Below are 144179 nucleotides of genomic sequence, written 5' to 3'. Positions count from 1 at the left end.
AGCATGTCACGGCTACTGTGGAACTACTATCACCAATATCTTCTTCGTTTTAATTTTTCTTAAGCATGCGGAAGCGTAAGGGACTAAAGGAAATCTTGGGGTACACACGATTTTTTGTAAATAGGGCAACTTCATTTCTTATTTATTTATAAATTATACATTAGACGACAAGTGGGGTGCTATGGGGAAGTACAAAAGATCAATACTAAACTGACTTTACGGGACTCTAGGATAGTCACCCCTCCCACCTAACTGTACAAGTGCCGCCTGACCCTTCAGAGGACAGTGGGAGCGGACCCACCATACGTCTGTTAACGCAAGCATACACCCTGATGAACTCACGGGTAACTTGCCCCATCGGGGGCTCTACATCAACGACCATATTTGACTTGATCCGAATGAAGTAGTATTTGGAAAATTGGGGTCCATGAACCTGTCCTCCTCCCAAGTGAAGTTTACCGGCACCCTGTAGCGAATCATTGGGAAGGCAGGTGGGATCGACATTCTAATGATTTGAAAAGATGAAGTCAACAATCAGTGAGTCACAACCCAGCAAGTATAAGGTCCACCGGTCTATACCACAAAATCGGTCATCGTATGACAAAGAAAGTCTCAATAGAAAGTTTCATAAATCACATACACAACAGCTTACCTGAGACCCTTTTCAGGATACACGGTTGATCAATATAAGTAATAAATTTTCCTAGCAAATGACCAATAGTTTGATTCGAGATTACCAAAGTCACGATCAATACAATTTCATGCTGTCATCATCTTCTAGGGAACCCCGTTACCCCCCGGGCATCTCGCACCCATTTGACATCGCGAGGCATCTGGGGGAACCACATTACACCCCCTAGGCATATCGAGGAACCCGGTTACCCCTCCAGGCATCCCTATTACAACCCGGGGTATTGTCGTCCTAAGGACCGACGGCATTCTTAGTCACACATTCAAACCATGATGCAGCAATTCCATAATTCAATTAAAAGTACGTTAACACCACTATCATTAAGGGATTCAAGCATGCATCTAATAAATCATCAGTCATATCCATTCCTTAGACTAATACAAACTCATCCATATAGATATTAAGTGAACCGAAGGGAAGGTCCCACATTCTAGGCTCAAACTAGCCTTGTAAGGAGTCTCGCACGCCTCTAGAATCGATAGCTATTGTCTAGGTAATCGATCTTAAAAAATTATGAGACTTTAGTATGAGGTGGACAAGACCTAAAGGAACATCTTTTGTGAAGAACTCAAAACCAGTTCAGTTCATACAGTCCTAAATAATTTTTGCAAGCTGGGCTCAAAACAGTCAAAATCTCCAGGACGAAATTGAGTAGAAAAATAAATATTTCACTAACCTATTGACACCGATGAAAATTTATTATGTGATGGCTTGGGATGTGCTCTACAAATTTTGTGAAGAACATATTTTAGAATTCTGGACCGAGAAATCTGTAGAAATTGAAAAACAGAAAGAGGTCGGTCCAGTGACCCAAAAACAGATTTTGAATCCCGAAAATTTTCAAATATATTTTTGTCATATGAAATCTAAAAATTATAAAATTAAAGTATGTCGTAGAACAGTCAACATGGGACAACTCTTGTGAGGAACGCCCCATGAGATTTGCACCACATAAGTTGGTACAAAATCAGCAAAATTCTGGGTTGGGCTAGAACCGAATCTGCCCTCAGCCCAGTCACGACTCTCCTTCAAAATTTCTACCATTCAGGCCCTCGCACATGCCAAATATCAACTATCCATGCCTCTACGACCTAACCACGAGCTCAACTATTTTGAACTTGACAATGTAGCTAAGTAACATAGTCGAAACTTCCGATTAAATGAATAACGTACTCGAAATTTCGATTAAATGAAAATCTTAACAACGTTCTTGGATTTCTACGAAATTATTCTTGTCGCGATAGAATGGAGGATATCCACTTGTCTCGGGTCCTAGTGCGTTGCGGAGATGGCTTCATGGAACGGAGACAAGCTGGTGGCGACGGCGCAAGGGCCGAAAAGAGAGAAAAACCCAACCTTCTTGTGCTAAGGAGAGGTCCCTATGTTGCTGGCTTGTTTACTTTGCTGGCTGAAATGGACGGTGAAGTGAAGGGTAGAAGGTGGGCGTGATGGGGTTCGGTGATCAAGGAAGAGCTTCCCTCTTTCTCTCTCTTATTTATTTCTTTTCTCCACCGCCATACTTGGTCTTCCATTTGGGCAGCACTTGTTGGTATTTTTTTTAAGCTATTTCTTTAAAGGCCAATGCCTTGGAAGTTCTTGGGGTTGGGATGTTTGGATCAACATAGTTTATTGACAACGAGGTAGTGGCGGTGACTCGGTGATGTCGCGATGAGGATGTGAATGGCGTAGTCAGATGGAGAGCTTGCTATTTTGTCTAGCAAAAAAAATTTAAGATGTCATAGCAGATCCACCCATAAAACTAGGAAGCGGGCCAGTACTCATTGGTTCCCATAAATTGGAACCGGGAACTAAACCGGTTTCCTTAAGAGCCATTGGTTCCGGATGGTTCGGGTTGGTCCCGGTTTGTTTGCACACCCCTAACTTTCACTCATCTTGACATAGCCTACATTGTTCACATTGTCAATTAATTCATGACCACACCACGAACCACTCATATTGTTGTTGTTCTTCAAAATCTTCATTATGTCAAGAGCACTATATTTCATATTCTTCACTTTTTTGCTTAATATACCTTGGAGTTAAAGTCTTACTCTAATACTACCTGGGCTGGAGACTCTCTTGATCATCACTCCACTACTGACTATTACTTCTTTCTAGGTAACTCACTTATCTATGGTGTAGCAAGAAATAGACTATTATTGCTCAATCTAATACATAAGCAGAATGTTGTGTTCTTATTGATACGGTGACATAATTATTATAGTTATGATAGTTATTAGTGGACATGGGTGTTTGTCATAATAGTGGAACGGTACTTTATTGTGATAAACGTGCTATCCAAATAGCACATAATGATATTATCCATGAGCGTACCAAATATATTAAAATAGATTGCCATTTTTCATATGCTCTTGCGTGCTTCATGGTGTCATTTGTCTTGTATCCACTTCATTAGTGAATCAAGGCACATCCACTAAGGCATTTTCAAATTTTTTTCTTCCAAAATCCAAATGACTTCTTCTATATCACTTTAAGTTTGAGGGGATATTAAAAAAATTATATTACCTAATTCTATGTATCTTTCATATTATAATCTCGTAATCTTGATTGGTTGTTATTTCTGTTATAAAATTATAATATTATATATAATCACTCTGTAAAATCTATAAATAGCCTTTTAGAAACAGAAATTTCACAACTTTATTTTCCGCTTTATTTTTATTAGAAGGAATCAGAGAGAAAGAGAGGACTTCTCCGTCCCAGTAGCTCAGTTCAACTCGGGGCTAAACCCGACCCGCACACGGAACAGACTACCTACCATCTCTCCCGCTCCACATTCACAGGAAATCATCGCCATCCTCCTTGGAGAGAGAGAGGAGTTGCAATTTCGGATCCAGAATGGTGTTTCGGGTCGGATCGCGATTGGGATGGCGTACGGATTGGAGTTCGACATGGCTGAGAGTCACAATGGTAAATTTCCCCCCTTTTTTCGTTTGGTCAACCATTCCGGAGTTCCGTTTCATGCTTATTCAGTGATTCGCCTTGGAATTTTAGCAAAAAGCGACCCGAATGCGTTTATACGTTTCTCGTTTGGAACCGCCAAGGACAGATTGGCGAAGCTTCTGCCGTCGCGGATTGGCAATGCCATCTTTCTTGTCGAATTTAGGTGGCTTGGCATGTAGCTTGGAGACGTGTCATGAAAATTTGGTCGCTTCATCGGAGCGCATTCGCTTTATGTTTAAAGTGAGAGAGAGCCAACAGTTTTCCGGAAATTCATGTTCTGCCCTGCGAAGATTTTACTGTTTACTGTCCAACTAGGAAGGAAATGAGGCAACTGAAAATTAACTGAAAATTTTGCAAAGACTAGTTTAGAACTCTCTCTCTCTCTCTCTCTCTCTCTCTCTCTCTGCGCCCACCGCAGTGAAATGCACAGCGCCATGGATCTTTGCGTAGATCTCAGACATTCTTTCGTAAGTCTTCACTTCCCAAGGTGAAAATGTATGTTGCTTTGTTTTTCTAAAGACATTCTATAATTTAAGCCAGCATGAGCAAAAGAGTCTTTTTGACAGTCTGTTATGGGGACTATCCCCGAAAACTCCAAAATGGGTTCGTTTAATAAATTATTTGCTAATTTAAAGAAAAAAGAAAGACCGCCCATTTCTTTCGGAGAATGGGAACTTGTGACCTCAGATGTGCATTTGTTTGACTTTTCTAAATTAGATGACAAAAGGAAGGAGCAATGAAGGAGGAAACCGAATTTTTTTTGTGCTTAAGACAAATTGATGCGGCGTCGGGGATTTAGCTCTGAGCCATAGTTAGCTTGTTCATTACAGATGACGACGACGATGGTAGGTGTAGGAATTGGATGGGCCTCAGATTTCATAAGATCCCAACATCACTCGCTTTGCTGACTCCACAACTACAATGCATAGTCGGACAGTGAAGTTGTGATGGGGTGTAGAACTACGTACTGTGTTGCAGGCTTCGTTGGAGTATTTGTTGCGGTGAAGACTGATGGTTTTATTAGTGATGGGCTTATGGCCCGTCCGCCCATGTTGGGCCTAAAAGCCCGGCCCACGAAATTAGGGCCTGTTGATAAGGGAACGTATAAAAGGGATGAGAGAGAGAGAGGACGCACCCTTTGGCCATTTTAACGTACGTTCCTCACTCTCTCTTTCTCTCCAAACGCTTAAGGCGACGCCGTTTCCCTTTCAAGGCAAATTGACATCATCGGATCAGAATTTCTTCCTCGATCTTCGGCATTGGTGTCTAATCTGTGGTTAACAAGGTACGCTCGAATCCGTGGTGTGCTTTACGATCGGTGATACGTGTTTTTCCCGGGCTTCGTCTTCCGCATTGCTTTAGGGTTCGATTTAGTGTCGAATCCGGTTTTCGGGGATCCGTTATTCCCAACATTGGTATCAGAGCCCTAGTTCACGTTTTCCCGACCTGTTTGATGTTTTTTGATTGATTTTTCGCGAAAGTAATTCAGCCATATGGATCGGGCGAGAAATCCCGACACCCGAGCGTTGTTCGCCCAATTTTCTGAGTTTTCGTAAGTCAAAATCAATTTCTGAAGGAACTGGGTGAAAGAGGTCGTCGAGGCGAGTCCGGCGACATGTTGTGCGTCGCCGGGTGACGCCGCACGCGCCCACACGCGCGGCCAGAAGCCGCTGCACGTGGGCGCGACGCGCCTGAAGCGCTGGCATCGGCCAGCGCGTGCGTCCCACGCGCTAGTCGGCGAACCGGCACGTGCGCGACGCAGGCGGTGAACCAGCACACGCCGGTCGGCGGACCGACGCGTGCTGACGTCAGTATGACATCATCCAACGGTCGGTAACCGATGGGATGACGTCATCGCTGACGACGGTTGGCTGGGCGGTCACCGGCCGGCGACCCGGCTGGCGATCCGACGACCCGCGGACGCCTGGCACGCGCGCGGCACGTGCCGGTTGGCGCCGTCGCGTGATGTCGGCCGCACGCGCGCGCGTGCGGTCGGTTTGTCCGACCCGGCCCGATCGTCCGACCGGTCCGTCTGTCCGACCGGTTCGACGACCTGACCGTCGACCCGTCGACCCGTTGACCGACGACCGTTGACCGTTGACCGACGACCGTTGACCGTTGACCGACGACCGTTGACCGTTGACCCGAAAAAAAGAAAAGAAAAAGGATTTGTTTCTTTTTCAAAAATGTCTGTGTGGGTTAGAGGTAATCCATTTATTATTCTGCATTTGTTGCATGAATCATGGAAAATTATGTATTTTCCATTTTGTTTATTGTGGATTATAAGTGATCCATTTATTGGTTCTGCATTTGTTGCAGGAACTATGATGCGTTATGCACGGATACCTGTAATCCCGAGAACGGACGAAGGAAGAGCTAGACTGAAAAGGCTGATGAAAGAGTTAGTTGATTATCGGTGGCATGACGGTGATTTAGTATCACACTTGGTCAGGGTCAATCAGATGATACGGGAAATCATCTGGAATGGTTATCTTATGCCGGATTTTGAGAAGATGCCGGCTTTGATGAACACTCTTCCACCTGAATGGCAAGCTGTGTTAGATCGGCTATGGGAGGTCAACGTGGTCCCGGATTATAGGGGGCTAGTGGAAGCTTTTGTAAGAGAGTACTATAGGATTGAGTTGGCCAAAACTTCAACCCTTAGATTGAGCGCCACATGGCGCGAGTGAATGCGCCTTGGTGGCGACATGAGAGCTCTCCAAAAGTTTTTCCATGGTTGGCAAATGTGCCTTCAGTTTTCTCAGATACTTTGACTGATAGATTAGAAGGGACTTTCCCTATTTATTTCTTAGATTAGTTTGAGATGTTTTTGAGTGTTGAATATCTCTTTCTATGTTGATATTTCTTTTTGGATATATTACTTAGTGTAATGAATTGTTGTATTAGTTGAAAGCATTATTATTTTATGGGATGTCAATTATCTTTGCTTTACATATTGCTGATTGTTGTGGGTAGTTAGTGTGGGTAGTTATAGAAGTTTTTGTAACTTCATAGAATTTATTTTGCATAAGATAATTATATTAATGATAGTTTTAAGTTAGGATTTTTGGAGGATGATTGGAAACATAGTGACATTTTGATTCTGAAACCTTACTTGAAATTATTCATTGATATGATGTGTCTGTGCAAAGTGGATGCATAAATGATAGGCATTAATTATTCGTGCATATATGTCGATGTGTTCGAGATTGATGGTTTCAGCAACTAAGAACGTAATTGCTGAAATGAACGGCAACAATTGTGAAATATTGAAAATGAAGATTCAATATGTGCTGGAAAAGCAAGAAGCACTAGAAGCTCTTGACCATGTTATGGAAGATCTTGAGGATGCTGTGCGCCACCTTGAGCTGGTAGAGGACCGTTTGACGGCATGTGAGCCGAAAATAGATATTTGCAATGCTGGTTCTAGCTCAGAAAGGGCTTTGAGCTCTAAGCGCAAGCATATTGATTCGTTCAATATGTGGGAATGCAAAGGATTAAGTCCTTATTGCAAAAGATCAAGAGTTAACCAACACAAGAGAGGAAAACGTCCTCAAGTGAAGAAAATGTCAAGGGTGAGGTGTTACAATTATGACAAGAAGGGTCACTATGCTCGCAACTGTTGTGAGCCAAAGAAGGTACACACCTCTTGTACATTTGAGAACTTTGCTTATGTGTCAAGTTCTGAATTATTGAATGAATCCAATCCTTTGTGGACTATAGATTCAGGAGCGACAGACCATGTAGCAAATGATAGATGATCCTTTGTGGAATTCTGACGAGTACTAATTGGAACTAAGTGGATCTATGTAGGAAATAACTTCAGAGATGAAGTTAAATGGATTGGCACTTGCCAATTGAACATGCGTGGTGGACGCAACTTGTTCCTACATGATGATCTATATGCTCCGGAGATTCGTCGAAATTTAAGTGTCTGTTTTGGTGTTGGTTAAGCTTGGTTTTGGTATGAACTTTCATAATAAAGGTGTAGATTTGTGTTTAGATACAAACTGCTATGGTTGTGGTCACTTTCTGGATGGTTTTATTGTACCGAATGTTGACTGTGGTGATGTCAATATGTTATTCCCTTTTTTCACGTCTTTTACTTCATGTGATAATGATGTGAATGTGTGGCATGCTAGACTTGGTCATATTGGCCAACAACATATGAATAGACTAGCCAAAGGGGGCTTGTTGGGCAATATTGAAAAGTCGATTTGTCCATATGTAAGCATTGCCTAGAAGGGAAAACGACAAGGAAACCATTTGGAAAAGGTAAAAGAGCTGACGTTCCTCTGCATTTAATCCATTTTGACGTTTGTGGTTCAATGAATGTGAGAGGAAGGCATGAGACTGTTTACTTCATCACTTTTAATAGATGATTATACTCGATTCGGATGTGTCTATTTGATTTCTCATAAATCTGAAGCATAAGTTGTTTCAAAAGGTTTATGAACTTGGAAGAAAATCAATTAGACAAGAAAATAAAAAGTATTGAGATCCGATCGAGGTCGAGAATATTTATCTGATGAGTTCAGAAAATAATGTGATGAAAAGGAATAGAAATACAGTTGTCTATTCCATATACTCCTCAACAAAATGGTGTTGCAGAGAGAAGAAACAGAACCCTACTGGAAATGGTTAGGTCCATGATGGTGCATGTTAACTTACATATCACTTTTTGGAGTGATGCGTTGTTAACTGCTGCCTATATACTTAACCGGGTGCCTTCTAAATAAGTTAGTTCCACTCCATATGAGTTATGGACAGGTAGAAAACCGGACTTAAGTTTACTTAAGCCATGGGGTTATGCTGCCTATACTCATATATCCTCTCACAAGTTTGGGAAATTGAGTCCCAGATAAAAGTAGAGTATTTTAATGAGATACTCCGAACACTCGAAAGGGTATGTGTTCATAGGTGAGCAGGAAAGTGGGAGTATAACTGAATTTGAATCACAGGATGTCACATTCTTAGTGGATGAATTTCCTAAGAAGGGCCAAATAGGGGAAGATTGTTCCCTATTTGAGACCTTGGATCAGGATAATGATGTTAGTGGAGTTCGTCCAAGTGGGAGTAAGAAGTGATGAATTGAATTCAACTCATTCTCAATTGCAACCACATGATGAGACGACATCATCATTACCTAATCCAAGTGGGAGCATGATGGGGAATGATGTGCAAAGTGTACAATCTCCCATACGGCGAACAAGTCGCCAAAGTCTTCCCCGTCGACGTTTTGACATTGAAGGGGAAAACTTTTATGATTGCTCCGCAACATAAGAATGAGCCAAGAAATATTAATGAGGCTCTAAATTGCCCTCGTAAGAGAAAATGGATTCATGCAATGAAAGAGGAAATTGAGTCAATGAAGTCAAACCAAGTTTGGAACTGGTTGATCTTCCAATAGGACGCAAAGCTATTGGGAACAAGTGAGTTCTCAAAATAAAGCGAATGGCTGATGGCTCGATAGAAAGGCATAAGGCTCGCCTTGTGGTGAATGGGTATAATCAACAGGAAGGAATTGATTATGAAGATACGTTTTCTCCTGTAGTGAGATTTACCTCGATTCGCATTATTCTGGCAATAGTGTTTAGTATGGATCTTGAGTTACATCAAATGGATGTAAAGACTGCTCTCTTCAATGAAGAATTAAAGGAAGGAACATATATGGAACAACCTGCTAGTTTCATAGTGAAAGGCCAAGAAGAAAATGTATGTCGACTTTTGAGGTCGATATATGGCCTTAAGCAGTCGTCAAGACAATGGTATATACGATTTCATAATGCCATAATGGCATATGATTTTACAATGATAGATGAGGATCATTGTATATATATCAAAAGGTCCAATGATCAATTTTTGATCATATCATTATATGTTGATGATATACTAATTGCCGAAAGCAATATGGAGCTTGTCAATACTGTCAAAAGTTGGTTGTCTTCCAACTTTGAGATGAATGATATGGGATTGTAAACCCATAGACACTCCTATTGAAAAAGGTGAAGGATTGAGCCATAGACTGTGTCTAAGGACTCCACAAAAGAAGGAACAAACGAAATATGTTCCTTATGCTAGTGCTGTTGGGAGCTTGATGTACGCTATGATGTGTACAAGACTTGACATATGTTATGTAGTTGGAATGGTGAGTAGATACCAATCCAACCCAGGTCAAGCACGTTGGAAAGCCGTTAAGAGAATACTAAGGTATCTAAAGGGAACTGCTGATTATACGCTGAGTTATTAAGGAAATGATCTACAACTCAAAGGCTATTCTGATGCTGATTGGAGAGGAGATTTAGATGAAAGAAAATCTCCCTCTGGGTTTGTTTTCTTACCGAATAATGGCACCATATGTTGGAGCAGTAAGAAACAAAAGTGTATAGCCTTGTCCACGATTGAAACTGAGTACGTGGCATTATCAGCAGCAATAAAAGAAGATGTTTGGCTTAAGAGATTTTTTGGATCATTTAGGTGTTATTAGAAATGCTGCAGATTCATTGTTGGTTAACTGTGATAGCCAAGCAGCAAAAGTGTACACCAAATATCCAAAATATCATGGCAAGACCAAACCTATAGATACCAAGTATAATTTTGTCAAGAATATGATTGCATGAAAAGATGTGAACTTACAGTACATGTTACGGATAGAATGGTAGCAGATCCTATGATAAAGCTAAAACCTAGAGATGTGTTTTGTGGCCATGTAAAATCTCTAGGATTGCGTAGAGTCGATATCTTTGGATTGTAATTTCCCTGAAGTGTTCACATTTGATGAATTTGTGTTTTTCATCATTAATGCCTATGTATCTTTGTTTGATCTTTATGCATCTTAATACTTAGTGTATTATTTTAAGTTGAGAAAGTATGTCGGACATATATAAGATTAGCCCACTCACACGGGTAATCGCCTCTATTTACTTGTGTGATAAATAGAGATGAGACTGTTTTTAAGCTTATTATCTAGGTGATAATCGAAAGCTCAAGCTTAAAATACGTATGTCGCCTTAACTGGGTGTTAAGATGAGGACATAATACTTACTATGTCCGAAAGTAAAATACCCCACATATTTTACTTTATCTGTCTAAGATGCCAGATGTGAGTTCTGATGAATTTTGTGAATGAGTAGATACGTGAACTCAAGTTAGACATTGGGTATGTCTGAACTATCATCTGTACGGTATTGAAAGGTGTAGACATACGCTCCATGGGAAAGGAGTTAATACCGTAATACGTATTTCATACTACGTATGCATGAAACGACCAATAAGAGTGGCAAAAGTTTGATCTCAACTTTTATGTCGTGTGAGACTCTTGAGGAAAAGAGTTCCTCAACCTTTTAGTCCCCTCATGACTCTTACTTGTTCTCAAGATTTCTATTTAGTGTTTGCTATCTTAGGATGTTGCCAATGGTCATGAGTTGATTCGATCTAATGAGGCATTTCTAGAAAAGCAAGCTGAACTGAAATTGAGAGTTTGAAGGGAAAAGGAAGATCGAATTTGGAGAATCACATTGTAGTTTTTGTATTCACCGGTTAACCAATTATGACTGTCTTTGTGATAATCATAATTGTGAATACAATATATATATATATATATATATATATATCATTGTTTAAAAGAGATCAAGAGAAATATAAATGTGATCAATCGATCTAGGGTGCTGCATACTAAATCTACTCGGAGTGTGATGCCCATTATGAGCTGCTATATATTCCTAACAGATGTATGGCAACGAGCTCTCAAAGTATGCTGGTCGCACAGATTATTCACCGATATGAATGTTGAAGAGAGGTAAAGAGAATCCTGTTCAGCCCACCATGTGCGAGTGGGAGATGATGGTTTTATTAGTGATGGGCTTATGGCCTGTCCGCCCATGTTGGGCCTAAAAGCCCGGCCGACGGAATTAGGGCCCGTTGATAAGGGAACGTATAAAAGGGATGAGAGAGAGAGAGAGAGGACGCACCCTTTGGCCATTTTAACGTACGTTCCTCACTCTCTCTTTCCCTCCAAACGCTTAAGGCAACGCCGTTTCCCTTTCAAGGCAAATTGACATCATCGGATCAGAATTTCTTCCTCGATCTTCGGCATTGGTGTCTAATCTGTGGCTAACAAGGTACGCTTGAATCCGTGGTGTGCTTTACGATCGGTGATACGTGTTTTTCCCGGGCTTCGTCTTCCGCATTGCTTTAGGGGTTCGATTTAGTGTTGAATCCGGTTTTCGGGGATCCGTTATTCCCAACAAGACTAATTTTGATTTCGGATGGTTCATAGACTTGGATAGTAAGAAGTTAAGCAATGGTGGTAGTCGACAGCTAGGAGATAATGCAGGGGTCGGGTACCTGTGAAGAGAAAATCTTTGTATCAGTTTGTCTTAGGCCCTTGAATCATAAGGAAATTTCTAGGAATGATGTATCAGATTGAGAATGTATCGATGACAACACCATTATCTACAAAAACAATCTCTTTATTCAGAGCGGTCCATGTACCCAGCTGCCTACACATTTGGTAATCGAATCCCTTTCTTGAAGTTTTTTCCTTTCTTTCCTCTTTGCCTTCGCTTGAGCACATTTTCGTTTTATGTTGGATCTAACACCCTTTTGGTCTTGAGCCTACGTCTTCATATTCCAACAAATGTTTCTAATGATGGACTTGCATTTAAGGAAGCAATCTGTTCAATATCTCTTAGTGTTCTATGTCCTCCATGTTGGCTGATTTGCAGATAGAGTTTTCTGGTGTGATTGCTTCACAAGGCAAGTGTACGAGGAAGGAGCCGAGAAAGTTGCTCTTTCAGTTGTCAGTCGGATAAATGGTAAAATTTAACCTCTTCCCCTCCCTTTTGACATTGTTTTGTTATGTTGATATTTGCCTCATATTGCAACCATCAGATGCTCAATGTTGCAGCAAGTGTTTTTGCATATGGACAGGCGAGTAGTGGAAAAACATACACTATGAGCAGAATTACTGAATACTCTAAAGAAATTTAGGAGAAATTACTCTGAGTTTTATTCTCCAGAGTATATATAATTAGATGAGGCATCTAGCCTTTTTATAGCTTCTGGTTGTAACAAAAAAAAAAAAAAAAGCACCCTAAAAATGTAGGAAACAAATTCCTAAAAGCTAACAAACAAAATTTGGAAAATCTGGAAAATCTGGAAACAAAATAATCACACTTCTACTGCTAACTAGAAAATATGATTCTGATTTTCAACACTCCCTCTCAAGCTGGGTTGTGAATGTCTATCATACCCAGCTTGCACCTTAGAGTCTCGAAACTATTAGTAGGTAAAACCTTAGTTAGTATGTCCGCTACTTGATGATTGGTTGGAACATACGAGAGCTTCAAGATTCCTTCCTTGAATTTTTCTTTGATGAAATGTCGATCGATCGATCTCCACATGTTTTGTTCTATCATGATGAACTGGGTTCTTGGCAATTTCAATAGCAGCTTTGTTGTCACATAATAATGACATAGGATTGGTATCAGTGAATCCTAGTTCATTTAAGATTCTTCTCAACCATATGCCTTCACATATTCCTTGACACATTGCTCTAAACTCCACTTCAGCGCTACTCCTAGCAACAACGGGTTGCTTCTTCCTTCTCCAAGTAATCATGTTGTCCCACACGAAGGTACAATACCCTGTTGTCGACCTTTGGTCCATGAGAGATCCATCCCAATCTGCATTCGTGAATATTTCCACGTTTCTCTCCTTCGTTTTCTTAAAGTAGAGTCCTCTTTTGGGACTTCTCTTCAAGTACCGTAAGATTCGAGAAACTGCCTACATGTGCTTTTCCGTTGGTTGGTTCATGTATCTACTAACCATACTTATTGCGAAACCAATGTCTGGCTGAGTATGCGAGAGATATAGATTAGTTTGCCAACTAATCTTTGGTACCTCCCTTTGTCCGTTAATGGTCATTCTTCTTCCATCTCAGTTTTATCCATGGGTGTGTCAGCTGGTTTGCACCCAAGCATATCAGTTTCCTTCAAAAGATCAAGAGGATATTTGCATTGGGAAATTGTAATTCCTTTTCGTGACTGAGCTACCTCCATACCTAGGAAGTATTTGAGTTGACCTAGGTCTTTAATCTTGAATTCTTCTGCCAAGATATTCTTAAGTTTTCCAATCTCCTCTAGATTGTCACCAGTTAGGATTATATCATCAACGTATACAATTATTATTGCTCTTCTACCTTCAGCTGACTTCTTGACAAACATTGTATGATTTGTTTGACATTGAGTGAAATTCAACTTCTTAACAACCCTTGTTAACCTCTCAAACCAAGCACGAGGTGATTGCTTTAGGCTATATAGGAATTTCTTGAGTTTGCACACCTTATTAAAGCTCTCTTTAGTGTCAATTCCAAGTGGACCTCCGTAAAGACTTTTTCCTCCATTTCCCCATTCAATTAGACATTCTTTATGTCTAATTGATGTAGGGGCCAGTCCAAGTTAGCTGCAAGGGAGAGCAACACTCGAATGGAGTTTAGTTTGGCCACCAGAGTGAAGGTTTTTTTGTAGTCTATACCATATGATTGCATGAATCCCTTAGCAACCAGCCTTGCCTTGAAACGATCAACACTACCATCAGCATTGTGCTTAACTGTAAAGACCCACTTACATCCCACCAATTTCTTCCCAGCTTGCAATTCTGTATATTCCTAAGTATTATTCTTCTCAAGTGCATGAATTTCCTCAGGAACCACTTTTTTCCACTCGGATTGAGCAAGTGCCTCTTGGATATTCTTGGGAATTTGAATGTCGCTCAACATTGAAACAAATGCCTTGTATTTAGGAGACAACTTTTTTTTTTTTGGTAAAGATAGGAGACAACTTTTCATAAGACACAAAATTGTTAATGGGATGTTGAGTGCACCGTCTCTTCCCTTTCCTAAGAGTAATGGGCTGATCAAGATCATCAAGTATAGCAAAATTTTCTGAGCTTATAGGAGTATTACCTTCATCTATTGTGGGTCTTGAAACTCGGGTCTGTCTCTTGAGTCGGCTTTGATGTAGTACAGTCTTCCAACTGCTTTTGAGTTTTCTGCCTAGAGTAGACAATTATCTCTTTATTTTTGTCTGGTGTAGCATTTTGAATGGGTAGACACAGAAGACTTTCGGATGTGACTCTCGGATGTTGGAATGGGTAGACACGGAGGACAAACATAATTGATATTTGTTTGTTGTGACCCGAATGAATGAAAAGTGTCCCAAAAATAATATTTCTCACAACTCTCTCCTTGAATGGTATTTTTGGAGTGAAAAGGCTAGTGCTCAAAGAAGGTAACATCCATGGTATTATAAAAACGCTTTGTTTGTGGGCAATAACGCTTATATTCACTTTGATTTGGATCATATCCTAGAAACACAAATTTGAGGAACTTAGGATCTAGCTTGCTACGATGTTGCTGATTTATATGAACAAATGCTGTGCAACCTAATACTTTGAGGGGGATATGTGAGGCAAAACGAATATATGGGTAGGTACGAAGTAGACTCTGAAATGGTGTTTGGAAATCGAGGACATGGGAAGGCATACGATTGATAAAATATGTGGTTGTCAACACTGCTTCTCCCCAAAAATGTTTAGGAACATGGGTGGCTAACATAAGAGAACAAGCGACTTCCAAAAGATGCCTATTTTTCCTCTCCACTACTCCATTTTGTTGTGGAGTGTCTACACAAGAGCTAATATGTATGATACCATGGCTATTTAGATGTGACACGAGCTGTGAGTGGAAGTATTCTCTCCCATTATCCATTTTGAAAACTTGGATTTTTGTGCTGAATTGGGTTTGGATCATTAGGTTGAAGGTTTGAAAAATTTGGCCAATATTTGATTTTTCTTTCATTAGAAAAAGCCAAGTGAGTCTTGTATGATCATCAATACAAGTAACAAACCGCCTAGAACCAGAGATGTTATTGACATGAGAAGGTCCCCAAATATTGTTATGAATAATGTGAAAAGGATGAGAAGACTTATAAGGTTGCAAAGGGTACGAACTGTGAGTATTTTTGGATAATTGACACACCTCACATTGAAGTTTTCTTGAATTTTTATTAAACAAAGAAGGTAGCAACCTTTTTAAGTACGAGAAATTTGGATGACCTAACCTATAGTGCCACAATCTTATGTCACTCTCTTCTTTAGCACGAAATGCTACACATGATATTTTCTTGTTTTTCCATTCTAAGGCATTAACTCGCAGAAGGTAGAGGCTCGCATCCATCTCAGCATTGCCAATGGTCATCCTCGAGTTCAAAACCTGAAATTCACATGAGTGTGGGAAAAATTTAGTAATGCAGCCTAGATCTTTGGTTAACTTGTTGATGGAGAGACGATTATAGTTGAGTTTGGGAATGAATAATATCGAATTCAGTGTTATATATTTTGAAATAACCACTGATCCAACACTAGCCACCTTTGAGCAAGAACTATCAGCAATTCAAACACTAGTGCCATTTTGACATGGATTGTACTCGTTGAATACTGTGATATCTCTGGTCATGTGGTCGAATGCTCCTAAGTCTACAACCCAATATGTGATTTTCTCTTGTTTAGCATTGAAGGCATTTAGAGAATTACCTTGTTGAGCTATCGTTGCTGTACTAATCCCTTTTGGATGGGTTGCCTTTTGAACTGATTCTTGTAGCGGCTTTTTTAGCATCTCCAACTACTCTTTGTTGAAGGGACTCGAATCTATCGAAGCGATTGTTTCGGTTTGGAGTACGTTGCTTCTGCTCTCTTGATTTTGAGTAGGATGTGAGGCTGATGGCTTCCAATCATCTGGCCAACCATGAATTTTCCAGCATGTGTCTTTTGTGTGACCCATCCATTTGCAATGATCACACCATGGGCGACTACCCCTTCGCTGGTTGTTGTTTGATTGAGTGCCTCGATTGTAGGATGGTTGAGATCCTTGAGCTATTAGAGCAGAATTTGCTGGATTGGTCTGGTTGTTTGAAGAACCAAGCATCACCTTTCGCTAAGTCTCTTCTCTCCTGACCTCAGCAAAAACTTCTCGTACACTAGGTAGGGGCTTTATGCTCAGAATTCGTCTACGTACCTCATCAAGCTCTTGATTCTAGCCTAACAAAAATTTGTAGATGTGTTCTCGATCTTGAATCTGCTTGTACCGCTTGCTATCTTCAAGACAACTCCACATCATATCTTCCAGCATGTCAAGTTGCTGCCAATGACGTATAAGTTGGTTAAAATAATCAGTGACAGAAGATTCCCCTTGCCTTAGGTCATGGAGAATGCCTTTGATCTCGAAGATGGCCAAGGTGTTAATCTTTGTTTGAATAAGTTTCATAAATAGCATCCCAAATCTCCTTTGCTGTCTTGTAGTACATGAAATTCTCCCCTGTTTCATTCATCATTGAATTCAGCAGCCAGCACATCACCATGCTATTTTCCACCTTCCATGCTCGATAATTTGGGCTCGTCTCCTCAGGTTGTACGACAGCTCTAGTTAAGTAATCTTCTTTACCTTTTTCGCAAAAGAAAATCATGACAGAATGGGACCATTGATTGAAGTTGTGACCGATAAGTTTATGACCGGTGATGAGAAGAGTTCCACCTTCGGATACATTGATAGGTTGGGTAATGTGAGAAGAGTTTTGAGCTCTAGGGTCTGAGGTTTCACTTTCAACCTCGCTTGCCATGGTAGCTCTAGGGTATTTTGTCATGATGGAAACACTCAAAAATATGGTAGAAAAGAATGGTCCAGATCAAGCTTTGATACCATGAAGAAATTTATGAGAAATTACTCTGAGTTTTATTCTCCGGAGTATCTATAATTACATGAGGCATCTAGCCTTTTTATAGCTGTTGGTTGTAACAAAAAAAAAAAAAAAAAACAGCACCCTAAAAACGTAGGAAACAAATTTCTAAAAGCTAACAAATAAAATCTGGAAAATCTGGAAAAATCTGGAAAATCTGAAAAATCTGGAAAATCTAGAAACAAAATAACCACATTTCTACTGCTAACTAGAAAATCCGATTATGATTTTCAACATACTCAATGACAGATATATACAACTACATAGAGAAGGTAACAAGTCATATACTACCTAAAGATCTCCTTCATTTTCTCTTCAAACTTCTTCCTCTAAGATTTGCTTGTTAATAAAGACATTTTCTTGTTTCTCAATAGCACAGGAAAGAGAATTTCTGTTGAAGTTTTCTGCGAGGGAGATTTACAACGAGCCTGTGAGAGACCTCTTCAGCACTGATAGTGCTCCACTTAGACTTCTAGATGATCCGAAGGTTAATTTCTTTGTACTATGCTGAGGAACTATGAGCTCATCCAACATCACCATGAGAGCTAGCTCTCTTGATAGAGAGGGACTATAGTTGAGAAACTTACAGAGGAAACACTGAAGGACTGGAGCCACTTTCAAGAACTTCTTTTAGTGTGTGAAGGTAAGGACCAAGGCTATTCTGTCTTGTGTTGGATGAATTGGTTGCATTCTATATCTAGCTTTACAATGAAATGCTTAGGCCGATCATTTGGATTTCACAGCTCAAAGACAGGTTGGAGAGACATGCCTTAACGAAGCTAGCTCAAGATCACATTAGATTCTCAAACTGGTAATGGTGAATTTTATCTGTTTTGTGGTCAGTTCCTATTAAAATGTCAAAGATTGAAAGTTTGGTTCATTGTTTCTGCTGCCAGACAATTGAAAGTTCGGCTTGTGAGTTCTTGGGGAACGACAATTCAAGCACTCTTTCTGCTATTGTGGTAGGAATATTCAGTTCTTAACTTCAACCTATATACAGTTGCCGGGAGAATATAATAGTTTCTTTTGGCTGCAGAACTTTGTGGATCTAGTAGGAAGTGAGCGTGCATCTCAGTCATTATCAGCTGGTGCAAAGTTGAAAGAGTGCTGCCACATAAATCGCAGTTTGCTGACTTTGGGAACAGTTATTCGCAAGTTGAGGTTGGCCTTACAGCTTGTTTTTCAATTGTCTTCATCTTAGAGATCTTATAACTTAGTTGGACCATGCACTAACATGAACATAGAGCACCCCGCAATGGCTTTTCTGTGCCAAAGGTCCTTTTCTTACACAATGCTAGTTTTGGTTTCTCAGGCATAAATTCCGCTGCATAGTTGAAAATTGTTGTCTTGAGGGTAAGGGATTAGTTTTCCGGGCTATTGACTAAGTTTTTAGCCTTCAGCTCCATATAGGTTACCATGCAGATTTTAGCATCAAGAAGATTAATTGTTTCAAAGCAAAAGAAGTCAAAAGACTTAAGAGGCAAAAGAATGCTTCAAGTGCCATAACTTTGCCCAAAGGAACACTTAAGTGCCATAACTTACGAAAGGTACACTTAAGTGCCACATTTTAAGAAAAGTGGGACACTTGAGTGCCATCTCCGGTGAAGCTGGCCGGAAATCATACGTGGCATTAGAATATTAATATCTCTTGCTGATGTGTCTCGCCAGAGAGCTGAGTCAGCTCGAATTAACCCCAAACGATGTCGTTCCGGGTGTTCGCCCAAAATAGACCCCTTAAATCAGCGAAAACGCTGTCGTCTTCCCCATTTGCCCTAAATCTAAAACCCTAAATCGGGCAAAATGCTATTGAAGCGCTGGAGCCCTAATCCTGCACCCTAATTTGATTTGCCCCAAATTCTACCACCGAATATTGAAAATGGAGAGCAAGACTTTCAGCAGCGGCTCAAATTTCTCTTGCCGAAGCGAAGGAGAAGGCGAGCATTTATGTTTCTGTGGGTTACCAAGTCCAAGAAGAACATCGTGGACTCGAACGAATCCCGGGAGAAGATTCTATGGATGTGCCCGATACGAGAAGGCTCGAAGTGCAAATACTTCAAATGGGTCGATACGAAATTCTCTCACCAAGCCACGAGAGGTGATATTGGACCTACTTGATGGATGTCATCAACCTCCATCTACGCTTGTGGACGACTTGGACGATGTTGACTCAATGCAAGCTCAAACTCAAGCATCTTCTGTTAACCATTTGAAGAACGAAGTTTCAAAAATGAAAATTGAACGGAAGTGTTACCAAGCGTTTATTGTGTTGTTGTTTCTTTGTCTATCCTACTTTATGATGAAATGTAAAGGACTGGAAGATGAGAAGAAGTTTCTCCAACCACCATAGTTGTAAATGTGTGGGAAATGTACTTGTTTTGAATGAATGAATGAATGATTTCGACAGTTTTGCTTATTCTCAAATATAAATCAGTGATGATGGAATGTATATTAGGTCGATGTGTTGTGGTGACTATTTTTACTTGAATTGAATGTAAATCAACAACAAATGTGTAAACCGGCAGCTTCTTTGTTTTGCTGCAAACCACCATATACATAGAACAGACACGAGTGATTACTCGAGTACTATAAGTTGTATCTAGTGATCACTTAAGTGCCCGCCGTGATAGACAAAGAGTCATTTAAGTGTCAAGTTATTATTAAAAGGATCACTTAAGTGTCACTTGTTGTTAAAAGTGAACACTTAGGTGCTAGGTTTTTTAGAATGTGATCAGTTAAGTGGCATTTTTTTTGTACACATCGGCTACTACCAGCCACCAACATCGCCCACCACTGGCCACCATCTCCAACCATCATCACCACCAGGCATCCCAAGCATCCATTTGAGCCACCATCAGCCAAAACACTATGCTGGTGGTATGTTGCTGCATAAGTTGCAAGTGTAAGGTGTCTTACACTAGCTTGCACCAACACTACCTGGTGCAAGCTGTGCATATTGCACATACATCTTGCACCAGGTGCAGCAAAAACCTCCAACCCAACCCACCACCACCAGGCTTTTCACTAGCAGCCACCACCAGCCACACAAGCACCCCAGTCACCACCACATATCCACCACCATAAGTAGCAATAAGTAAAAGAAAAAACGAAATCAAAAAAGAAAAAGAAAAAGGCATGCCAAAAATGATAAGCAACAACGGTTGTTCCATTGATTTTGAACATCTGTCTCACAAACTCAATGACAAATGAAGTCTCACAAACTCAAATAACTCAATGACAAACTATTATAAAAAAAAAAAAACATCCATATATGTTCACAACTGACTCCTCAGCCCCACAAACCATATCACATCCCATTTCATCAATCAATATGCACAATGCCTCCTGTTCGTGATCGTTTTAATGGACTTCGCACTTGATTCATAATCCTTACACTTTTTCTAACTGGACGTGAGACTTCTTCTTCAGCTGTCTTGGGATGCATTGAGTCTGATGGAGCTGCAATTGTCCTAGGCTGAACTGATTCAGAAGGAGCTGCAACTATTGTAGGCTGAACTGATTCGGATGGACCTGCAACTGGGTTCTTCTTACTATTCTTTCTTGTTGGCGCAGGCAATGTCTTCTTCTTTGTTGGCACATCCGTTGATTCTTGAGTTTGGCCTTGAGAGATAAGAACCTTTGAACTTCTCCCAGGCTTCAAAAAGAAAACTCAATTATCAACAAAAGTTTGCACTATAAATTAAATTAAATGCAGCCTATAAAACTTACATTAAGAATAACTGTTCCAGAACGGTCATCTATATAGAGGCCATAACCATATTGTGTTAGCCTCTTCCCAAGAGCCCCTCTTGTTCGAAGGGGAGCGTCACTTTTCAAGTACTTGTGATTGGTTGCCTTTTCTTCTCACATGTGATTTCTTCGGCTCTTGTGGCTGTTCAGCTACAGAAGGGGCTTTTTTAGCCAATTCTTCAGCTAGGCGTCTTGTAGATGGCCTTCTTATAGGTGGCTCTTGATTTGGCTTTGGCTTTCTTCTCTCGGTTGTTTTTCTAGTTACGCCTTCAGCTTCAAAGTGACACCTTCGGTAGGCTTTGGTGGTGGCCCTTGTGATGACCCTTCTAGTGGCCTTTGTGATGACCTTGGTGATGGATCTTGTGGTGGCCCTTTAGTTGGGCCCTCTATTAGCAGTTGAGCTCTAGCTTTGTCTTCTTCGAACTCCGAGAAAAAGGCAAAGGACATCATAAATATAACATCATGCCATATTAGAACGTAAATGAAAAGTAAACTCAAATCATTTAACGACCGGTATTTTTTCTCTGTTGCTTTGCTGAAGAACAAGCGACTTAATCGGCCCTCCGGTTGTTTTAGCCAATCCTGCAGTTGGTTGTCTTCCACCTTTGGTTCTTTGAACAGGCCCTTCATTTTCAGGTATAGCAGGGGCTTCGCCCAATTCTTCACGTGTCACCGTGACCTGACAAAGACAAAAACATTACATACATGTCACTTATATCTATGTACATATTCATAACAAACCATAAAGCAACATAAACACAATTGTCATGACTTATTGGGTTTATTGTCGTCGACTGAAGAACGGTCGACTCACTTCGCCTTTATGTTTCTCCTTTTCCAACTGTCCCTTCACTAGGCCCTTCGGCTGGCCTCAATTGTTCTGCTGCTTCTTTAATTGACAACCCTTAATATTGTGCCTGCTATGTGGCAAAAAGAGCACTTTATCGGTACACCCATCCTATTCATCCTACGGTGACATGAGTCCTCTCCCTCCGTCATTTTTCTTTTTTTCTTTGGTCTTCCCATTCTCTTCTTTAGTGGCAAAGGTTGAGGTGCTTCGCGATCTGTTGGCTCCCAGAACCTTGCTACTTCTAATTGGCTGCAACATGAATTGATACGAAGCAAGATATTTCAATTTCTTGTACCAATCATCAAGGTAGTCTTCTGTGTTGTGGCCCTTCAATTGAATTGCACATATGGCATGTGCACAAGGAATTCCGCTAAGTTGCCATGCTCTACATGAACACTTCATCGTACCTAAATGGACAACATACTTATCGGAACCCTCCATTATCTCATATCCTTCATCCCCATTCCAAATGGGATGACAATACCTACTTGCAGCCAAGTTGTCATCCAATTTCTTAGCAATCCTAGGACCATATTGCTTAGCCCACTTTGCAGTGTCATCTCTTTGTCCGTGCAGCCGAGTCATGACCAAAACCCGTATGTCTTCAAGCATCGAGATAATTGGTTTACATCTAGCATCTATTATCCTCCCATTGAATGCTTCGCAGATGTTGTTATCAATGTTATCGCACTTGAATTCCTCGCTGAAGAACGCCCTACACCAATGCTTCGGGTCTGTTTGGAACAGTGCATCATAACCATCCTTTGTCAATTGAAGCATCTTTTCTTTGGCCATCCTAAAGTTAGCCATATTCGTGCTCTTTGCTAGCTACCAAAATTGCGACTGCAACTTGTCCCCTTTATAGGTCTTTGCCAAATTTGCGTATATGTGTCGCGCACACATTCGATGTTTAGCATAAGGCAACAGCTCAGCTATTGCTGGAACAAGTCCCTGCAATAATTGAAAATATAAAAAAATGTAAGCAAATGACATGTTGATATCAAAAAGCAAACAAGTATATTAATATTTTAAAAAGCAAACATTACCTTTTGTTGGTCGCTCATGAATGCCCACCCTGCCCCATTTGTTATCTCCAAATCAGTCATCAAATTTTTTAGGAACCAGGACTAATTGTCCTTGTTCTCTACCTTCACAATAGCCCAAGCTAGGGGAAACATTTGGTTGTTTGCATCTCTTCCAACTGCGGCCAGCAATTCTCCCTTGCACAAGCCCTTCAAAAAACACCCGTCCAATCCTATAATCCGTCTACAACTAGATAAAAAACCTCGTTTGCATGCATCGAAACAAACATAGAATTTATCGAACTTCGTTCCAATATCAGGAAGTGGTCTCTCCACGACCTCGAGATACACTCTACTTCCAGGATTTTGCAACCTACACTCCCAAGCATAGTCCCACAACTGTCCATATTCACCCCTGTACTGACCAATGAGTATCTTCATCACCTTTTGCTTCGATCTTTTACATTGATTCCTAGATATATTGATGCCTACTTGCTCCTTCACCAGCATCCTGAACTGAGTAGTATTCATCTGAGGCATCAGCTTAATCAATTCAAAGAATTGCTTCGATAACCATGCACTTGTTACCCTTTTATTCTCAAAATTAATGAAATAAGTATATTCCTCTTGGTAGGCTCTAATATGGAAAGATCTAGTTTTCCTAACAAATGCGCCATAGATCTTCCATGGACAATTTTGCTGCGAACACCTAGCTCTTACAAAGGTCTTAGTGTTTCTAATGAAGTCAATGTTCCTTTGTACAACAATGGAGATCTTCGATAGCTTCCCTAAATTGTTTAGCATCATGAAATTTCATGCCTACCGACAAAGTGGGAGAGGCAACGGATGGATCATAAGAAGGAAACTTACTTTTCCTTTTCCTTCTATGCACAGTCCTTCATCTTCTTCAAGCTCATCCTGGAAGTAGCATTCTCGACGCTTTCTTCATAGTCGGTCTCCTCGTCGCGCCAGCACCAGCATCCGTAGGGCCTTCGGGTCTGTTTGGAACTTCCTTGGCTACTTGCAAAGCTGCAAACTTAGCTGTTAAAAAATCCCTTCGCTGTATTCTTGATTGTACAAGCTCCTCGTCGTTGTCATCACTTATAAAATTTTCAGCAGGCAACCCTCCATCATCATCATCAGTTGATTCAGCTACTTCCCAATCTAATCCAGAGATTGTGACATCACCTATGTCATCATCACTTTGGTGAACTGCATCTGCGCTTCTCTCATGTCCATCATATCTATCCTGCCCTCCTTCGACCCTAACGTCAGTACTACCTTGAATACCATCTCCTTCTTGTCTTACTCCGGCGCTCTCTCCATCATCATCTTCATCCTCACTTTCACTATTGTACTCAACAAATATTTTTACCTCTTCACCATGAAGATAATGGTATAGAACATCCCTAAGACCATTATCATCTTCTAAGCATCTCAAACCCTCTCTTAAGTCTTTCCCAGGAATACAATACAACAGCTTCTAAACTTTACAAGGCAAATAAGTATTTATATCCCTAAGAAATCTTGTATAAGATGCCTTCTTTATATCCACAAAGATGGTGCCTTCATTTCCACCCTCATACTCCCACTCATCCTCCCCAATCACAAATTCCCCATTGTAGCAAACTATAACATCGACATAATCCTTGTCATGCGCCATTACTGCACCAAGAACAAGAAAAATAATCATTAGTTTTTGGGACCACTAGACAATTGCACATGGGAGTCCCCCCACTCTCATGGACTTTAGTAAATAGAGGTCCCCACACTGACAATATGCCCCTACATGACAGCCAAAAAAGAGGTCGGCACTTTAATTATTTGCCTTCCATTCCCTTAAAATATTAACCAAAAACAGAGGTCCCCACATAGCAATCACAGCCCAAGCATGTCTACTGCACTAAACGTGCGATGTGAGAGAATGTACATTAACTTAAGCAAATCAAAGCATAGCATACTCTGACATCAACTTAATCAAATCACAGCAGGATTATGTTCTTATTCAGGATTTTGGATTGATAAACATACCCTATACAGCAATCACAACAGGGTTTTGGATTGATAAACATACCCTATACAACAATCACAGCAAGGTGGTTCAAGGACATACCCTATACAGCCTCACAAACAGGGTGGTTCAAGGACATACCCTATATACTCTCACAAGTAGGGTGGTTCAAGAACTTAGTTTTTTTCTCAGAATGGCATTAGTCACCTGCTTTACTAGGATGCTCTTAAGGAGATGCATAGACAGTGATCTAACAATCACATACTTTGACATTGGCTTGAAAGACAAATTCACCAAAATAATGAGAAATTTGGTCTCTTTGTGTAATGTCAGCAAGTTTCAGTTGAAGTATATCAACACAAATTTCATCGGAGTTGTAATAAAATAATTGAGCCATAATTAAATAATCGAGCCCTAATTTCATCACAGCGGAGGGGGAGAAGGGGCCAAACCTGGATGACCGACAATTGTGAGCGGTGACGACGACCAAGGATGGTGAACGGTGAGCGGCGACGGCGACCAACAATGGCGACTGACGACGGCGACCGATGACCAGCTCTAGGCATGAATGGTGACGGAGAGAAGGGCCTGTGATCTACTGTGAATGCGGACGGCGAGGAATGGCATTTAGGTCAGCCAACCCTAATTAAATAATCGAGCGAGCTCTAATTAAATAATCGAGCCCTAATTTCATCACAGGGGAGGGGGAGAAGGGGTCGAACCTGGACGAGCGACGATGGTGAGCAGTGACGATGACCAACGATGCTGAGCAGTGAGCGGCAACGTCGACCAACAGTGGCGACTGGCGACGGCGACTGGCGACGGCGACCGATGACCAGCTCTGGGCGTGAACGGCGACAGAGAGAAGGGCCTGAGATTGACTGTCAACGCGGATGGGGGAGGAACGGCGTTTAGGTCATCGCACAATGTGGATGGACGACGTCATTTTTGTCGTCCACGTCAGCTTTTTTTTTTTATAAAAAAAAACATTTGCCACATCAGTAAAAGAAGTCGCCGAAAATCGCCGAAAAATGCCACATATGCAATTTGGCTGGATTTTGGTCGGATTGGCACTCAAGTGATTCCTTTTACTCCGATTTTGGCACTTAAGTGTACCTTTCGTAAGTTATGGCACTTAAGTGTCCCTTTGGACAAAGTTAAGGCACTTGAGGGGTCCGCATGTCGACTTAAGAATAGTTGTTTAGGTTTGTTTGGAACAAGTTTGACTTTTTGCATTTTCCTTTTCTTGTAGTGTTTGAAATTTGACTTTTTTTTTTTTTTTTTTTTTGGTCAAGGTAAGTATGATATAGATTTTACCAAACGAATATACAAAGAGAGGAAGCCCGGCACCAACAAAACAGACACTCAAAAAACAAAGGAGTCAAGAGAGTGTAGGGGTGTCGTGGTACCACAATAAAAAGAGGCAAACAGCCACTAGGAGGCAAAACAACAACAAGAAGGGGAAGAACACAATCAATCAAAGATTGATGACGGCAATTCCCAACTTTTTTGCAGTCTTCTATTCCGGGGAATGTCGGGGACATGATTGAAAGACAAGGCTTTATCCTTAATCGCCTTATGAAGATGCATCTTCAATGCTGGCAGGAAAAGGGGGCTGTTGCGAAAGATAATCTCATTTCGTTCCTTCCAAATAAGATAGCATAAAGCTCCAAAAGCAAAGCGAGCCAAGGATTGGTAGAAACTATTATCAGCAAGATGATTGGTAACCCAAGCAATATTATCAACCCAGCATTTGTTTTGCCAAGCTAAATTACACTTAGCCGCCTAATAACGCACAAGAGTACCAGTAATTTGGCATCCAAAAAACAAATGATCAGTCGAGTCAGGCCTGCAAGAGCAGAAGGTGCACATCACAGAAGAGATATGGCCATAAGAGAGAAGTGCTACCTAAGTAGGTAGCTGGTTGCTTGTGATCAGCCATAGGAGAGTCTGATAACGAGAAAGCAAAGTGGGATTCCAAACAAAGGAAGACCAGGACACAATAGGCCCTCTGGGGCGGATTAGATTCGCAGAAGAAATTTGACTTTTATTGCACATTGAACATCTTAAAATTTTAAAATATATGAATATTACATGTGTGGTTATATAGACTCTTTTTGATATATTTTTTTAAAACTTAAAGTGTCTTTTATTTTCTTTATCAATGTTTTAGAGGAAAAGTATTAAAAAAAAACTTATAGAAATTCAAAGCAAACGATCCGTGATGATGTTTTACCATTTTTTCATCTTTGATTGCATGAATAGAACAGTTATTAATATTATGATCCTATAAGAAATTGGGGGTTGGTGGAAGTGTGACAGTCTTACGCTCTCTTTTCTTTCAATTTATGGTTGATTTATTTTTAAACTTTTGATTATTAGTCAAAAATTATTTGAATGGCTCTAGCAAGGGAAGAAATGGACATATTCCTTTCCGAGATTCCAAACTGACTCGTATTCTGCAATCCTCACTGGGAGGAAATGCTCGAACTTCCATCATCTGTACAATAAGTCCTGCCCGAAGTCATGTTGAACAGTCACGAAATACACTATTGTTCGCAAGTTGTGCTAAAGAGGTCGCCACAAATGCACAGGTCAATGTTGTTATGTCTGATAAAGCTTTGGAAAGCATTTACAGAGAGAATTGGCTAGATTGGAGAGCGAGCTGAGAAATACAGGACTAGCATCTGTTTCATCTGATACTGCTGTGCTGCTTTGAGAAAAGGATCTCCAAATTGAGAAGGTGATGATTCCGCCTTAAGGCTTTTAATATTGTAATTCAATGTTTCTTATATTTTTTTAGGCTTTTCTCTCTATCTATGGAAAAAGGAGGTAGTTGTGTGTAATTATCGTGCATAAACTAGGTGTGTCTTTCAACTTCTTAGTACGGCTGCTGTGTCAGAAAGTCTATTATTTCTTTTGTACTGATGGTGAATTCCACCAGTTCCATTAGGTTGGATAACTTTCAGTGCACAATACATACAATTTCCATCTCGATTGACATCTCTTGACCAAGCTCATCCACTTGAAAGTTCGTGTAAAAGTTGGTAAGTTAACTTGGGAACCTAAGACTTAACAGAGGATTTTAAGGGCAATATCTTCGCCTGGGCTTTTTTGACCTTCCCCTGCAGAATGCATATTTTCCACAATTGCCAATTTTCTTGATCTCTCGCACCTTAGCATGTCCCTTTGGACCATTTGCTAACATTCTGTTCCTTTGGGCAATAACCCACAGCTTCACCATTATGCTGTTAGCATTTATAGCTGTGACTTTCTGATCAGCTTTTCTTTTATGTTATTTATTTATTTTTTGGCGAAAAAGATAAGTAGAGCTTATTTGAGCGAACCTTCTGATTTACTTGGATGTCCAACTGATGTTTTCTGCAATCTTTCTTCTCCTCAAAATTTGTGAGATTTGTCCTATTAAATTACTTTGTTCCTTTTTTCATATTCATTCCGTTCAAGTTTTGCCATGATGCTGTCAACAGGCATCTACTTCAGAGCTAAAAGCATACAAACCTTCACTATTTGTTGTAATTTGGCATAGAAAATTGGATGGCCAGTAGGTTTATGTGCATTTTCCTGTGCTCGCATGAGTAATAACTTCAGCTGGTACCAAAATCAGTTCTAATTTGTGAAGAGCTAACTATGCAGCTTATTAACCGGCCTTCATAATAGTTTTTTGCTGTGGCACTTTTAAGATTATGTTTGTAAAATTTCCATGTTGTCACTCCCGTTAAAGTTCAATGAACAGTGAAGAATTTTTTGTCCATTTATAAATCAGGAAACCACTTAATTATTTAACACCTTATTTCTGTGGTTGTATCCTCTTACAGCTCAAGAAAGAGATTGCAGAATTGTCTCTACAGTGAGACCTTGCTCAGTCTGAGGTTCAGATTTGCACCAATTGGTTGTGGATCACAAACCTTCGACTGCAAAGGTAATTCTACTTTGTTAGATTCCTTGATGGATTTGCTGTCCTCAACTTATAACACCAATTATTCCTCAATGAATTGTCTGTTGATTTAATACTTCAGGTGGATGCATGCGGTGATTACCCTAAACTTTGAGTGCGAGGTTCATGGGAACTCAAGAGCCCAATTTTAGATACTCAACCGAGCAGATAATGAGTATGTGGATGTTGCTATCATAACATTTGATTCATGTCAATTTTCAGATCAACACAGTAGGAGTGATTCAGATGGGCATATGATCCACATTCCCAACTTCGAAGAGAACTCTTTACCCTCAGACCCCCCTTCCCAGGTCTCAATTTGGATATCTCACTCCAGGTGAAATAGCATATGTCCAGAGGACATTGGAGATTACACCGATGAAAATTCCGAGGATTTTTGCAGAGAAGTATGCTGCAGTGAGATGGAAAAGCCAAATTTGAACTGCCATGGCAATGGTGGTATGTCATCATTGGAGGAGAAGGAAGGCATCTCAGAGTATATTGTGGTTGAGGAAGGTGATGAGGAAAAAGAGAAATTGGGATCACCAACTTTGGAGGAAGCTAGACAGTTAGACAGCGTCCCTCAAGATCATGTAGAACCTTCTCTTGAAAAAGTATATTCAATGATGCAGGAGAAAGAGTTACCTACATCCAGAAGTTTCAAGCTAGTTGGGAGTAAAAGTTGTGAGTCAGGCCTCACAAATATTTCATTTTCAATTGAGGAGATGGAGATAAACCATAGCACACCTCCCCTTCGATACAAAAACGAATGTCCTCGAAGACCTGAGGGATGTCAGAGAGAGTTTCCTTCATTGAAGTGTGTGTCCAAAGAAAATGTTTCTGGTAGTGGTTCTCATGATTCACTGGAGGATTCTTTGGATTATGAGCTTCAAGCAGAGATAAGTCGGACAGTTGAGAAATGTGACAGCAGCATGGATTCTGCTTCCGAATTAGAGGAGTCCATTGCTCAGCAGGAGGATCAACCCGGTCAGCATGGGGTGAGCTTTGTTCCCTGCCTTTTCTTTGTTCCTTTTATCACAGAGATATTGAGCTACATAATGAACGATGGATTAATTATTTTGGAGGACATTACAAATTTTTATTTTCTTTATTGGAATTTAAATATAACACAGGAGTTATTATGCTTTTTTAATATCAAAGAATGTTATATCTCTGCTATCTGATTTAAATATTTGTCGTGACACCCCATGACTCAAGTGGATGGGAATTATTAGGGGTTGGCCCGTGTGGTTCAGACTGGGCTTCTTTTACATTGTTTTGAAAACTTACGACGGACAGGGTACAGAAGCCATGGCTTTCAGGTGTTTAAAGTTTGTTATATATTATGATGTAGAAAATTTGGATTTATCTAAAGATTGTTTTTCTGTGTACAAATATATGATGAAGGATGTAGTGACATTGCCCAGCTATGGTTTCAGCTATAAGAGTCGTCATACTTAAATGTGGAGATGCAAGCAAGTTTGGATTACCACTCAATAAAGTGCTTTGAAATTTGGAGAACGAACTTAGTGTTTGGTTACTACCATCAGATATGGATGTTTTGTCAACATACGCGCATTTTTCTCAGTGGGGACTCTTTTGATTGACAGGTACATGATATAAAACCAAATGTGATTGCACCTACTAAACATGTTAAGGATGTTGGCTTGGATCCAATTGAAGATGATACAGAAGGTTCTTTGGAATGGCTTTTGCACTTCAAAAACTTGCGGAAGAAGATCACCAAATTGTGGAAGGAATGCAATGTCTCATTAGTTCTCAGGAGCTATTTTTGCCTACTGTTTGAAGGTGATCTGACGGATTCTATCTACATGGAGGTAGAGCTCAGGGGGTTGTCATTTCTTAGGGATAAATCTGCCTGTTGTAATCGAGCTCTGGAAGATGGTCAGACCTTGACTGCTGCTTCGAGGTACTGAATTCAAATTATATGAAACACTCGCTGGTTTTGTTAAATTCACAGTAAGGGCATTTTAAGTCTGGGATTTTATCGTGCTGAACAGCATACAAGATCTTTGTTGTGAGAGGCAGATGCTTACCAAGCAGTTGCATAAGAAACTCACCAGGAAAGATAGAGAGATGCTCTTCCAAACTTAGGGGATTGGTTTGAATACAAAGCATAGAAGCTTGCAGTTAGTCCACCGCTTGTGGTCCGACACAGAAGATATAGACCATGTGACCGAGAGTGCCAAAATTGTTGCAAAGCTTGTTGGTTTTGTTCAGCCAGAGGAAGCTTCCAAGGAGATGTTTGGCCTCAGCTTTACTCCTTGGCGATAAAGCACAAACTTCGTAAGTGGAAAAGCACTATGATGTCTCTCTTGTGAAGCTTTGTTTTGGATGCTACTACTTTTGCGGAATGGTGACAAAATCATCCCTCCAACTATCTGAGGTGGTATGAATTCCTTTTAACTGGTAATATATATGTAATTTAGATGCAGGTCATTGTACAAAAGCTTTGTGATAAACTCATGAACAAATGAGGGCTTGCAGGTCCTCTCACCGGTCCTGGCTCTTTAACATATGTATTGGCGTATGATTGATGTTACTAATATAATAATGTTTCTATTTCTTCCATCCTCTTACATGTTTTTTATTTATTTAAAAGCCTGTTGCTGATTAAATTAGTAATTTAACTAACGACTCGTGGCATGCGCTCATTGATTGCGACTTCTCAACTGCATTAAAGCCAATTTTTTTGCTCTCGTGGTTTTCCTGACCTCATTGGATTGAGTATCTGCAGACTTAGATGCCTAAGACTAAAGAAAGAGTATCTTGTAATGGTTGAATGGCATCATCTCAGTAATCACACAAGATAGTAGTTACATATACATATGTTCGACTCGAAATATCATTGTAGTGGTTTACATTGAAGGAAGGGAGCATCTTCGTCATCGTCAGGGACTGTAGGAAACAATAAACCACCAAGTAAGTAGGCTTCACACACGAACCCAAACACACGCACACACGCGCGCGCGCACACACACACACACAGCTTTCCTAATAGGACTCCTACCAATGAAAAGGAAAGCAACTTTGTAAATTTTTCCTTATATGCTTCTTTCTTAAAATATTACACACACACAGCTTTCCTAATAGTACTCCTACCAATGAAAAAGAAAGCAACTTTGTAGATTTTTCCTTATATGCTTCTTTCTTAAAATATTAATGGTATGTAAATGATAGGCCTTAACTGGTATCTATTCTTCAATGGAAAAATTACCAAAATAGTCCCAAATTTATTGTAATTTCTTCAATTCAATCATAAAGCATTTTTTTTTTGCCAATTCAGTTATAAATCTTTTGTAATTATGTCAATTTAGTCCATCTAGTCAAATTTGACTAGTCAATTGTGGCTATCGAAGCGATCTTTGACGTGACAATTTTTTAAATAATATTATATATATTTTTCAAATTTATAATTAATTTTTACTTTTGTTTATTTTTTTCTTTCTTATTCTTCTCCTGGCTAGTTCACTGACTTACCGGAAGAAGAAGAAATGAAAAAATATATATAAGTAAAAAATTTGAAAGAAATGTTATTAAAAAAGTTACCACGTTAGCGTTAGTTAGCATTCACGTCAGCACCGACTATGGACTGAATTAACATAATTGTAAAAGGTTTATGATTGAATTGGCAAAAAAAAAAAAAAACTATTTAGAATTAAATTGAAAAAATTGCGATGAGTTTAGAACTATTTTGGTAATTTTTCCACTCTTCAGTGATTTGTATGTGAGCTATGTGAAAGGCTTACTAGACATACATCGGCTATGAGCAGTAAGGTTGGTTCCAAAGGTTACTTTTGGATTCAACATTGGGTTATACAAAAATCAAATGATGTTGCCCACATGAGTAGGTAATGTGATAGTGATAGGAAAAAGTATAAATGTAGACTAGTTTTAAAAAAGGTTACGTGACTAATTCCGATGTGAAGACTGTATGAAAATTTGCTTTCTTCTAGAGAACTTCCTGTGGACTTACACAAAGGCTTAATATGCATTGACTTGATATGGTGGAATGAGTTAATGAAATACTTACTTGATAAGGATCCCAATTGTTCGTTTTAACCACTAGTAAATAATTATCGAAGTTATGAATTCTATAAAAAAAAAAAAATCCATCATCAGGCATATAAATCACGTTTGAGATTTGATATTATTATCCCATACCTCTTGTCATCGTCTGTAAGTTCATTCGTCTCGGTCTCTTCTATCATGCATAGATTCTGCGTCTTTTTCTTTTGCTTGTCGAGGCAGTCAACAAAATTTCGAGCACCCTTTTTGAATACGACACATATATTCTCTAGTTCCTTGCACTCCTTGATCCCTCTAACTTTTGTGTTCGCATCGAGGTGCCTAAACTCGAGTTCTTTGAGATGGAGCATTGCTCCTCGTTCTATAATCACCTTCTTAAGCCGAGGCAGCTTCCAAATCTTCAAGATCATGAGGCTCGGAAACCCATCTTTGGCGAACCTCAGGCTAGTGCCTAGGAAGGAATTGGCCAAGAGCCTGAAGGTCCTCAGTTGTTTCAGGAGACCACCCAATTGGGGCATCATGTCGATTTCCACCTTCGAACCCGACAGAGTCAATACCTGAGCGAGATCGGCAAGAGCTGTGTCCAGATGGGTTTGTGGAGTTGGCCCAGCAAGTAGAGCTCCAACAGTTCGTGATGTTTTTCAGCCAACGACAGCTCCGGTATCGTGCCTATCTGCGATGTCACGGGCTTGGCTTCTTTCTTGCCTTCTTTCTTGTCTTCTTTCTCAGGCTCGGATACTTTTGTGGCTTCTTTTGTGGGCTCGACTTCTTCTTTCGCGGGCTCGACTACTTCTGGCACGGGTTCTGCTTCTTTCTCAGGCTCGGATACTTTTGTGGCTTCTTTCGCGGGCTCGGCTTCTTCTGCGACTTCTTCCGTGGGTTCCGCTTCTTCTGCGGGCTCGGCTTCTTGTGCGGGCTGGTCTACTTTCATGGCTACTTCCACGGGCTTGGCTTCTTGGATCACCCCAAAGGTCAAGGACTGAAGATTGGTGAGCCTGAAGCTAATCCAATGCGCTATTGTTTTCCCGGCAGCGCCTGAGGTGTCGTTATCTGAGTGTTGCAAGAAAAGCTTGAGTGTGGTGAGCGTTGTCAAGCTGTTCTCGAGGCCCGAGGTCTCCTTAACTTCGCCAATAACCAGCCCGCTTAAGGTTTGGAGTTGAGTTAAGGCATTGACATTGTTGCTACAAGCCTTGAGGATGTTCTTCAAGTCGATGTAGAACCAGTTAAGATGCAGGTGCCTCAAGTTCCTCGCCTTCCAAAAGGAACTTGGCAGCGAAGTGATGTTGGTGTGCTTTATGTCAAGAGTCTCGAGATAGTGCAGATCAGAAATGGTGCTCGGGAGCGAATCCAACACCGTGGATCGCAATCCTAGGTACCTTAGGAGCACCAGCTTGTGGAGCACACCTTGCAAGGATGGCTTATACACGCCCTCCAAATCGAGCACTCTTAGCAAGCTATAGTTATTCTCGGACGTCATCTTCCTAAGTAATGTGCTGATGTCTTTGGTGAGCACGCCTCTCCTCAGGTTGAACGACAGAAACGAGCGGACATGGCCGAGGTTCAAATCAGAGTAGCTGCTGCCACGATCGTCTGTGGCCACGTTCGTGTGCTCCGCAAGCCACCGAATCTGGGTTCTTTTTTTGTTGGAAATTGGTGATCCATTTTCTAGAATTTCCTAGAGTTGTTAAACTTCTAGAATTCTCTAGAATTCCCTAGATGAATTTTCTAGAAGAAAGAAGAAAACATTTTCTAGAAGAAAGAAGAAAAGTCAAGCATGTAAGAGAAGGCCTAGAGAAGTCTGGCATTCAAGAGAAGACTAGAATCTTCTAAGGGGGTGACTCACACCTATAAATAGGCATGTAAGTTTATCATTTGAGGGGAGTGAGAGGTAAACCCTCCACCTTGTGTGTGAGGTGAACCCTCCACCATGAGAGGTCAAGATCTCTATTGTACCTCCATCAAACTATTTTGTTCAACTAATGAAACTATTTTCCCCATGTTCTTTGTCCTTCAATTATCATATCTCATCCCTTGTCCATCCTCTACAAAATATACCATACACTTGCACACATCACTAATCAAAAACTATCATTCATAACTAAAACCATGCTTCCGCGCACATTCAAAACACTAACATTTTTGCAGTTGGGCCAGCGGCTGTTGTTGCTGGCTGGTTGGATCACGGTCGTTCCTATCTTTCAACTTGCTAGTCTCATGTATGTGGAAAAACCCCATCCTCATTGCGATGGGGCGGATTTGGGGGATCCATTTGGCAAGATTTGGGGGATCCATCCGCCCTCCAGCTCACTACATCGATCACGTTCCTATCTGCAAGCTCCAGAATGAACGTCTCTCCCACATCCTCAGGCTGCCTTATCCTTTCCCTTTCTCTGCCGTAACAACACGAATCCAGTAAGCCCTTGGCCAACCACAGCCTCACTAGCCTTCTTGTCGGAATAAGGAATTCAACGGGGAACAAAGCCATGCAGATGAAGCACGGTTTTAGATGGACCGGCAATCTATGGCAACTCAGTTGTAGTATATCAAACTTGAAACCCTGTTCCGCCAACGCTGTGCGTTCACGCTCTCCAGCATTTGACAGAAACCCGCCAAGTAAGGATATGTGAAGCGGCAAGCCACGAAACTTGTCTAGGATATCCTTCTCCTCCTTTGAGAGTCTATGAGCTTCGGGTACTCCATGCAGCTTCCAAGCGAGCATCTTCCGGCTTTCTTCATTGCTCAAGTTTTTTAGACTGATCGGATTTGCCTTGGGTGTATCCGTCCACCTGGCTATCTTGCCGTCCTGAGTTGTTGTAATTATGTGGCCATCTGAGAAAAGCGGGATGCTAATCGCTAACACTTGCAGGAGTTGCTTGTCGGATGGCCGCACATCATCCAGCACTATGAGGAATTTCTTCTTCTCAGTCAATTCCTGGCGCAGCATGATCATTATCTCCTTGATCTCCATGTCTTTCATGCCCCTCGCTACCTTCCCGGCTTGCTTCAGTATATTAAACAGGAACTCCCGCTCGTCCAAGCAGCCCGAGACGTGGACCCAATTGCGCCACTCATAGCCCATGTACTTCACTTGGCTGTAGACCCATCTCGCCAGGAACGTCTTGCCGGTGCCTTGCTCGCCCCAAATCGAAGTCCATGCAGTCCAACCCGATTTGATTTTGATCCGACTCATTATTTCATTTTTCTCATCCTGGCGACATAAGAAGTTAGTTGGCACTTGCCCATCCCAGAAACTAGTCAGCCTCGCCAGTTTTTTGCCTTGCCATGGAACACTAGCAGAGGAGGAAATAGCAGGTTCCTTTATCCTCTTGCCCTCAGCCTCCTCCTTCAAGAACTTTTCATCACACAACTCGTCCATCTTTTTTACAAGAATGGACAAGTCCCTCCATAGCTTGCACTTGGAGACGAGCGCGGCCAACGGCCTTGCTGCCATGCGCAGGGCCTCGTGCCTCTCCCGGGCCTCTCTGAGGTGGAATTTGTCGATGAATTCCTCAGCGTAGTACAGGGCTTGGAGGAGCCGCCCCAACCACTCCGTGGTTTTGGACGGCCCGTATTGAGTGGAGATGAAGTCTTGGATCGTGGCCAGCTTCGCCTTGGCGTCCTCCGCGCTGGCTTGCATCCGGAAGCACTCAACGCACACCGGGTCAGGAAGCAACATATCTAGTTTCTGCCACACGATCCAGGCGGTGGCTCCGGCGACCATCATGCAGCTTGTCATGTCGGAAGCAGCCATGGCTAATCAATATGTTTCTTTCGAGCAAGGTCGTCTGGGTGCGTGTGTATGTTGGCTTGTTTGCTTGGATTGAATTAATTTGTGGGGACATATTATTCTTTCTCTACAGATATTCTTCATTTTTCTACGCTTTTCTTGGGGTGGCCTATCATGTCTGCAACAAGCTCTGTTTAATTCTTTGCTTGTGCAGTTTTTGACTGGAAGATGGGAGAGAGAGTATCTCCCAGAATGAGGTAAAGTTGTGTGCTTTCATCAAACAATCTTACATATCCACGTCAATATTCCTTACTTTGTCGAACTAGGAGTTGCAGAGACAAGTAAAAATGAATTTAATTTTTTGTGATGAAATTCCATCCAGCTGAAGAGTTTAACACTTTATCAGCACCTCTGATCTGAGATCAAATGAGAACATTCGTTGGCTTATCTGTTTTAATATAGAATAATAAAACCAATTCAAAGAAAGTCATTACTTTTCTTCTAGATTTCGACAATTAAGGAGTTGGCTTTCAAATTGCCTGAGATATTAGATGTTTATGAATTTTAGAATTCAATTACAATTACAATTAGGATTTAATTGCATCTCAAATATCAATTATATCTTCAATGCACTTGATAAAAAGAAGTGAAGCCCATGCTTATACACACATTATCAACTTGTCAGACAAGAACACTTGCTCAATGAGAATGTAGCTTGTAATATAAATATCCACATCACATATGGTGCTCATATAAAATACGTGAATATCATGTTATTATCACATATTAGATATTAATATGGTAGGAATGTCGCCATGTTAATATGTGCAAACTAATTATTAGACGAAAACTATCAATAGGTTTCACAATCATACAATCATTGGATTGTATCTCGCATTCTGAAACCTATCAATACATGAAATGAGAGAACCAAACTTCCATTTACTGTATTCCCTTTAGAAACTTTTCCCTTGCTTTTCCTTATCAATTCGCAAGCACAAAAGGATCGGTCCGTTCTCTTACTTGTGCACAACATATTGCACTCTCCAGAATTTACCCAGAACGTAAGAATATAAATATTCAGGCTTCAAATCATCTGACGTTCATTCGAACTTGAACAACTATTTCTTTTCTGGTATGGCTTCTTTTGTCTACAAGAAGCTTTGTAAATTCTTCGCTTGTGCGATTCTTGAACAAGAGACGGGAGAAGGTATCTGTGAGAATAATTATGATAAAAGTTAAAATTAGTCGAGCAAAGTTCTTTGCTTGCGAAATCTACCGAATCCCTTAGTATAACAACTTTACACATCCATCTTAGTGCTTTTTCTTTGCTCTCAAGTGTGCAAATAATTAATTCGACCGGTTGGATTAGGGTTGTAGGGGAAAATACTTAAAACAATCCTAAACCTATTACATTTTTTCCAATTCAGTCTCAAGTCTTTTTTTTTTTGTTAAGTTAGTCCTAAACTTTTTGCAATTGTGACAATTTAATCTATCTAACCAAATTTGGCTAGTTGACACTGACGTGAGCGTCTCAAGTCTTTTTTTTTTTGGCTAAGTTAGTCCTAAACTTTTTGCAATTGTGACAATTTAATCTATATGACCAAATTTGGCTAGTTGACGCTGACGTGGGCACCTCTCTCTCTCTCTCTCTCTCTCTCTGTGGTCGTAAAATTCTAAACGTAAGTGAACATGTCGAACAAGTAATATAATGATAAGAAAGAGTATCAACCAAATTAATTCTAAAATTTATCTAACAGATCAAAATATAATTGAGAATAAATTAGAAATAAAATTTAGAGACTAAATGCAGTAAATCAATCAGATAAATATGTTAGAGCATCCGATTTCACCATAACCACTAGATATGAATTTCGGATTGTTGTGGGTACAAGAACGATATCAAACATGTGATAACAGAATTTCCTAATCTATTTACTGTCCTATCTCTAGGTATAACAAACCTACTCAGCTTATTAATCCATTATATCTCTATGTGAATTAAAATAAACATGAGTGCATAAAAAAATATGAATATTCCCGGCTTACAATGAATATTTTGGATCACTTTATCACCGAAAACTACACAAATAATGCGGTATATCTCTATTCACGTTTAATTCATGGTTTATATATTATAATGAACAATTGCATATTATCACTTCTCAATCTCAAACATGCACATCAGATCATTCAAGTGGTGGCCAGTCATTCAAAAGCATTAAACACAATAATATATAACTCATATAAATGAAATCAATTGTAAAACATAAAAATCATGAAATTCACATCATCATGGTTAGGCTACATCGTAGCCCTAACAAAAGAAAATTAGAACATAGTAGAAAAATAAATAAAAATATATATCAAACCTAGCATCTTGAATCAAAGAACAAGAATTCTATCACCACTTTGGTATTCTCTTCAAAATACTTGAAAAATTCTCAAAAGAATGAAAAACGATTTAACAAAAACCTAACTGCTCTCTCTGGCTCTCAATGTTCGCCCATTTAGAGGATATTATCAAGCTCCAGGCAATTGTGCATAAAATCAAGGAGTAAATCAGATGCTTCTAATTTGATATCTATCTTCCACTTTGCTTCTTGATTTGAATTCCTGATTTTTTTGCCATTATTTTCCTTATATTCTCTATATCTCATTATTGTGCATAAATAAGGAAAATTCAAATAATCAGAAGGAAATCCAAATATTTTCTCATAGATATTGCATTGATTGTTACCTAAAATAGGTAAAATAACTCTATTTTTATAGAGTTATCAAACCCCAAAACTTAACATTTTGTTAGTTCTCAAGCAAAATCAAGACATAACACATATTGAAGCTAACAACCTCCTCCATGACATCTTTCCATAATTGCTCAAATTCACAATTCAAAGAAAAACACAAATTTCATCCAAACATTGAAATTGATTTATATATTAAACCCAATTCTAACTATGTGATCCAAGTGTGTGTGTGTGAGTCCATATCTTTTTCGAATTATATGCAATCCAAATAAATTCACATTGACATGTAACCTCCCAAAAATTCTCAATAATTATGACCAAATCTCATAGGTTTGAATTTCATTCATTTTCCACTAATGTAAGCTAATTATCCAACCAAAAATCAATAGGACTTTTCTCAGTTTGTAATGTAAGGCTGGGGTAAAGGTAAGATAACGGTAATTTTAAGCTCAAATCACCTATTAACACGTTGATTTCTAGGATCTAATTAGAGCCAATGTCACTCCTTCAAGATAATTTTTCTGCCACCATATATTATTATTATTTTTTCTTTTTCCTTTTTTTTATAATTTTTTTTGAATTACTTTATGGTGGAGTTTCTCCCAAAGTCCCTCCTAATATAACATAAAAATTTCCAATTCATTGAGTATCCAAAATGCTCACTCAATTGAAAGTTGGATAGGGAACTATAAAAGTAAATTTTTTTTGGACAATACACCCCAAACAACCATTGCAATCACTTTTTTTCTTCTTTTTACTCCATTTTTCCCAAATTTCTATCAAGCTCAAATAATTTTTTATCCCAAGAAAAATCAACGTTTTCATAAGGCATGAGACAATGATATAATTTGATAATAGCTAGGCTAAATATATATAGGTGCCAATGAAAAATTGGGTAATAATTAAGGCTCAACGGGGTAACTAGGGATAAATAAATATGATTAGCTTGAAAGGCTCAATCGATCCAAAAATTGCCTAAATCATTTTCTTAGTTAGATTTAGCTTAGGATTTTGCCTCGAGAGAAAATCAAATAAATTCTAAGATTTGGGTGAAATTTAAGAAAATCATATACTTCATATGAATGTTCTCTAAATTTAGACACAATTCAAAAATTAAGGACTTTTAGTGCTCAGTAAGTGGATCAACATAATTAGAATTAAGATTAACTCACACATCAATTGCAAGTTTAGATAAAATATAAATTTTCCTAAGAATCGTAAAAATTCAGAACCAGGAATATAATCATGATAAAAAAATAAATTTAGCCAAAAATTTTGTCTCCCCCCTCAAGCTTGAATGAAGCAGTGTTCTCAATGCAAAATAGAAATAGGAAGAAGAAAACTCCCATTGTTGTAGGATAAGTTCATAGATGACCTTGATGATTAAACTCTTGAAAGGTGATCCCTAAAAACTAACCTGGATAAAACAGAGAAAATTTATCTTTTTATTTTATTTTGCAAAACACAAACTAAAATAAATGAAAAAAAAACATGATTAAAATGCTTGGGTTGCCTCTCAAGAAGCGCTTGCTTCATAGTTTTTAGCCAAACTATCTCAAATGTTGCTATTTCGAAGGATGAAGTTTAATGGTGGTCTTCTGCTTGTTGTAATCACCTTCAAAGTAGGGCTTCAAACGTTAACCGTTCACTTTGAATGTGCCCTTAGTGTCATGCGCAACTTCAACTGTACCTTATGAGAATACCTGTGTAACTGTAAAAGGACTAGACCATCAAGACTGCAACTTTCCTGGAAAAAGTTTAAGACGAGAGTTATAAAGTAGGACTTTTTGATCAATTTTGAACTCTCTTTTGAATATGTGCTTGTCATGCCATCTTTTTGTATGCTCCTTGTACAACTTAGAATTTTCATAGGCTTCATTGCGAAATTCTTCCAATTCATTCAGTTGCAATAATTTTTCTTTACCTACTGTCGCATGTCAAAATTAAGAAATTTCAATGCTCAATATGCTTTATGCTCTAATTCTATTGGTAAGTAACAAGCCTTCCCAAACACTAGGCTAAAAGGAGACATCCAATTGGAGTTTTGAACGCTGTCCTATAGGACCAAAGTGCATTATCAAGTTTTATTGACCAATTTTTCCTAGAGGCATTCACTGTTATTTCTAAAATTCTCTTGATTTCCCTATTTGAAACCTTTACTTGACCACTAATCTGAGGATGATAAGGGGTTGCGACCTTATGCATGACTCCATATTTACTCAAAAGTGCTTCAAATTATTTGTTATAAAAATGTGTCCCCCTATCACTTATGATTGCTTTAGGAGTGCCAAATCAAGTAAAAATATTTTTCTTCAAAAATTTGAACATAACCATAGCATTATTTGTTAGCAATGTTGCAGCTTCTACCCACTTAGACACATACTCCACAGCCACTAAAATATATAAATTTCCATAAGTAGGTGTGAAATGTCCTTTGAAATAAATACCCAAAACATCAAATAATTCACACACAATAATGTTGTTTAAAGGCATCTCATTTTTCTTGAAATATTTCCAACTGTTTTACACCTATCACATGAAGCTACATAGGAGTATGCATCTTTAAAAAGTGTAGGCCAATAAAATCTAGATTGTAAAATCTTAGTTGCTGTTTTGGTGGCACCAAAATGGCCACCTGTCTCTCTATCATGACAATGATGTAGAATGTTTGCATTTTCTTCGTCTGAAACACATCTCCTTATGACCTGGTCTGCACATACTTTAAACAAGAAAGGTTCTTCCCAAAAATAATTTTCAACATCAGAAAAGAATTTTTTCTTCTGTTGATATGATAATTCAGGAAGAAGAACATTACTTACTAAATAATTTACAAAGTCAGCACACCAAGGAATTTTTGTGGACTTGATGGAAATTTTTTTCTCATCGGGGAACTCTTCCAAAATTGGTCTTACATCTTCCTTTGAATTTGAAATTCTTGATAAGTGGTTTGCAATTAGATTTTTAGTTCCCTTCTTATCTTTGATTTCCAAATCAAATTCTTGCAACAATAGAATCTACCTGATCAACTTGGATTTTGATTCTTTCTTTTCAAGCATATACTTAAGAGCAGAGTAGTCAGAATAAACTATAACTTTTGATCCAAGTAAATAAGAACGGAATTTATCAAAAGCAAAAACTACCGCCAAAAGTTCATTTTCTGTTGTTGAATAATTCAATTGTGCACTTGATAAGGTTCGACTGGTATACTATATGGTTCGAAAAACTTTATTCTTCTTTTGTCCAAGAACAGCTCCTATTGCAGAATCGCTAGCATCACACATCAGTTCAAAAGGAAAATCCTAATTTGGTGCTGTTATAATTGATGCTGATATTAACTTCTCCTTTAAAGTGTTAAAAGCCTCCACTTTGACTCAATCAACTTCTATTCCATTTTGAGAAATTTTATGCCTGAGCACTATTTCTTCCTGCATCATAAAGTGACACTTCTCCCAATTCAAAACAAGGTTAGTCTCCCCACATCTTTGTAAGACCAAAGCTAAATTATTCAAACAAGAATCAAATGATAAGCCAAAAACAGAAAAATTATCCATGAAAATCTCAATATATTTTTCAACCATATTAGAAAAAATAGCCATCATACATCTCTGAAAAGTAATTGGTGCTTTACAAAGACCAAAGGGCATTCTTCTAAAAGCAAAAGTACCATAGGGACAAGTGAAAATACTTTTCTCTTGATCTTTTGGTGCAATAGGAATCTGATTATACCTTGAATATCCGTCAAGAAAGCAATAAAACTCATGCCCATCAAGTCTTTCTAACATCTGATTAATAAATGGTAAATGAAAGTGATCTTTTCTAGTGGCATTATTCAATTTTCTGTAATACATACACACACGCCACCCAGTAATTGTTCTAGTTGGAATCAATTCATTGTTGTCGTTTTTCTGAACAGTCATACCACATTTCTTTGGCACAACTTGTATAGGACTTACCTAGGAACTATCAGAGATAGGATAGATGATACCTGTATCAAGTAGCTTAATTACCTTAGCTTTCACTACTTCTTGCATCTTCGGGTTCAAACGCCTCTGAGGTTGGATAGTGGGTTTATATTGTTCTTCCATCAAAATTTTGTGCATGCAAATTGAAGGACTAATTCCTTTGATATTAGCTATTTTCCATCCAATTGCACCTTTATGCTCTCTTAATACTCCGAGTAATTTCTCCTCCATCAAATCTGTCAAAGAAGAAGATATAATTACCGGTAAAGAAGAAACTCCATCTAAATAAACATATTTCAAATGAGAAGGTAATGGTTTGAGTTCAAGAATTGGAGGCTCTTCAATTAATGGTTTAGGCTTTATTATGTGTTGCCCCAACTTCTCAAATTTAGTTGCATTTTGCCTTGAATGTGGTGCAATTGCCTCCATGAAATTTGCGTACTCCTTTATCTTCTCATTATGAATATCTTTATCCCTTGGATGAATCAGACATGCTTCAAGTGGATCTTTAAAAATATTTTCTTGAAAAACTTTATTCACCAATTTGTCAACCGTTTCAACTCTAAAACAATAATTATCATCAGATGGATATTTCATTGCTTCAAAAACATTAAATGAAACAAGATCATCTTGAACTCTAAGAATCAACTTCCCTTGTTGTACATCAATAAGAGCTCTTCCTATTGCTAGAAAAATGTTAACCTAAGGTAAGTGGTACCTCAAAATCTTCTTCCATGTCAAGAACTATGAAATCTGCAGGAAAGATAAATTTGTCAACTTTTACCAAAACATCTTCCACAATACCTCTCGAATATTTAATTGATCGACTAGCCAGTTGAAGTGACATTATGGTTGCTTTTACCTCGCCCAATCTTAATTTCTTGAAAACTGAATAAGGCATTAGATTAATACTTGCGCCTAAATCACATAATACTTTTTCAAAGTAAGAATCCCCAATAGTGCAAGGAATAGTAAAACTCCTTGGATCTTATAATTTCGGAGGCAATTTGTTTTGTAGGATGGCTGAATACTCCTCGTTTAACTTCACAGTTTCATAATCCTCCAGTTTCCTTTTGTTTGCCAAAATCTCCTTCAAAATGTTTGCATAACTAGACATTTGTGCTAGGGCATCTGCAAAAAGAATGTTAATGTGCATTTTTTTTAAATACATTAAGAAATTTAGAAAATTGTTTATCTATTTTGTGCTGCTGGAGTCGTTGAGGGAATGAAATTGGCGGCATATATGGCTTGGGATTATCTGGAAAAAGTTTACTCTTGCTTGTCTCCTTTGATTGTTTATTGATCACCTCTTCCTTGTCTCTGATAATCTCTTCTTCTCCTACTTGTTTACCACTTCTTAGAGTTAAAGCCTTTATGTTTTCAATTGGATTTTTCTCTGTGTTGCTCGGCAAAGAACCTTGTTGTCTCCCTGATATTATGCTTGCTAACTGACCCACTTGCATCTCCAGATTTCTAATTGACGTCTCTTGGTTTTGAAATCTCACATCCGTGCTTTTGATGAAGTCATGAGTCATGTTAGCAAGTTTGATGACTATAACTTCCAAATTGGACTTTGTCTCTTCTGATTGTTTAAATCCTGGTGGTCTCGTTACATTTTGATTATTCAATGAAAAATTTGGATGATTGCGCCATCTCGGATTGTATGTGTTGGAGTATAGATTATTCTGTGACTTGTTAAAATTCCCAACAAAATTAGAATTTTCACTAGATTGTTTAAAAGTATTACCTACCTAACACTCTATGTTAACATGTCATCCACCACAAAAATCACATGTTAAATTCTGAATTTTCATAGCTGAAATACTCATATTATCTAGCTTTTTGTTGAGTGCTTTAAATTGTGTAGCAATTGCAGCAAAAGCATCCACTTCGTGAACTCTGCTAGCTTTTCGCATTGGTAGTCTCTCAGTAGGCCATTGATAACTATTGGATGCCATCTCCTCTAATAGATTGTAGGCTTCTTCTGGTGTTTTATTATTTAGAGTTCCTCCTACAATTGCATCAATCATAAAATGAAGATTTGTATTGGAGCTGTTATAAAAAGTTTGTACCTGCATCCATACATGTAGTTTGTGATGTGGGCATCTTCTAAGAAATTTTTTGAATCTTTCCCATGCTTTATTTAACGATTCATTATCTATCTGCATAAAATTAGTACTATCATTACGCATCTTCGTAGACTTTGTAGGTTGAAAGAACTTACTAAGAAATTTCTTAGCTATATCATTCCATGTAGTGATTGATCCTGTAGGAAGAGAAGAAAGCCAACTCTTAGCTTTGTCTCTAAGAAAGAATGGAAATAATCTCAATTTAATAGCATCATCTGTAACTCCATTATATTTAATGGTGTCACAAATTTCAAGAAAAACATCGATGTGAGCGTTTGGATCATTGCTTGGTAGCCCACTGAATTGCACTCATTGTTGAAGCATTTGAATGAGTGATGGCTTGATCTCAAAGTTGTTTGCTTGAATTGCAAGTCTTGATACTTGATGTGGTGCCTTGAACTGTTGGCGTAGCATAATCTCTTAAGAGTCTACGTGGATTTTCATTATCATTGTCTACCATCTTGTTAGCGTGATTTCTCTCACCTAGCAATGGGACCTTGCCGTTGATTTGGTGAAACTTGTCCTCACTAGTGGCTAGCGAGGGTGAGCCTTGCCCTTAGTCGACGAGGTCGAGCCACATGGGCCAACACCTCTAGCCTGTCACCGAGGTTCGGTGACCGGCTAGGGGAAGAAGGAAGGTGATGTGGACATCGAGCCATATCGAGGAGGAGGTGCTAGAGACCCATTGTCTATTCCTACTGGTTCGATTACTCGAGCGCGGGCCAAGCAATTCAAGCAAGCTGTTGGCGTCATGGTTCGTGATCTTTGGCGTGGAGATAACCTTGGATCAAATCTTGAAAATCTTGGCGCAATTTGATTATCTGGTCATCAAATATTTGACCAAGTCAAAATATTATATATATATATATATATATATATATATATATATATCTCTCTCTCTCTCTCTCTCTTTCTTGTTTAGGTATATTCTAGAATATGACGCATTAGATTCTTAGGGTTGGCTTTAGCACCTCCTCCTCGATATGGCTCGATGTCCACATCAGTGATGGACCCATGTTTGTCCGAGCTAGGGACCCCGTAGTATTTAGTTGAAGACTCGACTAATTAGGGGATCTGTAGCCCTCTACCCCTCCCCTCTTTTTATAGACCTTGTACATAGTCGGCTATTATTGTATGTGACCTTGTATGTTATGTATAAAGGTGTGGTTTGGTTTGTCTAAAAATTGTGACCCTACTTTTCTATCCCATCTTGTTGTTTGGGGATTTAATTATTTGCTTCCACATGCACATTAAAATGAATGGGTCAACGACGTGTCCTGGGATGTCGCTATTAGATCGACCACAAAAGGATAGGCACGTGCTCAGAGGATCGGGGCGTGACATTGATAGGCACACGCTCAGAGGATCGGGTTGGGGCATGACATCGAGAACATACAGAGATGTAGCATCGGAATTTAATCGACAACGTGACACCCATGATAGAAATGCATGGCAGAATTTAATTGACAACGAAGTTCAAGATAAAAATATGCGTCGGAATTTAATTGATGACACAAATTGGAAAGCTATAACTAAGGAAGAATAAAGTGCAGGAAAGTAAAGATAATAAAATATTACGTTTTGATTGTCGAGGGTCCCCTTTGAAATGATGAAAACTTCATATTTATATATCTTCTACCATAACTGTCTAGGGGCAGTTTCTTCGTGTCTGTAACCATGCTTCCACATCTCTGAAAATTCAGTCCCATATTCCGATATTGGTGAGTCTTTTCTTCAAAGCAGTTGTTAATCTCTCCACGTTGGTAAATAATTATCCATGATCTCCCTTACTGGGTCTTCAGTGCATGAGCCTTGGTGCAATTCTTTGAATGGATCATCTTGCTCCTCATTTAAGATGCTCATTGACACTCTTCAGTTAAGATGCTCATTGACAACTTGGGCAAAATAATACACAATCATTTGCCACTTGTCGATATGTGCCAACATTTATACCCAAGTCATCAAACATCATGTAATATTGACCAATCTTCCATATGTGACATCCTCGTTCCGACCTGATTTTTCATAATGGAACTTACTCGACAAGCAATCATCAGAGGAGATTGTCGTAAGGATTGATAGGCCATGAAGACATTAGAAAAAACCATTTAGGAGCGAAAAATCGGTTTTTCATCAGCAAAGACATATGAGTGCAGAAAAGTGGGAACGGGCCATGGATAGGGACCCATTAGGTCCGAGCCTAAGTGGGCGGCCCAAGGCCCACACGCCCAAGGGGTGGGCAGCCAAGGTAGGCCCATGGGCCCCTCAAAGCCCATCAAGCCCCTTTGACACAATTTTGGCATTAAATGCATGAAAAAACGTGAATAATGCTTGAATAGTGTGAGATCTTGGTGAAAGGATCGAAGTGCCCTTCCATTGGACTAAAGATGAAAAGGGCAAGATAGGAAATTGGCTAGGGAAGGGGCTGCCATGCATAGAGTGGGCAGCAAAAGAGGAATTTGAAAACCTATGTAACCTAGTCTAGTCTAATCAAGCCACTTGAGTGTAATCCACCTCCATTTGTGACGTCCTTGTTGCGTCACATACTAAGCGCAAGCGGAAATTACATGGATTATCATCTTACAAGACTTATTAATCTCAAATGTCGGACTACATCGTCCACCTTTAAAGGTTAGCATGTATAACATGAATATTTTGAGATCTAAACTTTATATAGCAAGGTTATCCTGCAATAGTCCTCTCAACTAACATTAGACAATTCAACCAAGATCATATATAAAGATCATGAGAAGTTTCATTACTTTCCTATTAACAACATTCGGACTTACAAAAATAAACCTGGATTACTTACAAGTTTTTCCACCTATGTACAACATACTTACAAGTTCAAAAACAAAGGTGTAAGTAAACATCCAGGGAAAAGGGTGGGGGGTTTCTAACTCCACTATCCCACACAAGCCCACATCCATCAAAAAATAAAAGACGTTTCGTCCAGCTTCTACACAATCTGGGCGCCTAAGCACCATCCGTCCCAGCTCCAAGCTCTCCAGCACCAAAATGAAGGGGGCCAAACAACTCTCATTCGTGGTTTATGAACCACGCTATAAACCTCATCAGAATCATATCTACTTTATCGTCATCCATCCACATCGCAACCTTGTACTTCGTATAGGTCAACTCGATATCAGGATCGTACACATCATGGAAAGAAACATTGATACATGCAATCACCTCGTAACGAGCTATCGGCGGTACGTCCATACTAACGATCTAAAAAAAATAAGGAATGAGCAATGCCCATTAAAGAAATGATAAAACTCTAATCTAGACAATCAACAGCGGCCAAGAAGACAAGAGAAGCATAACCAAATAACTTAAGATACTAAGACAGGATTGTCACAGGTATGGTTAATTGAATACTGGGAACTAAAATGTCAAATGCATATGTATACCTCATGCTCTAAATCTGTGCCAAGATGTAATGCAATAACAACGGATGAACTCACATGCCAAGTGGAATTTATATTATAGTGTGAATATCAAGTCCACCCTCGATCAATTTACCCACCGAAACGCTGCCGGCCTGATCGAGTCACTTCCAAAATCCCACATCCGGACTTCCACAATATTTCTATCATGGGCATCTCACTCCGAGATATCTCAGTATCACACAACTGAGGCATCCCAAGAATACACAGCATGGGGCATCTCACTCTAAGGCATCCCGGCATCTCACTCAATCGAGGCATCCAAGAACACACAGCATGGGCATCCCACTCCCCGAGGCATCACCAGCATCTCAGTATCGATGAAAATCTCTTACTCATTTCAAGCACACATTCCACACATCACACCTTTGATTAATGTCAACACAGCACGCACAAGACCTCAAGAGCACACAATTCACTCAAGCATAATCAATAATTAGAATACAATCACTCTCGTGTGCCAAACATCCACATAGGTCCTGATTATAAGGTAAAACCATTTTGGCATGTCCCATTCCATGCCTAACAGTTTTGCCCCATAATCAAGCGTAACGCATCATATTCATTGCATGCACATGTCACTCTTGGTAATTATACAATGACTTCACTTCAGATGATGGAAGAGGCATGCTCATGTTTGAACTAACCATTATCACAAGATCATCATACTCCATATATGTCATGAAAGTCAAGTACAAAAGACACAACAACTAATGCACATTCTCGGATCAAGGCAATATATGAGCTAATATGGGCAGTTTCAAACATAGACACAAAAAGTACGTCTAATCTTATTAAAATAATATGAAATTTTAGTATGTTATAGAAGAGACATAGATTAACATTTTCCATGAAGAAACCTGAGTCTATATCTCAATGTATTAAGAGAAGTAATTTGCTATCTCCTTTCTTAAAATTCTGTAGCAACTTTTAGATTTAGTACCTACAGAAGAAATATTATTTTACTACTCGAACCTTGTTCATTTGTTCTCAGATTTTGATACGTTATTCCTAAAGATGTGTACTACAACTTCCATGAGGGGTTTAAGGTCCTATTCTTTCTAGAAAATTACAGAAAATTCGTATAATTACCTAAGGTTTTGCTGTCTTCTATAGAACAGCTTACTGTTTCAAAGAGAAATGCTCATGCCAATACATTTTCGCATGAATCTCACTATAACTAGAGGTAGAAATCTAAATTAGTTAGTATACTCTTAAGGAACTTGTTCTTTTCTTTAACTACATCATTAGAATTCAAGGCAACGCATAACAAAGGATTTTTCCATCTCCGTTTCTCCAGAATAGAATGCTCTGCACCATTTTATTCATCTTTAGCTAAGCTAAACTGTTTAATTCCTCCACAAAGCCCTCTTTTAGTATTCCAACACTTCTCCAACAGCATCTAAGAGTAACCACAGTAGGTCTCCACTTACCTACAACCATCCACAACTCGATTCAAGACAAATACTCGCACCTTGACTCATCTACAGCAACATGCAGCACCTTTCCTCACTTGATAGTCACCTCTCCATCTTACTCGACCAACTCAGATTACTTACACTCAATTTTTGAAACATGCAAGGCTCTAACATGACATGCAAGGACTCACAGCTTCAATCTAGAGTTCATCTGCCTCATTTCAACACAAAACAGAACCATCACACCTAATCCTACACCATTCGGCTAGTTTCGCGAGTTCCCTTGACAAAACAGCGAATAACTTCTAGTTTAGAGACTTATCTTTTCTTACCGTTGCTTAGCTTCGTTGGTGACTCAAAGTTCTTCAAATATCTGCTCCTAACTCACATAAGAAGAAGCAAAGTTGCCAGAGGTACTGCTGTTTTGCTTCTATTCGAACTGAGAGAGAGAGAGAGAGGGAAAGAAGAAGAGAGGTTTCGGTTTGTCTTGGAGAGAGAGAGGAGGAAATGACGTGAGTTATGAGGGAAATAAGCTATAGGTCTAATCCCTAGAGTAGCTTAATCATTAACGAACTTAATGATTATGTTCCCTCACACCTTCGGTTCAGAGGGGAAGAAGAAAAACCGAGGGCAGGAAGAGAGAGAGAAGAGAGAAGAGAGGGGGGTCGTGGCCTTCATGCACGATCCATTCTTGACGTCTGGCATTCGATAATGATTAACCTCTAATTCGTGTCGTTAGTTGGTTTATTAGTTTCTAATACCTTTCACTTAATTTCATTCCAAATTCAATAAATTTCGATTCCCTCATGACTATACCAATGAAATAGTGCGTTAACATCTCAGCACTAATCTACAAAGAATTTATCGCAAGAAATACTAAAGTTAGTAGTTGACATTAGCATTACAATCACTTATAAGTCTTTAATAAAATTTCTAATTAAATCCTCATAATGGTAATCTATAAACTTAATTGAAAATGAAAACACTCGGGCCTAAATTCGGTCTACGGCCCACCGGGCTTATCCTACGTCAATCACGGCCCACTAAACTTAATTTACTATTCTAATGAACCTGACTCTTGGCTCTCTCTAAGTCAAGCCAAGTCCATAACCAATCCTTCGGCTGATCAAGCCCACCTTGAGAACTCGTGTGGCCCACTAACTTCTTAAGCCCACACAATCCTCACGGCCCATCGGGCTTGCTTTCTGGCCCGATTTATAATAATATAAGCCCTTAACAATCCGATTACACTAATAGGGTTGGTGATTTTTTTATTTTTTTGGATGTCACACCATTAATGCTAGATCTTGCTTCTATTTTGGGCAAGCTTGATTGACAAGAGCCAAGGGAATTGATGGGCATTAAATAGAGACAAGACTTTTCTCTCTCTTCCCTTTTCCCCTAAGGCCACCAACCACCTCTCCTATTTCCCTCACTCTCACTTTTTCCCTTTTCAAAGTGTCACATCCTCATCCAATGGAAACCTAGGTTTGAGAGATTTTGAAGATTTTGAGGGCAAGGAATTAATGAGGACAAGACCTCTCTTCTCTCTTATTTCTCTCCCCCTTACAGCTAGTTCCCCCTCCCCACTTTCTCACTTTCACTTTCCTTTTTGCTCACTTGAACTCTCAAACTCACTTTCTCTCTCACTTAGAGTAACCGAACCCCCACACCTCCATTTCTCTCATTGCAAGCATGTTCCTCACTCGTTTCACTTGTTTTCCTCACCAACAATTGTTTGTTGAACCCCCGAAGCCAGATTGCTCTCTTGCTCCACCGAACCATTGTCCAAACCGACCAATTAGCCTTGTCAAGGGCTATTCGGTGCTTTGCAACCCTCACCGAAGCTCCCTCTCACTTATTTCTTCTCTTATCTAGTCCCTTGCAAAGCCCAGAGGCTGTGCTGATGCCAAACTACTGTCGCCGAGCCACCATCGGAGCCATGACTTGCTACCGTTCAGCTCCTCATGTGTGGTGGACAAGCGACCAACAGCCTCGGCGGCTAATCGGGTCTTGTTGTCCTCTCCCCCGACGTGTTTTGAAGCTTGATTTGTCTATGAGTGGCTTTCTAGCCTTTGATTAGGGCTTTCGTTGCATTTAGGGAGTAGTTTAGGATGTATGAGTGGTTATATGATGATTTGTTGACATGATTAGCTATTGTTGAACCTAGGTAGGTTATTAAGTGTCAACAATATGTTATCTAATTTAGAGTGATACGTTAACAGGTTACTATGAGTAAAGTTGATATATGATTCCATTATGCCGTGATAAGATGCTATGTGGATGATGTGCCATGTGGATAAGTGGTTAAATATGATGTTTGAGTTATGTACCATGTGGATTAGTGGTAACATGTGATATTTGGATGATGTGCCATGTGGTTTAGTGGTTAAATATAACATTTGGGTTATGTGCTATGTAGATCAATGGTTTAAAATGATAGGTGGGTAATGTGCAATGTGAATTAGTGGTTAAATATGATGTTTGAATTATGTGCCATGTGGATTAGTGGTAACACGTGATATTTGGGTTATGTGCCACGTAGATAAGTGGTTAAATATGATGTTTGAGTTATATGCCATGTGGATTAGTGGTAACCTGTGATATTTGGATGATGTGCCATATGATTTAGTGGTCAAATATAACATTTGGGTTATGTGCCATGTGGATCAATGGTTAAAAATGATATGTGGGTTATGTGCCATGTAAATTAATGGTTAAATATGATAGTTAGGTTATGTGTCATGTGGATAAGTGGTTAAATATGATATTTGGATGATGTGCCATGCGGATAAGTGGTTAAATATAATGTTTGAGTTATATGCCATGCGGATTAATGGTAACATGTGATATTTGGATGATGTGCCATGTGAATTAGTGGTAACATGTGATATTTGGGTTATGTGCCATGTAGATTAGTGGTTAAACATGATAGTTGGGTTATGTGCCTTGACGATTAGTGATTAAAGGCGATAATCGGATTATGTGCCATGAACATTAGTAGTTGGATGTGACCTTCGGGTCATGTTTTATATGATATGATCACATATAGTAATTGAAGTTGCATATCGCATGTAACATCCTCGAATTCCAAGCCATGAGAATAAGGTATGATGGTCGATCATGGACATAAACCTTGGATAAACCAAGGCATGGCATGTTTGGCCATGGACCTGGTCCACTTGATTAAGACTTGCTTAGGGAAAATAACCAAGACCAACCACGAAGTTATTTTAAGGCATCCAATGGACTAATTCTAATTGGAAATTGTCATGGACAAGTTTAAGAAGGCTACCAACTTAGTCGCCCTCATTTGGTTAAAGTTTAATAAATTTTGGCATGAACCTCAGTTCTCATAGAACCGTCGATCGTGTACAAATATGAATGACTTCTCCAATTAGGCGACACCTTATGTTAGTCTTATGAATGCCTTGAATGAATTTTTGGACACAAATTAATTAATGTGGGGACAAGTCGCTAGACAAATGTCAAGATTTGATTGGAGTTCTAGAATCTTCCATAGCTTTTTGACTTAGTCCATCCTTATACATTTAATTGCCACATGGTCACATCAAGAGAGAAGGCTTGGCAAAAATATCTAGGCCTCATTTAAAGATTTTGGACATTAGTTCATTAATGACTATGATGAATCATCAACCTAGGTGCCCTCTAGAATCTTAGGTAAATCTTAGGGTATGATGGCCCTAAATTATAGCCTTGGTAAACAAGTCAAGAACTAGCCAATTAGAAGAGGACATGATGCATCAAAAGGCTTATGTGTCTCCTTAGGCACTATAGGTAATAACGAACCTAAAATGAGCCTTGGAGAACAAGTTAACATGTGAACCAATCACAAGTGAACACCAAGGGACTTAGGCGCCAACTCAAGAGGATAGCTAGGCCAACTTGCCTCTTAGGTGTAATCATTAGCTTGTAATAAAAATCTAAGAGGAGGCCTATAAATTGTGACATCCTAGATTTTCAGTCCTATTTTCTATTGAATAAATCGGGCATTTCATTAACGCGCCTATAGGGCTATTCTTGGAGCTGATTACTCTTGAGATAACTAGATTATCTGGGGAAACCATTAAGGAATTATAATGCAATTGACTAGAGAATTCGACCTGGAATTAACTTCTCGACTATGCTCATCTTTAGAGACCATTATGGCACAGTTAAAAAGTAAATTGAGATCAGAGATAGGTTGGTTTGATAGAGATGTGTGGTTAATCGTGGGTGACACCACTAAATTAGAAAATTCTTGTCGGTTGGCACTAGACTGATTTTTCTATCGTTTTGGTACCATGTGTCCGTATTTGAATCATTGAGATTTTTATGACAACCAAGGGCACATTTGTTTATCTTTCTGTTCAAAAATTATTCCGGGGAACAGAAGTAGAAAAACTTATTTCTGTTCCGGGGAACAATTTTTGACTAGAAATGCGCGTTTGGTAAACTTGTTCTGGGAATACAAAATAAATAGAAACACGTTTGGTAAATTTGTATTCTTTTTTTTTTTTATTTCTTTTAATTTTTTAATATTTTTATTTTATTTTTCCTTTTTTTCTTTTTTTTTCTTCTTTTGGCCGGTCGCTGGTCTCGGCCATGGCCGGCAATCGGTCGATGAGGGACGGCAGCCTCGCTAGATCTAGGGGAGCCCGAGCTCGCCCGGCCACTGCGAGGCTCGCCGGCCCCTAGCGAGGCCGAGCTCGCCCGGCCACCAGCGAGGCTTGGCCTCGCCAAATCTGGGTGAGCAGCCTTGGCTAGGCGAGATCGGGCTCGCCCGGATCCGGCGGGATTGGGCTCGCCGGTGGCCGGGTGAGCTCGGCCTTGTCGGGGGCCGACGACCCTCCGACGAGGTCGCCGGCCCTCGATGGCCGGTGGTCGGTCATGGCCGAGGCCGGCAACCGGTTAAAGAAAAAAAAAGAAGAATAGAAGAGAAGAAAAGAGATGAGAGAGAAAATTTATTCTTCAAAAGTGTTTCGGAAGAAAAAAATAACTTTTTTTGTTTCTTATTTCTGTTCTAATTTTGTTCTCGGAACAAAAAAAGGTTTTGAACAAAAATGCAAACAAATGCGTTTCTGTTCTTTTTTTGTTCTCGGGAACAAAAAAGGAAAATCTGTTCATGAACAAAAAAAAAGAAATACAAACATGCACGCCCTAAGAGTCGCCATTGAGTCAAGTGGATTCATTGTGGCTCGAAGAAAATTGACCACGGATCATTTGCACTAAAAATTTCTGAAAGTTACTAGGTAGCCTAGGTCACGCTAAAAACACACCAAATGAAAATTAACCGCGAATTCAAGTCCGATTTCAAAAATTGAAGATTTTGTCACGTCACAATAAATTCTAGGAATGTCGACTTTGTCTCAGAAGATTTTTCTGAAACCCATGACTTTTTGGGAAAAAGTCGTCCCAGGGCTGTTTTTATTTAGAAAAAAGCCAGGGATCATTTCGATTGCAAATTTGGGAAGCATGATGGATATATAGGTGAGGAAAAATATCAATGAGAGCATTGAGGTGCAAATTAAATTTATTAAGGCCATATGAGATTGAATTGAAGAGGAAATCAAGTTCAACTGAAGCCATCCTCTTCCAAATTTGTATGCCCCATCTTCCTATGGTCTTTGGACCATTTCAAGGTTGTAAAGTGAAGGTCTTGGTGGCTCATTGGGCTAAGGAAGTATACTTGGCTAGGAATGGTCAAGGGAGACAATGGTGTGGAAAAATTGGCTATGGTTGAGCCCTTGCCTCTCTTATCTCTTCCCTCTCTCTCTTCCTTGGCCGGCCATCCCCTATATCTCTCCATTCAACCATTTCTGAAGCCCAAGTAGACCAGAGAAGCCACCGAAGACCAACCAAGCAGCCTTGCCGTCACGCCGGAGCCAAGACTGCCTCATGTGCGTGCCGTCGTCACCCTCTGCCTCCATCGTGCAGCCCCGATGTCCAGCTACCCTCACGCCATCTAGCTTGCTGTCCAGCAGCCGTGAGTGGCTGTGGAAGGCTGCCATAGCTCCCTCCGCCGCCAGTTTTCCCCGGTTTGAACCCGAGACCACCCCCGCTATCTTTCCCGAGCTTTGCAGCCACTAACCAACCCGTTTCCTATGTGTTTTACAGGAAGAAAAGATGAGAAGTTTGTGGGTTTTTCAGCGAGCCTCAGGCCCGTTTTGAAGTGGTTTTAAACCTCGAAACCTAGGCCCGCTTTGGAGAAAAGTGACCCCTGTCGCGTTCCCGATGTTTCGATCTGAACAGATTGTTAAACGGGTGAGTTTAACTCACTATTTCCCACTTAGTTTGCTAATGATACTTAGGGGGTTGATTAGATTTAATTAAGTGCAATTAGGTGGATAGATTAGATTATAATAATTAATTAGAGATTTTTTTGGTGACCCGAAAACCCCGAAAGTCGGCAGCCGGCGGGAAGAACCTGGGGGCAACATGGGGAAACCACCACCCCATGCCACCGGGTAAGGCGCCAAATGCGGCGCTCGGGAATCGAACCCCTTCCCCTTGTGGTTAGGGGGAGTGCGCCCACCAACGACGCCACCCCGATGGGTGGTTAAATTAGAGATTTACCTATGCATGTTAGAAGAATAATTAGTGTAATTAGCAAGTAGACATGTCTTATTATTTATTGAACGATACTTGAAATTTTTTCGGATTCGTTTCAGCTTAAAATTAGGCATTACGGGCCTAAATTGGATTTATTGCTATTTAATAATTAAATTTTGAAATTAATTAATTAATTAATTAATTTCCGGAAATTCAACGGGATGGCCGGTGACCGGTATTTTATGCTGATTATTGTGGTATTGTCACTACTATGATGGGCGAAGAGAGGGTCCCATACCTAAGGGTGATGTACCTTTGTACGTACTGGAGGAAGCGTTCGGTGAAAGGATGGTAGACCCTAAGGATGGATTGTTAGTGGATGCCAAGGATCCTGAGGTAGAGGATGATGCTTGTACCCTCGTGTACTCAATTGAAGGCGACAATTGGAACGAAGAAGAATGGGAGATTGTTGAGCAAGAGAAGGGACAGGAGGATGAGATATGGAAGAGGAGCTTGAGGACGAGCCTGATGAGGAGCCCGAAGAAGAAGAAGAAGAAGAAGAAGAAGAAGAAGAAGAAGAAGAAGAAGAAGATGAGGAAGAGGAGGATGACTTCAAGGAGATCCTGAGTACGACCCGGATGAGGACTGAGATCCCATCCTGTTTTGCAAACTCTAAGTTTTGATCGGATGTATAGTAGATTAAACTTGTGAATAATATTGTATTATATACTATATGGTTTGCTTTGTATAAAAGTGTGGTTGTGGTTTTTCAGTTGTGAAAAATATGGCCTTACTTTTCTATCCCATTGTTTTATTGTCTGTGGATTTTATTATATGCTTCCGCATGCATATTAAAAAGGGAGGGTTCCTCAATGCGTCATGGGACGTTGCTATTAATTGACCGGGTAAGGCATGGGCGCGCGTTCGATGATCGAGGCAGGACATAAATAGGATGAGCCATTCTCACATTTTAAGGCTTGGCATTTCTCTCATTTCCTCTCCCTTCCTCTCCTCTCTTTCACGCCCTTCTCCTTTAAGCCACCGTAGACGCCGATGAATCACCAAAGAAGCATCTTGGAGCTAGGTCCAAAAAGCAGTAAGTAGATTTTTCTAACTCTTTGATAGGGCGATGTGCTATTCTTATTGATTTTAGGATCAATTCATCATTTGCTTGTGTTGGCTTTGTATTTTTATGCTTGTTATGTTTCTATTACTTGTTGTTGCATTAAGTTCACAATCCCACATGAGTGTCGAGCACACTTGGATGTCGAGGAGAGGTCTCGGTGACTATGGACAATGCTAAAGCCTGAGTGAATGGTTCCAAATCAAAATCACGAGCCCGAATCGCATCTGGCATGAGTTTCATTCAATACAACACAAGAGTCATTCATTAGTTCACCTTGCATGGCACGCCTTTGGGCCACTCATTCGGTTAAAAGTTTAAACATAAAATGAACTAGTTGATGCTTGAAACACATGAACACACGATGGACTTATATGCCAACGCTAGAGGATGCCGAGTCGTTGCTTGGGTTAAAGCCCCGGATGCTGTCTCGATATTGAGATCGTGGATGATGTTGGCCCGAGTGAGGTGATGCCTGGGGGTCACCCTGGATGCCATCCTGATAATAAGATCATGACAATGCCCAGTTGTTACTAGAAGAGTCGATTAATTTCGACTAATATGATACTAAAAAAGAAAAATGAAAGTTCCATGTGTGATGCTTGCAAAAGCTGGGCTTGTTTTGATATATATTGTTAACTCCTTGCATCAATTTGAGCATATGTTTGAATTGGGTCACTTAGTACTTGAACGAGTTTCATGAGGTGCACGCATCCCTTTTTGTGACCGAAATGATCATAAGCCATGGATCTATGGAAAGCTTGTTCATATGCACTAACTCCTTGTCTTTAATTCTTGAAATTACATAGACGATTGAGAACCTTTCATATGCATAAGCAAGGCAAGGCACGAACCTTGCTATTGATTTGCAATCAACAAGTGGGTGGTGATCTTATATCCAACAATTGACGGCGAGACATCCTCCTATAGGAAAATCATGGATTTCTACTTATTGAGTTATCGACTCACTTTTGTTGTTCTCAAAATTTCAGGTGCGTGATGGGTGAACCAATCCCACTGCCCGTCCCTCCCGACCTCCCTATTGATATGACTACATCGTGATGGACATAGTAGACTTAGAAGGGGACATCACTTATCAAAAGAAAACTACTACCTTTTGGGTCCAAGAAGGGAATGAACCTAGCATGGAGGCTACTTTTGGGAGTAGCTTGGTAGAGGAGCTAGGCTACTCCAGCCTTTTGATTGACTATGGGCCCGTTTGGTTCAGCTTTGGGGAAATACCCTTGGGAGAACGCAAATACCTTTGAGGTAAAGGGGTTTTCTGAAATGCTAGATTGTTTGGTAAACTATAACTGAAAAGTGCTTTAGGAAAATGCAAGACTGTTTGGTAAACATATATTTGAAAAACCCTTTAGTGTAGTAACCAAATTAAGTTTTTTAGTTTTAGTATTTTTAAAATTGCAAAAAGAAACAATGACTATATAACCTTTTATATTTTCATGTTGAGAGTAATGTAAAAGATGTATATTAGTAAATTTATGTAAAAATTATATTAAAAGAATTTGATTATAGATTAGATGCAAAGCTAACTTTTGGCCTGGGGTTCTTTTAGGTTTGTTTTCAACTTTGAATATTTTTTTAAAATTATTATAGTATTAATCATCTTCGTTAATTTATGATCATTCTAGTGTATTAATAAAAATTTGGGCTATTGATTGTCAAAAGATAAAAATGACAAAAGAAAAAGGTGAACCCAACATTTGCAAATAGTTTTTATTATTTTTTTAAAATATAAAAATAAAATCCAATGAAACTCCGTCATTGATCAACGGCGGTTGGGGGTGTGGGAAGATGATTGGTTTAAAAAAAAAGAAAAAGAAATCAACGGATGAATATTAGAGGTGGACTTGCATTTTCGAAATACTGAAAGCCCAAAGCAAGTCCCCACCTACTTTGGGCTTTCAGCATTTCAAAGGCCAGCATTTGGCCAAAGATACCTCCAAATGCTGAACCAAACACCTAATTTTTTTTTCCAATGGGCTTTCGAGGCTGAAAGCCTCTTGGGAATGCTGAACCAAACATGGCCTATATATGGAAACGAAAATAAGTAGCCCGGAACTAGGATGGGCATGTAATCAAAATAGCTTTTGATATGTGAATATGTATATGAATATATGTTGCTTTTAATTGCTTGGGTTGCATATGTCTTACTTGGCTTCCACGCTTGTTTGTATGGGGATTGTTTATGATCGCTTCTACATGTGCTTAACTAAAGATAAAATATTTTCGAGACATTTAATGTTGCCTAGGGCATCAATGCTAACCTGCCGGGTCATGCTCTCATACTAAGGATGGAATGGGGGTGTGAGTATCACATGGGTTAAATGAGAAAGATAAGAAATGGATTGTGTGATGGTATGCCAGTGTGTTCACCGAAGATCCTGATGCATTTTACGCAGGGTGTGAACCCGTCCTGAGGCGTTTTACATGGGACAATGCCCGATTAAGTTAAGATGCCCTCAAGTCAACAGGATGTTGTTCACGGATAGATTTCGAAATGAAGATCCTCACTGTAATACCCCTAAGTCAACGGGATGTCGTGCTCAATGGGGTAGCATGATACCCGGTTACGTTGAATGATTGCGAACCTTCGGGTTGGCCTTGGGTCCTAAGTGGCCGTAATAATCTGGACAAATATATATATGGAAAGTGCATGAGATCCATATGTGTTTAGGTTTGGATTATTGCTTGGCACGAGTGCATGACTAAGATCATAATGCATATTCATATGTTTGGCTCAAGAACATGAAGTTTATGTTATGAAATTGTCTATGCATCTATATTGATGGCCTTGAATAGTAGATTTGTAGTTATGAGATTGATGAGAGTAAAGCGAGAAATGTGTTGCCATGTATTGCATGTTTAGAGCGCTTCTAAGGTGAACGACTTCCTTAAGTGAGGTTTAGGAAGTTCGCTCTTTGAGTTTATCTCGTATTTATTTGTTGAAATGTTTTTAGGCCTTAAAAATGGCTAAATCATTCCAATAGATTCATTGTGGCCTCCCCGTTGAGCATAGTTAGGAGGTGACAAAGTACCTAGTAGTGGGAGTGGCCGATGCACACTATATACGATATGTCAAGACCATTTGGGTCAATGAGGGTATATCTAACCTTGTGCCACACTGATTCGTGGCTTGGTACTTTTGGGTGGCGGCGAGAGCCATGGTCCTATCCGCGGCTTCGACGGTCCACCGAGTGTCAAAGTCTCTGGGGACAGCATCAGCTGGGATGCCAAGGATGGGGACGTTCTCAATGGGGAGGTGTCTAACCTCGAGATCGACCTCGTGTTGATTGCCGAGTCAGAGGTCTAGATCTCGGAGGCCATTGAGGCTTAAGTAGTAATTGGGGTTGTTAACACTTTTTAGACCACCCTTGTAATATTAGAGGCGTAGGCCCTTTTATAGGAGATCGAATGTGATGAAGCTGGTTGTTAACCTTGAACTTGTGGTGTTTAACTCGTGACACTTATATATATATGATTAAGTTTTTAACTATTCTTTTTGATTGATGGTTGGAGATTTGTTTACATTTCTACCTGTGCATTTTAAATATTATCACGAATTGGGTCGACGACGCCTCATGGGATGTCACAATCAAATGACCAAAAGATAAGTAAAGGTTCGATGGGGGCTAGTTGTTGTGTAGCCATAGAGGTTTGCGGTGTGACACTATCAAATTGGCTTCCTTCATGGATGATCAAATATGCCAAATAGGGGAGAAGTACACTATCAGTGTCATAAGTTGTGTACGGTGCTCACTTTGATACCAAAAGTTTATGTCGGATCATTTAAGTGCCAAATCGGAGGAAAAACGATCACTTTGGTGTCACCTGTGAGAAATTCTGACCAAAATGATTATGTGGCTTTTATATTTAAAAAAATTGATAAACCTTTTAAACGACGTCGTTTTCCGTCCTACTTAAGAAAAAGAAGTTGTTTTGCAATCCTATGTGGATGGCTTAGGAAAAATGACATCGCATAGCTTATTTGGGATTGAAATTAGGTTTTTTTTTTGTTCATCATCGCTGACCTAGCTTGTTCGGCCACCGTCGCTTGGCCATCATGCTTCGGCCACCGTCGCTCGGCCACTATTGCTCGGCCACCATCGCTTGGCCAAGAAGTGATGGGAAAATAGGAGGCGAGGGCGGAGGAGGAGGAGGAAGAAGGGGGGTTGAAGGTGCAAAGAGAGAGAGAAGACGAGGAGTACGAGGGAAACAAGGAGGGCACGGATGGAGATGGTGGATTGGGCTCGCTCGGAGAGAGTGGTTGGTGTTGGTGTTGTTCTTCAGGGAAGAAGACGACGCCGCCTTGGCTTCTCTCTCTCTCTGCTGGTGTTGTTCTTTGGGGAAGAAGACGACGCCGCCATGGCTTCTCTCTCTCTCTGCTGGTGTTGTTCTTCGGGGAAGAAGACTACGCCGCCATGGCTTCTCTCTCTCTCTCTTTGCTGGTGTTTTTCTTCTTGGAAGAAGACGACGCTGCCATGGCTTCTCTCTCTCTCTCTCGTGCTGGTGTTGTTCTTCGGGGAAGAAGACAATGCCGCCATGGCTTCTCTCTCTCTCTTTTTCTCTCTCTCTCGATTTGGGGATTTAGGGTTTCGACTTGGGGTTTAAGACACCAAACGAAGTTGTTTGGTGGTTTACACACTGATTGTACTCTTCGACGAGCCACATCAGCGTAAAAAATTAATAAAAAACTACCACGTCGGATTTCCGGCCAATCGGATCAGCATTGGCACTGAAATGATTGTTTTTCAAAATTTTTGGCACTTAAGTGATCTAACGAAAAATTTTGGCACCAAAGTGAGCGCTATACACAACTTGTGACATTGATAGTGTATTTCTCCCGCCCAAATAGTATATTCTCCACTCTTTTTCCTTTTTCTTCATTAATTTTAAAGGTTGCATATAAGGTTGTCGAGTCAACTTTCGTTGTTTCCGAATGATCATCGCATATCGATAATAACTAAATATCGAACACTTTTGGGTGTCAACACATTGGTACCAATTTAGTCCTAAACCTTTCAATTGAACCACTTTAGTCTTAAATCTATTCGCATTGGTACTAATTTAGTCCATTCAACCTATTTAAACCAGAGATTGCTAACGTAGATGCCAACGATCCTACATGATATAATCGACGTTAAAGTGAACAAATTTATAATTTTAAAATATTTTTCAGAATTTTTTTTATTATTTATTCTCTTTTTTTTTTCTTCACCCTTTGGTTGGCAAGGTTGTTGGCCGACCATTGCCAGCAACAAGCTAGTCTAGGCGAGGGCCTTTGCACCTTCGCCATCCTTGGGCAAGGGCTGCCGAGAGAAATCCAAGTGAGGGCCAAAACCCTCGCCTATTGGCCGACCAGGGCCTTTGTGCACTCGTTGGCCACGAGCAAGGGCATTGCGCCTTTGCCCGCCACAAGTGAGGGCATCGGGCCCTCAACCGGATCCATGCAAGGGCTATGATGCCCTAGCATAAGGTGTTACAGTCCTCGTCGATGGCTGACGAGGGTCGTGACGCCCTTGCCTGGTCTTGCCTGGTCTAGGAAAGGACATCACGACCCTTACTGATCAACAGGTGAAGGTTTTGGCCCTCACCTAGATTTAGGTGTGGGCTCGACGTCCTCACTAGTGGTTGATGAGGGCGCAATGGTCCTCACCAGTGGTCGGCATTGGCAAAGTGCTGACCTCATTGGCCAAAGAAAAAAGAAAGAAAATAAAATAGAAAAAAAAGAAAATATTAAAAATTTATAAAATTTGTCCACATCAGCATCTATTATGTCATGTAGGACCATCAAAGTCCATGTCAACAATTTTCAGCTCCAATTAGCCGGATGGACTGAATTAGTATCAATGCGAAAAGTTTAAGACTAAATTGGTTTAATTAAAAAGTTTAGAACTGAATTGATACCGATACAATAGGTTTAGAACTTTTTGGTTACTTTTCTCATCTTTCTTATGCCCAACATGTTGCAGTCTCTAGAACTCAACTAGATCTAAAGAAAGTAAACATAAAGGCTTCAAATCATCTGAAACTCATCCAAACTTGAACAAGAAGGTAGCAACTTCAAATGAGGCAAACAAAGGAAAATGAAAGCATCTAAATGTACTAATTGAAAACGAATGAATATGGTAAGTTACAACAAATCGAACAGACATTTGAACTCATTGGTTACCCAACAATATAGACAATTAAGTGGTGAAGAACCTATATCCATCCCTAGAGCATCTCAAACCCTTTAAACCTTGAAAATAGAAAACTTCACTTGCTTCGAGCTGATCTTCGAATAAATAACCAAAACAAAGCCCAGAAAAAAGGATTTAAGAAAAACGGAGCAAAATGAGATAAGAAGCATCAAATTATGAGGGCTATTGTTGACAATCCATGTTCTCGACATTAACAAGAACCTTCTCTCTCTTAGCCAATCCATCGTCTGCGTTGACCATCATCTTTACCAACTTCTCAAACCCAACCTTGGGAAGCTAGCACCTTCTTGGCCTTAGTTGCATCTCCCTCCAAGTTGTCGACCTCTGCTGCCTTGAGCTACCTCTTATCCATCACCACATGGTCCTGTAAGCCGTCGAAACAGCTTCCCAAGATCGACATAGCTAGAAATTCGAACGTCTTAAAGGAGAAAATGAAGATTTGCATACCTGATTTAGAATCCATGGTTCTTGGAGTAGAACGGCAGTAATCCAAGCCTTTGACGTTGAAGATCTTCTCTTCTATGACCCTCGATACCTTGACTCAATGAGACCACCCCTCACTAGTGTTTCTTATGTGAGATAGTGGGTGTGTGCATTTAGAATCACAAAAAAGTGCAGGCTAGAGGAGGGACCTTAGCCTATTTATAGAGTTTTGGACAAGCTCTCTCATCACGAGCCGAGCCCAACTCGGCCCACACAAGCCAAATCCATATTCGATTGTTAAATAAATTTATATCATACATTATTTGTTGCACCCCCCGAACGGCCCCCGATCCGTCAGGGTCGCCACAGTTCGATTTCCTTTCAGTTGTCCTGATAATATGTCACTCTGATACCATAAAATTATAGTGGGTCCATAAGTCCTGGGGGTTTATATCACTCAATCGGTCCCTGTGCAGTTTATATAGCGGAAGCACATCCATCAACTCCCCTTTCACAAATTAAAGCGATACACACCAACTAAACACATTTATAGGTAATAAGCCAAACACTTTTATTCACATAAAACTAGATGGACATCTTTAGTCGGTACACCAAAATGCCGTAGTCTTCTATACTTGGCTATACTTCAAAAGATGACCGACATCTTTTCCAACAGTCGTATACTTAAAGTCCATCGATCAATGTTGGCGTCCAAAAGTTCCTTCCTCTACTGTCCTCCTCCTCGTGGTCATATTCAATCACTCGGTCCATCTACTGGTGGCGGTGGTAGCAGAGGTATCTTGACTTAGTCTGAAATGTTAGTCACCAAATGGGGTGAGTACAACCACTCAGCAGTAAAAGATTCATCAAGCTATATCAAACATTACTATTAATATCCAGATTCAAGTATAGTAGACAAGACAAGAAATAGAGGATAGGTATGCACCAAAATCATAAAATCCTTCCATGTGATGATAACATATCCAAGATAGACAAATTTCAATCATAAGGTCAGACTGAAATATCATGTTTCGTTCCATGCCATACACTTAGTCTTATATCCAGACCCCACACATTTATAGTAGAATAATTCATTTTGTCATTCAAAATGGTTTTATCCCCGGAGGACCAGTGTTTGCATCCCTCCGGCATTCGTATCCCTCCAGGCATCGCGAAAGCCTCTGGCATTCAGCCATTTAAGGCCACTAGGCATCTGGAGTGAATCACGCCTCCAAGCATCTCGTACCCCACCTGGCATCACGAGGAACCTCGAGGGCCTCCCATGAAAATGGTTACCCTGGCCATCCGTAATTACATACCGACTAGCATAGCACCGGGCATTCTGAAACTCCCGAGGAAAAACCTCCAGCATTCAGCCATTTAAGGCCACCGGGCATCCACAAGGCATCGACTCACTCGATCCTTTGGGCATCCCAACTCCCAGGGTATTGTTGACCCGAGGGTTTAATGGTAACAACTTAGCATTTTATTTCACAAAACATTTTCAAATGCTAAAGCAGATGTCTCATGGACCCTCTATCACATCTCAATATTGCACAAATATCCACAGTCAATACCATCACATCACATAGCCATTCGAAACACCTTCACCTTTGGACACTTTGTGAAAAATTCGAGAACAGAATAGTCCGATTTTACAATGAACAGTCATGGTAGAAATTTTGAAATAAATACTAAATGGACTCAGAAAATTATAAAATTTTGACACGATATCAATGAGATCTAAAGAAACAAATTTCATGAAAAACACCAAGTCAAATTCCATACATATCTAGAGTAAAAACTTCGGTATTTCTTGCTACAGTTTCTGTAAAATTTCCAGATTTAGCATTTCCGTATGAAAATCATTTCATCAATTAAATCTCGTCCATTTACCCTAAATTTTTTATATGTTGTACCTACAGATGTAATCTCCAACTTTAATTAAGAAATCGAAGTCAAATTGTGGCTGGAAAATTACAGAAAATGTTCTCCACAAAACAGTCCCATTAACCTAATGAGAGTTTCTCCTACTCCTTAAATTTCGACCTACAACATCCACAATCAAATAGATACAAGTGTATTACACTGCAACACAGCCTTATCACTTCCAAAAATCCTCCATAGTCAGATTTTTAAATTCTTGTTCCATCTCAAATTCGAAATCCTCAATGCATGCCCTGTTTTTCCTAGTTTTCTTGATCTGGCTTCATCTTACATGTCCAAAATCCAACATGCAGCTAAAAAATTTCACCTTTCTCACATCCACCAACTCTTAGCTAGATAAAACAGCAAGCAAAACATAGATTGAAGAACTTCTACTTGCCTTTAAACCTCTGTACTCAATTGCTGGCCAAAAACAGGGGCTCGTGGGTCTCGGGCTCGGCTCAATGGCGGCGGAGACTAGCGGCATCGATGGCGGCAGCTTGAGCACGGCAGAAGGCGGTCCCTACTTCCTCTTCGCCGTTCACCCGCTTGCTGCTCACTCACGAATTCTCTTGCTCAACCTCTCTCTCTCTCAAGTTTTTCTTGGTGTCTCACTCTCTCACTTGCTGGTTTCGGTTCATTCTCTCTCCTGCTCACATGTCCGAGAGTTTTGTTCCTTCATTTGTTGACTAATTAGTCAACTGCATGTAAGTCCTTCGGTGGCAACAAGAACCGAAAACAGCTGGGGTGTACGTGTCTTCAGCTCGGTTTCTCCTCCATGCGCTGGCCACCGATCGGTAAGTTCACGTGGCTGTTTCTGGGCTTCCTTCGGTCAACAATCTTCAAGATTATTGACTCCATTAGTCGACAATTAAGGGGGTTTCTTGGGTCATTTGGGCCAGCGAATCCGTGGTTGTATGGCCCTAATATTTGGCCCACTTTCTTCAGAAAATTAATCCTTAAACTTATATACATGCGTAAGCATCAATTTGATTACTTGCATGGAGAGAGAGAACTCGACAATGCTGCATAATGATCGGTGGGGAAGATGTGAATACAAAGTCAAATTTCCCTCCTTCGGCCCACAAACAATCAGTGCATTAAAGTCCAAATCCCTTTCTTATTTCATGTATACTTTGGCTGCATTGTTGTGTCGTGTCATCGGAACAAATGTACATGGGTCGGCAAGGTACATATAGGATTGGTCTCACTTGAACTTATGCAAATTTTCCGGCAAGACTATAATCTACTCGACGATCGAACCATTACATTACCTAGCACATTGGTAAAGATGAAAATAAAAAGAAATGGTGACCGTTGTATATCTAAGGGTCATCACAAAATTTTTAGATGCCACATTATTAGATCAATTCTGTAAAAATGGTAAATTGCAATCTCAATTAATGTAGCCCACATCAAGAAAATTCTCACATTTTCTCACTTGGGCTATATTAATCTAGAGATAATTCTCAATAGTTAATCCGATCCCAAAAGTCTGAAACACCGATAATATCTTAAGTATCACAGAAAACCGGATGTGGCACTAGAAAATATCTTTATGTTTCTAATGAACCCATATATGTCTTATCTTTATGGTTAACATTTTTTTATGTGCAATTGAGACATGTGTACATGGCTAACAACTAGATACCCCTAGCCTTTACTCAAGATTTGCACAATACCTTGAGATTTTCCTTAGATATATATACACAACTCAATAACAATTTATACAGTTGACATATATCAAAATGTTACAAAAAGTAACAAAATACGTATGTAAACTTTATTATAACAAATCTGAAATAGTTCCCATTAAACGACAGTATCCAACAATTCTCCCAAGCCAATGTTCATGACATGTTGCTTAAATACACAAAGGCGTAAGCCTTTAGTCAGTGGATTTGCCAACATATCATCTGTGGGAATATGTTCTACTATAATGTCACAATTCTATACCATTTCATTTATGGTCAAAAACTTGACATCCATATGCTTAGACCAATTGAAACTTCGGTTGTTATTGATAAATAACACAGCAGAATTATTATCACAATATAATTGTATGGGTCTATCCATAAACAAAGAAGAGAAAAAAGAAAAAATGAGTTGGCTCGATTCCGAAATTGTTCCCAGAAACAAAGAATCAATTTTTTTTACTTCTCGACTTTGTTCTAAATCTATTTTCGAGAACAAAAATATAGAAATTTATTCCCGGGCATAAAATTTTTATCAAATGAATTTTTATTGTATCCCGGGAATAAAAGAACGGAAATTATTACTATTTCGCAAGTTGTCAAACGCGCCCTAAGTATTCGCACTTCAGCCGAATATTATAGTAAAAGTACTTAGTAAAGAATATAGTCTTTTGTTTGATATTTTCCAGACAATCCACCTAGATGTAGGACTATAGAAATCAAATGGCTATCCAATTATCAAAACATGATTAAATCAATTAACATTGATTATAGTACGTAACTTAAGCAGTCAAATGGGTAGGTTAGATCAAGTCAAAAATATTTCGACCTAAACTGACCAATTTAACCAGTTTTGACTTATTTACATACAATAAAAGTTCAGTGACCATATATGATGCAACCTGCACTCAATTCATACCTGACCCGACTCATTTATAAAAATACTTCCTAATTAATCCAGCTTATGAAAATTCATATCCACCTAGTTAGTTCACTTTAAGCTCTTCATGTGTGCTTTTTTGACTATAAGATGCTGAAGAATTGGCTTTCGATATTTTATAGAATTTTTAATTTTTATGTTGATTTACAATAAAGAATAAGAGAGAGTTACTACTCAATAGTGAATTTATAAAATTTCGACGACAAATAACGTGAAACAATCAAAATTTTAATTAAATGAAATATAAGATATTGAATAAGATGATTTATGCTTACCATAGATTGCAATGACTAGAACTAATATTACAATATTATATAACAATAACAATGCGAAATGCAACCATAAAAGATATACTCTAATAACTAACAAACGATACTTACAATATTATTAAAAATAAAAATAATGGGAAAAAATAGAAGTTGTCTTGATTTTTTTAGTAAGGATGAAGTTAAGCCCACCAAAACTTCTTTGAACTTAGAACAGTATGAGAAGTTCGTTATTTTCTCCGAGAGGCTGAAGAGGGAGTTAAAAGGTCAGATGGATTTAGGTAAATTGTAAACCTATTTAATTTTCATATTTTTTGGATTTTATCATTTTAAACTTATTTATAATCTATTATTGAACAAAGCTACCTATATAATAATTCGGCTCATCAAATATGAATTGAAAAATAGGACTATACCTATTATGATAGGCCTAACGTAGCTTATATAAAACTAGACAACAAAGAGCAAGTCAATGCCCTAATATCATTTTATCAACCTGTTAATCTTCGAGGGACTTTCTCATCATCTCAGGTAAATGGCTAAAACCCCAAGTCAGCATACAATGCCACACAAGACAGCAAGCCCTATTGGAATATGGAATTTGCAGATCTATAGAAAATCCATCATATCATTGTGTTAATTTTTACTCTTTCATGATAAAATCCTTTTACGAACGTGTGGCTTCAATAGGAGAATATTAAAGGTTCGTCAGTTAGTTTTGCAAGAGTCCCCATAAGTTCCTAATGAAGCATTGACCAATACAAGTTCTTTTGGACCTTATAATAGATGGAAATCCTCTTCGGCCTTCAACTTTGTGAAGAAGACATGCTTGCACCGACACAAACGCAGTTCTTTGATGAAAAGGACAATCATCCAAGTTTGAAAGCCCACACACGGACCACAAAAATACCAGATCGAGATCTCATTGGATTGCATCTCGCATTGTGAAACCTATCAATGGATGAAATGAAAGGACCAAACGTCCAGTTACTGCCTTTCCATCAGAAAATTTTCCCTTGCTTTCCTATCAGTTTGCAGACAGGAAAGGGTTGGTCCATTCTCTTTCTCGTGCACAACATGCTGCAATCTCCAGAAATTAACCAGATCTAAAGAGAGTAAACACACAGGCCTCAACCCATCTGAAGCTCATCCAAACTTGGACAAGTAGGTAGCAACTTCAAGTGACGCAAACCAAGGAAAATGAACAAATCTAAATGTACTAATTGAAAGCGAATGAATAGGGTAAGTTACAACAAATCCAAGAGGCATTTGAGCTCATTGTTCTACCCAACAAGATAGACAATTAACTGGTAAAGAACCTATAGCCATCCCAAGAACATTTCAAACCCTTTAAACCTTAAAAAATAAAAACTTTACTTGCTTCGAGCTGATCTTTAAATAAATAACCAAAAAAGAGCACAGAAAAATGATAAGAAAAACAGAGCAACCAGAGATAAGAAGTACCAAATTCTCAAGGCTGTTGCTGAGCATCCATGTACACAGCATCAACAAGAATCTTCTCTCTCTTGGCCATTTCAATGTCCTCATCGACCATCATCTTCACCAACTTCTCAAACCCAACCTTGGGCTTCCAACCCAGCACCTTCTTGGCCTTACTCGCATCTCCCTTCAAGTTGTCGACCGCCGCCGGTCTGAGTACCTCTTATCGATCACCACATGGTCCCTCCAATTCAGTCCAACATACCCAAACGCTACTTCCAAGAACTCCTCCACCGTGTGTGACTCCTCCGTCGCCACCACGTAGTCATCCGGCTTTTCTTGCTGCAACATCATCCACATAGCCTCCGCGTAGTCCCCGGCGAACCCCCAGTCCCGGGAGGCGTGCAGATTTCCCAGGAACAGCTTGCTCTGCAGCCCGATCCTGATCCGCCCCAGGGCCCAAGTGATCTTCCAGTTCTCGCCCCGCCACGGGGACTCGTGGTTGGACAGGATCCTGTTGCATGCGAACAGCCCGTAGGCCTTGCGGTGGTTCACGGTGTACCAGTGTGCGGCGCACTTGGACGCGGCGTAGGGGGACCGCGGGTGTGGTCTCCAACTACGGCGGTGGGGTCGATCCGAACATCTCCGAGGACCCGGCCTGGTAGTAACGGATTTGGCTGCGGCCGGTGGCAGAGACCTGAGAGCGCACGGCCTCGAGGAGGCGGAGGGCGCCGGTGGCCACGAAGTCGGCGGTGTAATCACGGATCTCAAAAACCGCTACGTGGAACTGGGCGGCGAGAATGTAGACCTAGTCGGGGGAGATCGTGTCAATCCAGTGGCGGAGAGAGGAGGGTCGGTGAGATCGGCGAGTGGAGCTTCATCCGGGCCTTGTGGTCCTGTGGGCGCTGTGGGGGTCGATGTAGATGAGATCGACCTTGATTCCCACACCCAATGCCGTTGACCGAAGTTGACGCCGAAGGGGCACTTCCTCGAAGCCAAAAAGGAAGAACCGCGGCCGTTTTCCCGAACCCGAGCCTAGCTCCGCACCTGAGCTCTCACGTGGGATTGGCGGTGTGGCATTAAAGGAGAAGTGGACAACCCTTTGTTTTTCGAATATTTTTTATTTAGGGATTATGAGAGAAGTAGAATCCAAATACGTCCTTAAATTGTTCTATCTAGGTCTTTGTCCAGACTTCAGGATCACCTAGTGTTTTACCATTGCGTTCTCCTCTTGTCGCAGAAGCTAATGATACAATAGGAATCAGGAGTTATAAGGCGTGTGAGTATCAACACATTAAAACAATGAATGTAACTTAATTTACCGCTCCATTTGAAGAAAAGTGAAGAATGAACATTTATAGATGATGAGAAAACATGTACACGCACATGCGTATGCAAGAAAATTAATATTTAAAATTAAGCAAAAATATTTATTATCTACTATTTAATTATTAAATAAGAAATAAAATTATTGATAAGAAATACATATACAAAATAGGACATGCTTATTAGTACGTGAAAAGATATAGTTATTTTGGGATCTTTTGAATTATTTTAGAAAGAAACTAGCGTGGGATGGAAACGGTCCGAATTTTCAATATTACAACGTGTGAGAGATTATGTGAAATTACTATTTTGCACATCTTCTCATAAATTCAATATTTGTAAAATAAGCAATTAAGGTTATCTTAGAAGGGCAGAAAGAGAGACTAAATCCCCTAAAAATAGGAGCTTTTTATTTTTATATAACAGTAAAGACAATAAGACATAAGTTATCATTGCTAAGTATCATTGTCGCGATTGAGCCACGTGATTAAGAATAATAATTATAGCGTGGGTTCTTCATGAACTTTTTTTGTTAATTATAATTAGTAAAACAAACAAAGAATTGCCAATCACGAGAAAATATCAACACCAAGGTTTTACAACCTCCCGTTCCAGCGGGGCACTGAAGTTTCAAAGCTTTATAGTGGGGCCCACAACCTGCGGATTTATACTCCAACCTAGGGGTGAGCAGCGGTCTAAGGTCAATCTTGGACGACCCCTGACCGCCCAATCCTGCCGGTCCTAGTCCGGTTCCCAAGGAGACGGGTTGGTCCTTGGTCCTGAAATTTCAGGACCAACACTGTGCAGATTGGTTCTCGGTCCTAAGAGTTTTGAATCGTTCCAACCCTGGATTAACCCTGTATATTATATTATATTATATTATATATAATTTTTTTATATATTCAAACCTAAGTAAAATGTCTGTTATATTATATTATATTGAGATATTCTATCAATAGCAATAATAGTAATTTCAATTTAAAACTTTTGTTGAGTATTAATTATGTGTCGTTTGTTTTGTTTTCAAGTGTTTAGAAATTCAAGTGAATTAACAAGATGTGAAGTTATATATTCATGGTTTATATTAAGTATTTTAAACTTTTTATGGTTTAATTGTATTTTACTAATGAATTTTAGTTGCACTTTGCTATTCAATTTGTGTCAAATGGTAGAAGTTTTTGAAGAGTAGAGTAGTACTGCAGTTGCTATGGTGATTTGCTAGTTAAGTGGTGTGAAAGCTCATTTTTTGGTTGAGTGGACTCTACATGATCAAATGCAGGAAAACGCTTTTGTATATGGTGTTATGAATATTAAAGATAGATGATTACAAGAACTTTCCATCTTGTCCCATATCTCGATGAGCGGTTAGCAGGTACGAAATTTCTATTATTGTGTCATGTTAAATTTGCTAAATATGTATTAGTATTTATAGTTTAGTTGCACAATGCCGCATTGTCAATGGATGCGTAATTTGAATTTGTAGGTTTGCTTTTTTAGGGAGTATAAAAAATAAAACAAAAAAAATTATTGATCGATCCTGAGTTGACCCTAGAACCAAATCGAACCCATTGGGTCGGTCTAGTCCTTGGTCCAATGCTCAATAAGGTCGGTCCTCGGTCCTAAAAATTGAGGACCGACACTGTACGGGTTGGTCCTAGGGTTAGGGGGTGGCCCGGACCAACCCGGACCATACTCACCCCTACTCCAACCCACCTTCACGTGACTCGGCACCTAACCTAAGGCTCGGTCTACGTCTAGTCAAGGCTCCGCATAAATGAAAAAAGAAAATATCTTCTACATGCCACCACAGGGAATTTTAAATAGCACATAATGATATTTTTCATGAATGTGCCAAGCATGTTGAAAAAGACTGCCATTTCATGCTGTCTCAACTGCGTCGTGGCATTATTCGTCTCGTCTCCACTTCATCAATTGATTAAATTATTGATGTGTAAATTAAGGCATATCTACACAGAACCTATTTCTTGTATAATTCATCAATGGAAACAAAGATTCCATAATTTTATTTTCCTTTTATTCTTATCGTGGCATGAGAGTCATTATATATGACTTCCCGAATTTCCAATTAACCATATTAGTAAGCCATGTAGGATTTTTTTTTTTTTGACAATCAACTTTAGCGAGCAAAATTAGGGACGAAGGCATTTAACCTATGCCTTAAACGGTTTTTATGTGTGCCTAGGGTTGTACTTAGAACACAATTAGACTTCTAATGTGCATTTATATATATGGCTGGCCACCCATCTTTGAATTTTGCTTGAAATTAAATTGTATTATAGCCCTAATTATGGCTTGCCACGTCTATTAGCCAATGGAAATGCATGCAAACTGAATTGAAATTACAAAATAGGCTAAATTAGCCTAATGATGAGATTGCCACCCCTTGACCCAATTGCATTTCCTTGCAAGAAGAGTGAAGGAGAAGGCAGATTGCTCTTCCTCCCCCTTCTTCGGTCGACCCTTCTCTCTCTCCCTCTTTCATTTCACTCACTCTCTCTCTCTCTGTCTCCTCTTTTCCTCTCTCATGCGCGAGCTCTCTCACTCTCCCTCACCACCTAAACCGAACACCTCTCTCGTGTGGTTCAAGTTTTGCAATTATTCTATAACTTTAGCTTGGATTTCTAGAATTAGAATTGTTGGACCTTCTCCGTTTATTAAATTTGTGGAACTTGTCATGGTTCGAATTTGATGAGACATTCTTCATGAAACTAGTGCAAAACATCTTTATTTACAACATATTTTATTTTCAGATTTTTTTATGTGAAATGGTTGGTACGAAAGTCTTGTTACTACCCTTTTGTCTTCTTGAATTTTTATAGAATTTTTATAGAATTTTCCTCTTTGATTTTGGACATGTTTCCTTCACAAAATTATAAAGAACATCTTGTTTATAACAATCCAAATTTAAAATAAAAAATAAAAAATTGGGACGTTTTGGATTGCAAGATGAGTATTTTTTGAAGATTAGTTGTTCTATTCCAGTGAACCAAATTTTTATTTCTTTTGTGTGAATTACTGCTCTTTATACAAAATGTTTTGGACTGAGTACCCCTCATGAAAATTTTTATTTAAGGTATTTTCTACAACATGATAAATTTTTATAATTTTTGCAAGTTCATTTGTTATAGTAATGGCTTCAATTTCGAAAATTGCTCAAAATTGTTTTGTTTTGTCCATTTTTTGGGAATTCACGAATTTCTACTCAAAGATGATTGAATCTTGGCTTGTGGTCTACTGGAGATAGCAATTACACTCAATAGGCTATCTCACGGTGTATGTTTGGCTTTAATTTTATTGCCATTTGTTTGTGAAATTGAGCTGACTGCATGAACGTCTATTCTGGAATTTTGAATGTACATGGCTCGGGTGAACTAATGCGGCATCAAATTGTTTGCGATGGCATAGCATATTTCCTAGTAAAAGGTGTGCTAAATGGGATGCAATTTACAACATGTCATTTTCGTGTCATTGCATATGTGTGATATGCCTGAGGCGCTTGAGAAAGTTTGTTACTCCATGATGTCCAAGGCCTATAAACCTTGGATATGTGATCCCCCAGGGCCAGTAAACCTTGGATGCCTGATGATGTCGGGATTGGATGTCGAAGGAGAATGCATTGGCCAGTAAGCCAAGATGCCTCGATTGTTAGTAGGGATGCCCAAGGCCAATAAACATTGGAAATCTTGGCTAGTAAACAAAGAGCTCGACGAAATTAGGTTGGATGTTGTTGGAGGAGAATGTCTTGACTAACAAACCAAGATACCCTGGAATAGGGATGTCTATGGCTAGTAAACTGCAGAAGTCCGACAAGTAAACCAGAAGTGACCTGCATGGGCCGGCTAGCAAACCAGTTGAATTGTGAGATGGGGTGGACCCAAATAATGTGATGTGATTAAGAATGTAAACGCGTGATGCATTAATTGTATACAGGCATTGTGCACATGACTAGAGATATTATATTCAATGTGTGACATGTGCTCATTCTTGTGTGCTAGTTGTTATGATGCTAAAGGTGTCATTGTAAGAATTATTGTGGCCCACATGATATGATTTATTATATGGTTTAATAATTATTGAAATGCTATAAAATAAATAAATATTAGTTATGAGAAGTTGTGACTAATAAAACGAAATGGTATATCGCTTTGATGGGAGGCACCTATCGAAAGAATGTATAAATAGAGTCCGGTCCTCTCTCCACCCATATGAACAACAATAACTAAAAATAATTTGGTATTCTCTCCTCCATTGATAGAATACATTAAATAATAGTGGGATAAGGGAGAGAGATCGGATTTCTTCATTTGGTTCGAATTCTTCGGTAATCCACAACCTTTATCATCAAGGGTAACGCTATGGATAAAGGTACGTCTTCATCTATTTGTGAAAATCATGAAGATCAACGATAACTGTTTTTCTTTTGAATTTCCGCATTAAGAATTATATGTATAATCTAACAATTGGTATCAAAACAATGGTTTATGATCTCATGATTTTTCCATTTATAGAAATATTATGATTTATGTATGATGATTCGTTGAACAATCCTGTTCGTACTATTTGTTGTTGTTGAAATGTTTTTGGAGGGTTCTGTCGAAGAAAATCCAAACGATGGAACGTTTTCATGGAGAAAACAACGGGAAATGACGAAGAAAATGCCTTTATTGCGCGGGGAAGAAGGTGCGTGGGTCCATGGGCACGCCAAACCATTGGCGCGTGGGGCCAACGGGGGCAGAACTGCCTGCGATAGTTGCTAGGTGTGTGCAATGTGCACGCGCCTGACGTCCCCATGTGGCCTTTTACGCTTTTGCCCTCCTCTTGATGGTTATTTACAGTTCTGCCCCTTGCCCCTTCAAAAATTACAGTTTTTCACTGTGCTATTTACTATTCTGCCCTTGTTTATTTATAATTACAATTCTACCCTGATGATTATTTACATTTTTGTCCTTATGTGCAATTTGGTAAATATTTGTATTTTACAATATTAAAAATTCATATTATGAATGGTTTGTTAGTCACCAAAGTGGCCAAACCTTGAAATTTTTTGAATTTTTAATATTGTAAATTGTTTTATTCAAATACCCATGATTAATTGATGCTATATATGAAATTGATATTTTTCATATCATTATTGATGTTATGGGTATATTGAATTTCATTTATTATAAGAACGAGGGATTAACCCAAAGGTTAATTATTTTCTTATAATTCATGAACATTATAGTTGATATTTAATATGACTTGTTAAATTTATTTGTATATCCAAAGATAGCAAATAAATTTTAATAAGAGATATTTACAATTATCAAATAAAAGTTATTAGCATCATTATTGTGGCACCCCTCGACGGCCCCTAATCTGTTAGGGTCACCACATTGTTTCCTCTACCTGGATATCCCTTTTTTTTTTTAATGGACTTCCGAGAAGTCATATGGGGGTTCTTTCATATACTTGATTGGTCCTTACGCAAAAGTATGGCGAAAGCGTATCCAACAACTCCCTTCCCTATATTAAAAAAAAAAATGCATACCAACTAAGCATTTTTATAGGTAAAAGCCGAATATTTTTATTTACTTAAACCAGATGGACATCATTCGTCGGTACACCAAAATGCTGTAGTCTTCTATACTTGGCTATATTTCAAAAGATGACTGACATCTTTTCCAACAATCGTATACTTAAAGTCCATCGATCAGTGTCGGCGTCCAAAAGTTCCTTCCTCTGCTGTCCTCCTCCTCGTGGTCATATTCAATCACTTGGTCCATCTGCTGGTGGCGGTGGCAGCAGAGGTATCTTGTCTAGTCTGAAATGTTAGTCTCCAAACGGAGTGAGTACAACCACTCAGCAGCAAAAGATCCGTTAAACTATACTATGCAAGCCATCACGATCTACTTTTATGCAACATAGACAAGACAGTTCATCAAGGAATGAGTATGCATTGGAACCATAAAATTTTTAGTGCAATAACCAGTGCAGTTCCAACAAACAAGATGCATCATGTTCAGTCACACAGGTCCAGATCGTAGGGCCAAACTGTTATGACACGTCCCATTCCATGCCATACAATTTAGTCCCATAACCAGACCACACGCACTCTTAGTAGAACCATCATTTTTAACATTCAAAAGGTTTTATCCCCCCAGGGGACCATGTTTGCGTCCTTCTGGGATTTCGCACCCAACCTGGTGTCACGAAAGCCTCCGAGCATGTATTCCAAATACAACCGGGCATTCAGAGCGTTGCGTCACATCTCCAAGCATCTCGCACCCCACCTGGTGTCATGAGGAATCACTGGGGGCCATAGACATGGTTACCCCTACCCTCCGAATTTACGTACCGACAAGCATACAACTGGGCATCCCGAAGCTCCTGGGGAAAACCTTTGGGCATGTATTCATAATACAACCAAGCATTCGAAGGGCATTGACTTATTCGAACCTCTAGGCATCCCAACTCTTGGGGCATCGTTGACCCGAGGGTCCAACGGTAACAATTAACATCTTAATTTCCAAAAACACTTTTCAATGCAATGACAAGATGTCCCATGAGTCTTCATCAAATCTCAATATTTTATGATATGCTGAATGTCAATATCATCATGTCAAATAACAACTCAAGATGCATTCACCTTTGGGACAAATTGAGTAAATTCGGAATAAAACAGCTCAAACATCACAATACACATTTTTAGTAACAATTTCGGAATAACCCCTAAATGAACCGAGAAAATTCTGAAATTTTTATATGTTATAAATAAGACCTAAAGGAAAAAGTTTCCTGAAGAACACTAAGTCAGATTCATTTGATATCAAGAGCATTAGTTGCTATATTCTTTACTAACATTCTGTAATAGCTTCCAGATTTAACATTTACAAGGAAAATCGTTTTACTGACCAGACCTTTGTCCATTTATTCCCAAATTTTGATATGTTATTTCTAAGGATGTGTCCTACAACTTTCATAGAGGGTTCAAAGTCCAATTCTGACTAGATAATTACAAAAAATTCACGGAATCATCGAAGGTCATGCTGTTTTCTACGAAACAGTTTACTAATTCTAAGAGAACTACTTCTACTCATTCAAAATCCAGCATCCAACATCCACAACCCAAACATCTCCAAGTCTATCGCACTCCACTAGACAACAACAGCACAACATGATATAGGTTAATGGACTTTCACTTGCCTCAAGTCCTATGATGTTAATGGCGAGGGGTTCGGTGCGGTGGTGCGGCAGCTGCGACTTGAGTGGGACGGTGGCTACGGCACGACGGGGATAGCGGTGGCGTCCAAGCACACGGTGGAGGGGCGGTCCTTTCCCTCGCTGCTCACTCTCTCGCACTCACCGTTCGCTGCTCTCTGCCCCTTTCTCTCGCTCACCCGCTCGTTCTCTCTCGATTTCTCTCTCTCTCAATTTGCTTGACCGCTTGCTTCTCTGGTCACTGGTTTTGTTGAAAACCAGTCAACAAAAAGGGGGGTTTTCGGTGGCTAATTGGATGAGTGGCAGCTGGATTATACGTGTCCACCAATTGAATTTTTCTTCTTAGCTGCACGACACCTTGCTTCTCCATCCAAGGAACGTGTCCACCATTTGCTTCCCCTCGGTCAACACCCTCCAAGAGCTGTTGACCCCATTATGTCGGTGATTAGGAGAAAGCTTGGGGTTACTTGGGCCGAGATAACCCCTCGCATGTACGTCCCCATGCAAGTCAATATTTCCTCCTTATTTGACTGACTTAAAAAAGAAACGTGACTACGATTAGTGTCCAAAGTCTTCTCTTGTTGTATGGTTGGTCGGTCCAAGAAATAAAAGAGAACGTGGCCGTTGGTGGGATTGTTCGCATGGCCATTCAAGGAGAATTTCTTTTTCTCCGAAAGTTAATGTTTTGGGATGTCGAGTGACAATGAAAATGTTTCGGGATGTCGAGTGACGATGAACTAGGTCGAATGTGGTGCCGACGATGCAAGTGAAGAAACATGCATGGTCCTTACGCACGGTTCAATTCTTCCAAGATTTGACTCTTAATTTCAGCATGTGCAAGTGCTGAAAAATAATTACTAACGTGGCTGCACGGGGTCGCAACAATGTGCATGGGAGGTTCGGTTTGTAGGGTACACAATTGGACGGCCAAAATCAATACAAAAGATATCTACACCTTATGGCACAAACCTCGTTCTTACTAGAGATGGTACACGGAACAAGGCTATAACTCATTTGACGGTCGAACCATTTCTAAATGTGACCCCTATGTCCAATGGTGATAACAAAACAATGTCTGTTGTGGTGTCGATAACACTGTCCGACGATACTTTCGTCACTTAGTCACGGACCGTTGTATATTCGAGGGTCATCAAAATTTCCGAATGCCACAATTCTCCCCTCCTTAGAGAATTTCGTCATCGAAATTGGACGTTACTTACGTCTCATTAAACAAATGAGGGTACCTTTGCGTTATTTCTCTTTCACTTTCACATGTGGCCTCTTCCATATTGTGATGTTGCCACAATACCTTAACTAGAGGAATTTTCTTTGTCGGAAGGACTTGTTCCTATTGATCAAATACCCGGATCGGTTCTTCTAGGTACCTCACTTTCTCATCCACTTTGATGGCTTCATGATTGAGTATGTGACCGGGGTCTAGCTGATACTTCCTCAGCCATGCCTATACTTTTATGAAAACTATGGTTATAAGCCAATGCCACCAATTTTAACTTTTCATCCCAACTTCCTTTAAAATCAACGACACAAACTCTCAACATGTCTTCTAGTGTCTAGATTACTCTCTCCGTTTTCCATCCATCTGTGAATGAAAAGCGGTACTAAACTAGAGCTTTAGTCCCTAAGGCGGTTTGAAGACTTCGCCAAAGGTTTTGAAGTAAATCTTGAATCTCGATCAGACGTGATAGTTACAGGAACACCATGTAAGCGTACCACTTGGCTTACACATATCTTAGCATATTTATATATTGGATAGTCTACGCGGACTGCTAGGAAATGGGTAGACTTAGTCAAGCGATTTACTACCACCCAGAGAAAATCATGACCACTTGATGTCTTTGGTAACTCTTGCACAAAATTCATCGTCACATGATCCCATTTCCACTGTGGTATATCCAACGGTCTCAATCGGACACACCATTTAGCCGAATTATTCCTATACCTTTGTCACCACCAATTCAAGCCTAGAACCATCAAAATCGACACCACCAATAACTCATCTGGTATAGTCCAACGGAGACATTCACTAAGCCTTCACTGCAACATGAATTCAAGCCTAAATTATAGCACCATTCATTTGGTTCAAATATCGATAGTCCACCAAGACTTATTCAATTCAAAGATCGACAATCCACCAAGATAAGAACTTGTCTAGTTTCCATCGAGTATATCTCATGTCTCACCCTAAAGGATCATCACTTGGATTAATCACTCATCAAATTCACAACTTGAACTTTCACCATTTCACCTTGAAAAGACCATAACCACAATTGATCATATCCACTAATTCCACATAACCTTTTCAAACTGAGATCATCACCAAAAATTTAGAAATTGACCTCCATCAATTAAACCTATTATTCCGACATATAAACCACAAATAATTTCATGTCTCATATGACCACTCAAATTCACGACTCCCAAGATCAATCTATACATACTAAATGCCTCCATGTAATGCATCAAGACTTCCAATGAGATCCTCTAATAGGAAGTCACTACTCAGCTCAAATGATCACAACTTAATCCTCATATTCATAACTCGTTCTCCATAATTCACTGACCTCAAGTCAATTTTAGAAAAGACCGAACTTCCTTGCAGTTGGTCGAATAGGTAGTCAATTCTAGGTAATGGGTACTTATTCTTAACAGTCACATGATTCAATTGCCTATAATTAATGCACAAACACATCAACTTGTCCTTCTTTTTCACAAACAAGAGTTCAATGAGCTTAACCATGCTTCCGCTGTGTCACTCTAATAAAATTATCCCAAAAACTCTGCCTTCCCAGTTCAATTCATAGTTCAATTCATTCCTGCACCCTTTTGCCATCCTAGAAGCCTGCCAAGAGCCGCTCTTTGTTCAGGCGTTCTAGCCTCAGCGTCCACTCCTTGCCCTCATTGGATTGGGTTGTTACAGGTACACTAGCTTTCGATTGGTTCGAACCCAAACTACACATTTGCTGGAGGGTCTCATTTCGATGGGAACTAATTTATAGAGATATTATCCACTTGGTTTATCCCATACTAAGCCTCACGGTTTTATTCTTGGCGCATGGGTAGTCACTATCTCAGGAGATCATCCATCCTAGTCCATTGCTTATGGAGCTAGTCCATTCCTATGATGAGGTCAAAGTTATACATAACTATCACTACCAAGTCCATTTCCAGATCTTGTTCCCCTAGGGTTATCTCACGTTTCTTACATACTAACATGGACAACACCATATTCTTCAGTGGTGTGAAAATATGAAGAGGCATATCTAAAGATTTGGTTCCTACTTCTCACAATCATCTATATTTCTTAGACACAAATGAATGCTTGTCACTCATGTCAAATAACGCATATACCTTCTTATCATCTATAGAAATTGTACCTAAGATAACATTTTCAAAAGCTTCCGCTTCCTCTTGGGTGACCGTGTACACCCGTCCTTGTGCTGGTGGCCTTCATGGATTCCTTCGTGGGGGTGGTCTAGCTGCACATTGAGATAGCTAGTATAAGCACCTAGAGGGGGTGAATAGGTGCACAAACAAATTCTCGAGATACGGAAGCGATTCTAGGCAAACGATAGAAAGGAAAATACGATCAAAGTAAAGTAAAGGTTAGGGAAGAGAAAATTGAACACAAGATTTATAGTGGTTCGGCTTATTCCAAGCCTACGTCCACTCTTCCGCACTGATAGCCCACCGGTTGGATTTCACTATGAACAAAAGAGAAGTTACAGCACAGCTTTTCCTTGATTCCATAGTGTAGATGTTCTACCACACTTCCTCAAGGTTTCTCACGAACATAGACTCTCTTTTGTTTACAAGATTTTGCTCAACAAATGAATTGACTAAGAACAAGGAGCTTAAGACTTTGGAATTCTTCTATCGTGCACCTTCTCGAACAACTGGAACGTCTTCCTTATATACTCCTTCATGCCATCATACCCGTTGGCACTTACCAAAGGAATTCCTCCAATCTACCCGTTGGACGGAATCAATTAGGAAGATCATTCGAGCTATTAAAGAAACATGTCGATAGCCCATCAATCCCGTTCGACCATACAATTAGGATCTCGGTTTCCATAAGTAGAACCTTCCAAGTATACTTTGCCAAACATCGGATCCTTAATCTTCGAATCAATTATGATCAAATAAAGGATTCCGTTATGTCATATCCAGCCAAGAGATCTTCTCCGCCGATAAGGCCACATCCTTAATGAAACATCCACTTCGGATAGCCTTTCTTCAACGAATTAGAAACTCTGTCAATGAGGATAGACTTTGAGTCTTGAGTCTCGGCTGTCCGGAGGTCTTCGGACTTTAAATATCGTAGTCCGCAAACCTTCGGACTAAACGATGGAAACGTTTTGTCAACTTCAAAACACTTCAAGAGGATTTCTCCAACAATCTCCCCTTTTTGATGGTGACAAAACTTTCCTGCAGATTTGGAAAACTTTGACCTGCAAAACATTTCTCAAACACATATGCAAATCTTATAGAGATAAATGGCTAAATGAATAGCACTAGAATCTGCAACCATAGAAAATAGGTTAGTCCAGTATGCAATAAAGCCATCCATAAGATATCAATAGTAGTTAATAATAAGCAGTCAAATCCAAATCCCAAATTTAGTCCACATCCAGACACACAACCAAACAAGCCAAAAGTTCGACAAATTTAAGTTCAAAGTTTTTCAAGTCTCGCAACTCTCCCCCTTTTTGTCAGCATAAAAAAGATTGAGATGAAAATGGAGTGGAGTCAAGAATGCTTGGGAACACGAACAAGCTGGAAATCTCCCATCGACTGAACGATGCCTTCCAGCCTTTTCAAGTCTTCCTTCAGTTGTGCAACATCCTCACCCTTAGCATTAGCCTGAATCTGAAGAGAAAGGGCTTGGATTTGATCATTCAATGAACCCGAAGAAGCTTGTCCCGCATTCCCGCAAGTTCCGAACTTCGCATCCCAATGCATATATCGACCTTGCATCTCCAAGAGAATATCCATAACTCGCGAAAGTCTGCTGAATTGTCATGTCGCGTCTTGGTGTCGGCACGATCGATGGAGTAAATGCGGACGATGGTAGATCAGCATAATCACGCAGATTTGACGAAGAAACATCATGACCTTCCTCAGGAAACTGAGAGGCATAAATATCCTCTGGATCTACTGGGGATCGACTGACTCCCTCACTGGTTGCAGGATTTGAAGACATTCCTCTTTTCTCTTGGTCTCCCCCTGTGTTCATGCCTTCAGATGGAGAGTGCTCCTCATGTTCTCATTCTTCTTGATCTCTTTTCTCTTCTTCTTCTTTTTCAACTCTCTCTTTCTCAGCATCTCTTTCTTCTTCTTCTTCTCTTTCCTCTGCTTCTTTCTCTGCTCTTTCTTCTCGTTCTGTTTTTTGAGTCTTTCTGGAACGGATCGACTTAGATTCTTCAAAGCCATTGCAGAAATGGTGATGTTATCCTCATCATCTTCATCCTCAACGATGAGAGCTCTTCTTCTCTTGGATGGAGCATCCATGGGCTCCTTCCCTTTTCTTTTTCCTGCAGAAGAGAATTGATAGATTTGACTGGAGTCTTCTCCTTAAATTTCTCCAATGCCTTGCTTAGTTCCTTTAGACGCATATTGGTCACCATTTTCAGTCCTACCACCATATGATCGCATGATCGAGCACAAAGAATTTGTGGAGGCTGAATGTTCAGATGTCTGAATAACTTCGTCACAAGACCTGGATAAGGAAGTTGACCTCTGTCCTTCATCACAGCTCTATACATGTGGAACATAACAGTGTGAGGAAGTGAAAACATTTTCCCAGTGATGATGGCATACATTAGCTTTGCCTCTGAACTTGAAACATTAGTCTTGGAAGTTGATTTCGGTTTGAGGCAATTGATTACAATCTTGTGCAGCAAGATGTTGAATGCACTCATCCTTGAGTAGGAAATCTTTTCCTCTGTTCTCCTGTCCTTAACAAGTTCCAGTGTAGTACGAGCAATAGAAACTTTGATCTGTTGATATCTTCCTCTCTCAACTTCTAACACATCTGCTAGCATATCCATATTCACTACAAAGTCTTGATCTTTGACACTGAAAGAGAATCTATCTGCATCCAAGAAACTAAGATTTGAATAGAAATATGCAGTTAGTTGAGGATAGGCCTCTGTGGTGTCAGAGCAGAAATTTTCAAGTTGAAGATGACCGAACTTTTCCCTCAAGTTCACATTTATAGCATCCAGAAAGTCAAAATCCACACTCCTAGGGTTTATCACCCCACGCTTAAGCAATTTTGAGTATATATCCTTATGTTCCTTTGATCTAAACAACTCTCCCCCTTTTCCTCGATTTTCCGCCGCAACTCCCATTCTTGGTTGAAATTGGCTGTATAATTTGTCATCATCATTTCCATCTACCGGGTTAAATCCCCAATCACGAGGATCACTTGGGATATTTGCAAGGGTTTCTTCTGCGACCCCTTTACGAGCAATTCCCAAACTTTCCATTTTTCGCAAAAAGATATATTCATTTCCATATCCTTTGTCCTTAAGAAAATCATCGACATAGTTCAATGGAGTACCAGTCCCTTTTAAAGTACGATACAGCTTATAAATAAAAGAGGGCATTTGAACTCTTACAAGATCTGCATCTTCAATGATTTCTTCATTTTGTTGATGATCAACATCTTGAGGACTAGATGGAGGAGAATGACGCTTTCCGAGAATGTTGTGGGCTCTGCTGCTGCTGATTTGGAGACACTTCTTCTTCAGTGAGATCAAAGTGCGTAGGTCCCTCACTCATTCGCCGTGGTCCCCTGCTTGCGATCCTCGAAGAATTTCTTGAAGACGACATCTTTCTTAGTCTTTGAAAGATTCCTTGCTTGACTTTCTCAAGAAAGATGACAACTTTTTCGAAGATTAAACAAGAGAAGAAAACAGGAATGGAAGATTGGTGCTTTTTAGGGTTTTGGAGTTAATCGAAGAGAAACCGACTGTATATAGGACAGTCGAAAGGAGGGGATACCAATCGTCGTAATGGAAAGTGAAAAGATGCCTTTAAAAAAAATAACTACCTTTTTCGAAAAATGGTCATTTCAAAATAACTCATTTTTCTAAAGGAAACGTTGCAATAATCTCGTTAATTAAGGATAGCGGTTGAGATAACAATAATCAAACATGGTTGATGAACGTACCTTTTCAAGATGAGATTAGAGAGAGAATAACTTATAGTCAAAGTCTTGCAGTCAAAGTCTTATTTGTCTGAGTCTGAGAGTCTCTAGACTTTAACTTCTTCAAACCTCAAAATGTTGAGTCTGGAACGGATAATTTCAAATTGATTTTTCTCCAAAGGCTTTGTAAATATATCCGCCAATTGGTTCTTTGAGTCAACAAAATGAATCGTAATTTCTCCATTTTGAACATGATCTCTAATGAAGTGATGTCAAATCTCTATATGCTTTGCTCTTGCGTGAAGAATTGGATTTTTGGTGAGATTGATTGCGCTGGTGTTGTCACATTTAATCTCCGTGCATGAATCTTTAATTCCAAAGTCTCTTAGCTGTTGTTTTATCCATTGTGAGCAACAACTTCCAAGAGCTACATATTCTGTTTCTGGCAGAGAGAGCTACCGTACTTTGCTTCCTTGAAAACCAAGACACCGTCCCCCTCCAAGTAGTTGACAGTGCACGAGGTGCTCTTTCTATCAACTCTGCATCCGGCTAAGTCTACGTCGGAGTACCCAAGAAGAGTAAAGTCTCACCTTTTAGGATACCAGAGACCAAAGCTTGAAGTTGATGCAATATATTTGATAATTCGCTTTGCAGCATTTAAATGTGATTCTTTAGGGTCTGCTTGAAATCTGGCACAAATGCAAACACTAAACAAAATGTCAGGTCTAGAAGCAGTAAGACAAAGAAGTGAACCGATGATACTCCTGTATAACTTTTGGTCGACTTTCTTTCCTCCTTCATCTTTATCTATCTTCAAGGAACTTGACATTGGTATATCAGCCTTTTTGCAATTGTCCAAATCAAACTTCTTCACAATATCATTAGTATATTTTTCTTGATGAATAAAAGTTCATTCCTTCAGTTGTTTCACTTGAAGTCCAAGAAAGAAGGTTAATTCACCCATCATGCTCATTTCAAATTCATCCTGCATAGTCTTAGATAATTTTTTGCACAGACTTTCATTAGAGGATCCAAAAATAATATCATCGACATATATTTGAACAAGTAGAAAACTCTTGCTTTCTCTTTTAATGAAAAGAGTAGTGTCTACTTTACCTTTAACAAATCCATTTTCAATTAAAAACTTACTCGATCTGTCGTACCAAGCTCGAGGTGCTTGTTTTAAGCCATATAAAGCCTTTTTGAGTCTCGAATACCGAGTCCGGTTTCCTTGGGTCTTCAAACCCGGTGGTGTTCCACATAGACTTCCTCATGGATGAATCCATTTAGGAAGGCACTTTTGACATCCATTTGGAATAACCTGAAATTCTTATAACAAGCAAAAGCAAGTAATAATCGAATTGCTTCTAACCTTGCTACCGGTGCGTAAGTCTCGTCATAGTCTATCCCTTCTTCTTGTGTGTATCCCTTGGCCATGAGTCTTGCCTTGTTTCTTATGACTTTTCCTTTCTCGTTCATCTTGTTCCTGAAAACCCATTTAGCTCTAATAATAGACTTACCTTTCGGTTTAGGAGTCAATTCCCGTACATCATTAATACCGAATTGCCGAGCTCTTCTTGCATAGCTTCAATCCATCTTTCATCGATAAAGCTTCTTCTATGCTTTTGGGTTCTATTTCAGAAATAAGAGCCATAGCACTAGACTCTTCGCGCCTTTTAGATCTTGTGCGAATTCCTTCATTGATGTCGCCAATAATAAGATCTTTGGGATGACCGGACTTATGTTTCCGATTCTTTGGTTAATTTGTCGATTGATGGTCACTTCCTTCACTTGAATCTTCAACAGTCACTTGTTGCTGGTCCTTCAAAGTCTCGAGCTATTTTAGACTTTGTAGAGTTTGGAGCAGTTCGGATTCTTCAAGATGAGTCTGAATGGATTCATTTTGCATAGAATCTTGGAATTTAACATTCATTGATTCTTCCACTTTTTTGAGTCTTCTTGTTGTAGACTCTGTACGCTTTGCTTGTGGTTGAATATCCAAGGAAGATGCCTTCATCGACTTTTCTTCAAACTTACCAACTCGATCATTTGCATTTTTAGTATAAAACATTTGCATCCAAATACATGAAAATATGAAACAATAGGCTTCTTTTCTTTGAATAGTTCATAGGGGTTTTTCCGCAGGCCTTAGAAAAACTCTATTTATAATGTAACATCTTTGTAGAAACTGCTTCAGCCCAAAAACGTGAAGAGATATTACTTTTAATTAAAAGAGTTCTAGTCATTTCTTGAAGTGATCTATTCTTTCTTTCCACAACTCCATTTTGCTCTGGAGTATATGGAGAGGAGAATACATGCTGAAAACCAAATTCATCACAGAATTTTGTAAAATCATGATTTTCAAATTCACCTCCATGATTTGTTCTTATACTCGAGATAACATACCATTTTTCATTTTGAACCTTTTTAGCAAAATTTTCAAAGTAAGAGAAAGTTTCAGACTTACTTGTCAAGAAATATACCCAAGTAAATCGTGAGTAATCATCCACAATTACTAGGCAGTATTTCTTACCTCCAATGCTTTGTGTTCTAGTTGGTCCAAAAAGATCCATATGCAGAAGCTGCAGTACACGGTTAGTGGAAACTTGATTTATTGGTTTAAAGGAATTTCTTACCTGTTTTCCCAATATACATGGTGTACATAGATCGGACTTTTGGTATGATAAATTGGGTAGACCACGAACAAGCTTCTTTGCTGAGATTTTGGCTATTTGCTTCATATTGACGTGCCCAAGCTTTACGTGCCATAAGTTTGCTTCGTCTTGGATTGAGATTAGACATTGTGATTCATCTGGTTTCACATCCAAGAGGTAGATATTTCCATGTCTTCGACCCATGAATGACCGAGTAGAATCTTTACTAATTCCTGAACATATTCCCTCTTGAAAGTTGATTTTGAAACCAGTATCACATAGTTGGCTAATACTAAGCAAATTGTAATTAAGTCCTTTCACTAAGGAAACATTGCTGATTGTGAGATTTCCAATCTTAACAGTTCCAAATCCCACATTTTTTCCTTTGTTGTTTCCTCCAAAAGAGACTTTTCCACCATTTACTCAAACAAGCTTTATGAAGTAATTTGAGTCTCTTGTCATGTGTCTTGAGCATCCACTATCTAGATACCATTTTACCTTTTTCTTGATAGTGACCTGCATTTAAAAAGAAACTCAAAGCTTCTTTGGTACCCATATTTTCTTGGGTCCATTGGTGTTAGTATGATATGCGGTTTTTGCCCATACCTTTTTAACAGGTTTCCAAATCATAGGACATTCTTTTTCAAAATGATCTGCACTATTACACTTTGAGCATCTGAGAGCATTGTGACCTACTAGTTTTACAAAGATCCTTTTAAAATGATTTTTGTAAGCTTCTCTTGTGGGTCTTTGTTTGATTCTTTCCTTCACTTTAGAAAAATCAATTAAAGGAATGGTTTCAGCAGTCATTCCCAAACCAGATTTGTTGAAATAAGGTCTTTGAACAGAGAGAATTTTTTTTCAGTTTCTCAGATCTTATAGAAAATCTTTTGGAAATATTTGAGATATTACTTTTCAAGAATGCATTTTCTTTTAAAAGATTAACTTCACTTTCTTTAAGAGAAGAAACATTCTTGTCTAAACATTTCACTTTTTCTTTCAAAATATTTTCCTGTTGTTTTAGAGCAGAATTTTCCTTCTTGAGTTCGGAAATTCTTTTGAGAGAAGTCTTAAGACTAAAACACAATTCATCAATGTATTTTGAAACTTTAATAAGGATTTTAAAGTTACTTACCTCAAATTCACTTTCTGAATCTGAATCTGTCTCGGAATTTGAATCAAATCCGATTGTGCCATCGGACATATATTGGCATAATCATCATCACTTTCTTCACACTCCGTATCAATCCAGGTTTCAGCTTTAAGAGCTTTTCGGTACTTTTCAGTTTTTCATTTCTTCTTCCTCGAAGAGGACAGGTTGGTCTCGATGTGTCCATTTTCTTACATTCAAAGCAGACTACATCTTTGTTTGATTCATCATCCTCAACGACTTAGTCTTTGCTTTTGAAAACTTTGTTTCTTTGGATTGAATCTTCTTCCTTTTATGTTCAGCTTTCTGAATCTTCTTATCATGAGAGCAAGTTCCTCATCATCCATATCGTCTTCAGAATCTGTAACATCATAATCATCATTAGATTTTAATGCAATGGATTTCTTACCTTTAGGGTCTTCATCTTCATTGATTCATTCCACTTCATAAGACTGAAGAGTCCCAACCAACTCATCAACAGATAGTGGCATGATTCTTTGGGTCTCTCGATTGAGGTCTTTATGTGATTCCAATCCTTAGAGAGTCCACGTAGTAGCTTGTTTACTTTCATGAGATCAGAAATTGGTTGACCTTGATTTTCAAGACCATTCACAATTTATGTAAAACCACTAAACATATCAGTTATAGATTCTCCTGGTTTCATTTTGAAGGCTTCATATTGGCCGAGAAGAATGTTGATTCTAGTCTCTTTCACTCGATCGGTTCCTTCATAGGTAATATGTAATCTATCCCAGACTTCTTTAGTTGTACCACAAGAAGATATTATGTTATATTCAGTAGGGGATAAAGCACAATATAAGGAATAAATTGCTTTTGCATCAAGAGCTTGTCTTTTAATTATCTCTTCCTGAGTCATTTCGCTAGACTCAACAGCATCTTTTCCTCTTTTTGAGACAGATGCAGCTTTAGGAATGATTCCTTTTTCTACAACATCCCATTCAAGAGGATCCTTTGATCTTAGGAACGCTTTCATCTTGTTTTTCCATATGTTGTAATCCTTTCCATCAAAGTAAGGTGGTCTGGTATTGCTTTACCCTTCTACCAGCCCTGGAGCCAACATACTAGCCATGGATCTTTAACTCTCAAGTAAAACACTTCAAACAAAGTGAGTACACAAGCTCTGATACCAATTGAGATAGCTAGTATAAGCACCTAGAGGGGGGGTGAATAGGTGCATAAACAAATTCTCGAGATACGGAAGCGATTCTAGGCAAACGATAGAGAGGAAACCACGATCAAAGTAAAGTAAAGGTTAGGGAAGAGAAAATTGAACACAAGATTTATAGTGGTTTGGTTTATTCCAAGCCTACGTCCACTCTTCCGCACTGACAGCCCACCGGCTGGATTTCACTATGAACAAAAGAGAAGTTACAGCACAACTTTTCCTTGATTCCACAGTGTAGATGTTCTACCACACTTCCTCAAGGTTTCTCACGAATATAGACTCTCTTTTGTTTACAAGATTTTGCTCAACAAATGAATTGACTAAGAACAATGAGCTTCAGACTTTGGAATTCTTCTATCATGCACCTTCTCGAACAACTGGAACGTCTTCCTTATATACTCCTTCATGCCATCATACCCGTTGGCACTTACCAAAGGAATTCCTCCAATCTACCCGTTGGACGGAATCAATTAGAAAGATCATTCGAGCTATTAAAGGAACATGTCGATAGCCCATCAATCCTGTTCGCCCATACAATTAGGATCTCGGTTTCCATAAGTAGAACCTTCCAAGTATACTTTGTCAAACATCGGATCTTTAATCTTCGAATCAATTATGATCAAATAAAGGATTATGTTATGTCATATCTAGCCAAGAGATCTTCTCCAGTCGATAAGGCCATATCCTTAATGAAACATCCAGTTCTGGATAGCCTTTCTTCAACGGATTAGAAACTGTCAATGAGGATAGACTTTGAGTCTTGAGTCTGGTTGTTCGGAGGTCTTCAGACTTTAAATAGCAGAGTTTGCAAACCTTCAGACTAGACTGATGGAAACATTTTGTCAACTTCAAAACACTTCAAGAGGATTTCTCCAACACACATTGCTGCACTTGTCGCACCGAGCTAACATTTGGCTGCGACCCATCTTGTGGACAATATCTCTTAAAGTGACCTCTCTACCAACAACCAAAACAATTTAGTCGATCATTACAGGGTCTTGGTCCATGTTGTCCACCACATCTCTGACAAATGTCACCCTGGTAGGGTACTCTCCCAAAAGTTGGGCCACTCTCGACTTTTCCAAAATTCCCAAAGTTACTCTTTTTCTTAGATTCCCAGGGCTAACCTTGATCAGGATAAGGTCTCTTGCCTTGTCGGACATCACTAAAGGTCGATTGCTTCCTCGACTCTAATTGCTCTCTCATTAATTCCTGCTCCACCAACTGTGCCCTTTCATAAATCTCATTATAATCCCTTATATTTAGGGGCACTAGTTGTTTCATGATATCAGTCTTTAGTCCTATCAGGAATCCTTTAGCCTTTTCCTTCTCGATGCTCAATCAACCTGTAAGCATATCTAGACAATTCAGAAAATTTTGCTTCATACTGGTCTACTGTTAGCTCCCTCTGTTCTAACTGAACAAACTCTGTGATATTCCTATCCTTGGCACAGTTAGAGAAATGCTTCCTATTGAAAGCTCTAATGAACTCATCCCAATTTATATCAGTACCGGGTGGAAAGATCGTGTCTCTTGAAACTCTCCACCAAAACTTAGCATTGCATTCCAATTGGTACTATGCCAGAGTTATCTTTTCAGCATCACTACAGTTCAACAACCGGAAAATCTGTTCTATTCCATCAATCTAATGTTCCACCTCCTCAGGACTTCCCATTCCACTAAACTTAGGTGGTTTCAACTTCAAGAATTGTTCCACCAGTCCTTGAGTATGGCGTTTTGCTCCAGGTTGTTGCTATGCTTGCCTTTCCATCAAATTTCCTATATTGGTCAATGCTTGCAAGATATCTTCCATTCGGGGTTCAGCCCTTGAAGCAGAGGCTTCAGCCCTCGATGGATGAGAACTCCTAGTTCATACCATATCTTCCTGCAGTTTACCAAGCATTTGCCTCAAGAATAATTTGTGGCTTAATGTCATTGGTCAGATAACATAATAAGGTTATTGCTAAAGTCACATAAGTAACATAGAATGTTACTGGCACACAAAGGTAACTCACAATAACTACCAGAGATTTACGAGTGAACTCACTCACCCGTTATTAAAAGTTAGTCAACTACCCTTGGTTAGTGTCCTATAGTGTGCATTATTCTATCCTCTTTTCCATTTGAGGCACCTTATCACTCCAAATAGACCATTGCTTTGATACCACTTGCTGTGGCACCCCTCGACGGCCCCCAATCCGTTAGGGTCACCACATTGTTTCCTCTACCTGGATATCCCTTTTTTTTTTTTTTATGGACTTCCGAGAAGTCATACGGGGGCTCTTTCAAATACTTGATTGGTCCTTGCGCAAAAGTATGGCGAAAGTGTATCCAATAACTCCCTTCCCTATATTTAGAAAAAAAAATGCACACCAACTAAGCATTTTTATAGGTAAAAGCCGAACACTTTTATTTACTTAAACCAAATGGACATCATTCGTCGGTATACCAAAATGCCGTAGTTTTCTATACTTGGCTATATTTCAAAAGATGACTGACATCTTTTCCAACAGTCGTATACTTAAAGTCCATCGATCCGTGTTGGCGTCCAAAAGTTCCTTTCTCTGTTGTCCTCCTCCTCGTGGTCATATTCAATCACCGGTCCATCTACTGGTGGTGGTGGCAGCAGAGGTGTCTTGTCTAGTCTGAAATGTTAGTCCCCAAACGAGGTGAGTATAACCACTCAACAGCAAAAGATCCGTTAAACTATACTATGCAAGCCATCACGATCTACTTTTATGCAAGATAGACAAGACAATTCATCAAGGAATGAGTATGCATCGGAACCATAAAACATTTAGTGAATGATCTGTGCAATTCCAACAAACAAGATGCATCATGTCCAGTCACACAGGTCTCGATCATAGGGTTAAACTGTTATGACACGTCCCATTCCATGCCATACAATTTAGTCCCATAACCAGACCACACGCACTCTTAGTAGAACCATCATTTTTAACATTCAAAAGGTTTTATCCCCCCAGAAGACCAATGTTTGCGTCCTTCTAGGATTTTGCACCCAACCTAGAGTCACGAAAGCCTCCGGGCATCCGGAGCATTGCGTCACATCTTCGGGCATCTCCCACCCGACCTAGCGCCACGAGGAATCACTGGGGGCCATAGAAATGGTTACACCTACCCTCCGGATTTACGTACCGAAAAGCATACAACCGGGCATCCCAAAGCTCCTGGGGGAAACCACTGGGCATGTATTCATAATACAACCAGGCATTCAAAGGGCATCGACTCATTCGAACCTTTGGGCATCTCGACTCCCGGGGCATCGTTGACCCGAGGGTCTAACGGTAACAATTAACATCTTAATTTCCAAAAACACTTTTCAATGCAATGACAAGAAGTCCCATGAGTCTTCATCAAATCTCAATATTTCATGATATGCTGAATGTCAATATCATCATGTCAAATAACAACTCAAGATGCATTCACCTTTGGGACAAATTGAGCAAATTCGGAATAAAACAGCTGAAACATCACAATGCACAATTTTAGTAACAATTTCGGAATAACCCCTAAATGAACCCAGAAAATTCTGAAATTTTGATATGTTATAAATAATACCTAACGAAAAAAGTTTAATGAAGAACACTAAGTCATATTCATTGTATATCAAGAGAATTAATTGCTATATTCTTTACTAACATTCTGCAATAGCTTCCAGATTTAACATTTACAAGGAAAATCGTTTTACTGACCAGACCTTGTCCATTTATTCCCAAATTTTGATATGTTATTTATAAGGATGTGTCCTACAACTTTCATAAAGGGTTCGAAGTCCAATTCTGACTAGATAATTACAGAAAATTCACGGAATCATCGAAGGTCATGCTGTTTTCTACGAAACAGTTTACTAATTCTAAGAGAACTACTTCTACTCATTCAAAATCCAGCATCCAACATCCACAACCCAAACATATCCAAGTCTATCGCACTCCACTAGACAACAACAACACAACATGATATAGTTTAATGGACTTTCACTTGCCTCAAGTCCTATGATGTTAACGGCGAGGGGTTCGGTGTGGTGATGTGGCAGCTGCGACTCGAGTGGGACGGCGGCTACGGCGCGATGGGGACAGCTGTGGCGACCAAGCACACGGCGGAGGGGCGGTCCTTTCCCTCGCTGCTCACTCTCTCGCTATCGCTGTTTGCTGCTCTCTCCCCCTTTCGCTCGCTCACCTGCTCGTTCTCTCTCAGTTTCTCTCTCTCTCAATTTGCTCGACCGCTTGCTTCTCTGGTCACTAGTTTTGTTGAAAGCCAGTCAACAAAAAGGGAGGTTTTCGGTGGCTAATTGGGTGAGTGGCAGCTGGATTATACGTGTCCAGTAATTGAATTTTTCTTCTTGGCTGCACGACACCTTGCTTCTCCATGCAAGGAACGTGTCCACCATTTGCTTCCCCTCGGTCAACAATCTCCAAGAGTTGTTGACCCCATTATGTCGGTGATTAGGAGAAAGCTTGGGGTTACTTAGGCCGAGATAACCCCACGCATGTACGTCCCCATGCAAATCAATATTTCCTCCTTATTTGACTGACTTCAAAAAGAAACGTGACTACGATTAGTGTCCAAAGTCTTCTCTTGTTGTATGGTTGGTCGGTCCAAGAAATAAAAGAGAATGTGGCCGTTGGTGGGATTGTTCGCATGGCCATTCAAGGAGAATTTCTTTTTCTCCGAAAGTTAATGTTTCAGGATGTCAAGTGACGATGAAACTAGGTCGAATGTGGTGCCGATGATGACGAATGTCGCGCAAGTGAAGAAACATGCATGGTCCTTACGCACGGTTCAATTCTTCCAAGATTCGACTCTTAATTTCAGCATGTGCAAGTGCTGAAAAATAATTACTAACGTGGCTGCACGGGGTCGCAACAATGTGCATGGGAGGTTCGGTTTGTAGGGTACACAATTGGACGGCTAAAATCAATACAAAAGAGATGATACAAACCTCGTTCTTACGAGTGATGATACATGGGAACAAGGCTATAACTCATTTGATGGTCGAACCATTTCTAAATGTGACCCCTCGGTCCAATGGTGATAACAAAACAATGTCCATTGTGGTGTCAATAACATCGTTCGATGATACTTCCGTCACTTAGTCACAGACCGTCGTATATTCGAGGGTCATCAAAATTTCCGGATGCCACAATTATGGTTCATATATATTTGTATATCATAGGATTGCCCAAAGGAGAACTATGATGTACATGTATAGTTTAGTTTGAATTTGATTAGGTGATATTCGCAAGGCATTAATGTACGAGTATTTTCTTGCATATTTGCAGTATCTATACCTGTTTCACTCCATTCGCATGCTTCATCTGTTCCCTTATTCAATGAGATGATTTTTTCTAATTGGAGTGAACAAGTCCAGTTTCACTTAGGTGTCTTGGATCTTGATTTAGCGCTTCAAGCTGAGAAACCAGCTGCTATTACTGATGAAAGTAGCGATGATGAAAAGTCTTTCTATAAAGCTTGGGAAAGATCGAACAAACTAAGCTTAATGTTCATGCGAATGATAGTTGCAACAACTTAAAAACTTCTCTTCCCAAGATTGACAATGCTAAGGAATTTATGAAATTCGTGGAAGAGCGTTCTCAAACTGCTGATAAGTCACTTGCTGGTACATTGATGAGCACAATGACCACCATGAAATATGATGGTTCACGTACCATGCATGACAATATACTTGAGATGATGAATTTAGCAGCAAAGTTAAGGACTTTAGAAATAAACGTGGATGAGTACTTTTTAGTACAATTTATACTTAATTCATTGCCTCATGAGTAATAGGGGCCATTTCAAATGAATTACAACACTATAAAGGATAAGTGGAATGTGAATGAATTGGCCAGTATGCTAGTTCAAGAGGAAAGAAGGATAAAGAATCAAAATGCTCATTATGTTCATCTCTCAAGTCATCAAGAAGTTTAAAGGAATTTCAAAATGAAAGGTGGAAAGATCAAGAATCCCGAATGACTTTTCAAAGGCTTCTTAAATTCACAAAAAGGAACACAATCTTATTAAGTGTCATTTTTGCAACAAAATTGGACACTTGAAGAAAGATTGTTTGACACATAAGGCTTGGTTCGAAAAGAAAGGTAAGCCTTGCGCTTTAGTATGTTTTGAATCAAACTTTACTGAAATTCCTCAAATACTTGGTGGATTGATTCTAGTGCCACTGCTCATATGTCAAATACGATGCAGGGATTTCTTACGATCCAAACTATAAAACCAAATGAAAGTTATGTGATTACAAGGAACATAAACAAAGCTCTAGTTGAAGGCATTGACACTTATCATTTGATCTTAGATACTGGGTATTATTTGGATTTGTTTCGAACTCTTTATGTACCTACATTTTATGGCAATTTAGTTTCTTTGCCAAGACTTGATGTAGCGAGATTTTATTGTAAGTTTGGTTATGAATATTTCAGTTTATTTAAGAGTGATACTCTTATTGGAACTAGAACTTTATGTGATGATCTCTACAAATTTAGACTTGATAATACTTTTGTTGAGACATTAATGACCTTGCATCATAATGTTGGCACTAAACGAAGTTTGGTAAATTCTGCTTACTTGTGGTATAAACATTTGTGTCATATATCCAAGGAAACAATGTAAAGATTAGTAAATAATGAAATTTTTTCAAATTTGGATTTTACTGACCTTGGAGTGTGTATTGATTATATTAAAGGTAAACAAACAAATCATACTAAGAAATGTGCCACAAGAAGCACAGAGCTTCTTAAAATTATACATATTGACATATATGGTCCATTCGATGTTCCATCTTTTGGTAAGGAAAGTTATTTCATCACCTTTATTGATGATTTTTCACGTTATGGTTATATTTATCTATTGCATGATAAGTCTCAATCAGTGAATGCACTTGAAGTGTATATTAAAGAGGTTGAGAGGTAATAGATAGAAAGGTGAAAATAGTAAGATCGGATAGAGGCGGTGAATATTATGGAATGTATGATTAATCAAGACAATGTCGAGGTTCATTTGCTAAATTTATTGAAAGATATGACATTTATGCTTAATACACAATGTCAGGTACACCATAACAAAATGGTGTAGCAAAAAGGCGTAATCGTACTTTAATGGAAATGGTTAGGAGTATGATAACTCATTCATTTTTACCCTTGTTTTTGTGAATGTATGCTCTATGTATTTATTAAATAGGGTTTCTAGTAAAACAGTTCCAATGATTCCCTTTGAATTGTGGATGGGAAGGAAACCTAATTTACGACACCTACATGTTTGGGGTTGTCCAACAAAAGTAAGAATTTACAATCCACATGAAAGGAAATTGGACTCAAGAACAACCAGTAATTATTTCATTGGTTATGCAGAGAAATCAAAGGGTATAAATTTTATTGTGCTAATCATAGTACAAGTATTGTTGAATCTGGAAATGCTAGGTTCATTGAGAATGGTGACATCAGTGGGAGTGAAAGAGTGCGTGATGCTTGCATTTAAGAAGTAAGGGTAGAAATTCCTATACCCAAAGCTTCTAAAGTTGTTGTTCCTGATATTAAAGTACAATCTAACAATAATCGATGATAACAATTTTTTTTTTTTTTGTAAAGATAATCGAGAATAACAAATTAATGAACAAACACTCCATAATAGAGATGTCAATATTAAACCTCCAATAGCTAAGTCACAAGAAATAGCATTAAGAAGATCTCAAAGAGAAAGGAGGTTGGCTATTCCTGATGACTATATGATATATCTACAATAGTTAGAAATTGACTTAGGAATTGGAAATGATCCAGGTTCATTTTCCTAAGCCATGAAATGTGAAAATTCTAATGAATGGTTTAATGCCATGGAAGAAGAGTTAAAATCCATGCACCAAAATCAAGTTTGGGATATTGTTGAATTCCCTAAAGGATGTAAAAATGTCGGATGTAAATGGGTCTTTAAGACCAAGCGCGACTCAAAAGGCAATATTGAACGACATAAAGCCAAACTTGTTGCAAAGGGTTTTACGCAAAAAGAAGGCATTGGCTATAAAGAGATATTTTCACTAGTCTCTAAGAATGACTCACTTAGGGTGCGAATGGTAACGTTTCTGTTCTTTTTTTGTTCCAGGGAACAGAAACAAAAAAAAGTGTTTCTGTTCCGGGGAACAATTTTTGAACAAAAGAACGCGTTTGGTAACGTTTGTTCCGGGAATAAAAAATGAATAGAAACACGTTTGGTAAATTTTATTCTTTTTTTATTTCTTTTAATTTTTTAAACATTTTTATTTTATTTTTCATTTTTTTCTTTTCTTTTTTATTTTTTCTTTTTTTCGGCCGGTCACCGGCCTCCGGCTCCCGCCGATGGGGCCCGGCAGCCTCGCCCAGCCACGGCGAGGCTCGCCGGGCCTCGCTGGATCTGGGCGAGGCCGAGCTCGCCCAGCCAAGGCAAGGCTCGGCCTCACCGAGGGCTGGCGACGCTCCGGCGAGGTCGCCGACCCTCGACGGCGTCGCCGGCCCTCGGCGGCCGATCGCCCGCCATGGCCGAGGCCGGCGACCGGCCAAAGAAAAAAGAAGAAAAAAAGAAGAAGAAAAGAAGAAGAAAAGAGAAGAGAGAGAAGAAATTTTTGTTCTTTTTTGGCTTCGAAGAAGTGTTTCTTTTCTCCAGAAACAACTTTTTTGTGTTTCTTTTTTTTGCTCCAATTTTGTTCCGGGAACAAAAAAACAAAAAGAACAGAACGCAACCAAACACGTTTCTGTTCTTTTTTGTTCCCGGAACAAAATCCGTACAAGTGTTCCGAAACGTTTCTTTGGAGCGTTTCCATGCACGCCCTTAGAATCATTATGACTTGGAGTTACACCAAATGGATGGAAAAACTGCATTTCTTAATAGGAATTTAGAAGAAGAGGTTTATATGGACCAACTCGAAGGCTTTTCAGTTAAAGGAAGTGAACACATGGTATGTAAATTAAAGAAGTCAATATATAGACTTAAACAAGCTTCCCGACAATGGTATCTTAAGTTTAACGATACCATAACTTCATTTAAATTCAAGGAAAATACCGTTGATTGGTGTATATTTATGAAGATTAGTGGGAGCAAGTTTATTTTTCTAGTTCTGTATGTTGATGATATTTTGCTTGCTGCTAATGATCTTGGTTTGTTACATGAAACCTATAAATTTCTCTTTAAGAATTTTGAAATGAAGGATATGGGAGAGGCAATGTATGTGATAGTAATACAAATATTCCATGATAGATCACAAGGATTGTTAGGATTGTTTCAGAAAGTCTACATTGAGAAAATTTTAGAGAGATTTAATATTGGTAAATGTTCGGCAGGAATAGTTTCAATTCAGAAATGTGACAAATTTAGCCTTATTCAATGTCTGAAAAGTGAATTGGAACAAGAACAAATGAAAAATATTTCTTATGCATCTGTTGTGGGGAGCTTAATGTATGCACAAACTTGCATCAGACCAGACATTAGTTTTGCTGTCGGAATGCTAGGTAGGTATCAAAGTAATCCTGAAATGGATCATTGGAAAGTTGCAAAGAAAGTTCTTAGATACTTGCAAGAAACGAAGAATCATATGCTCACTTATAAAAGATCCGATCATCTCGAGGTGATTGGATATTCAGATTTAGACTTAGCCGGATGTGCCGATACAAGAAAATCAACTTTTGGTTACTTGTTTCTTCTAATTGGAGGGGCAATTTCATGGAATAGTGCGAAGCAGTCAGTTATTGCTGCATCCACTATGGAAGCTGAATTTGTGGCATGCTTTGATGCCACTATTCATGGATTATGGCTGTGGAATTTTATTTCAGGGCATGTGATTGTCAACAGTATTGCCAAGCCGCTGAAAATTTATTGTGATAACTCTGTAGCAGTTTTCTTCTTTAAAAACGACAAGTATTCTAAGGGTGCTAAGCATATAGAGATCAAATACTTGTCTGTTAAAAAAGAAGTTTAGAAACGAAAAGTGTCAATTAAACACATTAGCATCAATCTTATGATAGCAGATCTCTTAACAAAAGGACTGCCACCCAAAACATTTAATGAGCATGTTGAAAAGATGGGCATTAATGGACGTCATTAATGTTTATATTATGATTGTATTAAGTTTATGTATTTGACACTTTGAGCTCATTTACGTGTTTATGATATTTCATGTTTTCTATTTAGTATACATTATGGAAATAGATGAATGTTAAACAGGATAGTTTCTATAAAAACATTATAGTTGGACTATTACTGTACTAATCATTTATGAATCATGTTAAGTAAAGTGCTATAGTTGTAGTGCATAGAAGGGACTATGTCGATTAATGACATACAACCATTATGACTCTCATTAGTTTTCTTTACTTAATTGTGATTATTAGGTGATTGCCAATTTAATGAAATTTTATAGCATAATGTTATTGTGCACATTACAGTCTTTATTAAACCATGAAAGGAAAATCATATGGGCCAAGTAGGAGAATGTAAGAATTATTGTGGCCCACATGATATGATTTATTATATAGTTTAATAATTATTGAAATGCTATAAAATAAATAAATTTTGGTTATGAGAAGTTGCGACTCTAATAAAATGAAATGGTATATCGCTTTGATGGAAGGCACCTATTGAAAGAACATATAAATAGAGTCCGGTCCTCTCTCCACCCATATGAACAACAATAACTGAAAAGAATTTGGTATTCTCTCCTCCATCGATAAAATACATTAAAGAATAGTGGGTTAAGGGAGAGAAATCGGATTTCTTCATTTGGTTCGAGTTCTTTGGTAATCCACAACCTTTATCATCAAGGGTAACGCTATGGATAAATGTACGTCTTCATCTATTTGTGAAAATCATGAAGATCAAAGATCATTGTTTTTCTTTTGAATTTCTGGATTAAGAATTATATGTATAATCTAACAGTCCTAGGAATCGAGTGTTGATTGATCAATTGGTTTATGAGATAACTATTTCTCTTGTTGAGCAATATCTCACTTTTGTTGTTTTTACAGATCTTTAGCCATGTTTGACTCCTACATCTTCCACCTTTTGCTATGGTAGACCTGTAGATTTTATGGATGATTTGTATGATTTCACGGACCCGACTTTTCCATCAATGGTGTTTGTGAGATATACTGCCACACTTTTTTATGGATATAAAATCTTCAAAGGGTCTTGTTATGTGTCGCTTTGTAGCGCTTTGCGTGCTGGTGGGCAGGAGACTGGTAGGACCAATCCCATTTCCAATTGATGGCAGTGGTAGCAAGGGAGGCAACAACGGAAGTAGTAGCTGGAGATGGCCTACTTATTTGGGGGGAAACCAATTTTGGGGTAACGCAATCGTAACTTTTTGGCTTGGAATGTGATTAGAAGTGGCGAAGGATGATGGTAGCTGTGGGACATTCACGTGGTGGTGGATAGGGAGTGGAGTACTCTTTTGATTCTCCTAGAGTAGCTCTTTGCTTGGTTGTACATAGAGCTATTAAACAGATGGGTCGGGTCAGGTTTGGGTTGGGTCATTAGTAGTCCGACCCAAATTGATTCATTAACTCATTTATGACCCATTTATGCCTAATGTAAATTTTCTGACTTATACTTGACCCGACCCATATTAATAAAATATTTTCATATTTAACCAAATTTAGGAAAATTATTCTTATGTTTTTTTTTTTAAATATTATATTACTAAAATATTTCCAAGCAAAACAAATCTAATCAATAATTTTTTTTTTTATAATTTTTCAAAAAATATTATTTTTTATTTTTATTTTTCTTTCTTTTCCTTTTTTTTTCTTCTACATCCAGAGAGGTTCGCTGGCCAACCTATTTAAAACCCATTAAATCGCTAAGCATCCACCGACCGAAAAATAAATAAAATGCTAAGCAACCCATTTATGACCCATTTAAACTTGTTTTTAAAATGGATTTGACAAAATGTGTGTGGAGTCCATATTTGATGATACACAAATGCTAAGATCAAGGAATGGCGACAAAGCACATGGGGGCGATTGGTCGAGGGCCTCTTAGATCCATAGATCCGCTCAATCAAAGCGCAATCGTTTTTGCGAGTGAATTCGATTGCCCCCGCTTTCTGGAAAATTCTCTCTCTTTCTACCCCACCACTCCCTCTACTTTCCAGGGACAGCGAAGGCGGTGGCGACAGCGGCGACGGCGACTGATGGCAGAAGGAGGAGGAGGAGAAGATGAGGTTAAGCGAGAAAATGAAGAGAAACCGAGAGGGGTCTCTCAATCAGTGCGATGGAACCAGCTGATGAAGCTCTCTCTCTCTCTCTCTCTCTCTCTCTCTCTCTCTCTCTCTCTCTCTCTTGTTTCTCTCTCTAGAGGTCGAAGGTATGGAAACGAAGAGGGAGATTGGGAGAGTAATCGTAGCGTCCATCCTTGGCTTTTTTAATGTGTTGATAAATGGATCTTAGATGAGTTTAGATTAAACTCATTTAAGACCCATATACTTCAGTCTCTTTATTTTTAGAACCCATTATGGGTGCTTTGGGAAATAAGGCTTGACCCATTAACCACCCATTTAAACACATATGGGTTCATAAATGGGTTGTGTACCCATTTTGACACCTCTAGTTGTACAAGAAGCATGCCCGAGGGGGCTACTATGCTCATTGCGCACTTGCATCACCACCTGAATCTTTCCCTTACTTTCGATTAGTAATTGTGAGTACTCATTTATGCATAATTCATGTTATAAATGCTTACGATTAGTAATTGTGAGTACTCATTTATGCATAATTCATGTTATAAATGCTTAAAATAATTAATGTCTTTCGCTTGCATGATAATACGAAAGAGACTAAGATAACTTGAATAGAGAGTGGCGTACTGGGCGACACATTATAGATTGAGGAAGCGCCTCATTGAATATTAAAAGGTGGTGGTTGCGGCAAAATTATGTTAGCTGCGCTGGTATTAATATTTGGTCAAACTCGCTACCATTGAGGGCTTTTATGCCACTTTCTTTTGTTTCTTTTGCAATATTGACACCACTATCATACTCATCGCCCTCAAAAGAGCCCGACCCAGAAATTTCATTGCCATTTGCCGCAACATGCTCCACCATTTGCCACCATGTCTCAAATTCACCGCCCCAACAACTTTCGGTGCTATTCTGACACTTCGGTATCCTACTTCGGCAAATCAACACCACTATCCACTTCTCCACCCACTGGCAATTTAGGATCTAGGAAGATTATTGTGATCCAATGCCACATGCACCATTGGCCATCTTTGCGAGTCAACTTCATGCGCCATGTGCCTCTCGTGTGATCCACGGAGCTTGTTGACCAATCGACGTCAGTCGCCATGTTAGCACCACATTTCAGCCACGTCGTTGACACGTGATTGCCACATCTACCTCTGATCGTGACTATTGACTGCGCTGACCAACTGTTGATTGGCGTTGACCATACGTTGACCAGTATTAACCAGACTGGTTTGCATATCTTTCCAACCGGTACTTGTTTTAGACCAATTCCTAGTGTTTTTCATTAGGTTTGACTTCCTAAATCTATTTTTGGCCTGATTTTATCCATAATAGCTCTACAAGTACCGGTTTTCTTCAAACTCATTGTAGAATACTACTATATTGCATATTAAGGGCTCAAGAAATATCCACCATTTTTACATCATTGGTGGTACTCATGCACCTACTTAGAGTACTTGTGAAACTAAGGAGAAATTTAATGAACATTTGGATGCCTGGAATAGCAAGAATCAACAAATCCTTACGTGGTTCAAAACACTTTGATTCCTTCAATCAAACTTGGAAACATAGGATCTTTTTGCTAGTTGATATTCCACTTCACATATTGCCCATAAGAAGCAATCATCAGGGAATCTGCATCACATGCATTGGGAGACAGGTCAATCTAATGATTTTTGATCCTCCATGCATGCTATCTAGGATCAAGTAGCATTTTCTAAACTACAATGGGATGCAGATTCTGATGCTCGCAAGTTTGCTGAATATAGTGATCGCATGGGTGTTATGTAATTTTTTACGGTGCTTAATGATGGATTTGAACATATGAGAGCTTCACTTCTACATCAAGATCCGTTGCCTCATCTTGAGGCAGTTGTCTCCAAGTTGTAGGCTAAGAAGATTCAACTTGCCATAAAGGTGCGATGCCATTTGTCCTCACCTAAAGACATGGTGCTTGCCACTCTTGGTTCTTTCTCCTCATGCAAATAGTATTGTACAAATTGTCATCGATCTAGTCATCTTGCATCCAATTATTATCGACAACAACCTAAGCAACCTATAGAGACAAAAAATCAATCCTAGTATAAAGGTCCACCTCAACTTGGATGTCAATCCACTACTACTATTGTTGAGGGTTCTACCAAAGACTCATCCGTGACTCTATCATTAGAAGATCTTCATTCAATTCTTTGAGAATCTGGTACTTCTCACTCAACAGTCCCTAGCACTTCTACTTTGTCAGTAATTTTAAGTACTCCTGATTCACGATTTTTTGATTTTGCTTGTTGTAATCACATGACTTCCAACTCCAACTTATTTAAGTCAAAATCATTCACTTGACAAGTACCTATTATTCATACAATCGATAACTCACATATGATAGTTAGTCATATAGGTAACATTTCAACATCCAAATTGTCCTTACCTAACACCTTCAGATGAATTCGAGATAAGCATGATGGGTGAGTTAACTTTCTTTCTAGGATTGCAAGTGAGACAATCGAAGAAAGGTATATTCATTCACCAAGAAAAAATATGCCAAAAATCTCATTAAGAAATTTGGGTTAGAGAATTGCAAGAAAACAAAGACTCCAATGTCAAGTTCTTCGAAACTGGACAAGGATGAAGATGAGAAGAAAGTAGATTAGAAGCTATACAGAAGCATGATCGGTTCACTTCTCTACCTTACTGCTTCTAGACCTAATATTTTATTCAGTGTATGCATGTGTGCGAGATTTCAGTTTGACCCTAGGGAATCTCATCTAAGTGCTGTAAAACGCATTATTAAATATGTTGCGACCTATCCAAAGCTGGGTTTGTGGTATCCAAAAGAATGAGATTTCACTCTTATTGGATATTCAAATGTTGATTTAGCAGGTTGTAAAGTCGATAGGAAAAGCACATCTGGCACTTGTCAACTGCTGGGAAATATGTTGGTATCTTAGTTCTCAAGGAAGCAAAGTACTGTGGCACTTTCAACTGCAGAAGCAGATGTTGACACCTAAATTTTGGCTACCTGTTTAGTCATTTATTGTATTAAAAATTAGGGATTAATTTTAACCCCTACAAAAAATTAATTAATTAATTGCATAGCATATAATTTGCATTTACATTGGACTAGTGGCAGATGGGTTTGATTTGATAGTTCAAAACTTGAATTTGATGAGTTAGGCTAAGCCCATGAAGAGAGCAAATTAGCCCAAGCCCGTTGTTCTCTAATGACCAATAATTGACTTATTTGATATTTCTAGAAAAGATTCGTAATATTCTTCCAATATTTGGTAAACATTTCATATATTTATGCAATATATACATTGAGTGATATATTTCGCAGTAGATTGGAAGATTTCAGAGGAAATATCAAAATAATCAAATAGGAATATTGCATTCGGAGGATATATTGAACGATATATTTTTTGCCTTAAAATGAGAGAGATTGCATGGTCAGTAGAGATTTCGTGCGGAAATTTTCTTTCCCTAATGAGATCATACTATAAAATGCCGCTTGGACAAGGAAAGAATGGAGGGCCACACAATAGAAATACACGGCCACATAATGGGGGGGTTTTTTTTTATTGGATAATGTCGAAGGAGGGTTCTTCTCTTGTTTTTTTTAGGTCAAAAATTTAAACATAAGAAGGGATGAAACTTTTTCCTTTTGCTGGGTTCCTTCGTCGAGGGTCTCGAAGGAGCAACAAAGAAAAGTCAAAAGAAAGCAAACAAAAGGAAAATGAAAAGGAAAAGGTAGAGGGGAAAGGGTCGAAGTCAGCAGGATTTCTGCTGGGGAGAGGACAGCAGCAGGGGGAAAATAGCAGAGTGAGGGAGACGTGTGACCGGAGAGAGAGAAAAACCAAGGAAAAAAAGGAAAATAAACAAAAGCAAAAGAAAAGGGGCGTCGTCTTCCTCCCTTGCACCCGCCACTTGCACCGGCTTTCGCAACTCACAGAGCCCCTCGCTGCGCCATCGCACCGCTCCGTCGCTTCCGCCCGTTGTTGCCGGCGCACTAGCAACTTGCTGCACCGCTACATGTCTTCCCCGCCGAGCCTACGCCCGAAGTTGCTGACCCCCGCTGCGCTCGCACCCAAGCACCGACATCGCTTCCGTTCAATGTCGCCGTGCCATCGAGACTTTGGTAGCCCGAAGCTCCGCCGTTTGCCCCCGTTGCAATGTTGTTGCAGCTTCTACTTGTTAGAGAAAACTCATTTATTGTTTGGAAGTTGACAAAACCTTTCCAAAGTCTATATCGGAAGATCTCAAGACTTTTTCGTCAAAGTCTGAAGACCGACATGCCACCAAATTTTAATCTCAAAGTCTATCCTCACTGACAGTTCCAAACTGAAGTATGAAGACTTATCCAAATGAAGGATTATTATCCAGATGCAAGATTATCCTCGAAGTTTGGTTTCGTGTGATTATTGGAAGATCTTATAGCTGGATTTTGCATATACTTGATTGATTATTCTTATTGGAAACTACTATGATATGAAGATCTTTGAAAGGCGAGCTAAACTTGGAGTGTTCTACTTATGGAAACTCAAGATCTTGATTTGTATGGGCGATCAAGATTGACGAGCTTTCAACACAAATTATCTAACGACTCGAGATCACCTTAATCGATTATGTCCAATGAGTAGATTGGAAGAATTCCTTTGAAAAGTGCCAACGGTCGAGAAGGCATGAAGGAGTATTTAAGGATTAACTTTTTGGTTGTTTGATATGGTGCTTGAGAGAGAATTCCAAAGTCCGAAGCTTTCTAGTTACTTGCTTTTTCATTCATTGAGCTAAACATTGTACACAAAAGAGAGAGACTCTTAGTGAGATTGTGTGAGAGTTTGATAGACTCATCACCGTGAAAGTTGAGATCACAAGCTATAACATCTCTTTTGATTCTTAGTGGAATCCAGCCAATAGGCTGTCAGCGAGGAGAGTGGACGTAGGCTTGGTCTAAACCGAACCACTATAAACTTTGTGTTCATATTCTCTTTTCCCTAAACTTTGTACTTTTATATACTGATTGTTTATTTGCTTAAAGTCGAAATACGCTTTATGTCTAACATCTTCTAAAAGCAAATTACTTTCATTAAGTCCTGCGAAAATCTTTATTTACACATATTCACCCCCTTCTAGGTGTATTCATTAGCCCTTTCAATTGGTATCAGAGCTTGTGTGCTTATTCTGTTGAAGTGTTTTTACTTCTTATGCTAAAGATCTATGGTTAGTATTTTGGCTCCAAGACTGATTGAAGGTCAAAGTAACACTAGACCTCCTTGCTTTGATGGAAAGGAATACAACATATGGAAGAGCAAGATGAAAACATTCCTAAGATCGAAAGATCCTCTGGAATGGGATGTGGAGAAAAAGGAATTGTTCCTAAAGTCACATCAACTTTAAAAAGAGGAAAAGAGACTGAGGATGTTGGCGAAATGACACAAGCTGAAATAACCAAGAGACAAGCTTTTGATGCTAAAGCCATTTATTCCTTATATTGTGCTTTATTTCCTACTGAATATAATAGAATTTCATCTTGTGAAACAACAAAAGAAGTTTGGGATAGGTTGCATGTTACCTATGAAGGAACTGATCGAGTTAAAGAAACAAATATCAATATTCTACTCGGACAGTATAAAGCCTTCAAGATGAAGCCAGGAGAATCCATTATTGACATGTTTAGTCGTTTCACAGAAATTGTGAATGGTCTAACATATCATGTACAACCAATTTCAGGGTAGATGAAAGTCAACAAGTTACTGCGAGGACTCTCCAAAGACTGGAATCACATAAAGACTTCAATAAGAGAAACCCAAAGGATCATGCCTCTCTTAGTAGATAAACTAGTGGGCATACTTCAATCCTATGAAGTGGAACAAATCAATGAGGAAGAAGATCCTAAAGGTAAGAAGTCAATTGCTTTAAAGTCTAATGATGATGATGATACATATTTAGAAGATGACATGGACGATGAAAAACTAGCACTCATGATTAGAAAGTTCAGAAAGTTAAACAGAAAAGGAAGAAAGTACAATTGGAGGAAGTAGAGTACTCAAAGATTTCAGAATAAATCAATTGAAGACAATGAGACCAACAAAGATGTGATTTGCTTTGAATGCAAGAAAAAATGATACATCAAACATAACTGTCCTTTATTGAAGAAAAAGAAGGGAAATACAGAGTAATTCAAAAAGGCTCTCAAAGCAGAGACATGGAGCGACACTGAATGTGAAGAGAGTGATGAAGAATATGCCAACATTTGTTTAATGGCAAATTCAGAATCAGACTCAAATTCTGAAACAGATTCATACTTAGATTCAGAAAAGGAAATCAAGGTTAGTAATTTTAAAATTCCTGCTAAAGTTTCAAAGTATATTGATGAACTTTGTCTTAGTCTCAAGGTATCTCTTAAAAGAATTTCCGAACTAAAGAAGGAAAATTCCATACTGAAGCAATAGGAAATTTCTTGGAAAGAAAAATTTGAAAATCTCAACAAAAAATTTGTTATTTTGAAAGAAAATGTAGATTCTCCTTCGAAGAAAAACAACTTTTTGAAAGAAGATATTTCAAATATTTCAAAGAAGTTTTCAAAAGGAACTGAAAAACTAGATAAAAAATTTTCAATGCAAAGACCTTATTTCAACAAATCGGGTTTAGGAATGACACCGAAACTATTAATTTAATTGATTTTCCAAAAGTAAAAGAGAGAATCAAATAAAGACCTACAAAAACCTTTTACAAAAATCATTTTCAAAAAGTTTTTGTAAAACTTGTTGGCTGAAGTGCTCTCAAATATTCAAAGTGTAACAGCTCAGAACATTTCGAGAAGGATTGTCCTAAAGTTTGGAGACCTATTAAGAGAGATTGGGCAAAGACTGTTTTTGGAACTAACTCCCCTGGACCCAAGAAAATATGGGTATCAAAGAAAACTTGAAATCTTCTTATAACTGCAAGTCACTATCAAGAAAAAGATCAAATGATATTTGGATAGTGGCTTTTCGAGACATATGACAGGAAATTCAAACTGCTTTATAAAGCTTACTCAAATAAATGGTGGAAAAGTCTCTTTTGGTGGAAACAGCAAAGGAAAAATCGTTGGATATGGAACTGTGAAGATAGGAAGTCTCACAATCAACAACGTTTCTTTGGTGGAAGGCTTGAACTATAATCTGCTCAGCATAAGTCAACTACGCGACACTGGATTCAAGATCAACTTCCAAGAAGGCATTTGCTCAGAAACTAGTAAAGATTATCTCAATCCTGAAGACATGGAAACATCTATCTACTAGATATAAAACCAGAAAGCTCTCAATGTCTAATTTCTATTCAAGATGAAGAAAATCTTTGGCATTGAAAGCTTGGTCATGTCAATATGAAGCAGATTGCCAAGATTTCCTCTAAGAAGCTCGTTTGTGGATTACCCAATTTGGCTTATCAAAAATATGAATTATGCACACCTTGCATTTTGGGTAAACGGGTTAGAAGTTCTTTTAAACCTATAAATCAAGTGTCTACTAATCGAGTTTTGCAGTTTCAGCATATGGATCTTTTTGGACCAATCGGAACTCAAAGTATTGGTGGAAAGAAATACTATTTAGTAATCGTGGATGATTACTCTCGCTTTACATGGGTATTCTTCTTGGCAAGTAAATTTGAAACATTTTCTCATTTTTCAAAGTTTGCTAAGAAAATTCAGAATGAGAAAGGATACGCTATTACAAGCATACGAACAGACTATGTAGGTGAGTTTGAAAATCAAGATTTTGCAAATTTTTTTGATGAGTTTGGTTTACAACATGTTTTCTCATGGCCATATACTTAAGAGCAAAATGGGGTTGTGAAAATAAAGAATAGATCATTACAGGAAATGGCTAGAACTATTTTAATTGAAAGTAATATTTCTTCTCGTTTTTAGGCTGAAGCAGTTTCTACAGCTTGTTATATTATTAACAGTATTTTTAGGCGTATTCTAGAGAAAACTCCTTATGAAGTGTTTAAAGGAAAGAAGCCAAATGTTTCTTATTTTCATGTGTTTGGTTGTAAGTGCTTTATTTTGAAAAATGCAAATGATCGAACTGGTAAGTTTGAAGAAAAGTCAAATGAGGGAATTTTCCTCGGCTACTCAACATGAAGCAAAGCCTACGGAGTATTCAACAAAAAGACTTAGTCTGTTGAAGAGTCTATGAATATCAAGTTTCAAGACTCTACACGAATCAAGTGATAGAGACTTAACTTGAAGAGACTGAACCTGCTCGAGACGTTACAAAGTCTACTTCCCCTACAAAAGTTCAGACTCCTGAAATTCAACAACAAGAAGAACCAAAAGATTCAACTGAAGCAGAGGATGAACATACTCACAAATCTACCAGCAATTGGAAGTATAAGTCTAGTCATCCCAATAAACTCATCACGGCAACATTGATGAAGGAATTCATATCAGATCCAAAAGGCGAGAAGAGTCTAGTGCTTTAGCACTTATTTCTAAAATTGAACCCAAAAGTATAGAAGAAGCCTTGGCTGTTGAAAGCTGGATTGAAGCTATGCAAGAAGAACTTAGACAATTCAGCATCAATGATGTTTGGGAGTTAATTCCTAAACCAAAAGGTAAATCTATTATTTGAGCTAAATGGGTTTTCAGAAACAAAGTAGACGAGAAAGGAAAAGTGATCAGGAACAAAGTAAGACTCATGGCCAAAGGATATACACAAGAAGAAGGGATAGACTATGACGAGACCTATGCACCAGTAGCAAGGTTAGAAGCAATAAGATTACTTCTTGCTTTTGCTTGCTATAAAAGTTTCAGGTTATTCCAAATGGATGTAAAGAGCACATTCCTAAATGGATTTATCCAAGAAGAAGTCTATGTGGAACAACCACCTAGCTTTGAAGATCCAAGAAAGCCAAACTCACTCTACAAACTAAAAAAGGCTTTGTATGATCTGAAGCAAGCACCTCGAGCCTGGTATAAAAGGTTAAGTAATTTCTTAAATCAAAATGGATTTGTTAAAGGAAAAGTAGATACTACCTTGTTCATTAAAAAGGAAGGTAAATATTTTCTACCTGTTCAAATTTATGTTGATGACATTATTTTTGGATCACCTAATGAAAGTCTATGCAAGAAATTTTCTAGATGCATGCAAGATGAATTTGAAATGGTATGATGGGTGAGCTAAATTTCTTTTTGGGATTACAAGTAAAACAGTCAAATGAAGGAATTTTTATTCACCAAGAGAAGTATGCGAAAGATCTCATCAAGAAGTTTGGATTGGAAAATTGCAAAAAGGCAAAGACACTTATGTCAAGTTCTTCAAAGCTAAATAAATATGAAGAAGGAAAGACTGTGGATCAAAAGCTGTACATGAGCATTATTGGATCACTTATTTACCTTAGTGCATCTAGACCTGACATTTTGTTTAGTGTTTGTATTTGTACTAGATTTCAATCAAATCCCAAAGAATCTCATCTCAGTGCAGCAAAGTGGATCATCAAATACGTTGCAACTACTCCAAAGCTAGGTTTATGGTATCTTAAAGAATGAGACTTTACTCTCCTTGGATATTTAGATGCAGATCTTGCAGGATATAAAATGGATAGAAAAAACACTTCCAGTACATGCCAACTACTCGGCAACAACATGGTTTTCAAGAAAACAGAGTACCATAGCCCTTTCAATAGCTGAAGCGGAATATGTGGCACTTGGAAGTTGCTATTCGCAAATCTTATGGATGAGGCAATAGCTAATAGACTTTGGAATTGAAGAATCATGTACTGAAATCAAATGCGACAACACAAGTGCCATCAATCTCACAAAGAATCTAATTCTTCATTCAAGAGCAAAACATATAGAAATATGTCATCATTCTATTAGAGATCATGTTCAGAATGGAGAGGTTTTGATTCAATTCATTGACTCAAAGAATCAACTGGCAGACATATTTACAAAGCCACTGGATAAAAGCTTATTTGAATCTATTCGTGCAAGACTGAACATTCTATCTCTTGCTGAGTAAAGTCTGAAGGTGTTTAGACTCAAAATTTCCAGTTGTTACGACTGTAAGTAAATTTCTTCTAATTCAATGTGAAGTTATTTTTGAACAATTTTTTTGAAAATGTATGTTATCCTTTAATTGCTTTTTGCCTAGTTTGTTTTTAGAAACTATCTTATTGACGATTGTTCATTTTCAAAAGGCAGTTATTATTTTTCAAAAAGGTAGTTTATCATATTTTTCAAAAAGGCAGTTTTTACTTTTTCATTACGATGCTTCGCATACCTGCTATATATACTGTTGAAACTCTTCTTCTCCATCTACGCGTTCTTTTGAAACCCTAGAATACTGTGATCTTACTCTTTCTCATCTTTACTTGAGTTTCATCCAAAAAGTTTTAACCTTTTCGAAAGAGCGAGTTCGAGAAATTCTCTTAGACCTTGACAATGTCTTACCGAAGAAAGTCTTCGAGAATCGCAAGTCGGGGACCACGGCATATGTGTGAGGGACCTATGCATTTTGATTTGATCGAGGAAGAAGATTATCCTCAACAATAACAGCAACAACCACGACAACATTCTCAACTGCGTCAACAAGCATCACGAGATCCTCCTCCACAGCAAGAACATGAAGAGGTTATTGAAGATGTTGAACCTATAAGGACTCAAAAACCCATATTTATCTATAAATTGTACTCCAACTTGAAGAGGGGTGGTTCTGCTATGAACTTGATCGATGAGTTCTTAAAAGCACATGGTTACAGAAATGAGACCTTTTTCTTAAACACTATGGAAAGATTAAGAGTTGTGCCTCAGGGTTTGGCACAATGGACGTTTGAAAATTTTCCTAGTGATTCGAGATTCGGTGAGCTAAAGGAGAAGGATGACAATGAAAAGATGTTTATTAAATTTCAGCCCAGGATGGGTGTTACAACGAAGGTTCATGGTGAAGGGACGAACTTATTTCGTTCCAAGGACCACAAAAAGTGTTACTTGAGTTTGCTGAAAAGAGGGGTTATGCACCCTAGGAGTGTGGATTTCGATTTTCTTGACTCCTTGAAGGTTAATTTGAGGGAGAAGTTTGGTTTGCTTCAACTTGAACGTTTTTGCACTGAAACGACCGTTGCATATCCCGAACTTACTGCCTATTTTTATTCAAATCTATCATTTATTGATGCAAATAAATTTAGATTTATTGTGAGGGATAAAGAGTTCATAGTTGATGTAGATATTTTGGCTGACTTAATTGGTGTGGAAAGAGGACGATTCCAACCGATTGGTGTGTTTCATGCCCATGCTACCTTGTCCATTATTAATGACAGAATGGTCGAAGGCAAGATTTCTTATTCAAGAATGAATGCCTATAATATTCTTCTTCACAAGGTGGTGATTAATTGCATCAGGCCAAAGTCTACCTCAAAGACAGACATTTCTCGTTCCAAAGCGAAGCCTATGTACACAATCATCTTCGGTCGTAAGTTTTCTCTGCCTCACACAATTCTTATGTACATGTATAGAACTGTGATGAAAGACAAGGGATAACTTCCCTACTCGGCGCTTATCTCACAACTCTTCAAGCATTTCAAGATCAAACTCCCTACTCCTCTTTGTGCTAGAACCATTGCTCCAATGGTTATTGGTCTCAAAATGGTTTCTAAGATGAGGCTGAAGGAACTGAGCAAGGAGTTGGAGCGCTTTAAGGAAAATCCCCTGTGAAGGTGAAGCAAGACTCTGCTGCAAAGAAAAGAAAAGGCGAGGAGCCCATGACAAAACCAGTGAAGAAAAGGAGAACTCTCATCTTGGAAAATGAAGAAGAAGATGATGATGATCTCACTATCTCAGCTCTTGCCTTGCGGAATCTATAGAGTTATGTGAGCCATACAGAGAACATAGATCGAGAAGGAACAAAAAGAAGAGAAGAAGAAAGAGAAGAAAGAAGAAAAGAAGAAGGAGGAGGAGAAAGAGAAGAACAAGAAGGAAGAAGAAGCGAAGAAGAAAAGAGTCGCAATGACTCTTTTGAACCAACATTGGCTACATCATTGTCCAATGATTCGGAGAAAACAAGGAGTGGAAAAACTAGAGGAGAACATCACTATAGTACTAAAGAAGAGCATGAAGAAGAACATATCTCTCCACTTGAAGGCATGAAGACAGGGGGAGATGCTGAAAAACGAGGTACTTCTTCACCCATCTTTGCTAGTGATGTTAGCAGATCCCCACCAGACCCAGAAGAGGTCTATGCCTCTTAATTCCCTGAAGCAGATTTTGAGGCATACACTCCTAGTCATGGTGATAGAACAACTAATGTTCCCCCTCATTTTCAAACTCTCGCAACTGATTCGGCTGGTCCCAGCACTACTATAGATCACTCAGCAGATTTTCGAAGAGTGATGGAGCTTCTTTTGGAATTAAAGGGACATCAATATGCTTTTGAGTTTGAAATGAAGCGCATGATGATTGTCTTCAAGGCATCTATAGACTCTCTTCAAGAACAGATTCAAGCCCTAAAGCTTCAACTGCAAGAATAGGCAAAGGGTGCGGATATTCAACAACTTAAGAAGTCTTTGCAGAAGCTTGAAGATACTGTCAAGTCCATGGGGGATTTCCAGCTCGTTCGTATCCCCAAGCAACCTTGATTTTACCCAACTCTTTTCAATCATTTTAGTCTCCACTTTTTGCTAATGAAAAAAAGTGGGAGAGTTTGCGTGCAGATTTGACTATGGTTTTATTTTGGCTTTATTGACTTTGAAACTTTATTTTTTGTGGACTTTTTAATTATAGTTTGATTTGACATTTGACTTTGGATATTGTTAATCCGTTGATATTTGCAGTGCAGTGATTAAGCTTGTGATATTACTAACTGGTTTGGACTAACATGTGTTTCGTGGTTGCAGAGTTAAGGTTTTCAAAGTCCTAATCAAATTTATAAGATATTATATATTGCATAAGTATTCTCCTGTAGGTTAAATGTTTTCCAAATCTGTAGAAAAGTTTTGTCACCATCAAAAAGGGGAAGATTGTTAGAGAAAACTCATTTATTGTTTTGAAGTTGACAAAACCTTTCCAAAGTCTATATCGGAAGATCTCAAGGCTTTATTATCAAAGTCTAAAGACCGACAGACCACTGGATTTTAATCTTAAAGTCTATCCTCACTGATAGTTCCAAACTGAAGTATGAAGACTTATCCAAATGAAGGATTATTATCCAGATGCAAGATTATCCTCAAAGTTTTGTTTCGTATGATTATTGGAAGATCTTATAGCTGGATTTCACATATACTTGATTGATTATTCTTATTGGAAACTACTCCGATATGAAGATCTTTGAAAGGCAAGCTAAACTTGGAAGGTTCTACTTATGGAAACTCAAGATCCTGATTTGTATGGGCGAACATGATTGACGGGCTTTCAACACAAATTATCTAACGACTCAAGATCACCTTAATTGATTCTGTCCAACGGATAGATTGGAAGAATTCCTTTGGAAAGTGCCAACGGTCGAGAAGGCATGAAGGAGTATTTAAGGATTGACTCTTTGGTTGTTTGATATGGTGCTTGAGAGAGAATTCCAAAGTCTGAAGCTTTCTAGTTACTTGCTTTTTCATTCATTGAGCTAAACATTGTACACAAAAGAGAGACTCTTAGTGAGACTGTGTGAGAGTTTGATAGAGACTCATTACTGTGAAAGTTGAGATCACAAGCTATAACATATGTTTTGATTTTTAGTGGAATTCAACCAATAGACTGTCAGTGAGGAGAATTGACGTAGGCTTGGTTTAAGCTGAACCACTATAAATTCTGTGTTCATATTATCTTTTCCATAAACTTCGTGCTTTTATATACTGATTGTTTATTTGCTTAAAGTCAAAATACGCTTTATGTCTAACATCTTCTAAAAGCAAATTACTTTCATTAAGTCCTGCGAAAATCTTTATTTACACCTATTCACCCCCTTTTAGGTGTACTCACTAGCCCTTTCACTGCTCAGTCCAACGCTTGGAGCTCCAACACTTGTCCCCTGCGACGCTTTTTGCTGCTCTTGCTCCAATTGCACGACACCACTACAATATGTAGCCTAGCCTCATCACCCTTGCCTCTGTGAAGCCACCACTGCACTAGCATTACCGATCTTCTTTACGCCCTTTGCTACTGCTTCACTTGTCCGCGTTGCTTGCTGCGCCACTACCGTTCAACCCTCGTCCCACAATGCCAACAGGTGCCATCTCTTGTTCGCCTCGTCTCCACCCATCGGTTGTTATGCTTTAGCCTTGCCTGTGATGCCGGTTTCCCCTGCCTGCAGCCACACCCTCCGAGTGATGCCCGTAGCCAGCCTCCGCCGAGTCGCTTTGCCCCTTTGCTTGCTGGTTAGTCGATGTTCCTCCCTCGCCGCGCGCTACTACCCCTCGCTGGAGCTCCGATCGACAGCAAACCACCACCCACGATGACCCACCGCCACAGCCGCCCATCCTTGAGCCACCCCGAATCTCGATCGTGGTCCATCCTACCAATCGGATTTTTGGAAAAATTCAAATTTAGGTAGATTTTTATTTTTATTAGGTAGAGATTTATTTTATTTTATTAGGTAGATTTATTTTATCTTATTTTAGTTTTTTTTTTTTATGTTTTGTTATCTTGATTTGAAATATTTCTCGATGCATTGTTGAAATTCCTGACGTACCACCTCATTCGCAACCGCACACGATTTTTATTCCGTCTATAAGGTTTTAGATGGAATAATTAATCATGTGGGAGTAAAATTGATATCTTGATCTTTAAGGCTTAAGATCAATTTATTGATTTTACTAAGGAGATAATCAAGTTTGAATTAAATTTGAATGTTGGATAACATTTTTGATGACCATGGATGATTTGGTGTTTATCTTTTAGTTGTTTTGTTTATCCCGAAAATACAAAAAAAGTTGCATTTGCATTCCATGTAGATTAGAATTGATTGCATGATAGGTTAGCCAGATTTTTAAAAAATGCATGTTTAGAAGGTATTTAGAATTGATAATATCTCGCATTTAGTTAGATTTTTATTTTTAGCAATTTTTAATTACGAATTAAAAAAAAATCATGCGCATGTCATGTAGGATTAGGTTCATGAAATGCACGTCATTTAGTGTTTGTTGCCAGGTTCATTTAATTAGAAGTTGTCCGTCATTAGAATTAGGTCATTAGGTTAATTTAGATTGCACATTTAATTATTGCATTTCTCTAATTTTGAATTCCATGGAAAATACCAAAAATTGCCTTAGGATAAATCAATTTCATAGACTGCATTTTATTTACATCATATAGTTAGGTCATATTGCTATGTCATATCCTTTCATGTTAAATTAGTAGCATGCATTGCATAAAGCATGATTCTCATTAAATAAGTGAAAACAAACAAAAAAGAAATTGCGTGTCAATTAGAAATCATATTTAGAACTGTTAATGTGAATTTTGATTTAACGTTGCAGATGTTTTCGTTGCTATGAGGTAAGTCTTGCAATTTATTCATAGTTTTATCTGGGTATTAAATTGATGGTTTGCGCATCCGTATGATTGCCTCACATATTAGGGAAGTGAATTAAAATCAATTCAAGCTGCCTGCAAAACATTTTTTTTTTTTGAAATAAAAAGAGAAATGTACTGAAAGGGCATTAGAAAAGTCTAAAGTAACCAAGTCCTCATACCTAAAGTCCCTGGTTCCTAGAAGTAAAATAATTATCCTATTATTTTACTTATGTGTCTAATCGACCTACCATAAATTGATTAGTGGCGGCTCCCTTTTGCATGCTACATACTTGAACCTAAGTCACAAATTGGTATGGGCTTGGGCGAGCCCGAGCTAAGTTTAGGCTTAGTAATCTATTAGCCAAACTCTAAATGGTTCGGCTGAAAATTTGGTTGCGACAGTAGAGTATGTTGCTATTGGGAGTTGTTGCTCTCGAATCCTATGGATAAGACAACAACTAAGAGACATTGGGATTGAAGAATCATGTACCAAAATCAAATGTGATAACACCAGTGCCATTAATATCACCAAGAACCCAATTCTTCATTCAAGGGCAAAGCATATAGAGATTCGACATCACTTTAAAAGAGATCATGTCCAGAATGGGGAGATTATGATTCAGTTCATTGATTCGAAGAATCAACTAGTAGACATCTTCATAAAGCCTTTGGAGAAAAATCTATTTGAGTCTATTCGCACCAAACTGAATATTATATCTATTTTGGAGTAAAGTCTAATTCAGTAAAGTCTCGAATTCAGGTATTTTATTTTTGGAATGAAAATGTATGATTATTCGAATCGTTGTTTGCCTATTTTATTTTTGGAAGTTATCACTTTCGATTTTTTGAATTTTTGACAGTTTTTATTTTCATTTATTTTAAAAAGGCAGTTTTATTTTACCCTGTGACGTTTCGATTTTCCTTGTGACTTTTCATTTTCTTTATATACACTCTTGTATTTGTTTCGAAGCACTTTTTCAAACCCTAAAATAAAGACGCTCTACTCTCTTGTTTCTACTCTCTCATTTTTACTCTCAATATTGTTCCACAAGTTTCAAACTTTTTCACTCAAATCAATCTAAGAAATCCTCCAAGCCTGCAAGTATGTCTTACTAAAGGAAATCCTCCTAGATTGCTAACTAAGGATCTCAAGGCATGCTAGATGGACAGATTCATTTCGATCTTACAGAGGAAGACTCTACGCGCAACTCTCCACAACATTCTCAGCAGCAGTTTACTCAGAATGTTCCGCGTGAACCCCTGGAAGAGGAAGTTGTAGAAGACGTTGAGCCTTTTAGAGCCTCGAGACCCTAGGTTCATTATAAGCTCTACACTCATTTAAAACTGGGTGGAACCCCCATGACTGTTATCAATGAGTTTCTAAGAGAAAAATGTTATAAGAACGAGACTTTGTTCTTAAGGAGGATGGAAGAGTTAGGAATTGCACCTAAATGATCGGCAGGCAATGCCTTTCTGCTTTTTCCTGCAGACCCTAAGTTTGGTTCGAATCATCCTAAGAACAAGGATGATGATGAGAAATTTTATTCTAATTTTCAACCCAAGAGTAGATGTTGTTGCGAATGTTCCTGGAGAAAGAACAGAATTGTTTCGTTCTAAGGAACACAAGAGGGTTTACTCACAGATGTTGAAGAGAGGGATGATGAACCCTTGTACTATTGATTTTGATTTCCTAAGACTCTATCAGGGTTAACTTTAGGGAGAAGTTAGCCTTACTTCAACTGGAGAATTTTTGTTCTAAGACAACGATTGCTTATCCAAAATTGATTGCTTATTTCTATTTGAACCTCTCTTTTCTTGACCAGAATCATATCACATTTACTGTGTATGACAAAGCCTATGTGGTGGATGAAGACACATTGGCTGATATTATTGGGGTGGAAATGAGTGGTTTTCAACCAATAAATGTCTCTTTTGGTCAAGCAATGAGATTCCTTATCAATGACAAGCTACTCGAAGGAGGCGTCACTTATTCCAGACTGTCAGCCTTAAAGATTATGTTGCACAAAGTGGTCATTAACTGCATTAGACCAAAGGCCGCATCAAAAACTGATGTTTCTAGGTTCAAAGCTTGGCTCATGTTTGCTATTCTCAATAGGATGAGGTTTTCACTCCCACACACTATCCTAATGCACATGCATGGGACGGTTGTGAAGGACAAGGGACAGTTGCCCTATTCAACGCTGGTTACAAAATTGTTCAGACACTTTCAGATCGTGTTTCCAACCTCTCTCTACTCTAGAACTGTTGCTCCTATGGTTATAGGACTAAAAATGATTTCAAAGACGAGGTTGAAAAATCTGAATAAGGTTATTGATTGCATGAAGAAGGAGTCCTCTAGCAAAACCAAAGTAGAATATGCTGCAATGAAGAGAAAAGACAAGGAAGTTGCAAGAGAACCGGTCAAGAAGGGAAGATCTCTCATCCTGCAAGACGAAGAAGAGGATGATGATGATCTTACCATTTCTGCACTTGCCTTGAAGAATCTTCGAGGTTTTGTTGGTGCTGAGCAACCATTGCGCGGAGAAGGAAGAGAAAGAGATGAAACAAAGCCAAAAGAAGAAGCAAGAGAAGAAGAAGGAAGAGCAGAAGAAAGAGATGAAACGGAAAGAGGTCTTGTGGATGAATCTTATGAGGCAACCATTGCCATATCTTTATCTACAAATTCTAAAGCAACTCGGAGTGGTCAAATTGGAGTACGTACAGAGGAAGCACATCACTCTCATCCTGAAAAGGAGAAAAATCAAGAAGAAGAAATCATATCTCCACTTGTAGGCACACAAACAAGGGGAGTTGTTGAGCAAACAAGGACTTCTTCTCCTCTTTTTATGAGTGGTGGTATCACTCGGTCTCCAGCACACCCTGAAGATGTCTATGCTTCTCATTTCTCTAAAGTAGACACTAAATAATCCACACCAAGTCATGGAACTAGGAAAGTTGATGTTCCCTCGTTTTTGAACTCTCCACGAACTCATTTTACTGAGAACAGTGTGCAAACAGAACCAACTGCTGATTATCCAAGGATGATTGAGCTTCTTTTGGAAGTAAAGGCTCAACAATATGCTTTGGAGATTAAAATCCAAAAACTCCATATTGCGTTGAGATCCTCCTCAGACTTTCACCCTAACAAGGTACAGTCCTTAGATACTCAAGTACAGACTCTAAATCAACAGGTATCTCAAACCGTTGCCCAAAATCAAGTCGAGCATGAATAGACTCATCAACTTATCAAGACTATGCAGAATCAAGTCGAGAATGTTCATTTCTAGTGCCAAAAGATTGAGGAATCAGTGCAGTCATTGGGGGATTTCCAGCTTGTTCGACTTCCAAGAAAGCCTTGATTTTTTATATTCTTTCTATTTGACTTTCTCCACTTTTTACGGTTGACAAAAAGGGGGAGAATATGCAGATTTTTTAACCTTTAACTTTTTGCACTTCTTGTAGATTTGATTTAAGTTTGTTTTGAACTTATTATGCAGAACTTCTTGCAATAGTGATAATTATGGAGGTGGATGTGAATGTTTAATCTTGATATATGTTTTTTTAAGATTAATTTGTTTTATGAGGTTATAAAATCGATGCTATCCAGATACTTAACTAATTTATGTTATCATGTACTACTAAGAATTGTTTTGCAGGTTATAAATTTGTAAATCTACAAGGAAGTTTGTCACCATAAAAAAAAGGGGGGAGATTGTTAAAGAAAACTACTTTGATGTTTTGAAGATGACAAAACTTATCCAAAGTCTATTTTGAAGAATTCTAGATTTTTGTGTCAAAGTTTGAAGACTCCCAGATTTTGTCAAAATTTGAAGACCCCCCAGACTTTGTGTCAAAGTTTACCCACTTTGACAAATTCCGGACTGAACAAAAGTGAAGGATGAAGACATCTCTAGATAAGGGATTTTCTATTTTTCTTCAAGGGATTGGTTCATATATATTATATATGAACTTTTGGTTGGAAATATCACCTACAAGATTGGATATCTTTATTGGAATCAATTTGGATGCACCAAATCTTTTGAAGGGTAAGTATTTTTGGTAAGAATCTACTTATAAAAACCAAAATCCTAATTGTATGGGCGAACATGATTGGCGGGCTTTTATCACAAATCGTCAAACGGCTCGAGATCTCCTTGATTGATTATGTCCAACAGGTTGATTGGAAGAATTCTTTTGAAAAGTGCCAACGGTCGAGAAGGCATGTATGAGTATTTAAGTATGACTCTCCAGTTGTTCGATAGAGCGCGTGAAAGAAAAATTCCAAAGTCTGAAACTTCCTAGTATCTTGTTACTTCTTACTATGTGCTCTAAATTGTACTCAAAAGAGAGAGAATTATAGTGTGACTTCGTGAGAGAGTAGGAGACACTCTTCACTGTGAAGTTGAGATCACAAGATTGTAAATTCTTTTTTGATTCATAGTAGGATCCAGCCAGAAGGTTGTTAACGTGGGAGAGTGGACGTAGGTTTGATCTAAGCCGAACCACTATCAATTTTGTGTTCATATTCTCTTCCTTGAACTTCTTTATTTTGTTCGTAATTTTATTTAATTTCTAAAGTCTGAATTCGCTCAAAGTCTGTTGTTCTTCAAACTTAGTTTCTTCAAAGTAAAATATTTCCATTTTTATCTGTGAAAAATTGTCTTCACACCTATTCACCTCCCTCTAGGTGTTTATACTAACACTAACAAACGTCACTTATAATGCTCATACAAAATACGTGAATATAATATCATTGTCACATATTAGATACTACATGGTAGGAATGTTGCCATGCAAGGTGTGTAGGGGTGTGTGTTCTTTTTATGATTATGTTTTATATTTTGTTCATTTTTCGGTGCTTTTCCTCAAACGGGTGCCTCTCCCCAGATTGATTCTTGACTGAGCCAAATTTTGACCGAGGTACAAGAAAGCATCCGGTGCTTTTGTCATTGGTAGGTTAAATAATTAAGAAGCCAATCCAGTTTTGCTAAAGTTTGGACTTGAAGACAAATGAGTTCACAGTTAATACATCAGCGATGTGATGAATAGTTGTTTGGTAGTGATCGTAACCCATTTATAATAATCTTAACTTGTAATCTACTGTATCATTTAGTATGTCCACTTATTAAGATTATTACTACAGGCGAGTCTTGCAGAAATTTTGAATTCTGAAAGCAGTAAAAAGTTGTAAAGGTGGAATGAGGAATTCATGAAAACTAGCCTTTTTTCTTCCCTCAAGCTAACCAGGTTCCTCAGTCATTCTTCGCTTGGAGATGTCTTATGGATATACGATGCTTGTTCCTTTCCATGATATTGTTTTCACTTTATCCTTTCAACAGCATGGTCTGAATATGGATGTCGTTCCTTAAAATACTCAACACTTCAGCTGGACGTTACAGGAAGAGTCCCGGTAAAGAAGATACTGTCTTATGTTTGATATTTTCCGGAAAATCCGCCTACGTGTCACTGTAATTTTCAGATGGCTATTCAAATACCAAAACATAATGAAATCAATCAACACTGTAAAGCCTATTTCTTGTATAGTTTATCAATAAACAGAAATTTCACAACTTTATTTTTGGATTTATTCTTATCATTGTATCAGAGTCACTATAAATTAAGGAAGCGCCGCCCATTGAGTCTATTATAAAGTGGCAGTCGCAGCAATATTATGTCAGCCGCGTTGGGATCGAACATTTGGTCAAACCTGCCACTGACGAGTGCTGTAATGCCACTTTCTATTGTTTCTTTTGCAAAATTGACACGACCATTAACTCTCTGCCCTCAAAAGAGCCCGACCCTAAAATTACATCACCATTCGGCGTTGCACACTTCGCCACACTCTTGCCACTTCTCGAATTCGCTGACCCCGACAACTTACGGTGCTATTCTAACCGTGTTTGCCACGTCAGCCTCTGATGGTGACTGATGATCGCGCTAATCGGCCATCGACCGGCATTAACCAGACCAGTTTGCCCACCTCCGGTTCAACCTGCTTCAGACTGGTCCTTGGTGTTTTTCGAGTGGTTCCCGAGGTATTTCAAGGTCCTGAATCTATTACCGGCCTTTATTTCTCCATATCAGCTCTGTAGGTACCGGTTTTCTTCGAACTCATTATAGGATCTACTAGGCTTATGCAAGTATATTGCATATTATGAAATAATTGGAAGTTCCAAAACCCATTTAGACGATTATGAATGATTCCAATTATACTTTATGGGCTCAAGAAATATCCAACTTTTTTTAGAGGACATCGGCTTTGACTTTACATCACCGGTGCTATATGTGCAACTGCTCGAAGTACTAGTAAAACTAAGGAGAAATTTATGGTGCATTTGTTTTAGGGAAAATGTTTTCTTGGAATTAGTTTTTCAAACTCCCTATTGAAAATAATTAGTTAATCGAAAACACTTTCCAGTTAAGGATAATATTCACATATAAAATTAGGAAAGTGAATTCCTTATTCTATGGAGGTGAAAACACTTTCTAGATTTGCTCCTCTTACATTTTTTTTAATTTTTATTTTTCTTTTATTTAAAAATAAATTTTTAATTTTTTTCTATTTTTTTCTTTTCTTTCTTGCTTTTCTTTCATTTTCTTTTTTATTTTCCTTCTTCCTCCTCCGTTGGTTGTTGGGCCTAGGCAATCGATCAAAAGTGTCGGCTGTCCTCAGGCGAGTCGAGCCTTGCCAACCTCGCTGTGGCGAGCTCGACCTTCCCTAAGGCTGGTTAGGTTGACCCTCGTCAGGCCTTGACGATAGCGCTAGTGCCTTCTCATAGCCATTGCTAAGACCCAGTAATAAGTGGAGGAGGAAGGAGGAAAGAGAAAGACAAGAAAAAAATATTTAAGAAAACGTTTTTCCTATTCGCCTAAGATAAAGTTGCGAGATTGAAATCATTTTTTTTAATGAGCTAAACACTAGAAAACATTTTCAGTCACAGAACAAATGAAGGAAAACTAACCATTTTCTTGAAGAACAATTTCCCCAAAAGTAGAGGTTGGGACACCTGGAGTGCCATAACTTGGCACGGAGGGACACTTAAGTGCCACAACTTTAAATGGTACACTTAAGTGCCAATATCGGAGTAAAATGGGACACTTAAGTGCCACTCCGGCGAAAATCCGGCCAAATGGCTGACATGGCAATTTTCCGGCGAGTTTGGTCCAAAAACGGCGTCGTTTTGCACGCGCGGCGAAGAAAACGCAAAAAACGACGCCGTTTCGTGTCTACGTGTAAATAATAATATATAAATTAATTAAATTAGATTTAAAATATTCAAAAAATTTTAAAAAAAAAATAAGAAAAATTTTAAAATTTTAAAAAATTAAGAAAAATTTTAAAATTTTAAAAATTTTAAAAATTAAGAAAATTTTAAATTTTAAATTTTTTAAAAAAAAGGGGAGGTCGAACGAGGTGGCTCCCTCGCCGCCCGTTCAACCTCCCCCTTTTTTTCTTAATTTTCTTATTTTTTTTTTTTTTTTGAATATTTTAAATTTAATTTAATTAATATTTATATTATTATTTACACGTAGATACGAAACGGCATCGTTTTTGCATTTTCTCCGCCACGTCAGCGTGCAAAACGACGTCATTTTGGACCAAGCTCGCCGGAAAGTCGCCACGTAAGCCATTTGGCCGGATCTTCGCCGGAGTGGCACTTAAGTGTCCCATTTAACTTTAAAACTCGCACTCAAGTGTACAATTTTAAAGTTATGGCACTTAAGTGTCCCTCGGTGCCAAGTTATGGCACTTGCGCTGTACTTTTGCCCCTAAAAGTATTTTCTTTTTTTCCTAAAGTCTAAACAAACGCAAATGAACACTTGAAGGACTAAGGTAGAAAGAAATATCAAATCCTTATGTGGTTTCGAAGCATTTCAATTCCTTCTATCAATTTGGTTGTCTTAATACAACAAAAGAAGCATGAGATATGCTTGCAAGTCAATATCCACTTCAGAGATTGCCCATTAGTATCAACTATTAGAAAATCTGTATCACATGCATCAAGAGACGAGTCAATTTATTTATGATTTTTTTTATCCTCCATGCATGCCATCTGAGATCAACTAACATTATCCAAACTACAATGGGATTGGATTGTGATGCTCATAAGTTTGCCGAATATTGCGATTGCATGCGTGTTGTGCAATTTTTTATGGCACGTTCAAGTTATTGACTAAGAATATTCGACCTGCTACCTTAAAGGTGCAACGGTCTTTGTCCTTGCCTACAAACATGATGTTTGCCACTCCTAATTCTTCCTCCTCACGTAGACAGTATTGTATGAATTGTCATCAATCTAGTTGTTTTGCATCCAATTGTTATCGACGACAATCTAGGTAACCTATAGAGACAAAGAAAAAATCCCAGCATAGAGGTCCACCTCAATCGCACGTCAATCCATTACTGCTATTATTAAGCATTCCACCAAAGACTCATTTTTTACTTTACCAATTAAAAAATCTTTGTTCCATTTTTCAAGAATTTTGTACTTCTTGTGAAAGCTAGTACGAGCACTTAGAGGGGTGAATAGGTGCGAAAACAAATTTTACAGAGTAAAGTATATAATTTTGCTTTTAAACCAAGTCTGTTTAGAAATAGATTATGAAAAGGAAATTAGTTACTAATAATCAAATAGAGTTATGATCAAAGTAAAAGAGCTTAAGGAAGAGAATAAGAACACAAGGTTTATAGTGGTTCGGCTTAATCCAAGCCTACGTCCACTCTTCCGCACTGACAGCCCACCGGCTGGATTTCACTAAGAATCAAAAGAGTTGTTACATTATAGCTCTTCTTCCATTCCACAATGTAGAAACTCTACTACACTTCTTCAAGGTCTCACATAAGTATAAACTCTCTTTTGAGTACAAGTTTTTGCTCAACAATTGAATTGACTAAGAACAAGGAGCTTCAGACTTTGGAATTCTTCTATTGCACACACATTCGAATAACTAGAACATCTTCCTTATATACTCCTCCATGCCTTCATACCCGTTGGCACTTACCAAAGGAGCTCTTCCAATCTACCCGTTAGACAGAATCAATTAGGGAGATTTCGAGTCATTTAAGGAATATGACAATAACCCACCAATCATGCTTGCCTATACAATCATGATCTAGGTTTCCATAAGTAGAACCTTCCAAGTATGATTCGCCAATCAACCGATCTAAATTATCTGAATTGAAATCAAAACGAATAATAGATTCCAAGATGCTATATCCAGTCGAGAGATCTTCTTCAGTCAATAGAATCAAATCCTTAACAAAATACTCAGTTCTGGATAAGACTTCTTCAACGGTCTAGAAACTGTCAATGAGGATAGACTTTGAATCTTGAGTCTGGCGGTTCGGCGGTCTTCAGACTTCGACTAAAGAGTCTCGTAAGTCTTCAGACTTTCAGACTAGACTGATGGAAACGTTTTGTTAGCTTCAAAACACGCAAGGAAGTTTTCTCCAACAATCTCCCCATTTTTTATGGTGACAAAACTTTCCTGCTAATTTGGATATTTTTGACCTGCAAAACAGTACTCAAGCAAACATGGATATCTTATAAAAGATAATTGACTTAGTAAAGACAGCATTAAATCTGCATCCATAGGAAATAAGTTAGTCATGTAAATAAACAACTATCTTTGCCATGAAATACCAATAGTGCTCAAAATAAACAAACGATCAAACAAACCAAATTCAAATCTAGTAACAACCAAACAAAAGTAAAAAGTCATTCAAAAAGTAAGGTCAAAAACGAGAGTAGAGTTTCAAATCTGCACCATCTCTCCCCCTTTTTGTCGCATTAAAAAATGTAGAGATTAAAAGATAATGGAATTATGGTTGCCTAGGAACACAAACAAGCTGGAAATCTACCATTGACTAGACAATCCCTTCCATCTTTTTCAAATCCTCCTTCAGTTGAGCCACATCTTCACCCTTGGCATTTGCTTGACTTGAAGAGCAAGGGCATGAACTTGATCATGCAAGGGAACTGAAGAAGCTTGACCTGCATTCTGCAAGTTCTGAACTTTGCATCCCATGGCATAAATCTGGCCTCACATCTCCATAAGAACAACTAGCACTCTGCAAAAGTCTGCTGAATTATCGATCTGAGTATTGGCCTTTGCATGATCAGTAGGAGTATTTGTAGATGATGGCAAGCCAGCATGATCACTTAGATTTGCCGATGAAACCTCATGACCTTCCTCTGGGAATTGAGAGGCATAGATGTCTTCTAGATCTTCAGGTGAATGATTAACACATTCACTAGGAACAACAATTGAAGATGTACCTCTTTTTCAGCAACTCCCCCGTTTCAATGCCCTCGGGAGATGAGAAGTACGCTTCATGCTCTGTTTCCTCTTGTTCACCTCTCCCTTCTTCTTTTTCTGCAATTCTTTCTTCATCTGCTTCTTTTTGCATTGTTTCTCTCTCTCCACTCCTTTCCTCTTCTTTGTCTCTGTCTCAATCCTCTCTCTCCTTTATCTCTGGAACAACACTTTGTAGATTTCTCAATGCAAGAGCGGAAATGGTAATATCGTCCTCATCCTCTTCATCCTCCAGAACGAGTGCTCTTCTTTTCTTGGATGGAGCTGTCATGAGCTCCTTCCCTTTCCGTTTTGCAACTAAAGAACCTTGGTGAGACTTGACAGGGGTTTTCTCTTTCGATCGCTCCAAAGCCTTGTCCAGCTCTTTCAAATGCATTTTAGAAACCATTTTCAGTCCCACTAGTATTTGATCACATGATCGAACACCTAAAATCCTAGAAGGCTGAATATCGAAACGTCTGAAAAGCTTTGTAACAAGCGCCAAGTACGGTAGTTGCCATCTGTCTTTCGCCATCATTCTGTACATGTGAAACATGATTATGTGAGGCAGAGAGAACTTCTTGCCATCATTGATAGCATACATCAGCTTTGCTTCTGAGTTAGAGACGTCGGTCTTTGAGGTTGACTTGGGTCTGAGGCAATTGATCATGATCTTGTGAAGCAAAATGTTGAGGTCCATCCCAAACAAGCTCCACCGTCGCACGACTAACAGACACACTAATCGATTGGAATGCCCCTCGCTCTACTCCAATCACATTCGCCAATATGTCCATGTCAACGATATAGTCATGATCTCGAACACTAAACGAAAATCTACTCGCATCCAAGAAACTTAGATTAGAATAGAAGTAAGCAGTAAGTTCTGGATATGCCTCTGTCGTCTCAGAACAAAAACGCTTAAGCTGAAGTCGAGTGAATTTCTCTCGCAGCTTCACATTCAAAGAATTAAGAAAATGAAAGTCTACACTTCTCGGATTGATCACCCCTCTTTTTAGCAACTTGGAGTAAAGTCACTTGTGTTCGTGTTCCTCCAAGCGAAACAAATCTGTTCTTTTGCTTCGAATATTTGCCCTAACACCCATTCTAGGCTTGAAATGAGTGTACATTTTGTCATCATCACTCCCATCAGGCTGACTAAGACCTCCAACACATGGATCACTAGGAATATACGTAAATACTCGATCTGCCGACCCCGTAGGAGCAATCTCCAATCGTTCCATTGTTCGCAAAAAGTGGGTTTCATTTCGATACCCTTTATCTTTAAAAAATTCATCGATATAGTTCAAGGGAGTGCCTCCCTTCTTCAAAGCAGAGTAAAGCTTAAAGATAAAGGCGGGCTTTTGAGTTCTTACGGGTTCTACATCTTCAATGATTTCTTCCTCCGCTCTTTGATCAATATCTCGAGGTCTAGCTTGAGAAGATTGACACGGTTGAGAATGTTGTGAGCTATGCTGCTGTCTTAGGGATTCTTTTTCCTCGGTGAGGTCAAAATGTGTAAGACCCTCATGCATGTGTTGTGGTCCCCGTTCGCGATCCTTGAAGACTTTCTTTAGGATGCCATTATCACAGTCTTTGAGAGATTCCAAACTCGATTCGCGAAAAAAAGGTGAGAACTTTGAAGATTAAACTAGTGAGTAAAAGTAAGAAAGCGAAGGTCTGTGCTTTTTAGGGTTTGTGAGGAAGACGATCAGTATATAAAGCAGTCGAAAAGAGGCATACGAACGTCGTAAAAGGAAAAACAGAAAATGCCTTTTCAAAAATAACTGCTTTTTTGAAAGAATAGATAATCGTCTTTTAAAAAATAACTCATTTTTCGAAAAGGAATGATTACAATAATTGCAAAACTGGGGAAGATAATTGTACCTTTTCGAGATTAATAACATCAATCAATTACATATTAATAGATAATCGTACCTTTTTGAGATTTTATCCGTGAGATAAATTTCTAAAAACGAGAATAACTTACAGCCGTAAATCTTGATCGTCTGAGTCTGAATATCATTATACTTTTATCCCTGAGTTTGAACTTCTTCAAACTTTAAAATATTGAGTCTGGAACGAATAAGCTCGAATTGACTTTTCTCTAAAGGCTTTGTGAAGATGTCTGCTAGTTGATTCTTTGAGTCAATGAATTAAATCGAGACTTCTCCATTTTGAACATGATCTCTAATGAAATGATGTCGAATCTCTATATGCTTTGCTCTCAAATGAAGAATTAGATTCTTGGTGAGGCTGCTTTATCCACAAAATTTGTGAACAACAACTTCCAAGAGACACATATTCTGCTTCAGCTATAGAAAGAGCTACGGTACTTTGCTTCTTCTAAAACCAAGATATTGTCCTGTTCCCAAGTAATTGACAAGTGCCCAAGGTGCTCTTCCTATCAACTCTGCATCATGCTAGGTCTACATCTGAATATCCAAGAAGAGTAAAGTCTCATTCTTTAGGATACCAGAGACCGAGATTAGAAGTAGATGCAACGTATTTGATGATGCGTTTTGCAGCAGTTAAATGAGATTCTTTGGGATTTGATTGAAATCTGGCACAAATACAAACACTAAACAGAATGTCAGGTCTAGAAGTAGTAAGATAAAGAAGTGAGTCAATGATACTCATGTATAGCTTCTGGTCAACTTTCTTTCCTCCTTCATCTTTGTCCAGCTTCGAGGAACTTGACATTGGTATATCAATTTTTTTGCAATTCTCCAAGCCGAACTTTTTCACAAGTTATTTAGCATATTTTTCTTGGTAAATGAAAATTCCTTCCTTCAATTGTTTTACTTGAAGTCCGAGAAAGAAGGATAGTTCACTCATCATGCTCATTTCAAACTCATCATGCATAGTCTTAGAGAATTTCTTGCACAGATTTTCATTAGGAGATTCAAAAATAATATCATCAACATAAATTTGAACAAGCAAAAAGTTTTTGCTTTCTCTTTTGATAAACAGTGTAGTATCTACTTTACCTTTAACATAGCCATTTTGGATTAAAAACTTACTTAGTCTGTCATACCAAGCTCGAGGTGCTTGCTTTAAACCATATAGCGCATTTTTCAATCTGAAAACAAAGTTTGATTTCCTTGGGTCTTCAAAACCAGGAGGTTGTTCCACATAGACTTTCTCTTGGATAAATCCATTTAGGAAAGTGCTTTTGACGTCCATTTGGAATAACCTAAAATTCTTATAACAAGCAAAAGCAAGTAATAATCTAATTGCTTCTAACCTTGCTACTGGTGCGTAGGTCTCATCATAGTCTATCCCTTATTCTTACATATATCCTTTGGCCACAAGTCTTGCTTTGTTCCTTATGACTTTTCCTTTCTCGTTTATCTTGTTCCTAAAAACCCATTTGGCTTCAATGATAGATTTACCTTTCGATTTAGGAGTCAATTCCCATACATCATTGATCCTGAATTGCTCGAGTTCTTCTTGCATAGCTTCAATCAAGCTTTCTTGGGTTCTATTTCAGAAATAAGAGCCACAACACTAGACTCTTCACCCCTTTTGGATCTTGTACGAATTCCCTCATTAATGTCAAGAACAATGAGTTCTTTTGGATGACTAGCCTTGTGCTTCCAGTTGCTGGTTGATTTGTTAGATTGTTGGTCTTTTTCTTCATTTGATTCTCCAATGATCATTCGTTGCTGGTTTTCTGAAGTCCGAGCTGCTTCTGGAGATTTAGACTTTGTAGAGTCTAGAGCAAGTTCAAATTCTTCAGGTTGAGTCTCGAATCAATTGATTTTGCATAAAGTCTTGGAATTTGACATTCATCGATTCCTCCACAGATTAAGTCTTTTTGTTGTATACTCTGTAAGCTTTGCTAGTGGTTGAATATCCAAGGAAGATACCTTCATCTGATTTTTCTTCAAACTTACCAATTCGATCATTTGCATTTTTTAATATAAAACATTTGCAACTAAACACATGAAAATAGGAAACAATTGTCTTCTTTCCTTTGAACAACTCATAGGGAGTTTTCTCCAGAATAGGCCTTAAGAAGACTCTATTAATAATATAGCACGCTGTAGAAACTGCTTCAACCTAAAAATGAGAAGAAATGTTACTTTCAATTAAAAGAGTTCTAGCCATGTCCTGCAATGATCTATTCTTCCTTTCCACAACTCAATTCTGCTCTAGAGTATAAGGTGAGAAGAATACATGTTGAAAACCAGATTCATCACAAAATTTAGCAAAGTCTTGATTTTCAAATTTACCTCCATGGTCTGTCCGTATATTTGAAATAACATACCCTTTCTTATTTTGAACTTTCTTAGAAAATTTTATAAAATAAGAAAAGATTTCAGACTTACTTGCTAGGAAATATACCCAAGTGAATCGTGAATAATCATCCACAATTACTAGGCAATATTTCTTACCTCCAATGCTCTGAGTTCTAGTTGGTCCAAAGAGATCCATATGCAAGAGCTGCAGTACACGATTAGTGGACACTTGATTTATTGATTTGAATGAATTTCTTACATGTTTTCCCAATACGCATGGTGTGCATAGGTTAGACTTTTGGTATGTCAGATTGGGTAGTCCACAAACAAGCTTCTTTGCTGAGATTTTGGCTATTTGCTTCATGTTGATGTGCCCAAATTTTCTGTGCCATAGATTCGCTTCATCTTGAATTGAGATTAGACATTGAGATTTTTCCGGTCTGATATCCAAGAGATAGATATTCCTATGTCTTCGCCCCATGAAAGTCTGAGAGGAGTCTTTACTAGTTCCTGAATATATTCCTTCTTGAAAGTTGATTTTGAAACCGATGTCGCACAGCTGACTGATACTCAGCAAGTTGTAGTTGAGTCCTTATACTAAGGAAACGTTATTGATTGTGAGACTTCCAATCTTTATAGTTCCGCATCCTACAATTATGCCTTTGCTACTTCTACCAAAAGAAACTTTTCCACCATTAACTTGCATAAGCTTTATGAAACAACTTGAGTCTCCTATCATATGTCTAGAGCATCCACTATCCAAGTACCATTTAACCTTTTTCTTGATAGTGACCTGCATTTAAAAAAAATCTCAAGCTTTCTTTGGTACCCATATTTTCTTGGGTCCAATGTAGTTAGTGTGATATACAGTCTTTGTCCAAACCTTTCTCACAGGTTTCCAAACCATATGACATTTTTTTCAAAATGCTCGAGCTTTTACACCTAGAACATTTAAGAGCACTGTGGCCTACATGTTTTACAAAAACTTTTTGGAAATGATTTTTGTAAGAATCTTTTGTAGGTCTTTGTTTAATTCTTTCATTTACCTTAGGAAAATCAATTAGAGGAATGGTTTCAACAGTCATTCCCAAACCTGATTTGTTGAAGTAAATTCTTTCTGCTGAAAGAATCTTTTCTAATTTCTCAGATCCTATAGAAAATCTTTTAGAAATACTTGAGATATCATTTTTCAAAAATGCATTTTCTTTTGAAAGATTGTTTGTATTTTCTTTCAAAGTAATAACATTTTTATCTAAACTTTCAACATTTTCCTTTCAAACAATCTCATGTTGCTTTAGTGCAGAATTTTCCCTTTTAAGTTCAAAATCCTCTTGAGAGAGATTTTGAGACTAAGACATAATTCATCAATATATTTGGAGACTTTAGTATGAATTTTTAAATTATTTACTTCGATTTCACTGTCTGAGTCTGAGTCTGAGTCTGTCTCAGAGCCTAAATCTGATTTTGAGTGTGCCATAAGACAAATATTGGCATAATCATCATCACTTTCTTCACATTCGGTATCACTCCAAGTTTATGCTTTAAGTGCTTTTCGATATTTCTCAGTTTTTCCTTTCTTTCTTTTCAGCGAGGGACAGTTGGGTTTGATGTGTCCCTTTTTCTCATTCAAAGCAAATTACATCCTTGTTGGATTGATCATCCTTAGCTGATTTATTTTGTAGCTTTTGAGAACTTTGTTTCTTCGAATTGAATCTTCTTCATTTTCTATTCAGCTTTTTGAACATTCTTATCATGAGAGCAAGCTCCTCATCGTCCATATCATCTTTAGAATCTGTGACATCAGAATCATCATTAGATTTTAATACAATGGATTTTTTTACCTTTGGGATCTTCATCTTCATTGATTTGCTCCACTTCATAAGACTAAGGAGTGCCAACCAATTCATCAACAGAGAGTGGCATGATTCTTTATGTCTCCCTTATTGAGGTCTTTATGTGATTCCAATTTTTGGAATGTTCACGCAGTAACTTGTTAACCTTCATGGGTTCAGAGATTGGTTGACCCTGATACTCAAGACCATTCATGATTTCTGCAAAACGACTAAACATGTCAGTGATAGATTCTTCTAGTTTCATCTTGAAGACTTCATATTGACCAAGCAGAATATTGATTCTGGTTTCTTTCACTCGATCGATTCCTTCATAGATGATGTGCAATCTATCCCAGACTTCTTTAGCTGTTTCACAAGAAGATATTCTGTTATATTCAGTAGGAGATAATGCACAATATAAGGAATAAATTGCTTTTGCATCAATAGTTTGTCTCTTGGTTATCTCTTCTTGAGTCATTTCATGTGGCATCCGGAAATTTTGACGACTCTTAAATATGCAACGGTTTGTGAGTAATCAAAGGGAGTATCGTCAGTACCACATTTGGCCTAGTCTCATTGCCACTCGATGTCCCGAAATATTTACTTATGGAGAAAAAAAAGAAATTCGTCTTTGAATGGCCATATGAACGATCTCACCAACGGCCACGTTATTTTATTTCTTGGACCAACCAACCACGCAGCAAGAGAAATTTTTGGACACTTATCTTAGTCACGTTTCTTTTTGAAGTTAGTCAAGTAAGGAGGAAATATTAATTTGTATGGGGACGTACATGCGTGGGCTTATCTCAGCCCAAGTAAGCCCAAGCTGCCGAGCTTCCCCCTCATTCGGTCGGCAAATGGAGTCAACGAGTTTTGAGATTATTGACTGAAGGAAGCCTAGGAGCAGCCACGTTGCTTCCCCATTCGGTGGCCAGCCCATGGAGGAGGAGGAGCCGAGCGGAAGCCACGTCCCTCTTTTGCTAGTCAACGGAAGAGAGACAAATTGACCGAGAGAGAGAGCCCACGACAGCTCATCGTGCGCTGGCAAAGGAAGGCCGAATGAAGGCCATGGAGTCTCCATCAGTCATCGCCTCCTTCTCTCCTTCGGCCAGCACAATGAAGACGTGAGCAAAGACAGCCACGTCCCTTCCACCCGTCGTTTTCTCCTTCTGCCATCGAAAACCCCCCTCTTTGTTGACTGGTTTTGAGCAAAACCAATGACCAAAATGCTCGTAGATGTGAGCAAGAGAGAGACTAACTAAACAGAAAACCGAGAGAGAGGTAGAGCGAGCGAGTAAGAGAGAAAGAGAGAGTGGTGAGCGCAAGTGTGAGCAGCGAGGAAAGGGGAGGGAGAGGACTGCTCTCTGCCTGTGCTCGTGCACCGCCGCCATCGACACCGCTCGTCTTTGCCACCGTTGAGCCGCTTTGGCCCGCCGTGTGTTTGCTGTGTTTTGCTTGGATTAGAGGCAAGTAGAGTCCATTGATCTATCACTTTCTTGCTGTGTTTTGTGTATGATGAATGGTGAATTTCGGATGTGGATGAAGTGTGAAATTTCGAAGTTATAGGAGTTGTGTTCTAGCCTAGTATTCTGTTTCTGGAAAAACAGTCCGACCTTTGATGACTTCGTGAGTTTCATGCGATGTTCTAGTTGGAATCTGACTTCGACTTCTTGATGAAAGTTGTAAAGGACTTCTTGAAGAATAACATATCAAAATTTGAAAGGAAACTGACAAGTATTGGTTGATGAAACCATTTTTCTTTGATGAAGCTAGATCTGGAAACTGTTGTGTTGATCAGTTGTGATTCCGTGAATTTTGTGCAATTATATAGTATGAATTTGATCTCGTGTTCTGGATGAGAGTTGTAGAAGACATCTTGAGGAGAAACATACTAAAATTTGAGGATAAACGGACAAGTAATTATTGGGAAAAATGATTTTCTTTGAAAAGGATGAATCTGGACAGTGAACCGAGAGATAGGAAGAGTTATAAAAATTATAGCTTTTAATCCAGAAGGAATTAAATTTATATTTCTTCATGATACTTTTATATTTAGATCTCAGCTATAACATATCAAAATCTCAGAATTTTTGGAGTTCATTTAAGGGCTTAATCGAAATTATTTCCGAAACTGTGCAAAAGTGGTGCTGGAATTTCTTTTGCTGTGATGTATGGATCTATGTGATTGATGTGGAACTTTCTTGACATGATGTTCTTCATGAAATATATTCCTCTGGATTTTTTTTACATCATGTTAAATTCCTATAATTTATTGAGATTTTTTACTAATTTTTCAAGAATTTTCACTAAAGAAGTGCATTCTGTTTTATCCGAAAATTGGTTCTAGTTTCAAAAACCAATTAACTTCTTTATGAAATGTGATATCGTGGATGTTATGCGTACTGCATATATGGTGATGTTTGGCGTATCATATGACATCAAAAAGCTGGTTCAGACCTTTGATATTGTTGAATCAAATGCCATGTGGAAAATGAGACATATATGTGAATATACATTGTGATAATGATGATACCGTCGGAGGTGTGAGCCGACGATGCCCAGGGAGTCGGGTTGCCCAAAGGTTCAAATGAGTCAATGCCCTTTGGATGCCTGGTTGTATTATGAATACATGCCCAGAGGTTTTCCCTAAGAGTGTCGGGATGTCCGGTTGTATTATGATACATGCTCGGAGGGTGAGGGGTTGTATTATGATGCATGCCCAGAGGGTAGGGTTAACCATTTTCATGGCAAGCCCCGGAGATTCCTTGTGATGCCAGGTGGGATGCAAGATGCCCGAAGGTGTGTGCCGGAGGTTCCTCGTGATTCTAGGTTGGGTGCGAGCGATAAATGAGGGATGCAAACATTGGTCCCTAGAAGAAAAATTATGAGATCCTTGTGAAAGATAAAAATTGAAATTGAATCATGTGCATGGGTGTATGCATATGGCATGATGCATGATCTACTTATGAAAGTAAATTGATACTATTTGATATTGAAAATGCGATCATGAATGCGTGAATGGATCTCATGGTGATGTATGCTTGATAGCATGGATGATACGAATCATGGTGATATATGCACGATAGCATGGCGAGATATGCATGACTGCATGGTGGTATATGCACATTGTATGGTGATATATGCATGGCAGTTTGATGATATGAGTACAAGTGCATGGTGGTATATGCATGTTGTATGGTGATATATGCATGGCTGTAAGGTGAGGTATGCTCGAATGCATGAATGATATGTGTTTTATTCATGATACCTTGATTGTTCTATTTGATGCATTGTGTAGTTTGGTGGATCCTTACTGCTGAGTAGTTGTACTCACCCTGTTTGGGGAATAACATTTTAGACTAGATAAGATACCTCTGCTGCCACTGCCACCGGTAGATGGATCGAGTGATTAGATATTACTGTGAGGAGGAGGATAGCAAAGGAAGGAACTTTTGGACACCGACACTGATCAATGGACTTTAAGTATACGACTGTTGGAGGAGATGTCAGTCATCTTTTGAAGTATAGCCAAGTATAGAAGACTATGGCATTTATGATGTACTGATGAATGATGTCCATCTGGTTTAAGTAAATAAAAGTGTTCGGCTTTTACCTATAAATGTTTAGTGGGTGTGCATCGTTTTCTGAATCTAAAAGATGTAAACCCCCAGGATTCATGAATTATAATGAAATTCCTTAGTATCAGAGTATTACATTATCAGGTCAAGTGAAAGAGAATGGAAATCAAACAGTGGCGACCCTAACGGTTCGGGGGCCGTCGAGGGGTGCCACATTTCACTGGACTCAACAGCTTCTTTTCCTCTTTCTGAGACTGTTGCAGCTTTATAAATGATTCATTTGTCTACCACATCCCATTCGAAAGGATCCTTTGATCTTAGGAATGCTTTCATCTTATTTTTTCACATGGTGTATTCATTTCCATCAAAATAAGGCAGTCTGGTGTTGCTTTACCCTTCAACCAGACCTGGAGCCAATATACTAGCCATGGATCGTTAACTCTGAAGTAAAAAACACTTCAATTTAAATGAGTAACGAGCTCTAATACCAATTGTGAAAGCTAGTACAAGCATCTAAAGTGGGTGAATAGGTGCGAAAACAAATTTTATAGAGTAAAGTATATAATTTTGCTTTTAAACCAACTCTGTTTAGAAATAGATTATATAAAGAAAATTATAATCTAATAATCAAATAGAGTTATGATCAAAGTAAAAGAGCTTATGGAAGAGAATAAGAACACAAGGTTTATAGTGGTTCGCATGAATCCAAGCCTACGTCCACTCTTCTGCACTGATAGCCCACTGGCTAGATTTCACTATGAATCAAAAGAGTTGTTACAGTATAGTTCTTCCTCGATTCCACAGTGTAGAGACTTTGCTACACTTCCTCAAGGTCTCACAGAAGTATAAACTCTCTTTTGAGTACAAGTTTTTGCTCAACAATTGAATTGACTAAGAACAAGGAGCTTCAGACTTTGGAATTATTCTATTGCGCACACACTCGAATAACTGGAACATCTTCCTTATATACTCCTCCATGCCTTCATACTTGTTGGCACTTACCAAAGGAGTTCTTCCAATCTACCCATTGGACAGAATCAATTAAGAAGATTTCGAGTCATTTAAGGAATATGACGATAGGCCACCAATCCTACTCGCTCGTACAATTAGGATCTAGGTTTCCATAAGTAGAACCTTCCAAGTATGCTTTGACAATCAACGGATCTAAATTATCTGAATTGAAATCAAAACGAATAATAGATTCCAAGATGTTATATCCAGCTAATAGATCTTCTTCAGTTGATAGAATCAAATCCTTAACGAAATACTCAGTTCTTGATAAGACTTCTTCAACGATCTAGAAACTGTCAATGAGGATAGACTTTGAATCTTGAGTCTGGCGGTTCGGCGGTCTTCAAACTTTGACTAAAGAGTCTGCAAGTCTTCAGACTAAACTGATTGAAACATTTTGTCAGCTTCAAAACATGCAAAGAAGTTTTCTCCAACACCTCTTGCTCCTTTATCCCGACCAATTCTGCTCTTTTACTCACTTGGTACTCTTGATTCATGGTTCTTTGATTTTGGCTACTGTAATCACATGATTTTCAACTCCAATTTTTTTTATGTCATACTCATTCGCTTCACGAATACCTGTGGTTCATACAATTGATAACTCATGGATGATAATTAGTCATATTGGCAACATTTTGACATTCAAATTGTCCTTACCTAATACCTTTTTACTTTCTAAACTCTCTTTAAAATTGATATATGTGAGACAATTATGTGAACTTGGTTTAATGGTTGTCATGTGCAAGATCTATGAATGGGACATATAATTAGGACAAGCCATAAAATGGATGTCGATTTGATCTTGTTTCCTTACAGCATCTAAACTCTTTTAGTGGTTGTGCTATCACAATTTCATTCAAAACTTGGCATTCTCACTTGAGTCATGCTTCTTTCTCTAGATTAGGTCCTTTGATTTACAGTAGCAATCTAGGTTTTGTTGATGATAAACACTTTGATTGCTTATCTTGTAAGTTGGGAAAACGTCATGCTTTACCATATGATCTTAGTGACTATATCTCTTATGCTTTCTTTGATCTTATTCACTTTGATATTTTAGGGCCAGCTCCAACTCCAACTACGGGAAGATCTCTTTATTTTGTGACTTTTTTATTATCATTCTTGTTATACGTGGCTATATGAAGAATTGCTATGAACTTACACATATTTATTGTGATTTTGTGTACCTGATAAAAACACAATTTTCTCAAGATATCAAAGTTTTCATACCAATAATGCCATGGAACATAGAGATACAGAGTTTTTTTTTTCAAATTATTTCTCAAAACAGTAATATCATTCATCATTCTTTTCCATGAAATTCACAACAAAATGGTCCAGCAGAGCATAAATGTAGGCATATCTTAGATGTTGTACAACTTCTCATTTCAACCTCTTGTCTAAAATAGAGCACTTGTATGATAGTGTTCCTAATTAAAATCTTCTTTGAATTTTTGGCAATGCTTGTTTTATGGGTTTGCTTCCTAATGAACGCATGAAGTTACAACCTTGAGCTCGCTCATGTTACTTTCCTGGATATAGCATTTAGCATAAAGAATATAAATGTTAAGATCTCGTCTTTAATCATCTACACATGTTTCGTCATGTTACTTTTTGGTAATACAAGATGTACTTGTCTCTCCGTCATTTTGAGTTATCTCCAACTATTTGCTTCTTCACCTATCCTTTAGTATAACTATTTCCTAAAAACGACACACTTGCATCTTCCTCTTCAAAGTTGTCTTCTTCTTCTAATCTTGATGCAGATATATTTAGGGATCCCATTTCGACAACTCTTGATATGCATGCACCAGCCACACATTCTCTACCCTTAATGATACCTTCTTCTCATTATCGTCGTCCACCCATGTAAGTCAATCTTTTGTTCAATTTCATGATTTTCGTTATTATTCTACTATATCTTCTTTCCACGAGCATCACACATATAAAACAACTCATACCAATCCTCTTTGGCTACAAGAAATGGTGGATGAATTGCAAGCATTAGACAAATCTCATATTTGGGATTTGCTCTATTTGCCTCTTGGAAAGTATGCTATAGATTGTAAATGGGTGTATAAGATCAAAACAAAGGTACATGGTGAGGTGGAACACTACAGACCCCAACTAGTAGTAAAAGTTTTACTCGCAATTATAGGATTGACTATGATGAGATGTTTGCTATAATTGCTTGTCTTAGGTCTTTTCAAAGTCTTCTTGTCATTGCTTTTATTAAGCGATGGCCTTTGTTCCAAATGGATATTAAAAATGTTTTTATCAATAGTCATCTTATTGAGGCAGCGTATATAGAACCTCCTCCTCTTGGATACACTACTTCTAACAAAGTGTGTTGATTACATCAAGCACTACATGGATTGAATTAAGCTTCTCGTGCATGGTGTTACAAGTTCAATTCTACCGTGGAACACCTTGGTCATAAATTTAACCCTTATGACAGTGTTCTCTTTGTTCAACGAACATCTCACCGGTATGTTCTGCTACCTTTTTTTTTCTCCTATGTGGACGACATGGTTATCATTTGCGATGATCATACCTACATTACAAAACTCCAATAGCATTTCAGTCAACATTTTAAAATGAAGATCTTGAGCTACTCACTTATTTTTAGGCTTGGAGGTTAATTTGGATTGCTTGGGTTATAATCTATCTCAGGCTAAATATGCCACTCATCTTCTTTCTTGAGCAAGACTCAGTGATAACATGACTACTGCAACTCCTATTAAGACTAATGTCAAATTTAATCACAAAGATGGGACTCTTCTTTTGAATTTTACTCTTTATCACTGTCACTCATCTTGACATAGCCTACATTGTTCACATTGTCAATCAATTCATGACCATGCCACAAACCGCTCATATTGTTGCTGTTCTTCAAAATCTTCATTATGTCAAGAGCACTATATTTAATGGTCTTCACTTTTCTGCTTAATGTACCTTGGAGTTAAAGGCTTACTTTGATACTAATTGGGCTGGAGACTCTCTTGATCATCACTCCACTACTAGCTATTACTTCTTTCTAGTGACTCACTTATCTAATGGTGTAGTAAGAAATAGACTATTGTTGCTCAATCTAATATGTAAGCAGAATGTTGTGTTCTTATTGATACGACAACATAATTATTATAGTTATGATTGTTATTAGTGGACATGGGTGTCTATCACAATAGTGGAACGGTACTTTATTGTGATAACCATGCTATCCAAATAGCAAATAATGACATTTTCCATGAGCGTACCAAATATATTGAAATAGATTGCAATTTTTCATATAATCTCACGTGCTTCATGGCATCATTTGTCTTGTATCGACTTCATCAGTGAATCAAATTGCTGATGTATTCACTAAGGCATATCCACTAAGGCGTTTTCAAAATTTTTCTCCAAAATCTAGATGACATCTTCTACATCACTTTAAGTTTGAAGGGATGTTAAAAAAATATTATTTAATTTTATGTATCTTTCATATTGTAATCTTGATTGATTGTTATTTCTGTTATAATATCATATTATTATATATAATCACCCTATAAAACCTATAAATAGCCTTTTCGAAACAGAATTTCACAACTTCATTTTCCGCTTTATTTTTATTTGAAGGAATTAGAGAGAAAGAGAGGACTTCTCCGTCCCAGTAGCTCAGTTCAACTCGGGGCTAAATCCGACCCGCACACGGAACAGACTACCTACC

The 144179-nt window shown here is 38.7% G+C and overlaps 2 protein-coding genes, 1 non-coding gene and 2 pseudogenes across 3 annotated transcripts; 2 read left to right on the top strand and 3 right to left on the bottom strand.

Moving 5' to 3' along the window:
- Nucleotides 1-11984: 11984 nt before the first annotated feature.
- Nucleotides 11985-31328, top strand: LOC120288873 (annotated as a pseudogene).
- A 541-nt stretch (nt 31329-31869) lies between these two features.
- Nucleotides 31870-34713, bottom strand: LOC120288917. Its single transcript, XM_039303181.1, has 2 exons — nt 33219-34713; nt 31870-31952 (listed from the first exon to the last, which is right to left on the bottom strand). The coding sequence occupies exon 1, from the start codon at nt 34558-34560 to the stop codon at nt 33634-33636; it is 927 nt and encodes a 308-aa protein (XP_039159115.1). The 5' UTR covers nt 34561-34713; the 3' UTR covers nt 31870-31952; nt 33219-33633.
- A 582-nt stretch (nt 34714-35295) lies between these two features.
- Nucleotides 35296-36834, bottom strand: LOC120288872 (disease resistance protein RGA2-like). The gene has a single exon (XM_039303064.1). The coding sequence runs from the start codon at nt 36832-36834 to the stop codon at nt 35296-35298; it is 1539 nt and encodes a 512-aa protein (XP_039158998.1).
- An 8773-nt stretch (nt 36835-45607) lies between these two features.
- On the top strand, nt 45608-45713 carry LOC120289299. Its single transcript, XR_005547223.1, has one exon. It is a non-coding gene; the product is annotated as a small nucleolar RNA R71 (small nucleolar RNA).
- Nucleotides 45714-70800: 25087 nt separating this feature from the next.
- LOC120288871 lies at nt 70801-131052 on the bottom strand (annotated as a pseudogene).
- Between the last annotated feature and the right edge of the window lie 13127 nt (nt 131053-144179).

This window comes from Eucalyptus grandis, chromosome 10 (genome assembly GCF_016545825.1).
Source record: "Eucalyptus grandis isolate ANBG69807.140 chromosome 10, ASM1654582v1, whole genome shotgun sequence".
Classification (NCBI taxonomy): domain Eukaryota; kingdom Viridiplantae; phylum Streptophyta; class Magnoliopsida; order Myrtales; family Myrtaceae; genus Eucalyptus; species Eucalyptus grandis.
Note: the sequence above shows the minus strand (reverse complement) of the source record. Positions and strands in the feature narration are given on the sequence as shown.

Coding starts and splice junctions, on each gene's coding strand:
- LOC120288872 (XM_039303064.1), bottom strand. CDS start 36,834: ATGGCTGCTTCCGACATGACAAGCTGCATGATGGTCGCCGGAGCCACC.
- LOC120288917 (XM_039303181.1), bottom strand. CDS start 34,560: ATGACGTCCGAGAATAACTATAGCTTGCTAAGAGTGCTCGATTTGGAG.